We start from the raw sequence: 114,463 nt of genomic DNA, 5'->3' as shown, positions 1-114,463 counted from the left end.
CACCTACTTTCAACCCTCTGAAATGAGAGTCATTTTTATTAATTCTATCTTGCAAACTAACATACAGTATAACGTTGTCCCCCCAATATTGACATAAAATCTATGCCGATGGATTAATGGCATGTTTTATTGTGACAATTTAACCTATATATAATGACAGCATGACCCAATCTCCCTGATAACCATTCAGGAGTGTTCCCAAGAGCCAGCAACATATTTCCATTATCATTATGTCAGTCATATTGGTAAAAAAAAAAACAAAAAAATCTTCTTAAGGGGCAGCTCAATGTACTAAACTAAGCCACCACTTTTGTGCCCATTATAGTGTCTTATCCAGTTGATTTAATGCAAACACACCTCTTTCAAAGTAATTTAGGCTTATTGTGCCTTTTTCACAAAAGTCAGTGCTATTTGCCTGGTGCAATAAATGTTGCACTATTTCCGCCACAAAAAGCAGGCTGTAAACTGAATTTTTTTCAAAAGAGATGTTGGTTTAGGCTACGTTTTTTAGCGATCATAGCAGCAATTCATGAAATGATGGTGAATAGCATTATAAGTCCACTTTAAAGTATTGAATCAGGTACCTGGACTGCAGTGGTGGAGCAATACTAGGCAGTCTCTCAGCATTTTATGCCAGATTGCAGTAGTCTGCTGCATCAATTCCACAAGGAATCAGAACTGGCCTGAAAGGTGGGAAATTGTGCCATATTGGTCCTTGTTTCACTGTTGCCTGATTTGAATAATTCCTTTAGTGAATCGCATGTTAAAACAACGCATACAGTGCAGGAGTACTCTGTCTCAAGCTTTCCTCTTTAATTACCATAGGGGTAAAACAGCAGAACCTAAAACAGGCAGTTTTCGGCAGACAATGTGTTTGATATGTAAAAACATCTGACAATGCGCTTCAGAAGAACTGAGGGCAGTACGTTTTTCCATGCACTAGCATGCTGAAAGAAAGTTCGACCTGTTCATCAAGAGCTGGGGTACTTAATTAACATACAAATTGGCTTACAAAGGTCTGTTCTAAACACTTTCAATAATACTTTTAATAATTTTAATACAAATTAGATGCAAAGATTGGAATTTATTTGTCATTGCATCTATTAACCAAAATGTATCTGCAAACTCTTAGTGACCGGTTGTACACCATAATGGATTACCTTGACATTTGCCTTTTAATGCTGTCGCTTGACTTCACTTGAATCCTTGAGTACAATCTTGTCATTACTACATTGATTTCCACAGACTCACTTTTGAATGAGAACTTCAAAATTAATGTTCATGTTATGATTCTTGACAGTATGATACTGTCTGTGTACAGCTGCACAAAAAGTTACATTAAAGCTGATATTAAGGCTGAGAACTTGCCATCACATATCATGTTTGAGCTGTATGAGATGTTGTTGTGTGTGAATATGTTTGTATTGTGCAGAGTGTGATGTACCCAGTCTTTGAGCAAGAGTTGAGTTGAAAAGAATCAAATAGAAAACTTTAACAGACAGAGGACATTATAACTTCCATGAATGAATAGGCCAAAATCCTATAATAGACTGTACACTGTTAAACATAATTTGTGCTCCTGCAATAAATGATGTAATGAAATTTATGTGCCAGCATGTTTGAAAAAGTTCTATAAGGGGTTTTCCTAAGAGGTATTAGACATTTGTGATTATAATGCAAGTATAATGTAACAAATGCTGCACTTGTGCACCAAATACAACTGCCAATAAATAGAGAACATGCCCATTCCTTTCCAGACTCCTCTTCTTGATCATCTGAAACATAATCTGTTTTGTCTGCCATTACAACGGTGCTTCCCATATTGGTGAATAATAGCATAGAGCACTGTATTTATCTGTGTCTATGTAAAGGTTATTGGAGCAGATATGAAACTAATGACTAATAAGGCACACAGAGAAGTAACAAGGCATCTTTACCTTTCTACATTCAATATACACAGAGTTTTCCTCCAGATATCTTCTGCTCAATTATAATCCTCAAAAGCATTTTACTCTGTGGCTCTTGCTTACATACCGACAACAGCACTCCTTTAATAATTATCCATTTCTCCAGTTTTACCATTATTATCCAAGAACATTTCCTCTGTTTCCTGATACTGTGATGTCGCCAAATGTTGCCGCTGCTGCGTTTTGGCTAATTAGTCCTATTCTTAGAGCCCAGCCATAAGAACTCAATTGGATTAGAGGAAAAGGTTTGACAGGTCAGTGGGCGACCAATCAGTGAGGCCAAAATCCCCACCAGCACTTCACTAATCTGACTCAACAGAAGTGAGATGTGACTCTATAGATTTCACTACTGTACAATATATTCCATTATGCATTCATATGATGCATTCTTAGAATATTAAATTAGCTATATGATTTACAAATGGTCTGTTTCAAATTTATGTAAAACATTTATCGTAAGCCTGGATACCAGTAAGCAAAAAACAAACAAACAAACAAAATTTTTTTGCTTCGCCTGCAAAACCGGTTCTGATTCTGCATTGAATTCTATTTCAGTATTGGCTCAAAACTGATTTACTAGTAGAACTCACCCACAACTTATCCTGAGTCCCTAGAATGCAGCCATAATTAAACCACAACTGCAAGAATCTTCTGATCTGAGCTGAAAAAAAAACAAAACAAAAAAAAAATTCAAAACAAGCGATATTGCCACCCTCATTTGGGACTGTTTGAACACCCAACCTACTTTATTCTTCAATGGAATAGTTCAAATTAATTCAGTAATTGAATAAGATGAGCTTATTGTATATAAAAAAAATAAAAAAATAAAAAAAATACTTTCAAAGCCCGACTGATGCCTTTAGTTTTAAGTATTGTTTACTAAAAAAATATGCATAAAACAGTGTATATAATACATAATATAAAACATTCAATAGCAATGTCTGTTATAAAGTTGTTTTACCCTTAAAGTCAACATGAAATGCCATTCACATCCCATTATACTTTCACACTCTGATGTTTTTCAAAGTGAAATGGGACATTAAACAAGATGGGGATTTTCCTGATTCCTAATCCATCAGGAATTGATTGGATCATGAAAAGTGGGCATTGCATGCCAGAATGGAGTCAGTTGGTTGGAGGGAAGAAGTTGAAAAGTAAGTGGGATACATAACACCAACAAAAAAGAAAGGTCTGCTTTTGCATCCCTTTTGTAGCTTGAAAGCATGAGATGACACTGAGGTAGACAAAACCTACAAGGACACAGAAAAAGCACGTAACAGAGCCACCATTTTTTTTTTCTGAAGAATGAAATTGCCACTTCATCATCCACTGCATACATTACTAAAATGTTCCATAAAATTTCCAAAAACACTTATCAATTACAGTGCTCTTGAGCAAAAGACATCCTCCCATTCCCATTTATCCTGTTGACTTTTTGTTGGATCATTTTTATTGTCTGCTTGATAATTCAAGTGTCCTTCACATTGTTCCGTCAACAGCTGCTAACCCAAACATACACTTTTATAGTTTAATCTAAGACTGATATTAGGAAAAGTATCAGCACATACAAGATTTGACAGATTTGACAGAAAACCAAAAATCATAAATACACCTCTCATATCTTTTCCTTTTGTCCCATTCATTTTTTGTGAACAGTAATTATTAATAGCATTACATTTTCAAATAAATAATCAGATACAGACTTCTAAGAGGCAAAAGTATGCAAGCATGCATAACTGACAATCACTAAAAGTCACTCGCAGCTGTGATCTATAACTGTCTTCAGAACTTGAACCATCATTTTTTTTTTGTTTCTCAATTATATTTTCTTTGTAAAAAAGGTCATATAACAATGCTGAAACACATTTAATACAGTTGTTAAAGGAAAAGTTCACCTCAAAATGAAAATTCATCATTTACTCTTTTACCCTCATGCAATCCCAGATGTATAGGACTCTTTTGCTTTTGCAGAACAAAAATGAAGATATTTAGAAGAATATTTCAGCTCTGTTGGACCATACAATGCAAGTGAATAGAGACCTAACTTTCAAGCTCCAAAAAGCACATAAAGGCAGCATAAATGTATTCCATACAACTCCAGTGGTTAAATCCATATCTTCTGAATTAATTCAATAGGTTTTGAATGAGAACAGACCAAAATATAACTCCTTTTTCACTTTACATCTTGCCATTGCAGTCTCCAGGCACAATTATGATTTCAAGCTTGATCACCAAGGAGACTGCTGATGTCAAGATTTATCATTTGTGTTCTGCAAAAAAAAAAAAAAAAATAAATAAAAATAAATAAAAATAAAAAAGAAGAAGAAGAAGAAGAAGAAGAAGAAGAAGAAAGAAAGTCATATACATTTAGGATGGCATGAGGGTGAGTAAATGATAAGTCTATACATTTTACACTAAACATATTTGACATACAATATTAGACTGCAAGTGGGTTTTTGTGAAACAAATGGGTGTTTGTTATGATTCAACAGCCTACACACATGTAGAACTATACCTACAGATACCATGTTGTGCTAAACATACCTACAGGTATGTTTTGCTACAGCAAAACATGTTTTTACCAATCCATCAAATGACACAAGTCTCGAGCCAAATCATTTCAATTCATTAATTTCATATTCAATTAGGAATTCAAATTCGGACAAACAAAAAATGACTTTTCATTATTTGTTTACAAACCTGATATATATATATATATATATATATATATATATATATATATATATATATATATATATATATATATATATATATATATTACTTGAATTTGGTTTTCGATTTAATGCACAAGTTAAAAACAGGAAATTAGACAAATCGCCACAGGACACTGTGCGTTTTGGTGTTTTGATTTCACTAATATATGGCTTTAATATTTGATTCGCACATATGGGTGGACCTGAAACGGCCCTTTCTTTCCTCTGATTGGTCAACCTGCATCGTCTTCTCAGTGCTGTGAGACAGAATAAAAGTGCTCTGCTGTGTAATTGTTTAGATGAATTTGTCTCAGTTAATATTAAATTCTCTTAAGCGATTTGAATTATGGGGTCACTAGAAATGTCCTCATAAACCACATTTATAGCATAATACCCTTGTAATTACCAGTTTGTAACCTAAAAAAAAAAAGGCCTGGTAAACCACTTAAACCTGCCCCCACACACACGCACGCACACACATTATTAAGATGTTTATTAAGATTAATCACTCCCTCTGTATGCCAGATGTCTTCTCACAATTATCCTTCTTCATGCCACACAACTTGTTTTATTCATGTATAAGTGGTACCATGCAGTGCAGCTGATCAGTTGGGCACTGGTGGTCCACACTGCACGTGAGAATCGGCTGACATTGGATGTTAGAGTGACCAGTTGTCACTCTAAACAGCGGAGTAAAACTGGTTTTAGGTTCGATATTTTTTGGATATTCGGTTTCTCGTAGGCTACCCGCGCTCTCTGCCGGCAGCAAGTTTGCAAAGATTTCGCACACTTGGCTTGATATTATGGTATATAAATATAAATGGTATATAACTATAATATACAGACATGAAACACTGCACTCAGAACTGTCAGTTGGTCTGGCTGCAGAATTATGACTGAAAATGCTCCGATGCGCATTCATTGCTTAGCGTACTTAAGGGACCGTCTAAAAATTCCACTCACTGTTAAACACAGACATGTCCAATCACTCATTCAGCTGACATGCAAGTTAAACATAAAACATTAAAAGTTTCCCAGTGTATAGTAAAAATATCACCTGTAGTAAGTCAGTCTATCTACTGGGAACCTTTGGGATGTGAAAATAACATTTTGGTGAATTTTAGTTAATTCATTTTTTAAATAATCTAATGCTACTCATATTATTGGATGTACTGTAAAAATCTCACCTGTAGTAATTCAGTCTGCGCACTGGGAAGTTACTACAAACTTTGGAATGTGAAAATAGTGTTTTTGTTAATTTTAGAGATTTTTTTATTAAGTGAATATTGTACATTCACATGCACAGCCATCACTCTGTCAATCTACTACAACCTGTGAATTTACATAACAATGTTTTTTTTTTTTTATTTTTTTTATGATAGAACATACAAGTAAATAGTCAAATAAATGACTGCTCTGACGCCAGTGACGTTTTAGTTGTGGGTGGAGTTTTTAAACGGTCCCTTACGCACCATATCCCTTAGGCGACTTGCCAACGAATATCGAACCTAAAGCTAACTTTACCCAGCAGTTAAACGTAAGCCTGTGTCTTTACAATGTAGGCATATGCTTCAATAGTCTTATGAATGTATGGTTATTTTCGTCATCTCATTTAAAACCATGCCTTTTTAAACCGGAGCAAAGGTTTATGTGTAGGGCTGTCTGATAAATCTATTTGATGAGAGAGATAGCTCAGCTGTAATAAACGTGGCGAGTTTTGGGGAATAAATGGTAAAGAATAGAATATTAACTGAGACGAATTCATCTGAACAATTACACAGCAGAGAACTTTTATTCTGTCTCACAGCATTGAGGAAGACGACGGTGCAGGTTGACCAATCAGAAGAAAGTGGCGAATCAAATATTCAAGCCATATATTAGTGAAATCAAATCATCAAAACGTACAGTGTCCCATGGCTATTTTTCCAATTTCCTATTTTTAACTTGTGCATTAAATCGAAATTACGAAAGATAAGTCATTATTTGTTTTTGTTTTTTATTTTGTTTTTGTAAACTAATAATTAAATAAGTCGTTTTTTTTTTTTTTTTTTTTTAAATGAACGAATGATACACGGATTCATTTCGAGCAGATAATTTATATTTTTGTCTCGACTGATATTGCTAATTGTTAAAATAAAATGCAATTGAACATGCTGTACATGTAGCATAAAATAATAAATGTAAAAATCCATTAAAAAATGCAAATAAATAAAAAACACTTTTTGGCTATGTTTAGTATCAAACCAAGTCACCCGGCGTCATCGCAAGAACAGCAGAAACTGCTGACGTCATCGCCACGCAAAGTCAGAGTGACGTATACGCAAGTGTCCACTGCTCAAGGCCTGCCAGTGGACGGAAGCGCAGTGAGCGCAGAGTAGCTAGTGTCTTGAAATAGAAAACAAGAATACAACGTTCTGTTGTGAGAAGGGATCAGTCCTTCGTTAAATCTGCCCTTGACTTGTCTGCGTATCTTTTGAGAGGGTGAGTGAACATTTACAGTTTGGGCGCTGATGTTTTTAAGGTGGGTTGTTGTGGGGGAGGGTAACGCTGATTTGTCGGTGTTATACAGCACAGTAAATAGCGTCGACTAGCTGGTTTAAACTGGTTAAAGTAAAAGTGTCAGAATGTTCTTTCACTTAGTGGCGAAAATTGTTTCGTTTATTAAAGCCTTATGTACATGTGCAGTGCAGCCGATATTCAGACGTTACATTTGGTATTTGTATGTCATGTCACATGAGCTGATACTGTGATGGTAACCTGGTACATTGATGATTAACATGTTCATATACCAGCAGTTAAAGTAATACCATGTCATTACCATGGTGTATGACCAAAAAAGTGGTATTAGCATGGTACCATGTCCACAAAACATGGTACTTCTTTTTGTCACTGGTTATTTTCTATGTGACATAATGTGTCAGGTTGAGATCCTTGTGTATGGCTGACACTGACATTGGTTGTGTCTCAACCTTTATAGTGTTTCACAGTGTGCTGCTTGTAATGCCCATAAAATGTTGTCTAGGTAGGAAGCTCATTGGGTTTAGATAGAGCCATTGTGTCCATGCATAACTCTCATTATGCTCTGATCGTAGCGATTATATTCAGTTTGATTTAATAAACAGGTTTGATCTGTTGTATTTAATGTAGCTACAGTGTAATGGGCTCAGTGGAGGTGTGAGGAATTGGATATGGATGGTGGTGTGAGATGTTGAATTCAGATCATAACATTCAGTGCTTTCAGAGGGGCATGACAGTGGATGGCGTTTGTTCGGGTGCAGTTCAGTCTTCATATTATTTTAGGATGTGATTGACATTTTCCTTTCCATGTTTAATGCAGAGTGTCTTGATTACAATGGATAGATCGCTTAAGTATTGACGCACCATTAAAAGGTTTGCTGAGAAGGCTCATTAATGAATATACAATTTGGTTCAACTCTAGTAACTGTGAACTGAACCTTCTTTAAACTTTGCATACTACTCCTGCTGCATGATGTTTTTGTGTGCAGTTTACACCGATATCTAAATAATGTCATTCAGGTATATGTGATCAAATCACATTTTTATTTTCTGTCATTCAAATAAAATACTTGTGTTTTCTTTTTCTTTCCTGTTCACACTAATAAGGGGCTTTGTCCCTGTGCATCATCTAGTCGACTGAAACTGATGTATAACAACTGGAGGGCTGTAATGTACCGAATGTCATTGTGACTGTAATGATATAATGGTCCTTTGACTCTGTAAAGCTTTTTGTCAAAGACACAGAAACCTTATTTTAGACCTAATGTTAGAGCTCCAGGCCCTTGACATAATAATAATAATAATAAAGAAACATCTCGAACAAAATTCTAATGTAAATGGAGAGAGGAAAGACTGCCTTGATGTAGACATAAAGAGGACAAGTCATCTTTGTGACTCTCACTGCGGCATCCTCAGCGTAATATGCTAAATTTTAGGAATGACTGTCAGCTGCATTGGTTGAAAACAGCCTGGGACATTTTTACAGTACCTACTTGCAGACTTTGCAGTGCCAAATTCAAATTCTGATTCACAAGCTCTCGAAATTGATTCATATGGGTATATTTTAGTTATAATGTCCATTTTGCTTACATATGAAAGTCTATCCCAGCTGATGCTGTTAATTATACAGGGGACCTTCTATCTAGGTACTAGGGTTGCAACGGTATGAGATTTTCATGGTACGATAACCGTCTCAGAAAATATCACGGTTTCACATTATATGGTATTACACAATTATTATTATGTTACAATGACCCTTAAAGTGAAAATAGAAGGTTTTTTTTCTTTTCTTTCTTTTTTTTTTTTTTTTGTTTGGTTGAACAAACGCTTTATAATATTTGAAACTTGAAACTCTTTTTTTTTTTTTTAATGGAAGTATGTGTAAAAAAAGTCTCCCTTTTGAAAATAAATAGAATAAATAAGAAAACTAACAGAATTATAATAATAAACAGAATTATAAACATGATAAAAAAAAATAGCATGTAACTATAATGTTATATAACTAAAGCATGTTAGTTTACATGTTAGCATAGCATGTTAAATTAACTACTAAATGAACAATAACATCAGCTGTGTGAGCTTTTAAAGTAATGTCCTATGATTAACAATTAACCTATACTGTAGGTGCACGACAGCCAGCCAGACTGCTCCTGTCTGTACCTTTAACTCAGTAGTTCTCAACTGGTTTTGCTTCAGGACAGATTTTACATTGGAAATCAAGTGGCGACCTACAATATTAAAAACGTAACCTGTATTTAATGTATTCCTTTTATGTTGCATAGTTTGGTACATGCATCAAGTGACATTATTTTTGTTGCTGACGTCAACAACAAAAGCTACAGGAAGTTTTCTCTCCCCCCTTTTAAAAACTGAAGAGCATATTTACTTATATGAGCCCATTATTATCCCATTTGTTTCCTAATTTCAAACATAATTCAAACAGAACATACATATTACACAGGAGGAAAGGCTCCTCATTACCATGGTTAGGTCAGTGTAGCTAGTCTTAAATAATAATAATAATAATAATAAATTATATTATTTATGAAAAAATAAATACTAGCTGAAACAGATTTTGAAAAATGCCACTGTTGATATAAAATGAGGTCTAATAGATTCTACCTTTAGATCATTTCATATGAAACTATAACATTTTGTCAAAATATAACAGTTGCTTTTACTCATGTAAAATCGTGAAACAATTTTGTAAAGGTGATGATGTGTAATGGGGGGAAAATATTTGCGCATAGCACAGTGTTGCTCTTTTCCTCCTCAGTGCTGTTTGGCATGTCAGGGCTGCCTGCTGTTTGAGAGGTTTGACTTGACTTCCTCCATAACACTTCAAACTAGAAAAGTCTCACTAGCATTGAAATTGGTCACATCAGTTTTGAGGTCTGCGCTCCGCAATATCAAGGGAAGCCCGGTTGTTACGCACACGCGCCAGAGAAAAGTGCAGATCATAAGCGCGAGCTGGTTCTGTTACACGCGTGCGAAAGTGCAGATGAGAAGCCTTTAGCTGATTGCGAGATTATCATTAAATCTGCCTCAGCAGTCCTAAATAGGCTATCACTTGTGCGGCCGCCGAAATATCTTCAGTGGGAGAACTGTGGCATTGTTCTTTCCCTGCTGTCCGCGATCCAGTCCGAATAGACCTGCGACTCACCAGTTGAGAAACACTGCTTTAATTCACACACATTCACTTATGTCAGACCCCCTCGCCTCGCTTCTCTCTGACATTTTCTCCACTGCGTGTGTGTGTGGCGCAAGTTGACGAGTCTGACAGGCAGTCGAGGAGGAAAGGAGATGCGCATGCGCAGGTGAGATTCTCTGTCCGGTTGCATTTTTTTTTCTCAATACCGTAGATAACAAATGTACATGGTATGAAAACCGTCAATTTTCATACTGTGGTATACCGTGAAATCGGTATACAGCTGCAACCCTACTAGGTACATTATGAACATATTAATTTGACTTATTAAATGTTATTAGTTTTTCATAATTGTTTGGTCCCATTTTGGCTTTTTAAAAATGAACAAATCCAGGTATTCAATCAATAAATAAGGTATTATATTTCTTTTTTTGTTTTGTTACATGTTTGTTTAATTGCTTAATTTGAACTACTTACAAGTATTTACATTGATTTGTTGAACACATGCTAAAACCGGTACTGTCTCTTTAACAAAATACGCATTTCTGTAGAAGAGTGCATGTTAACGAGAGAGACTCGAATGGCTTTACATCATCTCTGCTATGCATGATTAGAAATACATGCTTATTTTTTGTTGTTTTTGATCAACAACTGACTGTAGAGAACAGCGGGTATTAAAAGAGACATTATTCAATGACAAATGGGTTGCGTGGATCTCGTATTTGGGGACACATTACACGGAACAACTTTTACTCTCAACATGTAGTAAAAGGATCTCACTGCTGTATACTCCACCACTATACTATACAATTACTGGTGAGTGAAATATGAACATTTACCAGCCAGTTTCCAAATATATATACATTTTAGTTGCATAGCACGAAATTTGGCTGCAAATGCGAGTGATTTCCTCTCATTGTTGTGGAGGGTTGCGCATAATGTAAAAGATCGATCTTTGGATTTAAGAATCAATATCGAGATCATTCAAATGAAGATCGCAGTGCATTGGAAAATCTATGTTTGTACCCAGCCCTAATTTCCACAGAGTTTTAGTATTTGCATGTACGTTTCTGAGGTAAGTTGGAAATGATGGGGCTGAAATTAGTGCTGGGTGACATATCTCCAAACTTCAGCCTTTTGACGATATTCAACATATCTTGATTTACATATTTGTTTTGAAATACGTACACAACCAGAGCCAAGTAGATTCAAAATATTTAAAGCAAGAAGTACAATACAGTAAAAACCTAAAAGAAAACGGGGGTCAGTGTCAGGATCATGTCACTTTGTCAGTCATGTTTTTAGTGGTGACAGGATCCTGACACTCATGTTCTGTGTTTGTGTTTTCATGTTGGAGCGTGGTGTCTGGGTCCTGACTCAGCCTAGTTCGTTTTCTGTTCTGGTTCAGGATCCGGACACTCATGCTCCATGTCTCGACTTTTGTGAGCGCATGGTTCAGGTTCGGTCCTCTTGCCATGCACTCTGTCAGTCTTGTATGTTGTGTGAGTGCACATGGCTGTGTTTGGTCCTTCATCACCATGTGCACTTGTGTCTGTTTTAGTCTGGTATGTTAGCACATGGCTTTGTGTTGTCTGCCATGTGCTTCCCTGACTCCGCCTCCTCGTTACCCTCATCACTCTCCCTCTTTTAGTCCTTGTTATGTTAATTGTCTTCACTTGTTCCTCATGTGCCCTATATATGTCGTGCTCCTTTTCCTCTTGTGTTTGTCGGATAGTTTTTTTCTCATTTTCAGTCGGTGTTTTGTTGTGCTGTCTCCAGTTCGGTTTGTCATTTGTTTTTCAGTTTTAAGTTCTTTGTTGTTTTGTTCTCTTTAGCTCTTTTCTTCCTTGAGTGTTTTGTTTTTCCTGTTTGTATTACTTATTTAATAAATCTTTATTTTTTGCCTCATTCCTGCTTTTGGGTCCTCATTCCTGACGCAATTCGTGACAGTCATGACATGCTTATCTTTTTATTTTATTTTCTTCCCTGTCTTTGGCCCTCTGTATGAAATGCTCTGTTTTCTATGTATGTCACCTTTAAGACACGCCCACTGTTATGACTGACTAACATAATTAAAAAAGCAAACACCCTCCTGCCATTACAAGTGTGGAACTGTACTTTACAAGTTTGAAAGAATGAAAATTTGCAAGCGATTTACGAAATCCCCTAAAATAGATATACAGTATGTCCCAATTAATGTAAAGCCCACAATCAAATTACAACATTTGTTTGACTGAAATAACAATAGAAAACTGAAAAAAATCATCACACCACACTGTTTCTCCCCAGTACTTCTCAGGCATACAAGATTTGGTGATAAGATAACGCTATTTAAACAGCGAGAACACAAGCTGCGAATGTGATGGGTTAATGCATGGGTATCAAGTTTTAGGGCGAGTGTTATAAGAAACGGTAGGTGCCGGGATTCCCCTGTTTGACCTCCAGGCTTCAATACGCATTCAGTGTCAGTGTCAGGAAATAAGCGATGTTTTCACTGGCTGGGGAATCACCCTCGAATGAATCGACTGGTGAGGGGGTCTCGATTAATTTGCCGCTTAAATATGGGAAAATGGGCGTAATAGGACAGATAAGAAAGCAGACAGCCTTATTACCTTAATACTTCACTATTTTCAATCTAATTTAATCTCAAATCAAAATTTCGTAAGGAATTATGCGTTTCTTTAAGTAACCATGTAATAAGCCTGTAATAAGCCTGATCCGCTCCCCTTTGGAGTCATGATGATGGTTTATTTTGCAATTAAAAGTGGCTGACTATACAATTCCTTACATATCAAACAAACACAGGCAGATGAAACATTAGAATTACACTTGTTACTCACCGTTATTACTGTTGTGTCCAGTATTGTTGCCACTGCTACATTTATCAATGCAAGTTTCTTTGCAAAGCCTGAATCCTTGGTTCTGAGAATAATTAATTAAATTCATGAAATTAACTCATTTGAGTTCTAAAACTAAAACAGTATTTTTTTATAGTTGAAAATTTTTGACCGAAAATGATATTTGTTTTTATTTCTGATATTTTCTTTAAATATTTAAAAGAAACTGTTACTTTAAGGGGCCGTTTACACAACAACGTTTTCAACTAAAAACGGAAAACATTTTATGCGTTTTGGCTGTTCATTTACGCGACAACGGCATTTTGGGGCCTGAAGACGCAAACTTTTGAAAACGGGTTTCAAAGTGCACGTTTTTGAAAACGATGCCATTATCGTCTCCGTGTAAACATACAAAAATGCGAATTTGTGAAAATGATGACGTCATGCGCACGCGTATTACATGTTCAGTCTATAGGCGTGAACTTTGAGAACTTCGTCCTTACCTCCAGGGCGAACAGACCAACATGAGATCACCAGTGACATAATAGACAAAACAATAGTTATAACCAGACATACATAAGGGATATAGTACAGTACTTTACATACAACTATACATATTCTTACAAAAAAGAATTATATATATTTTCCTTCTTTTTTATACAAGTTAGCCTATATTATATTAATTATATTTTTCATTAGAAGAGATGCTTTTATAGCCTACTTTTTTTCATTGTTTGTATTCACCATTCTGTGGAAGAATGCTTATGTGCGCAAGCACTAGTGTTTCTTTACAAAGTGACATCGCCAACTACTAGCCTGGCATGCTTAATACAGCGTTTTTAGTCGTTTTCGCGGATCCGTGTGAACGGGGATCGTTTTGACAACGTTATCGTCTGTACGCGAAACTTTTCAGAAATGCAAAGGAAAAACATTTCCATTTTTAGTACATCGTTGTCGTGTAAACGTACCCTAAAATATGGTAACAGAAACACACACATGGAGAAAATGTATTGTTTATGTTGCACATTAAAGTCCACATCCCCAGAAGTGAAGTGATGGCTCTCTTGGTCATTAGCGCATTAACGAAAAGCGTTTCCAGTGCTCAGATAATGTGTGTAATTGTGTGTCATGGCCGTTACTGTCACGCACCAGTATGGCATTAAAGAAGCATAAAAGCACCATTAAAGTAGTCCATATGACTGGTGTATTACGTTCAAAGTCTCTGGAAGCCATAAAATTGTTTTGTGAATCACAAAGGATTCATTTAATAAGTAAATATATTGTCTGCGTGCGCAGTGCGCTTACATCATTGAGTGCTGCTCTGTTTTTGACACACTCATAGCAACAGCACATGATAAATGGCTCGTGAAGCTACTGTTTTTAGCGCAGCTCAAAGTTCTTCCTGAATATCCCGCCAATATCAAAGCCAGAAGGTTTTAAAGTTAAGAAATTACAACTGAAGTGTTATTATGGTATAATATAACTTTATTATTATTATTATAACATTACAATAATATTTAAATTGACTGAGTAATGTGATATTCTATCACAAATAAAATAAATACAAAAGAGTTCACTTAAGAATCCAGTCCACATATAATGTGTGGAAAAACAATGCGCCAATAGAACTGGCTTCATGTTCACTGATGATTTTCACTGGAATTACTGTTAAATTAGCTGCTGCATTATCCAGTATAGTTCATAATAGGCTAAACGTTTTTTTCTTCTCTGCCAAGAAAAATAGATTTTGGTGCATCCCTAATAATAACATGTAGAATTTTTTCAATTATTCTAAACAAAGCCTAATTTAAAATAATCAGTTTTTAGTTTTCAGCCCAATGTGTCCAGAATTTTCAGTTTCGGCCAAGAATTTTCATTTCGATGCATCACTATTTTTTTGACTAAATGAACATATGAAGAATTTTGATTTTCATTTATATCCACCAATTTAATAATATACATGGTAATAAAGAACAAAAATTACCTACATTACTCTTGCGAGTTTTAGAGTATATCTTTAGAGCGCGCACCACCAATGTGTCTCGAGATGCTTTTCACCCGTTTTGTTGTGATGAGCTCACTGCACCGTACGCAACAACAAACCCAGCGTGAGAGAGTCTTCTTTCTTTTTTTAATGGCCGTTCGCAAGCTAAAATAGTGCATTACCGCCATCTACTGTAAGCATTGGATCAGAGACTACCCCTCTTTGAACGCCCCTCCCCCTGGACCTATCAGGGCTCAAGCCTCCGCTGGTGCTGTGTGTTCATCTCCTCCAGCGTTTGCTCCGAGCCCCTCACAGCCCAGAACGCGTGAGAGAGTCGTGACCAAATGACTCTTTCATGAATCACCCGAAAAGAACTGAAGGTGTGAAGTGAACTCAGGAGCTCAGTTTAGCAGTTTGAATCAGAGTCACTTTCTCAGCGAATCATCCATCAGTGTGTACACAACTGGGAGCACAGACATTTCAAAATAGGAGTCCAATGTGTATTTCGGGCTTGTTTATAATCAAAAGTCCCGCACCACTTATATATGTATATAAGATCCAGCTTTTGATACTTAGGACAATTGAGGGACTCACACAACTATTACACAAGGTGTAAACATTCATTGATGCTCAAGAAGGAAACACTTCTATATGAATACTATAATTTATGTAAATATTTGTTTATTTAGATTCTGTAGGGCAGTACTAAATACAAAAATGTTTTATCTCTTTGTATAAATTATGAAAGTGGTGTGAACATTGATGAGACAAAAGGGAAATGCAAACTTACGTATCTTCTCAACTATATGTACTGTTTATTAAACCTCCGATTAATGGGTTATCAGCTTTCTTCCTTTTCTTGTTTCTAAACAATCTAAATTGAGCAATTATATGATTTGGTGACTAAAAACAGCCATTTGGCTCCTTAATGTTTCAGTTAAGGAGCCAATGGCTCCTAAGTCATTTTTTTTGTCTGCCCTGGCTGTTGCGGTGGCAATATTTTACCACCGCGGTGGTTAAGGGCCAATCACTGCAGTTTTTAGCCACACTGAATATACGTCCAGAAAGTGGTGTTAATGTCGTCAATGAAATTACATACAAAAATGTTTGAGGTGTTATTTGTTTCGGTTAACAAAGATGGGATTATGAGGATAAATTAAAAAATTTTAATTCAGGTATTTTTGACGAAAATATGACCAGAAATAAACAATACTGCAAGATGTTACCAATGCACTGACAATGTTTTAGAAGAAGAAAAACCTTGCTGAATAAAATCAGTATCTGTCTGTCTGTCTGTCTGTCTGACTGACAAACACACCATCAACAGCATAAATATAATATTAAAATTTTCATCTGCAAGCGAATGCACAACGGAGCTTGAACAGCTGAACTTGTAGTGTGTGAAGATTGCCCTGTGCATAAGCCCAGGTAAACTGAAGCGTTTTTTTCAATCACCTGTTTTCAAACGTGTATTTTATATACTATATATAGACTATAAAATACTATATAGCCTATTATATGATATATCTTTATCAGCTATATCAACAACATTAATATAATATTATAACTTAAATCTGTGAATAAATGAAGGCAGTGAATGCACAACAGAGCTTGAGTTCTAAATAGAGCGCATAAACGGGTGCGAGCCACTGATATACAGTATATGTACTATGTAGAACTGGATCGCTGACGCAATGGTAAACTGCCAGCAGGAGGTGAAGCCACCAGAATTGCTCTAGCAGCCATTTTGGCGTGCCCAAACTGTCATAGAGCCTCAATGACTGACCCGTTTCACCATCTCTGATCTCCGGATTCGACAGTCACATTTTGCCCTCAAGTTACAATCATGTTTAATGTTTAATTAGCTCATTATGGATAATATTTGTTACGAGGGAGAAGATATACGCAGATCGAGCATTCACCTGCCCTGGTGTGCAGCTCATCAGTACAGCACAACGATAACCAAAGGAAGCAGCAAAACTGTCCACAAGTTTTAAAGGTGCACTCAGTAATTTTTGTATGTTGTATGTCGAAGTGACTTACATTGGCAGTGACACCTAGTGGCCTGGAAGCTGCATCTTTCAAACACAGTAGTTTTCAGTTACCAATGCCATTGTAGAACTTCAATTTAATCCATCAATGAAAATGTCCAATAACAGGGAAGTTACTAAAATCAAGCAAGTAGTATTCAGCTGGCCATGTGATCTTAACATGGCTGACCTCATGAGGGCACCCCCACCCCATGTAGAATAAAAGAGCTTTTATAAGGTTACAGATATGACTGAACTCAGTGGTCATGATTTCATACATACGTTTCAATATTACTATTCATTTCTTTAGATGTAAAACTTTTTAAGTTGTAAAACAGTTGTCATGGCGGAGCAGCAATTTAAGTAGAGTCTTGCCGAACAGGTTAGATTATACAAACATATTTTTCTGTCGTCTTTTCAGCAAATACAAACGCACACTCCTCAACTGTCGACATGTTGACTCCACAACATCCGGTTTCTTGGTGTCTAAAAAAGTCTTTTGTCCACTTGTGGTCCGAGGTTTGTAACTGCTAGAACAACGCAAGAACGCACGTAATATATGTACAATGGGACCATGTATTTGCCATGCATTGGTGAAGCGCTCGAGTCTGCATTTATGTACTTGCGTGAAGTATGTTTGGGCCCTTAAAAACATCTCGGTTACGTACGTAACCTTGGTTCCCTGAGACGAAGGGAACGAGACATTGCGTTTATTAACGCATATGGGGAGTGCCTTCGTCCTCAACCTAGAGGAAGCTCTCTACAATAACGCCAATATTCTAATATTGGCTATGGTGTTTGAGCCCCTCCTGTTTTGGCAAAAACAGGTGCACTAACACCATTTCCTCAGAATTTCTGACAGAAAAAATGAGTGCATCGCTCATGCCTTGAGTCTTGCAGTGCGGCTAGCATTCGCAATGTCTCATTCCCTTTGTCTCAGGGAACCGAGGTTACGTACGTAACCGAGACGTTCCCTTACGACTCGGTACACTTGACATTGCGTTTATTAACGCATATGGGAAACAGAATCCCATCATGCTGCACTACATGACATAACCTCCCAGAAAGAAGCATAACGCTGCAGTCTCATGGGACAGCGACCGACACAAGTATGCTGCAGTGAGTGACCCTCGTGTTGGGCCAGAAGGGGAGCACTCAGAATGAATATATGAACTATAGTCATATAGTATGAATTAACTCCTTCACGAACCCAGTCTGGAAGGGAGATTATTTACAATGTAAGTGCTTGTGACTAATGGTAAATACAACGGCCTGAATGCAGGCGGTTGTGTAAAAAGATGGGGAGCTCATCCATAAAGGGAGGAGCATAAGTATATATATATTTGGCCAATGAATAACAAGCGCTCTAAACAGAGAGGACTTGTGAAGAGAGAGACATTACATCTAGGTTGTAAAACCTTACAAATGTGTTTTGAGAAGACCATCCTGCTGCAAAACATATGTCTTGTAAGGACACACCATTCGTCCATGCCCACGAGGAGGCCATGCCTCTAGTTGAGTGTGCTTTAACACCAATTGGGCAAGTCTTACACTGCAACTCATAAGCCAGGGCAATTGCATCGACAGTCCAGTGAAAAAGTCTTTGCTTGGAGATGGACATTCCTTTCGTGCGTCATCCGTTGCATATAAAGAGCTGATCAGACAGTCTGAACTGGCGTGTATGCTCAACGTATGCGTGTAGCGCCTGCACAGGGCATAACAAATGCAATGATTGTTCCTCATCCGAATTAAATGGAGGAGGGAAGAAGGCCTGAAGGTGAACCACCTGCGCTCTGATGGGCGTTGTGAGGACCTTAGGCACATAGCCTTTTCTGGGTTTGACAGTGGCTTTTGAAAGACCAAGGCCAAACTCCAGACATGAATTGTCGATTGATAGTGCATGCAGGTAACCGACCAGTTTTACTGAGGCCAGAGCCAGCAGTAGTGCGGTCTTAATGGAGAGCATGCACAAATCAACAGTCCAAAGGCTTGAAGGGGGGGCCCTGTGAGAGCTTTTAGGACTAAACTTAAATCCCAAGTCGGAACTGTAGCCGGCCGTGGTGGTTTAATTGTCTTGCTCCTTTAAGGAACTTTATGATTAAATCATGCTTGCCTATAGTGGCGATGGCTTCATGTGCGTGATATGCAGATATAGTTGCCACATACACTTTGAGTGTTTACGGAGTCCTGCGTCTAATCGCTCTTGAAGAAATATGAGAATTTCATGTATGGGGCAGTTTACTGGGTCTTTGCCATGTGAGAGACACCAATTAGTGAACACATTCCCTTTTAGTGCATAGAGGCGTCTCGCGCTCTGGCCTGTAAAATGGTGTTCATGACTCAATGTGTCAGTTCTGGCACATTTAGCGTGCTCTGTTCAAGGGCCACATGCAGGTTCCACAGCTTGGGCTGGGGATGCCAGATTGTGCATTGAACCTGAGAGAGGAGATCCCTCCTCAGCTGTATTTCCCATGGCGAGCTGTACAGCATCTCTATCATTTTCGGAAACCATGACTGGTTGGGCCATTTCGGCGCAACCAATATAATCGTTTCCTTGTCCTCTCTGACTTTGCATGTGACAGAGTGAATCAGGCACACTGGGGCAAACGCATATTTGCATTTTGCCGGCCATTTGTGGGCCATTGCATCTGATCCCAGCGGGGCTTGGGACTTTGAGTACCATATGGGACAGTGGGTATTCCCGACTGAGGCAAATAGATTGATTTCTTGAATTGCTGTGATGGAAGTATCATTCATTATTACGGATTTTACGTACGGATCAGGGGCATGATTAATTGTTAATTTTGTTTACACATTATTCTTCATATAGGGCAGGAGTTTTCAAATTGGGTGAAAGTGAGCCTCCCCTAGAGAACTTGAAGACAGCCATCTACTCACTCACAAATGTCTACTTTTTGTGTCTTTTCAGATTTTTGAAGGTGAATTTCTTCTTGAATGACCAAGAAAAAGTCAGCACCGTTTTCATCATGAACAGGAATAAGCGTGAGAAAGAATATTACAGTATTGATGTAGGAGATTCAACTTTCACTGTTTTGAAGCGGTATCAGAATTTAAGACCAATTGGATCTGGAGCACAAGGCATCGTCTGGTAAATTTGGTTTAAATGTAATCTCTATCAACCTGTAAATTATAAAAGAAACTAAATCTAAGAAACTAGGTAAGTGAAGACTCACACAAGTTGGAAAATGACAAGCTTGTCTTTTGTTTTTTAGCTCAGCATACGACCACGTCCTTGAACGAAATGTTGCAATTAAGAAACTTAGCCGACCCTTTCAGAACCAAACACATGCCAAACGGGCTTACCGAGAACTGGTCCTTATGAAATGTGTTAACCACAAAAATGTAAGTGTTGTTCTATGCATTTCTTTGTCTGTTATTGTGTGTGAATATACAGTATATATCCCTCTTTTTTATTTAGTTTATTTTGCTTTAATATATCTGGAATTGAAAGAGCTTTGACTTTCAGGTCATATTCCTTCATATCATTTTAGATAAATACAAGAGTGCGATACTGCATTATGCATTCTGCTTTAATTTCACAGATAATTGGCTTACTAAACGTGTTCACGCCACAGAAGACACTTGAAGAATTCCAGGATGTGTAAGTTATTTCTGCTGTGATTTCATTGAAACAAAATGGAAGTATTATGTGCTTTGGCTTGTAAAATCTATGATGCATTTTGCATATTGCATAATATAAACTTGGCCTTGAATGAATACAAATGTCATGTGCGGCCTTAAAAGAATAGTTCACCCAAAAATGAAAATTCTCTCATCATTTACTCACCCTCATGCCATCCCAGATGTGTATGACTTTCATGCTTCTGCTGAACACAAATGAAGATCTTTAGAAGAATATCTCAGATCTATAGGTCCATTCAATGCAAGTCTCCTGAATCTCCTGTCTGCAGTTATATAGTGATGGAGTTGATGGATGCTAACCTGTGCCAGGTGATTCAAATGGAGCTGGACCATGAGAGACTCTCCTACCTGCTTTATCAGATGCTTTGTGGCATCAAACACCTACATGCTGCCGGCATCATACACAGGGTATGCGTCTTCAGAAATACGGAAATAGATTTGAAATGCTCTTCAAGGGCAACAACCCAATGATTGGTCACTCACGCACCATACAAACAGCACTTCCCACCTGAGGTGCAAAGTCAAAATGCGATAAACTACACATAACTGAAAATTGGGTCTCTTAGACTATGATCTGTCCTGTGACCTAAAGGTATGGCTTAACTAGTCCCAGATTCAGAGGAATCAGAGTGAGACTATTTTAAAACACATGTTTGGTTGAATAATCACAAACCTTTGTGGCAATTTTCTCAGTTTCATTGCTTGCATAGTTACAGCATTTTGGCTTTGTTAGTCAGTATAGATGGACTAGTAGAACTTCTAATGGAAATCCTTGACTGTCTGTTTTCTCTCTTGAATTAAGTTCCACTCAACCTCTGAGCATGATAGAATGTGACCTTCCTGTTGACCTCTGACCTCCTCTCTTTACAGGATCTGAAGCCCAGTAACATAGTAGTAAAATCTGACTGTACGCTGAAGATTCTTGACTTCGGTCTGGCCCGGACCGCTGCCACCGGCCTTCTCATGACCCCTTACGTAGTGACACGCTACTATCGTGCCCCTGAGGTCATTCTTGGAATGGGTTACCAAGCCAATGGTGAGTACTAACCTGATGCCATGCCACCGTTTGATTACCGCTCTGCAGCATGCCCACGGAAATGGTCCCAAATGACCTGACGAGCACCCCCATACAATTCTGCAGAAAGGATACACGTTGCATTTCATGATAGCTCCAATGTACTTTAGTCACACCAAACGGCTTTGGTGTTTTACCGTTAAAGGGATAGTTCACCCTAAAATTCTGTCATCTTTTACTCACCCTCAAGTTGTTGCAAACCCATATTATTTTCTGCTTCCATAGGACTGCGTAAAAATATACTGTAGATTTTCTGATGCATCCCGATCTTCATTTGAGTGATCTCGATCTCGATATCGATTCTTAAGTCCCAAGATCTATCTTTTTCTCTATGAGTAACCCTCCACTACATTGAGAGGAAATCACTCACACTCACATCACCAAATTCACGCTATGTGACTAAAAAGTTCTGTGATTCGCAACTTGCTGGTAATTGTTGAGATTTCACTCACCAGTGATTGAGTAGTATAGTGGCGAAGAAGTGCAGCACTGAGATGCCCACGATCCATTTTTTATTAAATAATGTCTCTTTTAATATCCTTTCTGTTCTTTACAGTCAGTTATTGATCATTACGAAGTGATTCGAAACCTCTCTCGTTAATATGCGATCATTTACAGATATAAGAGACAGTACCAGTGTTTAGCACATATTTATTAAAATAATGTTGATACTTGTAAATAGAACAAATTATGCATGTTAACAATAAACATGATACATGTTTTCAATATAATGGCATATTTATTGATGGAATACATGGATTTGTTCATTGTTAAAAAGCTCAAATTTGACCAAAATTATACAAAAATAATAAAATATAATTAGTAAAATTAATATTTTCATAATGTACCTAGTTAGAATGTCCCCTGTATAATTATCAGCATTAGCTGGGTGAGAATCTCTTTCGTATGCAAGCAAAATGGACATTATAACTAAAATATACCCATATGAATCGAAAATGGAATCAAGTCAAATCGGGAAATTTGTTCCAATATTCAGCCCCACTCTTCTGTGGAACACAAACAAGATTTAGAAATTAAACATTTTGATGAGTTGTATTTTCTTTTTTTTTTTTTTTTTTTGCATTCACACATTGGGGACTGAGGCTTTCGAGCTTCAAAAGAGAACACAAAATCACAATACAAGCATCATAAATGTTGTCCATTCGACTTGTGCACTTTAGTCTTTTCAAGTCATGCTATTGCTTATATGAAGAGCAGATCAACATTGAAGTCATTACTTACTGGTAATCTAACTCTCTAGATAGCTGTATCTGGATCATTGTGTCAGTGAGTTGAACTCGAGAACCACATCAGTCCGATTTGTGGACAAGTCATTAAGACGATCAAACGATTCATTGAAAAGTCTGACTCAAAATTACAATTTGTTAACAAATCGAACATCATTACTTGTCTCATGAACGCATCAATGAGAGCTTGGATAGATGTCAATATGTTCAGTGAATAACGAGTTAAATTGAGTTCCTCACAAAGTCATAGTGTGGTTTCAGAAGTCTTGAAATATGAAATATTGCACCTAAATGAAATGAAAGTCTTGAAAAAGTCTTGAAAGCCTTAGTCCCCATGCATTCTACATGCATGGAAAAACAACCAGTAAAATTCTTGAAAATGTATCGTTTTGTGTTCCACGGAAGAAATAGAGTCATACAGGTTTGGAACAACATGAGGCTGAGTAAATAATGACAATTTTAAGTTTCAGATGAACTATTCTTTTAAAGTTTCTTGAGGGATTTTTGTTCAGCTTAACTAGTTTTAGTTGCATTGTATCTGCATGCTCAAGCACACTGGATATGTTTGCCTGTAGCGCAGAGCATTTCCCCTCTATAGATACAAACAGCATTAGTCATTCAGTCTAGTTGCGTAAACCACATTGGGGAGGGAAAGTGGTTTACTGCAGTGCGAAAATATTTAAAGCAGAAGTTTCTGATGTTTACTTCTGAACTGTAGCACTGATAAAAATTGGCAATGGGTCAAACTCGGCAAAAACTTCACCAATCACGCTGCCCTGTTTGCTTTGCTGATGTCCTCTCTTCTTCCTCTATGCTACGCTCATTTAGTGGATATTTGGGCTGTTGGCTGCATTATGGCAGAGATGGTGCGGCACAAAATCCTTTTTCCAGGGAGGGACTGTATCCTTGTTCAGCCTCTATATCTTTTGCATTTTGCATTGATTTTGTGAGTAGTTGGATCATGGTGCCACTTGTTTTAGGTGTCAGTGGGTCTCTTTCACTAATAATTGCGTACAAGTGTTCTTATATGCATAAAAATGTTTAGCTGGATTCACAAAAGGTGCATGAGCGCATTAGTTTGTTCTTACCCCTGTTCTCATGTTGATGAATCTGGATTATTTCCGCACAACCTCACCCACACAAGTGCCAATTTATGCTCTCTAAAGATGTTCTCTCAATTGAGAGCATGCACAGCAAGGTCTTCGAGTAAAAACAAGTGTGCCATTCTGAAAATCAGTTGAAACACAAAAACCTTTTATATTGGGGTCTACACATAATTGTGTTTGATATCTCTTCACAGCAGCTGTGCATATGACTGTACAGGCAGAACCTATCCCAGACTGAGCTTTAACACACAATAACTTGAAGGGTCACTTAGTTATAATAATAATATTTCTCAAAAAAAAGAAATTAGGCTTAACGCATTCCAGGGCGAACTGTTGCGCCAAAAATGGCATAAAAGAACCATGAAAACACCTTTAAAGTAGTCCATATGACTTGCTCATTGTATTCAAAGTCTCTTGAAGACATACGATTACTGAGTGTATCTCATAAGGCTGTGTTTAATAAATAGAAATATAGTCTGCATGCGCAGCACGCTTCAGTAAATGAGCAGTGCTCTGATGTGTGACACACACACATAGCATGCACAGGCTGATGTCGCGCTAGTGTTTTCAGCACTCAGGGTGGCTCGCAATAGACCTTGTTCGCAGTAGCACAGTGAATACGGTCTATATGTGAGCGCTCCACACAAACTACATCTCAGATGAGATGCTGGATAGTTCGGTTCACTTATAACATGCACTGAGACTGGAACCAGAGGAGCAATTCACCAGATTTTGAGTGAAAAGCATTAAACTACTGTTAACTAGCCAAAACACAGACACTCTAAGGTCATTGTCTTCTTGGAGTGTCAAAATAAAAGCCCCAGGGTTTTAAAGGGGTCATGTCATGAGGAATCACATTTTCCTTGATATTTTAACATATAAGAGGTAATTCTACTATAAAAACATACTGTAAATTCCAGAACTCAAAACTTAATCTCCAATGCAATAAAAGCATTTATTGAAACCAAGCTGCCAAAATGCCCTGTTCTCTACTTCCGTGACAACTCTACGTCACTTGGGGTACTCATTAATTCAAGACGGCCTCTACAGCAACAACATCAATGCCTATTTTAAAATCATCACACTCATGGCCCCGCCCACTGATGTTCACTCGGCTCGTGAACAGAGACAGAGAGAAGGACAAAAGGCCTACTGTCTGTGGCCTCACTACTCCTGAACTTGAAAGGGGACCCATCTTGACTATTTTTAATTATTTTTGTATACAATCATGTACTACACAGATGTCTTTGACTGTTGTCATCTCTCTGGCACATTTTTAAAAGATGCGGTGTCAAGTTTGAACTCTGAAGAGAAGATGCGTTTCATCAGCTGCTGTGGCTCCTGTTGTTTTGTTGCTTTAACTGCTCAACAAACTGTTCTTTTGCCTATCTGCGCTATATTTAATTGTTGGTGTATGTAAACACACACTAGATGGACGTCTTTGACCATTTTGATTTGTTTCCGGCGATGTGCACCTCAGTGCAGGATGATAAACTGGATGTGTGCGTCTTTTGAAGCAGTCAAAAAACAAGTCTTTGCCAAGGAATTGTCACTGAAGGATATGGGGCAGTTAAAAACACTATTGGACCCGTTAAAAAAACGTAAGTAAACAGTTCCATTCATTAATATTTCAAATGTCATGATTGTTTATGATGCTGACACGTTGTGTACACTGGGCGCATCCGTTGACGTGACACAATGGCTTGAGGCTGTCTACACCGGCGCATCGACACAAACTTTCTGAAACGTTTCATTGTGTTGTTGGCAGTAGTAAAATGGAACGTGACACCTGTTTGTTTACTGTTGGAGTGACGCACCGCAGCGGACGCTTCCATGGTAGACAGCATCATTGACTATAACGTCCGGTGTAGACAGGGTGTGAGTGTTAACAGTTGTGTTTGAGATGAATATTGTAATATATTCTGATGCAGTGTGTTGGATGTGCATTGTGTGTAAACTGTGAAATGTACATTTCTAGTGTTTTGGTGCTTGTTTATTCTCTTCCGATTGAGTTTCAAAAATGGGTGAATTTGAGGGGCTGCATGCTGTTAGCCAATCATAACAGAGGGTGTTTACATTGAAGTTTAAAGGAGGAGCTAAGGCAAAATCTAGCTTTTCAGAAAGATGGTCAGATATGGAGTAGAAAATTATCATATATTACAAAATTATGACTGTTTTGGTGAAATAAAACTTTACTAACATTATCAGTGGACCTCAAGGAGATAATGAAACAAAAACAAAAAGAGCATATCATGACCCCTTTAAAGTTAAGAAATTATGACTGAAATCCGTTACTTCTATTAAAAAAAATATATATAATATTTTCTTGTTATTATTTTTATTATTATTAATAAAACTAATAATAATAATTATTATTATTATTTTATTTTATTTATATTAAATTACAATAATGTGTAAGTTGACTGAATCCATTCAAGTCCAAATACAAGTTTTAAAAATGTGTAAAGAGAACTGGCTTCTTTTCTGCTGAAGACTTTCACTGGAATAACTGTTAATTTTGCTGTTGCATTATCCAGTATACCATTTTAAAAGAAAGTTTTTCTTGGGGGCCTGGGCAGCTCAGTGAATATTGACACTGACTACCACCCCTGGAGTTGTGAGTTTGAATCCAGGGCATGCTGAGTGACTCCAGCCAGGTCTCCTAAGCAACCAAATTGACCCGGTTGCTAGGGAGGGTAGAGTCACATGGGGTAACCTCCTCGTGGTCGCGATTAGTGGTTCTCACTCTCAGTGGGGCGCGTGGTAAGTTGTGCGTTGATCGCAGAGAGTAGCATGAGCCTCCAGTTCTGTGAGTCTCCGCGGTGTCATGCAGAGCGAGCCACGTGATAAGATGCACGGATTGACTATCCGCCATCCGGATTGAGGTGAGTAACCGCGCCACCACGAGGACCTACTAAGTAGTGGGAGTTGGGCATTCCAAACTGGGAGAAAAGGGGATAAAGTTTTTCTTACTAGACTAGACACTTTTTATGTAATTGTTTTCTCTCTCTCTCTCTCTCTCTCTCTCTCTCTATTTTATAATGAAATAATGTGTAGTTAAAGGTTTGTGTTTCGTTCCATATAAACAGTTCCACACAATCAGGTATAGATGTTCTAAACTGATTATGATAAAAACAACACTGGAATTGGATCGGGATCGGTATCAGCTGTTACTGAGGGTTCAGGTATTGGAATCGGATCGAGAGATTTTTTAAAAATTTTTTATCACTGCAGCCCTAGTGCAGACAACAGATAAATAAACAACGTTTTTAGCAGGCACAGTTAATTCTTTGTGGATTTCCCTCATTCAATGTTTCTAAGACCCGAGGAGTCTGTGATTTGTGTGCACATGTTGTTCAAGTTGGTTCTAAATTTTATCCTAGATTTTGAATTAAAAAACTTGATGAATCATGATTTCTGCATGAAAGTGTGGAAATTGAACAGATACAGGTTGTACGCACAAGTGTGTGCGCACACAGTTAGTGAATGAGACCCAGTGTCACACTCTGTTCCTCTAAAAGTTAATTTGTTTTGTACGGGTTATTGAATGCTTTGGTCCAGTAATGCCAGTGACCAGCAGTACTTCCCTGACACACCTGTGACTGCACAATAACATGTTTGCATGTTACTTTTTAGCTGTGTTGCATCCACATTAATGCACCCAGTTGTTTATTTGTCCTATTATATATGTATATATGTGTGTGTGTGTGTGTGTTTTGTTGTCCTTTTTTTTTTTTATAAAATGGCATTAAGCATGCCATTTCATTTGTGGGATTTTTTGGCATTTTAATTTGGTTCTCATTTCATTTTTCAGTTGATGTCTGGTCTATTGGCTGCATCATGGCTGAAATGGTCAGAGGTAGTGTGTTGTTTCCTGGCACAGACCGTATCCTTACCTGGTTGTCTTTACTGTTCCATTGTAAATGTCTCTGTGTGTGACTGATTGTTTGGTTTGTCATTTGTTCCCTTAATCTGTAGTTTATCATTGATGGGAAGATTTTGAAATTGAATGAAAAATTGCTTTTGCAATTCAATCTCTTTTTAGTATTTTAAAGCTGAAATGTGTTATTTTTTTTCTTTGTTAAAATACTTTCTCCTATCCCAGCTTAATATGCAAATGCAACTTAAAGTAAGGCATTTAGGTTCATTTCCCCCTTAAATATAAACAATATGGCTCTGGCGCTATCAAAATATTGCTCTTTTTGTTTGTGTCCCCACCAGCCTGATACGGCAACAATGAGTGCGTGTACATGCACACCAATACAGTGACTACTCCCAAAAATCAGTTTATTTAAAAAATCCAACAAAGCATGAAATCCGCGTTTACATGACATTTGAAATAATCGGGATACAACACGTGCACACATTGGATAATCCGGTTAGAACGGCGGTTAAAGTGTTTACATGGACAGCAAAATCGCTGTAACGGGCAAAAATTTACCCATGTCGATCAGTTTATTCTCATGCCGTTTATGACTGTACACCGATAAAGGAACGGCGTTTAATGCGTTCACGTGACCACACACGTTGTCACCTTCATAAGCATAATCGGTGTAAGAACGTGCATGTAAATGCGCTCATTGACATTGAATTTATAATGCGTCTAGTAATTTATTATATATGAATGATTTCAAATCTGACATCTAAGCCAGTTTAGAGAGGCATGTGAGGCACCAGTCAGTAGTTTTCCTTAGCATGTAATCTGAAGATATTGACCAGTGGAACAAGGTAATCGAGCAGCTGGGCACGCCATCTCAGGAGTTCATGATGAAACTGAACCAGTCTGTGAGGACTTACGTGGAGAACAGGCCCCGCTATGCTGGCTACAGCTTTGAGAAGCTCTTCCCAGATGTGCTGTTCCCTGCAGACTCCGAACACAATAAACTAAAAGGTGAGAGATTTGTCTGTTATCTTTTTCAATATTTAAGCAGTGCTCTGTTGCTCTGCAAATAGTTTTGATGTATACTGCTATTAGAAACTGTATTATAAAATTGATATTTTAGCCATGTTCAAAGTATTGGTGTAATGGTTAAAATTTCTCATGGATTGATTTGTGCCATGATTCAGGTGTCACTGTTCAGTATGTTCAATAAATAATAGGTACTTTATTTCACTATTAGGTGTAAACTGATATGTAAAAGGAATAGTTCACCCAAAAATGATAATTATTCCTCATTTACTCACACTTATACCATCTCAAACTCGTGTGACATTCTTTTGCAGAACACAAACAAAGATTGCAGAATGTTTGCTTCAGTCATCATTCACTTTCATTGCATTTCCATTTGCTTTCCATATAATGAAAGTAAATGGTGATTGAGTCTAACACACTGCTTAAAGGCCTGTTCACTCCAAATCCAAGATGAATTTGCAAGATAAACTGCCGACAAAAGGTCTAATCACACCTAGGCCAAAATGAATGACATGGAAAATAATTTCACCCCTTTACAGTAGGCATTGCTGTTCTACAAACATAATTATTCTGGTTTACTGCACGGACCTTTCAGCATTCAGCTGTCAATTCATGGAGTTAATATAGGTCTATTTAATGCTATTAAAGCATTTTTATATCTGCATCACTGCTTCATTATGTTCTTTCCATGTTTTTGATGCAGATGAGTAAAGAGCGCATCTTTATACTAGTGCACATGTATTTTACTACAAGTATATTCTGAAAGAACTCCTGAACCCAGTGCTTAATGCCTGGATAATATAACACAAGTTACAGTGATTTAAACACACATGGAATAATATACATTAAGTAAAAACAGCTATAATATAAAATATGATGCATAGGACCATTAAAAATAAATAGGAGAAAATATGGTGTGACAGGTTCTTAGCTCTCTTGTAAAGGAGGAAGCGGGAGCCGGATAAACAATCCACGAGTCTTTATTTCTACTTTCTACTACAGTATTTTCATCACTATTTGTATTTCAGCACAACATGTGCACACACACAGCTTGGTGCGTCTCTCTCTCTCTCCTCCGGCGGACTGGACTGCTCTTTTATATCTGTGACGAGGAGGAGGGCGTGGCCGAGCCGCGATGATGCATGGCCGGCGCTGAATCAGCTGATCAGCGGGAGAGCGAGATAAAGGGGAGCTGGAGGCGCCAGTTCGAGAGAGAGAGAGATGCATGTGGCCATGCTGCAAGTGTATGTGTTTGTTTATGTTTATTTTATGTTGGTTGAAGTTTACCATTAAACTCTGATTACTGTTCAGCTGTTTCCCGCCTCCTCCTTGCCCATCCTTTGAACTGTTACAATATCCCTTTCAGCTCTCACAAACAGCTGTTAGTGATAAATTCCCACAGGTGTCAATCCTTACCATACTTCCTCTTGTGGCCTCGCTCTCTACAGACGTCGCTCGGCCACGCCCCATCACCACATACCCCCATCGCCCGACTCAGACAGGTGAGCCATCCGGCTTGTGACTTACTCCCCCCCCCCACCCATTTCTAGAGAGGAAATTCGCCACAGCCATTTGCGCCCCCGGCCTGTGGACCACCTCGAACTTAAAAGGCTGGAGAGCTAGATATACAAACGGGTGATCCGCACGTTGGTATCCTTCATGTGATGGAGACACTGGATTGGGGTGTGGTCCAAACAGAGGGTGAAAGTATGCCCCAACAGATAGTACCGGAGGGTGAGGACCGCCCTCTTCATGGCCAAACACTCCTTTTCTATTGTGCTATACTTAGTCTCCCTCAGTGAGAGTTTGTGACTAATGTACAGCACGGGGTGCTCCTCCCCCTCCACCATCTGGGACAGTACTGCTCCCACCCCCCTGTCCGATGCGTCTGTCTGCAAGATAAAAGTGATAGAGAAGTCAGGAGAATGCAGTAACGGCCTGCCGCAAAGTGCAGATTTCACCTGCGTGAACACCTGCTGACATGGCTTCATCCACTGGACCGGATCTGGTACCACCTTTTTAGTAAGATCAGTCAGTGGGCTGGTGACAGTCAAATAGATAGGTTTGTGCCTCAAGATAATAGCCAGCCAGCCCCAGGAACTGTCTCACCTCTTTTTTGGTCTTAGGTCTCGGGCAGGTTGCAATCGCTGCAGTTTTATCAATTTGGGGCCGCACCTGTCCATGACACAAGTGGAAGCCCAGATACCGTACTTCTACCCATCCATACTGCACACTTCTTAGGGTTTGCCGTGAGTCCCGCCCGTCTCAACGACTTCAGGACAGCCTTCAGATGCTGCAGGTGCCGTTGCCAGTCATAACTGTAAATAATGATATCGTCCAGATAGGCAGCAGTGTGTGGTCTGAGGATTCTGTCCATGAGCTGCTGAAACGTAGCCGGGGCCCTGAACAAACCAAAAGGAAGGGTGATAAATTGGTATAAGAAAAACGGTGTGGAAAATGCTGTTTTTTCTTTTTCATGGGACATGGGAGTTAAGGGGATCTGCCAATATTCCTTTGTCAAATCCAGTGTCGAATAAAAGCGAGCCACGCCTAACTGATCGAGCAGTTCATCAATCAGAGGCATTGGTATGGATCAAATTTAGACACCGCATTGACTTTTCTATAATCCACACAGAACCGGACCGAGCAGTCACTCTTCAGAACTAGCACCACCGGGCTGGCCTAGTCACTGTGGGATTCTTCTATTACCCCCATATTTAGCATGGCCTTTAATTCTTCCTGAACCAATTTTTTGTTTCGGGTAATTGGTAGGGACGACTGCTTACCCCTTGGGTGGTTTTGATATGGTGCTCTATCAATCAATCAATCAATGTTTATTTATATAGCACATTTAAAAACAACCGAGGTTGACCAAAGTGCTGTACAGTGAATAAAAGGAATAAATTAAGACAAAAATAAAAATAAAAACAAAATAAACAAACAATAAATAATCATGAATATAAAAAACTCTATGAGATTCATGCGACCGGGAAGAGGCGATAACACGTCAGAGAATTCTCTTTGCAACCTGGCAACCTCCGTAACTTGTGACAGTCAGAAATGGTCTCCGCATGTCCTACCAGATGACTTGATCGATGGCTTTTAAGTTCACCTCCAGTCCGAACTCCTATACGGGGACCGCCTCTCTCCACGGTTTTAGGAGATTGAGGTGGTAAATCTGACATGGTCTGCCTCTATCGGTTCGTTTAACCTCATCGATTTCCCTGGCTCGCCGTGTGACCTCTTGGCGTCCTTGCCACTTGGCGAGTAATTTAGAGCTCAATGTGGGGAGTAATACAAGGACTTTATCTCCCAATGCCAATTCCCATAGCCAAGTACCCCTATTATACAGCCGGCTTTGACATTCTTGAGCCTGGAGCAAATTATCCTGTGTAAATTACCCTAGTGTGTGGAGTTTTGCTTTCATGTCAAGAAAGTATTGAAATTCGTTTTTGCTGTTTGAAGGTGCCTTCAACCAATTTTCACGTAGGACGTCGAGCATGCCACGCGGTTGACACCCGTACAATAATTTGAATGGAGAGAACCCCGTGGAGGCTTGCGGGACCTACTGTACTGCAAATAATAGGGGCTTGAGCCACTTGTCCCAATTTTGAGCATCTTTGTGCACAAATTTAGGAATCATATTCTCTTGTGTCTGATTTAATCGTTCTACCAAGTATCTGTTTGGGGGTGATAAACACTGGTCTGAATCGATTTAATCCCCAATAATTCGTACAGTTCACATAGTGTACGTGACATAAACGTTGTGCCCTAATCAGTGAGGATTTCTTTCGGAATCCCCTCTCAGGAGATTATTCTGAAGAGTGCCTCCGCAACACTGTGTGCTGAGATTTTGCGCAGAGGTACTGCTTCTGGATATCGCGTTGCGTAGTCCACCAGAACCAACACAAAGAGATGCCCGTGTGCTGTCTGCTCTAACTGCCCGACGAGGTCCATGCCAATTCTTTAGAAGGGGACATCGATCAACGGAAGGGGGCGCAATGGCGCTCTTGGGTTGGCCGGCAGATTCACCAGCAGCGACATTCACTGCATACTGCACACCACCTGTGAACATCCCCGCGAATGCCCAGCCAATAGAAATGCCATCAGAATGTCTGGTGTTTTTCCCTGCCCTAAGTGACCCGCCACCGGATTATAATGACTGGTGTAGTGGTAGTGTAGTGGACTTAAGCACTGAACTGGTAAGTGGAAGGTTGTTGGTTCAATCCCCACAGCCACCACCATTGTGTCCTTGAGCAAGGCACTTAACTCCAGGTTGCTCCAGGGGGATTGTCCCTGTAATCAGGGCACTGTAAGTCGCTTTGTATAAAAGCGTCAGCCAAATGCATAAATGTAAATGTAATGTAAAAATAATGAGCCGTCTGGAATAGCATTTCCCGACGGCTCTTCGGCACTAACAGTTGTACCCTCCTTTGTCTGATCATCCTGCGTCATTCGATTCAACCGATCCTTAATAATTGAAAAATACAGATATGCGAGTGCAACGTCTGGCTGGACTGGCACTGACCATCAATCACTTTCACTTGATCAAAGGTGTGCCTAAGGGTCTCGTCTTGTGTCTACTCCAGAGGGAAATCCCCAGCAGAGGAATCCTCTAAGGGCTGGGGAATCCAGGGACTTCCCCCTCCCTTACGTCCTCCTGATGTGGAGCTGACGTAGACAGCCCTGGCTCCACCTCCCCAGCCAGCAAGTCACACACCACACACTTTGTTGCAGGACCCATCCATACACATATCCCTTAATAAGTTAGCCAATTAGTTCCCAAGATTAGTAGATGGGTGAGGCGGGAATTAACCGCAGCCTCGACACTATGATTTTGTGACTGTCACTACAGGGTAATATTGAATATCCCCATGCACACACCTTACCTTCACCCACCGGCTTGTATCCAAAGCCTCTGATTGAACCAAGCTTTGGTGAATGGAGGTTTGATTACATCCTGAATCCACCATGGCTTGATATGTACACCTCTAAATACTCACAGGTATCCGTTATGCTCCTGCTCGATTGGGGGTGGCCTGGACCAATGTCTCCATCTTTCGGTAGCCTTGTGATGAACTGTTCCAGTACCACCAAATCGAGTACCTCCTCGGCGCCTTCGGCAGGTGTCACGGAGCTGTCGAGTGAATGAGAACAGTGACCGAGTGAAGTGTTGGCGTTGTTGCTCTGGGCTTTGGCTGACCCATTACAGGATGGCTTTCTTCAGATCTTCGTACACCAGGAGGTTGGATGCAGGTAGTTTGTGGGCCGCGAGTTGGGCTTCCCCAGACAACAGCGGCACAAAGTCAGTTTTTACCATAAATTCTCCGCCCTGCCCAGTAGGTGGCGATATACAAAATGTGAATCACCAAAAACAAAAGAAGAAAGTAAAAGTGAAAGTGGAGAGTGATAGTAAAAATGGACTTAAATATTGACCTGTTTCTCACCCACACCTATCATATTGCTACAGAAAATATGGATTTAACCACTGGAGTCTTATGTAATACGTTTACGCTGTATTTTTTTGCATTTTTGAGCTTCAAAATGTTGGCACTTATTCACTTGCATTGTATGGACCTACAGAGCTGAAATATTCTTCAAAAAATCTTTGTGTTCAGCAGAAGAAAAAAAAGTAATACAAATCTCTCAATAATGAGAGAATATTCATTTATGGGTGAACTAATCCATTAATAGTATTTTAATTGTGATCACGGTTTCTTCCTCTCATGGTTTATAAACCATAATCGTCTGCAGTATTAGTGAGCAAGCAAGCAGAAATAATCAGCCAGGTCAAAATGTATGTAAAGCACACAATTAAACTACAACAATTGTTCAACTGAAATAACAGTAGAAAACTGAACAAAATCGTCACACTGTTTCTCCCTAATACTTATCAGGTATACAAGATTTGGTAGTAAAATAACGCTATTTAAACAGCGAAAATAGTACAACACAAGCTGCGAATGTAAAGAGTTAATTAATGTGTATCAAGCTGTATGATTTGAAATGATTCACTGGTTGACCTGGGGAGGGGGTCTCCCTCGATAAATTTGCTGCTTAAATACGGGACATCGTGGCTATAACGAGACAGATGAGAAAGCTGGCAGCCTTACTACCATATAGTGTACTATTGTTTTTTTATTGCGCTCCACGTTCTTCTAACATATTTAAATAATTTAATCTCAGATCAATATTTTTTGAGAAATTATGCATTCCCTTGGTAAGTAAACATTTAATAAGCATTATTCACTGCCCTTTGGAGTCATGACCATGGTTTAATTTGTGATAAAAGCGGCTGACTATACAATTCCTTACATATCAAACAAACACAGGCAGATGAAACATTAGAATTGCACTTGTATTTCTGTTGTGTCCAATATTGTTGCCACTGCTACATTTATCAATGCTAGTTTCTTTGCAAAGCCCGAATCCTTGGTTCTCAGAAGAATTAATTTCATACATGAATCCAAATAATCCAAACATTTAAATCAAATCAAATCACTTTTATTGTCTCACAACCATATACACAAGTGCAATGGTGTGTGAAATTCTTGGGTGCAGTTCCAATCAACATAGCAGTCGTGACAGTGATGAGACATATACCAATTTACAATAACATCAAATTAACACAGCACAATTTAAAGTCTAATATACACATAATTACACACAACAAGTAGTGCAACAATTAGCATTTATTCTCATATCCCACATTTATGCATTCAGGAGCTTCGTTTGAATTTGCCAGTTATTCCTAACATAGGGATCCTTCAGAACGCTATGCAGGGATATAGTGTTTCGACAACCAGGAACACAACAACGTCTTTGGACTCTGTCAACTCACTGGCTGTGATGATTACGTATGTTGTGGAGGCAGGGACTATGCAAATTATATTGCACTGTGATGTCACAATGTAGCCGATTTCAAAACGAGTAGTTTTTTTTTTTTTTCAGGGTGGAAACAATAAATTATATTTTTGGACTGGAGAGGAAGCTTTGAGTTCTTAAACTTACAGTATGTTTTATAGTACAGTGACCTCCTTATATGTCAGAATATCAAGGAAAATTTTATTCCTCATTTCATGACCTCTTTAATGTAATGTTATGTTTTTTTATTATTATTTAACATCTAAGCACTGGCAGCAGTGATTGTCATCCAAATCATGCAGCACTGTAATTTTCTTTAAAAAAAATAGTTCTCAAATGACAGGATAATTGAGATTGATAATAGTGATTAAAATTTTGAGCAAAGTAAGTGTGATTATTATTTTAACCATTATAGTGCAGCCCTAATAAATGTACATATATTATAAGCAGATTTTCAAAAATAGACCGGGTTCAAGAACTTAGTCTATATAGTTTTACATAGTGATATAATTCTTGGGGGTGTGTAAACTCATTAGCATCTGCACATCCACTGCCGGTGTTTGCCAGTTGATTAGCGCTACCAACGCAGCAGCAGTGACTCTGGGTGAAAAATTTACCCTTCGCTGAGCTTCGCCATCCTTAGTTACGGTCGCTCGCTTTGACAAGCTCTGCAAAACTCCCCATTGTAATGAATGGGAGATTGCCGTGAAGGACGCTGTTTTTGGCAAAATATTTAATAAATGGAATGTATAATATTTTAACGTGGGATGGTATGAAGAGTGACATTGTAATGCATATTTATCTGAAGTTTTTTGTAAGATAAATTGTTAAATTACACAGTAATTTAATTAAAACTGGAGACTGTGAATCAAAATCAAGGCAAACGATTATTACAGTCACTTGAAAAGAGAAAAACTTAATTTAATAGCGATTGCACATCTTAAAACATTAGCATAAGTGAACAGAGCTGTTTATAACATCTCATAACACTCATTTTGATGCTGTGAACTGTTTACTATCACTTTTACTATGACTTGAATCAATACATAAATGAATTAACGTGCAGTTATTAGCTTTAGTTTACCTTGGAGCAAATGTAGGTATCGTTGCAGAATTTATATAGTGTGTTTGTTCATTTGGGAATGAGGGCTAACCCAGTTTATTCCATAACATGCTCTTCTCCAGATTATTTTAAGATTATTTAATCAAAATAAAGAAAAACACTGCGTGTATCCTCTCTGGGTAACTTGTGTCACTATTACAAATGACCCCGCAACAACGTGTTTTATATATTTTTGTTGTTATTATTTTGATAAAATACTGCTTAAGTACTCAAACACACATTACTTCCATAGGCTGTCATTGGAAAATAGCAAACGTGTGTCAGAGTAATGGCGGTAGGGCAACAGTTGCTAAGACAGCATTGCTCAGAAGCGCTTTTAAATTTGGGCTTGATGTGAATAGGCCTTTACATTCCCATCCCCCTAAAAAGAAAGTCATTGTTTTTGAACAACATGAGGGTGAGTAAAGCATGACAGGTTTTTTTGTTTTTGGGTGAATGTATTCCTTTAATTTAAACCCTTATTTTTCAACTGCTTTGCAGAAGTTTGGCTTCTAAAGATACACAGTCTTGTTTTTCCTTCATTAAACAGATCAAATTTAAGTCCCCTTAACTAATCCAGGATAAGCATGATTGTCCATGGTTAATTTTCTACTCAATTCACTCTCTGATTTAAATGCAATTACCTTGCAGCAAGCCAGGCGCGAGACTTGTTATCCAAAATGCTGGTAATAGATGCGTCGAAACGAATCTCAGTAGATGAGGCCCTCCAGCACCCCTACATCAATGTGTGGTACGATCCATCAGAAGTGGAAGCGGTAAGTGGTTCTGTTTTAATTATTTCTGCCCCGGCGGCAGGGTGTCGTTGACTTCAAAACCCAGATGGGAGCTCGCTCTGCATGACACTTTGTGAACTCTCTGGAGAGCAGGACTAATGGAGTGCATGACGTCTTGTTTTCTTTCCTTTTGTGACGAATCTGATTGACATTTCAGCCTCCACCGGCGATCATGGATAAACAGCTTGATGAGAGAGAACACACAGTGGAAGAGTGGAAAGGTGCATTTTTATTAAATCATTGACTGTTATTATATGGTTTTGTTGATCATAATATTTAGTCTCTGTCTGGTGGCCGCATTACCACCTCAGGTTGTGCATTATTTTTCATTCATTCTAGGGTCCGTCATCAATGAATCCTTACATATACAGTACTTTGCAAAAGTCTTAGGCACATAAGATTTTTCAAAAAACATTTGTCTTTACATGGTTATTTTTATCTTCTGCATTAGTGTGTTAATAGAAAATATAGGTTTTAGATTCCCAACCATTTCTTTTTCGAATAGAATAGAATAAAAGAACAGGGAGCCCTGCAGCAGATGGCATGGGCCCCCACAGAGCCCACCACTGAACATCAAGTCAGTCTGGGATTACATGAAGAGACAGAAGCAATTGAGACAGCCTGAACACATAGAAGAACTGTGGCGAATTATCCAAGATGCTTGAAACATCCTATCTGCCAAGAACCTTAAAAACTGTGTCCAGGTGTACCTAGGAGAATTGGTGCTGTTTTGATGACAAGGGTGGTCATACAAAGTATTAATTTTGTTTTTTATTATGTTTGCTGCACTTTGTACGACGTTAACTGATCAATCAAAACTATTTATGGCATTACTTTTGAAAAAAATTTTTCACAAGTGCCTAAAACTTTTGCACAGTACTGTGTGTGTGTGTGTGTGTGTGTGTGTGTGTGTATGTTTCTCATGATTTTAAAAATCTTTTGATCTGAAGGCGTATGCTTAAATGTTTGAAATTAGTTTTGTAGACAAAAATATAATTGTGTAACCATATCAATTCATTTCATTATAAAACTAAAATTTAATTAAAAAAAAAAACGTTTTTGAAATTGATGACTTGGACCAAATAATAAAGAAAAGCAGCCAATAAGTGCCCAACAAAATGTCAAGAGTACATGTCTGCAAATTCTAGGCAAAAGGTGACTACTTTGAAGATGCTAAAATATAACACAGTTTTGATTTATTTTGGATTTTGTTTAGACAACACAACATAATTCCCATAGTTCCATTTATGTTATTCCATAGTTTTGATGACTTTACTATTATTCTAAAATGTGAAGAAAAAAAAAAATTATAATAAAGAATGAGTAAGTGTTTTGACTGGTAGTGTGTATATATATATATATACATATATATATCACCAGATGAGGTTTTTTGTTATTATTCACAAGATATGCAGTTGGAGACACAATGTACAGTATGTGCTGATGGGGGCACGTTTCCACATTAAGAAAAACTAAAACTAAGTTTTTGCAAAAAAACGATAGTCCCAAAAAGCAACTATCAGCACAATTAATCTGTAAAAATATCGGTCTACCTCTAATTGAGGTTATGCACAGATATTTTCGAATAACCTCATTTCCCATTTCAGCATTATACAGGTTAAACAGTTTAGAGAAGTGGTTCTCAAACTTTTTACATAGGTTAAAAACAGAAGTGGCTTGTTGGTCGCATTTTTTTTTTAAGAAACATGAACATAATATGAAATACTGTTTCACACAATTTTTAAGTAGAAGCTTGTGGAACAAAAGCCCAAATACACCATGATATGATGCATACTGTAGGAGACTGAGGTAAACATCATGGAGTGCCTGTTGACATGTTGAGCAGCTTAAGGAAAGTCGGACGGCTGTTCCCAGGTCCTAATGCTTTCCCTATACAACCTCTGTCAGTGTGACATACTCAGATGCGACTTATTTTTGGTGAGGTTTTTCTCTCAACAACGCGATTTTTAAATATTTTTTAAACTATTCTACATACCCCCTGCGATTACGCAATGGACCACTTGGGTTCCACGGATCCCCGGTTGAGAAGCACTGGTTTAGATGTACATGATATATCGGTTTTACCAATTAATCGGTGCCAATAGTTGCTCTTTTGAACTATCAGTTATTGGCAAAATCTATGCCGATAGTTGCCGATATCGGGTGATCTAAATGTCATTCTCATACGCAGCGGACCTAAATAAGATGTTCGAAGTTCTTGCTAGCTGAGCACATGGTCTTGTGAGGGTGAACATTTGTGCCTCTATAAGAACAGGCGATCTGTGGACGTGTTTAGTAGTCTGTGCTCAACTATCAGAGTTTCCTGATGTGAACTCTTGGTGCAATCTCATGCTTTTCTGTACCTCTTCCCTGATCAGAGCTCATATACAAGGAAGTGCTGGACTGGGAGGAGCGGACAAAAAACGGGATGATCCGAGGACAGCCAGCCTCACTAGGTTAGTTTTCTCTTTATGTAACCAACAATCCAGTAGGCTTTTCACACTAGGGTTATTAAAATTTTGATTTTTGAAATACGTTCTTTCATTAGTTCACAAGTTTCATTATTTTTCAGGCTTCCTATTAGTTGTAGTTAAAAAAAAAAAAAAAAAAAGTTTCAGAGTTTCTAGTTTCAGCTCTTATATATGACATCCAACCTTTGCAATAGGTGCCATATTTGGTTTGAGAGCTACATTATGATTTTCATGACTTTTGAGAAGTGTTTAGAAACAGACAATCAATCATAAACTAAACATTTCTTGGCTAATTGCATATTAATGCGCTTTGTACAGTCACAGAAACATTTATGTGCTGTATTTAAAAAATAAGATAACTGGAGTCATCAAGAGACAGAATTATGTACAGTGCTGTGAAAAAGTATTTGCTCCCTTCCTGATTTCTTCTGTTTTTGTGTATTTTTCATACTAAATTGTTTTAGATCTTCAAACGAGATAAAACAAAGGCAACCTGAGTAAACACAAAATACAGTTTTCAAATATATATATATTTTTATTGAAGCAAAAAAGTTATCCAAAACCTATTGAAACACTAACTGCCCTGTTTAACTTAATAGTAACTTAATACTGGTTGTGCCACCTTTAGCAGCAACAACTGCAACCAAACACTTCTGATAAATGGAGATCAGTCTTTCACAACGCTGTGGTGGAATTTTGGCCCACTCTTCTTTGTAGAACTGCTTTAGTTCAGCCACATTGCAGGATTTTCAAGCATGAACTGCCCGTTTAAGGTCCTGCCACAGCATCTCAATCGGGTTCAAGTCAGGACTTTGACTAGGCCACTCCAAAACTTTAATTTTGCTTCTTTTAAGCCATTCAGAGGTGGACTTACTCCTATGCTTTGGATCATTGTCTTGCTGCATTATCCAGTTGCGCCTGAGTTTCAACTCACGGACTGATGACAGGACGTTCTCCTTTAGGATTTTCTGGTAGAGAACAGAATTCATGTTTCCCACAATTATTGCAAGTTGCCCAGGCCCTGAAGCAGCAAAACATCCGCACACCACCACACTTCCACCACCATGCTTTACCATAGGTATGATGTTCTTTTTGTGGAATTCTGTGTTTGATTTATGCCAGATGTAACAGGACCCCTGTCTTCCAAACAGTTCCACTTTCGACTCATCAGTCCACAGAACATTCTCCCAAAAGGTTTGAGGATCATCAAGGTGTGTTTTATGCAAAATTCAGACGAGCCTTAATGTTCCTCTTGGTAAGTTCATCTCGCCACTCTTCCATGGTTGGCATTTTTGGCCAGTGTCTTTCTGATAGTGGAGTCATGAACAGTGACATTTATTGATGCGAGAGAGGCCTGCAGTTCCTTGGATGATGTCCTTGGCTTTTTTGTGACTTTCTGGATGAGTCGTCGCTGTGCTCTTGGAGGAATTTTAGAAGGTCGCCACTCCTGGGAAGGTTCACTACTGTGCCAAGTTTTTTCCATTTGGAGATAATGGCTCTCACTGTGGTTCTTTGGAGTCCCAGAGCCTTTGAAATAGCTTTTTAAACCTTCCCAGACTGATGTATTTCAATCACCATAATTTCTGGAATTTCTTTCGACCTTGGCGTAGTGTGCTACTGGGTGAGACCTTTTAGCCAACTTCATGCTGCTGAAAAAGTTATATTTAAGTGTTGATGTGATTGAACAGGGCTGGCAGTAATCAGTTCTGGGTGTGTCTAGTCCAGTTTAACCCCATTATGAATGCAGTTTTATAGATTTGGGGATTTAGTAACTATTTAGCAATAGCAAATACTTTTTCACACAGGCCCAGTTGGTATTCTATAACTTTTTTGCTTTAATAAATAACATTATCAATTAAAAACTGCATTTTCAAAACTTTGTTTTATGTTAGATTTTGTTTGAATTTTTGAAACAATTTAGTATGAGATATACACAAAAACAGAAGAAATCAAGATGGGGCAAATACTTTTCCACAGCACTGTATACAATTATTTCCACAGACGGACAAGCGTTAAAATAGCTCAGGTGCTTGTTTCACACTGTACTTGTCCAATCAATGTTATTAACTTGTGCAAATAAGAACAATACAGTGTGAAATCTTGTAACCTGATAACCCAGGATAAAATACTAACCCCAGATAATATGGAACAAGATGACTCAGGATAACATTAACCAAGGGTAAAAATGGCAATTTCAAGTGTAATAGCCCAAGTATGTCCACCTTCACACTGCTTTCAGTAGAACCTGGCTGATTGAAGTCTGATCTGTTTCTCATAGCACAGGTTCAGCAGTGAGCAATGACTCCCAGGAGCCCTCGACGTCATCCTCCTCCATTAATGACGTCTCGTCCATGTCCACCGACCACACCTTGGCCTCGGATACAGACAGCAGTCAGGAGACCTCCACGGGAGCACTGGGCTGCTGCAGATGACTATCCTCGTTCCTCCAGTCCCTGCTACCACCTGTATTAACTGGCACAGCGTACACGCCAGTTTGGAAACATGTCCTCCTTTCTTTTTTAAACTGATAAGTTCTTTTGAATTGTCAAAAATAAGAGGTAAGAGTTTTTGAGGGCTCCTTAAAAGCTTTTACACCAAACCAGCATTACTCTGATTACTTTAATGTTATTCTTTTTGTACTTTGATTTGACATCAGATTAAAGCTACTACTACGTCATCTTGCCATTTGGATGTGGAATGGTTTGAGTTTATTTGTAAAGATAAATGGTATTTTCGGGATGTTTGATTTTTCAGGTTTGCAGAGAGCCATTTTAATCACTAATTAGTGGAGGTTCATGAAGTGGCACATCCATCTTCTGGCCAAATGTCGGCAATGAGTATTCCCACACTGTTACTACTGTTTTGGAGTCAGTGGTGTCATAAAATGCATCGGATCGCAGTTTGAGCGACACATTGTATTGGTCTAAGAAGCAAAGGTTGTTTAAATATGAAATTTACCTAAAAACATTTAGTTCATTATTTGAAAAACAGTAGTTTATTTGGTTGTCTTAAAATACAATTAAAAAAGTGCTTTTATTGTCATTAAGCTACTCTTTTCTTTTTATTTTATTTCTAATTTTAGTACACAAGATTGTGTAAAAAAAAAAAAAAAAAAAATCCCAGTGTCACAATGTGTAATCCAGTCTGTACATATTTCAACCTAAAACAACGAAAACAGTAACTTAGAGCATTCTATTAAGCTTTCCTTCAGTGTATAGCCCAGTACAGGAATACAAGGCAAAATCTTCTTCTTATAAAGCTCTTGTTTTGAACAGTTCAGTATATGATATGAAACTGAAATTGGGTATTTGGCTTGTAGCAATATGTGAAACACTAGGGCTTATGCTTATGAATTTACAGTACTCATGTTTGATTTACAACCAGGAGACCTGTATCTATGTGATCTCATGTTATGAGAAACAAAAAACAGCTCCCAAAGGTGATCTGATGAATGCGATTTAGGATACAGTGATCATGGTAAATGGATGAAGAAATAGGCTGCAGGTTCCCAATGGATCCCCAAGGAACCACTTCTTTTTAATAGACTGTAGTGGTTTATGAACAGCTGTGTAACGCTCATAAAAAGATGGGCCATCAATTTTCCACTCTAATTTTTGGGAAAATATCACATATTTCAAATGTTATGCATTGTGCAAATGTAATGTTCGGAATGTAATTATATGTTTACAATAATTAATGTAATGTAAACCATCCTCCTTCTACTGTACACTTTATGAAAAGAATACAACAAAATCCTTTTGAACTGAAATTCATGCTAAATTTAGAATTGATATTCATCATTGGCTTAATACCTAGGGATTTTTATTTTGTGTATAAAATGGATTAAGTGCCTGAGTCCAGCATTCATTCCTGAATTCGAAAGATGGAGACATTTTGGAGACAGAGGTTTTTCAAAGTAATACTGTTCATATCATGTGGTGTCTATTTTTCTATTGTATTGGTATGCCGTAGATTGAAAGGGTAAAGCTTATTGAGAAGATGATAGAACTTTATCATGACACATGATAAATTATCTGATAATTTGTAAAGGGAAATTTCTTCAAACGAGGTCTTTCATCAAAGTATTAGAAAACTGGAAATTGGTTATTTTTGGTGTGTTTGAATATGGTTTGCAGCTTTATTTTGTTGACGGAAATATGCAAGATATTGCATCAAATGCTGTAGGTGTCTGGGGACTACTTTTCATGAGGCAATGTAATGGAATGTAAATGTGTATGTGTGGTGATAGCTGGGGATGCAGGAAAAGTAAAGGTTATTGTTTGCATAATAATTGGCCTACATTGGGGTTAGGGGTGGGGTCATTTTAAGAGCTCTTATTTTTCTTTGTTCTCTTTTGGGAAGTTAATGAATTTTAACATGATTTTTCTTTTTCTTTTTTTTTTTCACATTTGCTTTTATCTCATCTCTCAAACATTTTAAAATTTAGATCAAAGTAGGCTTTGATGAACTACCTCCCTCACTTTTTTTTTTTTTTTTTTTTATTATTTTTTTGCAAAGTAGCTGCCCATAAGATGTTAATACAGATTTCATTATTTATTTATTTTGGAAGTGAACTATTGTCAATAGTAGGTAACGTATAGTTTTGTACATTATGTATACTTCAAGAAGTAAAAGAACTGAAATGTAAATTTGATCTTTTCATTTAATTTTCTTTGTATTAATTTTTTACAGTTCATGTGCAATACCCACTGCTGTCATGCTAGTTGTAAATTGATAGATCTAGACATGTTAGTTTGATGCACCCAGAGGTCGAGATGTTTGGTACTTTGGTCTTTTAAATCTGGATTGTATTTTTTATTTTTGGTTGATTATCATAGGCATGATGTTACAAACCTGTCTTACCAAAAATTGAAAATCTATGGCTGACAAATGTGTTAGGAAGGTGTTATGAATGGCCATTGGATTTTTTTTTTTTTTTTTTTTTTTTACTTGGAAAGGCCAATTCAAAAGCATCTGTAAAATATCTTGAATTACCAGCTTGTTCATATTTGTTGCTGGTATGTAATATTTGCTAGCAATGCGAGCCCTACATTTAGTTGTAAATTTCTAGCTCTGTGTGCACCCTGAACAGCATACAGATAATGAGAAGTGCACTACTACAGAGAATGCACTGGGATGTTATGATACCAACATGAACATGACCTGCAAATAAACACTTCAGTTTGAATCAGAACCATTTTCCCAGCTGTCTCATTGCAATTCAATCTATTTTCCCCAAAGGGAGCTGTGTTAGTTATAGATAACAAAACAGTACCATAGAATTATCAAATTCAGCATTACAAAAGGTACAGTCTTTAAAGTTTTCCATTTAATTTAGGTCTTTGTGAATAATTACATAGCACCACAGTGACACTTGATAACATTTCAGCACAACACATAAGACTATTTGTCATGTATGACCACGGTATAATAGTCTAATAATGATGATGATGATGTATCACATCTTCACACATTCTAAACAGACATTAAAGTCTTTTGTAAAAGCAGTTGTTCTAGAAATGAATCTAAAATGCAAATGGATTGATAAGTGAAACTTGAGCAGCTAAAAATTCTTTGCAAGAGGGCACAATGGTGATGTCCAGTTTCTGGGTCTCTTTCTTTTAAGATTGAACCTGAAACCTTTGTATTTGCAGCCCGGAAAGTTAGCCATTAGGCTAATACCCATCATGCTAGTGTATAGTGTCAACTACAAGTATGCAATGTTGATCAGAGAATTAGCTGAGCATACAAAATCTGGAAACATACAAACTCTGGCGGGGGGGGGAAACAAAAAACATCCACAAAGCATTTCTAGATTTCTTTACACTTAAAATAATTAAAATTAGACCAGTCACATTTCTAACTTTTATTTTGTTTTATGAAAGCGGTACTATCACTTTGACAATCTTAAAATACCACCCAAAATGCATGAAAATGTAATCAATGCCAAGATCTAGAGCTATTTTAGTGACATTAGCAACATTACGTTTTCCAAAATGAGATCTCAACAAAGGCACTGTCCCACTGTCCATATAATTTACATGTTTTTCTAAGGCAGTGGTCTGCTTAATGTGCCAAAGCCAACAGAACTGCTCTATTTGTCCTGCAAACTGGCTGTTGTTGTTAAATGGACTTGATCATGCAAAAAGTGCATGATTCTACTTGAACAAATTTCTTTACTGAATTCAGACGTCCCATTAACATGTTCTTTGTCCACTGAAAACTCCAGAAAATGCTTTAAAACAACTGGTGGTCAAGGGTTATAAGAAATGCTACATTGCTGGAAAGGGGGGATGGCTTTGCTTTATGTCCTTGGTAGTTTTTCAAATATTAGTGTGAAAGTGGCCAACATTAAAAGGATAGTTCACTTAAAAAAGAAAATTCTGTCATCATTTACTCAGCCTCATCTTGTTCCAAACCTGTATGACTTTCTTCCATGAAACATAAAATTAGGCAGAATGTTAAGGCCCCCCGCACACTCACGGCCAAGTGCTTTTTCGTCCTTCGCTCAGAGCCAAAAAGTTCAATACAGCTTAGCAACAACATACTGTTTGCAAACATAAAAAAAAATGGCACACCGCTGGGGGTGGCGTTTAGAAGTACATTTAAATATGAGGATGCTGAAGACTACATGTAAAAGAAGCTGTTTTAACCACTTGATGATTTACAGAAATATAAATGCTGTAGTAGATAATGTGTAAATTGTCTTGTTTTACATTCTGAATTCATGGCGCTAATGTGCCATCACAGTATACGTGGCCATAACATGCACTGATTACACTCTGTTATTGTAATTTGTGATGACAAGGATACTGCTGTAAAGATTGGACTATAAAAGAGTGTTAATGGGTAGAATACAGACAAAAGAATGATAATAGGCATATCTTTGGGCAGATGTGTGAACGGCTTTTTAAGTCACAGTGAGCACATATAACATCAAGTTTGGTGGTGAAGGTAGAATATTCAGGCTTTTGAGCATGCTCAGTTTGATCACTGACCCCCCAGGTTAGACCAACTATTTGGTGGGGCTGATACATGATCTTAAATTAAAATGTAGATCTGCTTAAAAATAATATTTTTACACAAGTTTCAAGAATATTGAAAATTATGGTCAGCTATACTTAAAAATGCAAGTTTATTGAACGTAATAATAATTAATATTTTTGAGTTCGCTGCAATTATTGTATTAAGTTCATGGAACTTTCAATCCAACTTGAATTATTAAATTGGTAAAACTAATTTGCCTAAAGTTGAGTAAACTCAAAAATGCTTTGCAGCTGGTTGTCTTACTTTTTTAGGTTTACTCAACTTTTTATTTTTTACAGTGTATTAGAGTACATATGATTAACTCTAACCCTTTAGTAAACTAATTAAACAAAAAAAATCAGATGACACGTTCATGGAAAATGTCTCTACGTGAATGATCGTGGTTTGTGATTCGCCGCAAATGTTTGCCAGAAGTTTGCAGCTCTTCACCGGTAGTGGTGAAGGAGTTTGTGCTAGCAAGCTGTTAAAAACCACTGAAACAAAGTCAAAAACATCTTTGTTTTGGCCAGATTTAGTTCTAAATGACATCACATTCGTTTGTTCTTTGATATCGTATGAAGTGTGCCGGGGCCTTTAGCCTCACTCATCACTGCATCTTTTTTCCCCCATACAATGACAGTGAATACAGACTGTCAGTACCTTACATTCTGTATAACTTATCTTTTGGTGCTCAAGAAGAAAGTTATACTATTTTAGCAACATGAGGGTGAGTAAATTATGACAGAATTTTCATTTTTGGGTGAACTATATTTACAAAATTTTAGGTCCGGATTGCTGGACATCTGCATTAGCACATTTTGTAATAACATCCAAGTGTAGACCTTTTCCATGTAATTTATGAAGACGCCTGAGGGCCACTGAGACATATAGTATAATAAACAGCTTGCATGGCTATGTAACACCATGTCATTATGATTCATTTTGGGTGTGTTTATTTATTTATAGATATATTTTTTTTGGTTAAATGTCACTGGTACGGCTTCCAAGCGCCAGGTCCCCTAGTGTGGAGAAGAAATCTTCCATTTCTTTCTCAAGGAGGCGATTACGATTTTCTGCATCCTCACGAGCCCGTTCAGAGTTCCTAAGTTTGATCTCAAGCATTCGTTTTCTTTTTCTCTCCTGTTCCATCTCTTGCGTGAGTCTCTCCATCTGTGCACGCAGGGCTGCACTTGACTCTTCCAACCTGCAGAGGGGAGTAAAATCGATTTGTAAGTGTACAAAAATCTTGAAAATAAATATTCTTTTCAGAAGAGCTGCACACTTAACATGTTACTTTTACTAGTGCTTAAATATTGCTATTCATTTTTAAACATAAATAATTTAAAGGAGAATTGTGTAACCAAACAAGCACCACCAACCAGAATTACAATCTGCTTTGTTTGAACCGATCCCATAAGTTTGCGGTGGGGCTACCTGTTTGTCTCAACAATGGCAGATGGATGAAATGTTTGAAACTTTGTTAAAATAGTCACTGTTTTTGGGATTCTTTGAGGTGCAAAGAATTACACACTTCACCTTTAAGTTAAGTCATAATAATGGTAAGATTTTAGATAGTAGAAATTTAGAGAAAACTCAAAAGTTTCTAATTTCTTTAAAGAAATAGTTCACCAGAAAATGACAATGCTATCTTTATACATGGAACACAAAAAGTGAATAATAATAATAAAAAAGTCTTCACAGGGTTCATTTACCTTATATTGAAAGTGAATTGTGACTCCAGTTTGTCAAGCTTGAAAAAGGACAAACAACACAATAAACCGATGTAAAAGCAACTGACACATTCACTATATTCCAAGTCTTCTAAAGCCAAACAAAAATTTTGTGTGATGAACAGAATGAAATTTAAGTTGTTATTCACCCTTAAATCAGATCATTACTAAACTATGTAAATCAAATATGGCAACTATGTCAATGACATCAAACCTCACTGGTTCTTGCGACGTGATGTCATGACATTTGGTGATGAGAACCAATGAAGCTTGATGTTACCAATGTAGCTGTCACATTCCAAGTATCAGTTACTTTTACTGTGGTTTTATTGTGTTTTATGTTGTTTTTCGAGCTCGACAGACTGGAGTCATTATTCGCTTTCGTAACATGGAAAATAAACCATGTGAAATCTCTTTAAAAATTCACCTTTTGTATTCCACTGAAGAAAGAAAGTCATACAGCATTGGAGTGACATTAGTCATATGGCAGAATTTTAATTCATGGATGAACTATTCCTTTAATGATTCAAAATGTATTTTTCATTTGAGAAACAGATGCCTTACTTTTTAATTCTAGATTCATAAGCTTGTTTCTGCTTCCTCAGTTCTTCTTTCAGCTCTGCCACTTCACTGGCCAGGGACGAGGGATTTTCATCAATGTCTTCATCCACAACTCTTATGATTGGTGCCATGTTGCCATCGTCACTGAAGAGTGATGCCGCAGAGTTCTCCACAGTGATCCTATTGTCCTCATGTTCATTGGACTTCACTTCCCCCTCAGTCAGTGCTGTTTCCTGAGCATTTACCTCCGGTTGTGACTTGTCCTCTGTCCTGGAGTCTGTCACTAATGGGTCACTTCCTGAGTCTGGGACAGAGATTTCACAAGATGAGGTGGACCATGGTGTGCTGTCTATGCTCAGCACACTCCCCAGACTTGACGAAGACGTGACATTGTCGTAGGTAGACAGTCTCTGGGATGACCCCGAATCCCTCGAGCGTTCTCCTGAGGAGGTGCGTCGGTGTCCCCGCAGTGAGGACAGCCCATTCATAAGCCAATTCCCACTGGAGGCAGTGGACATATCTGCTGTGGAGCCACCGACTTTGGCAGACTGTGGACGAGGAGAGGAGCTTTTGAAAGTGTACTTCCAGCCAGGCAGTGTCTTGCCCTGCTTACTAGGGCTGACAGCTGTCTCTCCCTTTCCCTGAGGCACTGACTTGGATGTAATAGCTGCCTGGGAGGCATCCAAAGATGAGGCACTACTACTAGTAGGGCTGTCATTGGGACAAGCATTCTTCCCTGTGGGTGAGCAGGTATGGAGGTCCTCCTCAGAGATCCAGTCAACCAGGCTGGACTGCTGATGTTGCTGGCCTTGGACCCTTACCTCCATCTCAGTCTGAGATGTTTCTGAGTCTGTTTCAATATACAGGCGATCGTGCTCGCTAATAAGCACTGTCATGAGATGCTGAACGAGGGAAGTCCCTGTAAAATACATACAAATATTCCATCAGGCTCATCCATAAAGTGATATGCCCACAATGTTGCCTTGTTTTAGGGCTGTCAATTTAACATGCTAATTAAGTGTGATAAATTATATGAAAAATGCATTAAAACAATTAATGCAATTAATCAAGCCTCCGACCCATACGTAAATTCCGTAATCACCTCCTGAGACTGCGGCGTGACTGCTGTGTGCATTTTCCATTTCTCTTTTTAATTTGTTACTAGTAGAACCTAATAAACAAGCAAAAAATAAAAAAATTCTAGAGCAAATAGTTTTCATAAAAATTGCTGTCCACATTCAGTATGTGGACAGCAGGATTAAGTTGTAATACCAAACTAAAGTAAGTCAGATTTTTTTCATCAAATAATTTATTATGTGTCCAGGAGTGTTGGTTATTCATGTTTTTGAGACGTTATGGACATTACAGCTGATTTTCTATAAAGCTGAATTTATAATTCTTATTAAAAGTAATGACCAGCATCATCAAATCACTGCCAACCATGTTAAAATAAAATTTTGCATTACACAATTCTGAATCTATGTACTGACTGTCATTGTCCCATGTCTGCCAAACATGTTGAGCGGTCCAAACTTCATCTGCAGCCTGAAACTGAACTTTTTGTCAGATTTTGGGAGTGAAGGCACTTGATCAGTGGCGAATTCTCAGGGCCAGCAAAGCCTTCTCTGCTGGCCTAACATGCCAAATAAATATTTTTTCATCCTTTCATTCTCAATCACCTTTTTGCCTATGTATTTTTAATTGCTTTCCACTCTTAATTAATCTACAAACAAATAGAGAATAACGAAACGTTTATCCAGTCAGAATTTATTACTTGATGCTTACAAGCAAAGTGTGACAACTGTTTCACAAATCACATGCCCGAAGCCGAGCTCGTTAGCAGAAGCAGTGCGTGAGTCTGAGCTCCACCCGTTCAGGCCTTCAGAATTTCCACAGAATCCCCCAACAGTGTAAGTGAATAGGCATCTAAAGTCAGATTGTCAGATTCAAATTACAACTTGTAGGCTCCTGCTGAAATTCTCAACTCTTCGCCGAAATGCAGGTGCATGATGTCACACAAACATGTCGACACTCAGGGAGATATACAAAGTAAGTGATAAACATTCACTTTATAAGTTATATCAATAAATTAGTTCGTTTCCATATTACATGATATTAAAATTTGTTTAACAAACACCTGCAGAAAAGGTGTATAAAACATGGTAAATTACAATCTTTTGATAAACGTACAGCAGTAGCACAAATGCTAGCGTTGCAGCATTGTTTATCAGTTGGGTTGCTAGGAGACATCTCTAATGAGAGTCAAACCCCTGCTAAGCTAACAGGAGCGTTGCAGTTCCGAATATCGGGGAATGGAATGCATTTATGGCCGGAGATATCAAGTAGGAATATCTCACATCCAGCTTGAATGGAACGCAGCATAACCGCGTACCCTGACGAAACTAAATTTATTGCAAGCAACATTTAAATTGCAAATATTATTAGATAGATTTTTCCAGGTATTATTGACCTCCTTGGTAGATTCATATTCAAAAATCATAATTTTTCATATGAATCTACCAAGGAGGTCAATAATACCTGGAAAAATCTAAAAAAAGTCTGTTAAGTGTCGTTTCATGTTCTGGCGTTCGTGCATGGACGTGTTTTTAAAATGTCAATTGGTATTACCAGTTAGCTGCGATGCCCAAAGGCAGTGTACAGTGATAACAAAAAATAATAACCACATTTATACTAAAATGAAGCAAATGGACCCACAAATGTGTTAATATTCAAAATAACTAAAATGTTTTTTCAACTTATGAGGAAACGCGGTCCTAATTTCAACATATGTGGACATCATGTTTATCAGCACGCTGGAGCATGAAAAATTAACGGATTTTTTAAAGCCGCATATCAAACGAAACTAGAGACGCTACTCTTTACAACCAAATAGGTTTCAATCACGAAACATAAAAAGGTTTCTTACCAGAGGCACTTTTGTTGGTGCTGCGCCAGTAGCAGCGCTTCCTGTATATTAATGTCATGCTGTTCTGTCACATGACGCGGTGCACCAGAAGTTTAACCCTTAAATGACAGTGTAGAATCTTGCAAACAGTATTCAGTTGGTTTTACTTCATTTAAATTATGTGTTGCATATAGCGAAGCCAAAATACAACGTCCTCACATGTGGACATGTGGATGTGGGTTCGCACAAGGATAAGGAATGTTCGTACCATCAGATTAATTCAAGCTTGATGTATCATGTTGTAGTTTTTGTGAATCTGTGGCAGTATGGGGCAGTCAGCACGACTCCAGCTGTGCAGGCAACATGCCTTGTCAAACCAACAAGAACAGGCAGCAAGACCTTCAGACGGTACGCTATTGCGCTCAATGACAGCTGGACCAAGCACAACAAAATGCAGGATTCTCTCAACGAGTTTTCCAATGTTTCAAATGACGTTTAACTTGACACAGCGTCTTAAAACGAAGTGTTAATGAGTAGAGATGTTGAAAACTAGTGAGAAGTGGCGCAACCAAAGTGAAACACCAAAAGCATCCATCTGATGCACGAGTACCAACAAATAAAAATAGTTTGGACGGGATAAGGCCAATAATATGGTTATGTTCAATGGAAATAAAAAAAATAAAAATAATTTAAAGCCACTTTTTGTATAGTCTAAATGCTTTAATTGCCTACTGCCACAATATTTTTATGATGAAATGTATTTGAATTATATAATTATAATCTTTATTCTATATTATATTATAGGCTGTTTACGTATAATTGTTCTAATTATAATATACTAAAGTATCTTTATTACTTCAATTAATCATGTAATGAATTTGATTCACAATTTTAATCGAGTGACAGCCCTACTTGTTTTACAAAGCAATGTCTTTGAAATTCAATGACTTAGTGCTTACCTTCCATAATAGCTACTGGGTCCTCCATTTTAGGACGAAGGATATTTGGTCCAAACACGGTGGCCAAGTTCTGCACACCCATTTTGTTTTCATTTGAGTGAGACTGCACCTCATCCAGAAATCTACAAAGATGAAGTTCATTTTGAGCACTGAACCATGAAAACAACTGAAAAAAATGTGTCCAAAATGATTATGTTGGACTTACTTGCATATATATTTCAGAAGGTTGTAATTAGCAGCTGGAAGGGTCTTCACTAGCTTTCCTATTTCTTGAATTCCCTGAGTAAATATATGAAATCATTGAAGCAACCACAGAGTCTCTTGGTTAGAAATAAAGTGAAAATATTGATGGTTTTCCTTTTTCATATTTCAGAATGAGAATGGCCTAAAGTGTCAGCCTTTAGGAACTTGAAGCACCTGACTATGGGTGTGTAATTTAATCTTTAAAACCATGGGAATGAAATTTCCCTCTTTTTGGCTTCAGCTTCACACATCTTCTGCATTAATCTATGTCTTCATGTCAGCTCTAAAATATGTGGGAGGGATACTGGCTAGAAAACCGTATACTTTCTATAACTGTTTTATGAGCATACAAACAAACAACATTTTGACAATATAACTGCTAAAATATTTTGTCCTAATACCATCAAACAACTCAATAAATGAAAAAAATAAACAAAATAATAACACAACAAATTGTATCAGTAACTAGGTAAGTCCATATAAATGCAGAGACACCATGTGGTCAGTCCCACATAGCAGCTGTATTCTTTGGATTCCGTTTCAGGATACCAAATGGTTTTCCAAAACTACAAATATTCAACTCCAAGATCAACTATTCCCTTAAAAATGTCAGCAGAAAGTGCTCCTTTTCTGCGTTTAAAAGTAAAATTAACATTAACAACAAAGATAATAAACATTACCATTTTATAATTTATTTTCCTATAATTTTTCTTCACATTGCCTGATTGTTCAGCTATTTTTAATCAATGACAAACAAACAGTATAGTTCAGCGACAGTCTAGTACTAACCTCTTCCTCATCTCTGGCCAGGAGCTGAGCACAAGTGAGGAAATCCTCATACTTGCAAAAGGGAATGACAGGTTCAGGCAACTCCCTGAGGTACAGCTTCAGCAGGGAAGCCACAGTGTGGACATCAGTGTTACTATAAATGGTTATTATAGTGTTAGTGTGTGAACAGATTTAGAGACAGTTTATTGGTTTCATGCCAGTGCTTATAGTAGTTTGTACCTGTCAAACTGAGGCTTCTCTCCACAGTCAAAGGCCTCTTGAAGGTCCTTTACGAGGTTGGCTTGCCCTGGCATCCGGAACAGGCCTTCTTCATCAAGTCCCTGTTCCCTGATGAAATCCACACACTGTTCAACTAAGAGAGGGGCGAGGCGAGGACCAAACTTCCTTTCGAACTGGACGGTGTCCTCTAAATGTTGCCCAAATATACCTGTAGATATGAAGCAATTCATATGTAATAAGCGCAGATTCTTATAATTTAGCAACATAATCCTGTACCATGGTGTTTGCATGGTATGCAAAAGTATATAAAAGAATACCATGCTACTGCCATGTCACAAAAGAAACATGGCATTTAGTAGAGGTCGACCGATAGTGGGTTTTGCCGATACCGATAACTATGGTGATGGAAAAGGCTGATAACCGATTCATTAGCCAATAGTTATTAAAATCGATTTATAGAATGTTTAAAAATAGATATATTTGTCTTTCCTTACTATGATGGGCACATACACAGGCTACAAGAGTCCAAAATGAATTAAATAAAAGATCCAGTTTATTGTTCAACCAAAATTCCAGTTAAAAAAAAGTAATGCAAACTTGTGACTTTTAACTCTGACTTTTAACTGTAAACAGGCTGAAACATACCGGTGAATCTTAATTTTAAATAACAGAGACTTGTCTCCATTAAAATGCTCTATATTTAAGTATTAATGAAAATTAAGTTTTTATAGCCTATATATTCACCAGTCTTATATGTATATTTAGATTTTTACTGTATGGGCTATGAACATATATGCCCCCAAAAAATAAACATTATATATGTTAATTGCCATATATAATATTTCTGTATGGGAAGGCATATGAAATACCTTTTAACTTACACTGTAAATAAGCATGAAATACTTATTTTTGTAAGTTGATATTAACACTATTTATTAAATCAAGTCAAATCAAAGACTCATCAAGTGTATGCATTGTTTTATAATTATTAATGCATCATGGCCTCAAAAACAATACCTACAAGAATACAGCAACAAGCATATCTCATGTATATTTCAACTGTTCGCCTATTATTTTTTTAGTAATCTTATTTTTGGATTATCCGTCATCTGCTCCTTGGTAAACAACACAGAGTTCGTGATGGCACGAATCTGTATTTTTAAGAGTCCTCACTACAAAGCATGTCACTCACATACCATTTCAGCCAGTGTCGCTGTTTGACAGAGTGACTTTAGAAATACTACTGCTACACACATTGTTTGAGCTCACATTTTGTAATATTTTATTTGTTTATTTATGTACATTCGTTTATTTTGCTCACCCAAATTTTTGAGCGGGCAATGATATAGGCCTATGTCCTCGTCAAGACGTTGTTGTTCAGCCCGTTACTGGTCTTGCATCTTACAAGTGGAGACACATTGCCTCATTAATAGAAAGATGAGAAATGTTTGATAGAACTTGCTTTTAGGCCTATATTTCATTAACTTTCTATTAATAACATGGTCTTTGCAATTTATTGTCTGGATAGTAGGCCATCCCTAACCCATGTCTGCTCAGTGATGATATTTTTGTGTGCTCAGAACATGTTTAGGCTAATATTGGTGACATTACGTTGGAAAAGGCATGGATTATCTCATGGCAGAGAACAGTAAAATAATTATAAGGCTTTTAAGCAATGCTTTGGTATTGGCAATTTAAACTTTACAAGCTTAGTTAGCCTGGCATACTGTGGCTCATTACAGTTTTAATGTGATAACAGTGCTTGATTCCACCTTGATTCCATTTTACCTCCTCCAAACGGAGCCCAGATGACCCGTCTGATGGCCTTCACCCAGTCGTCCATGTCACTTTGGGAGTTGGCCATGAGCAGAAAAGACTCATGACTTATCGCAGCCTTGTCTTTTTCACCAGCTGAGAGAGAAAAGGAAAGAGAGAGAACTGTCAAGTGAAGGTATTTCTTATAAGATTTTTTTACTACATCACATGGAGTGGCAGAACATTGTTTGTTTAGCACAGATTTCTCAATATTCCTCTTAATTTTACTTTGAGTGTTTCGATGTTAATTTATACAGTTAGCTTTCTCAGTGCATCAAGCATAAATAAATGCTAAGAGCAGGGCCGTTATAAGGAATTCTGGGCCCCCTGACTGTATATTGCTCTGGGCCCCTACAAACCCTAATTGATTCTAATTGAGCTAGATTATAGGAAATTATTGACACAGATGGACGATTAGGATCTGCTAGCCTTTCGTTGTTTTCTAAATCAAATTAAGCCCTCCTACCCCCAAGACTGATTTAGAAATATATTGTAGCCTACAGTATATGAACTAAATGGAGTGCACATGGAGAACTGTGTATTTCTGTGAGGGGCATTAATTACCATTAGATGGAGCTGTTGTAAAGACACTTTCACACATGAACAGTTTTATGAATCCCGCATTTTTGTTATCTCTTGTTGGTAAAAGTCATATTTTTAGCATCAAACTGGTTCACACCTTGTGCCCTTCTTTGCCATGAGCACTTGAACACCAAATAATATTTTATAGTAAAGTTGCAAAAGAACCAAACTGATATAGAAACTTCCAAAATAACCATTCACAGCTTTTTCCTTAAGTTTTTATAAGTGCATGGACAATTTGTAAAAGGAATTGAAAAAGAAAATTACAATGGCTTCAGTTCTAAGCTTTACAATGAAAAAAGCTTTTCCAGAATCAAAACCAGAAATATTGAACAGCCAGTATTCCGCTGGCCAGATAAAATGACTGATGGAATAAGTCATGATGAGACAAGTGTTTACAGCAGTCTCGGCTGAACTGACAAAATGAAGTACAGATGCAATTAGGATAAATAAGACAATTAGACACAGCAAGACATCTAAAGCTAACGCTCTCCTGCCAAGACTTCCGAGTGGAAGCCAAGTTTAAAATGTAATGAGCAACCCTCATTTCTCACCATGGTGTGGCATTCAGTTAGCATTAATGTCTCTTTAGGAAGTGTCAGAATGTAGAAAAAAATAAATTGACTTGTGTAACCACTATCTGATGAATTATGAGTTTTGTGGTTATAACAACCAAAGCGTATTTAAGCATGAACTACTGGCTCAATTCAAAAAGTGGCGGCTGCTCCAAACCGCCATTGAAAATATAGGGAGCCCCTTACCTAACCCTTCCGAGTGGATGTGACATCCCCTTTTGGAGTTGGCGCAATCCCCTTTTGGATTAACCCCACTCTCTTTTGGAGATTCTGCCCCCCATTTGGAGGTCTCCTGCCTGCAGCTATACCTACTTGTCAATTGAGCTACAGTGCATCCGGAAAGTATTCACAGCGCTTCACTTTTTCCACATTTTGTTATGTTACAGCCTTATTCCAAAAAGTATTAAATTCATTATTTTCCTCAATTCTACAAACAATACCCCATAATGACAACATGAAAGAAGTTTGAAATCTTTGCAAATTTATTAAAAATAAAAAAATAATAAAAAAAAATCACTTGTACATAAGTATTCACAGCCTTTGCTCAATACTTTGTTGAAGCACCTTTGGCACCAATTACAGCCTCAAGTCTTTTTGAGTATGATGCTACAAGCTTGACACACCTATTTTTGGGCAGTTTCTCCCATTCTTCTTTGCAGGACCTCTCAAGCTCCATCAGGTTGGATGGGGAGCGTCGGTGCACAGCCATTTTCAGGTCTCTCCAGAGATGTTCAATCAGGTTCAAGTCTGGGCTTTGGCTGGGCCACTCAAGGACATTCACAGAGTTGTCACCATGCTTCACTGTAGGGATGGTATTGGCCAGGTGATGAGCGGTGCCTGGTTTCCTCCAGACATGACGCTTGCCATTCAGGCCAAAGAGTTCAATCTTTGTTTTTCATGGTCTGAATGTCCTTCAGGTGCCTTTTGGCAAACTCCAGGCGGGTCGTCATGTGCCTTTTACTGAGGAGTGTCTTCCGTCTGGCCACTCTACCATACAGGCCTGATTGGTGGAGTGCTGCAGAGATGGTTGTTCTGCTGGAAGAAATGCTGGAGCTCTGTCAGAGTGACCATCGGGTTCTTGGTCACCTCCCTGACTAAGGCCCTTCTCCCCCGATCGCTCAGTTTGGCCGGGCGGCCAGCTCTAGGAAGAGTCCTGGTGGTTCCAAACTTCTTCCATTTAAGGATGATGGAGGCCACTGTGCTCATTGGGACCTTCAATGCTGCAGAAATTTTTCTGTACCCTTCCCCAGATCTGTGCCTCGATACAATACTGTCTCGGAGGTCTACAGACAATTCCTTGGACTTCATGGCTTGGTTTGTGCTCTGACATACACTGTTAACTGTGGGAGCTTATATAGACAGGTGTGTGCCTTTCCAAATCATGTCCAATCAACTGAATTTACCACAGGTGGACTCCAATCAAGTTGTAGAAACATCTCAAGGATGATCAGTGGAAACAGGATGCACCTGAGCTCAGTTTTGAGTGTCATGACAAAGGCTGTGAATACTTATGTACATGTGATTTTTTTCGTTTTTTATTTTTAATAAATTTGCAAAGATTTCAAACAAACTTCTTTGTTATTATGGGGTATTGTTTGTAGAATTCTGAGGAAAATAATGAATGTAATCAATTTTGGAATAAGGCTGTAACATAACAAAATGTGGAAAAAGTGAAGCACTGATGCACTGTATAGTGCAAATTTAGATACACAAGCACACACACCCATGGATACACAAATAGTGTGTTGAGTGTTGATTACGCACCATATAATTATGCACAGGACTGGAGAAGATTATCTTCAGTTGACCTTTGGAGACATATCACCAGCAGGAGTAGATTATGCTCCTAAATAACTTCAAATGACAGATGCCACATAGCAGGCGAACACAACATCAAAATGAACAGGCTGATAGGTATGGTCCTAATGAGAACACTACATCTAAATCCTTATGCTTATATGTATGCATTAGAGAGATGCACAATATAAAAGTACTAAACAGCTATCCATCATATTTACAGTATGATACATTGAAGGGATAGTACACTCACAAATAAAAATCCTGTCATCATCCACTCACCCCCGCGTTGTTCCAAACCCGTATGACTACATTCATCTTGCACAAATACACATTATATAACATTTACTCTCCCTGTTGAGTGCCATGCAAAGCATGCTGGGATTTAGAAATCTCCTGCCCAGTTTCATTTAACCAAACTAAAACTATTCATGATGTCTCAACACAAATAGATTAAGTAAAGCTTGAAAAAAAGATGAATGAGAAATGCTCAATAGCCTACATCATTTTTGTTTATTTTTTTAAACTAAGCTTTTTGGAGAAATTTGTTGTTTCACTAACTTTTGCAATCTACAGAGCTGAATGACAAAAATGACAAATAGTGTCTGCATATACGCTCCCATTGCAACATTGGTAGCGTAGATTGGGAGGCTACTGGACATCTTTAAGTTCAGTTGGACAATTTAAGTTCCTGTAAATTTAAAGAGACAAGTTCATTAAATCTGCACTATGGAAGATTTTTGATTACAATTTAACAACATGCTATTATTGATTGAGTGCATGAAAAAAAAAAAAAAAACTGTGTTTAAAACAATGTCCTTACCTTATCCCAATTCACTACGGTAAACCTACAAAAATGATTTGTATTTTGAGCTGTCGGGTCGTATTTGGCGCAAAAATGCAGGCTTATGTCGTTCATCCTTACTTTATGTCCGTAAACACAGAAAAGAAGTACCAGCTGTCACGTATTCCGGCTGGGGAAACTATGTTGTTCAGTTCATTTAGTCACTGTCACACAGTTCAGGACAGCATCTCTGCAGTCCGGATGGATGTTTATCTGTTAAAGGGTTAGGTCACCCAAAAATTAAAATTTTCTCATCATTTACTCTCCCTCAATACACCCTCATTTACTCAACCAGAATATCTAAGCTCTGTAGGTCCATTCAATGCAAGTGAATGGGTGCCAAAATTTTGACACTACAAAAAGCATATAAAGGCACCATAAAATAATCCATACGACTCCAGTGGTTAAATATATATCTTCAAAAGTGATATCATAGGTGTGGGTGAGAAACAGACAAATATTTAAGTCTTTTTTTTTTTTTTTTTTACATAAATTCTTCTCCCTGCCCAGTAGGGGGTGATATGCATGAAGAATGTGAATCACCAAAAACACAAGAAGAAGAATGTGAAAGTGATCTGTTTCTCACCCACACCTATCATACACAGTTGAAGTCAGAAGTTTACATACACCTTAGCCAAATACATTTGAACTCAGTTTTTCACAATTCCTGACATTTACTCATAGAAATCATTCCCTGTCTAAGGTCAGTTAGGATCACTACTTTATTTTAAGAATGTGAAATGTCAGAATAATAGTAGAGAGAATGATTTATTTCAGCTTGTATTTCTTTCATCACATTCCCAGTGGGTCAGAAGTTTACATACACTTTGTTAATATTTGGTAGCATTGCCTTTAAATAGTTTAACTTGGGTCAAATGTTTCGGGTAGCCTTCCACAAGCTTCTCACAATAAGTTGCTGCTGGAATTTTGGCCCATTCCTCCAGACAGAACTGGTGTAACTGAGTCAGGTTTGTAGGCCTCCTTGCTCACACACACTTTTTCAGTTCTGCCCACACATTTGTTTTTATCAGATTGAGGTCAGGGCTTTGTGATGGCCACTCCAGTACCTTGACTTTGTTGTCCTTAAGACATTTTGCCACAACTTTGGAGGTATGCTTGGGGTCATTGTCCATTTGGAAGACCCATTTGCAACCGAGCTTTAAATTCCTGGCTGATGTCTTGAGATGTTGCTTCAATATATCCACATAATTTTCCTTTCTCATGATGCCATCTATTTTGTGAAGTGCACCAGTCTATGCTATACTATGAGCGCTCTGACAGCATGTAGAAAGAAGCCACCTGTCAGACAGTGTGTGGGGGGCGAAATTCTGAACCGTAGGAAGGCAGGAGAAGATTCATTTATATTCATCAGGAGAGCGCTACCTGATTGGTTGGAGAAACTATATCCAAACCCTGACACTACCCCTAAGCCATTCTGTAACTCTTACCAATCAGGTAGAGCTTTTCTCATAAATATGAATGAGTCTTCACCTGCCATCATATGCTTTGGAAATCCACACGTTGGGAAGTGGAAATGAGGAAATAAAAAGTGATCTTTAAGATTCACACTATTTGTGTTGTGTAGTTTCTCTCTCTACTCCCATTCTATTTTGACCTGTTAACGAGATCGACCAGTAGTTGTTTTACGATCGACTGGTCGATCGCGGTCGACGTATAATGAACCCCCTGGTCTAAATCATTTGTTAACACTTTTTAAAACAACAGTTTAAAGGGGATATATTTATAATTTCAGACATAATATTGGAAATAGGCCCTAATAAAAATAATCTTCGGCTATCAGAATAATATTTTCTATATCAGTGCATCCTTAATGCATTATTGAAATTCTGTATGAATCATTCTTAACCAAACAACAGAGCGCTGCTAGTCAGTTATACATTCTTATATTTACACACCAACAGTGTCATATTCCTTTTACAGAAAATCATCTTCAATCATCTTCAGCACTTCAATTTCCATATTTAAGTGCATGAACAGAGGTATTACCTTGCTGTAGTGGTGGTTTGTGCCTCCCTGTCTTACAGCAGCCCTGCCCCATGATGCACTGGAGGGATTGAGCTGGCAGAGTGCTAATGTTGTGCCATGCTCCTTATTCCAACAGGTAGGCCGTGAACCCAAACACAGCACAGGTAGTTCCCACACCACCCACATGTCATAATACTGTAGAGGTGTTTGCTCCAAACCATCACTTCCAGAAACTTGAAAAACAAGTCTTCCCCTTCATTGAAACAAACTCCTTTATATCTCAGAATTTTCACAGAGAAGAGGAAAAACTTTGAATCACGCCACTCTATAAATCCTGGTAAAACAATTGTGTAAAAAGTGCTTTCAACATCTTGAGTTTACCTCAAGCTCCAGCACTTCACTTCTGTTTTTCTCATTCCCTCTGACTTCTCGCGGAAGACTGACACAAGGAGACAGACTGCTCTGTTAGTCCTTTCCAAGCACTTCAGTGCACTTAAACAAACAGAACACCAGATGCATCAGTCTCAGAGGACCTGATACTTGGGGATATCCTCACTACCGAATATCTCACCAAGTTTCTGTATGCTGCTTTGGTGTTGAACTTTATGGAGGCAATATGAATGCAGATCTGGAGGCACTGGGGTCACAGCACTGGGGTTCCAGTCATGCTCCTTTAATTTTAAGTCTGTACTGTGCCTAACAAATGCAGATGTGTGAAAATCTCCCGGAGCAATGCCAGCCAGCCAGCAAGCTTTTTCCCACTGACTTTAAATCTGCACAATTGTGGCTTGTCATTTCTGTGGTCATTTATGTCCCTGTAATAAATGGTGACATTGTTGGATTTTTTTCTTTTCTTTTCTTTTATTAGACATGTCTATTAAGAAGACCCAGAACCTCACTAGAAGATATCTGTTGCTTCACACAAAACCGAAAGCCTTTTTCAAAGCAATGTGTTAAAGATAGTTTGGACTGGAACTCCAACCCATGTTTTTAAATAATTTCTAACCTGGTCTCTTAAAATAACATTACTATACCTTGATATGTGCAAAATAATTGTTATGTGGCTCATTGTCTGTATTGCCACAGTTACCTGGTGAAATGAACACTAGTGGTGCTTTAACAAAAATGACTTTTAATCACTTTCACATAAATCAAGAGAAAAACTGCAGATTATTAGTGTTCCTCACACAATGCTATCTTATTACATGAATACTTTTAGAATAATACATGACTTGGTGATACATTTGAACATTTGCATTATAATAACTACACTTACAAGCTTTTTAGAGCACAATCAAATTGTGTGGTAGCTAAACTAATAGAGCCTTGCACTTGGGATGCAAAGGATTGGGGTCCCAAAGACCCCATGAATTGTCCCGAAAAGCACGTGAGTCAACATGTGAGACGAAAGTGTCATAAATGCACCTCAAAACAACATGGTTACTTAAGCAATTGCTTTTTACATGTTGCATTTATTTTTTATGACACTATCAGTTAGGTTTAGGGTAGGGACGAGTTTTTGTTGATTTAAAACTCGATAGAGCATTAACCTTCAAAACGTCATCTGTTTGAAAAAAACATTTAACTCACTTTTAGCACCACTGATTGGACATTTCACCTCGCAACTGCCGATATACATGTGAGAAACCACACAATGTCATTTAGCAAAAATGTCGCCACAGTCACGTAATTTCCATGAGATCACGTGGATCATTTCAGTCTTTCCTGGAGTCAGTTTTTGTTGAAGCAGTGCTGTTTGTAAATCACGTCTTTCCATTTCTCCATTGTTTGTGGAGAGCCTATTCATTTTCAGAGTCACAGTCATCATGAGGCAAGGCATCTCTTGACAGTTGCACCACTCAGATAGTTTAAAGTTGGGCAGCTTGAGGGAGTTGTAGTGTTGTGTATGGAAAGAGACTTGGCCAGTGAAATTGTTTGACAGAATGGAGCTGATGCATGCCGGTCAGGCAGAGACTGTTGTTAAGGGCTCTTCTCTGGGGAGAAGATGCTGTGTTGGCTGACTTGTCATGAGAAAGTAGTGTCGGGGGCAGGGTAACTGGTGCTAATGTGTCCATGCTGTTTGTAAAAGGGTGTGCATGTCTGTGTATATAGTGCAGAGAGGGCTGTGCATGTGTGTTTGAGAAATGTTTTATTTTATTTGGTGCATCAAAGGCAAGCTTTGAATTTAGTTACCTAAATGTTTATAATGCACATTAGAGGTGAGGGAAAAATCGGTTCACCTGATGCAACATGATTCTTTCTCAAATGATTCTGGATCGAGCCACAAATTTAGTAAACATAATTTTTAAATAATTATTAATAATTCTATTTATTGAAATAGTATACACAGGTTGAAACATTACATATACATTTAAGAGTCATGTAGTGTGCAATACTGCAAAAATAGAACAAAAGACTAATCTGCAGTGGTGTAGCCTACTACGACAAGGTACATTTACACTGTCAAACAAACATATGCGGCAGCCTTCGGATAAGCTTTATTTTACACCTTAAATCAACAACCAACCACGTTCTGCATCATGAACTCTAGATATAAAGAGAATAAATGTATTTACACAGAAATCACAATCAACAGCAAAGTTTAAGGTTGCTCTAATGCAGCACTTAATTTACACTCAACAAAAGTTGCATAGCCACCTCTGATACTAGGTTACTATTAGAGATGCACCAATGTTACGGCAATCATCGGTTTCTGACAATAAAAGCAATTACAGTATCTGCGCTATCTATTGTTTGAAAAAAAAAAAGATGATCAGAACCGATTGTTTCCTGTCAATCAAAAGGGACTGCTGTGTGTGAAAGAAAATGGGCCCTATTTTTAGAGTGCTATGCCTAAGAGCAGCACTATGCGATACGTCACATGTAAAGTCAGTGGGCATAGCCATTAAGTTTTTATATTTTCATGCAAGCATGCACTAAGTTAGGTGCAAGTGGGTTGGTGAAATCACACACTCAAAGTGCTAATGAGCTAGGTCAAGTGCAATTTAATTCTAGGTTTTTCCTCCAGTTATTGCATTGTCTGTGCCCTATTATACAGCATATTCTATATGTAATACATTAGAATGAAGGAAATATGGACCATTTGTGTCTTACGTTTATTTATGCAATAACTATGGCCTTGCTGTGAACTCGCTCCCGTTTTGTCTGTCATCGTTCCAGTGCTGTGGTGTTAAGCGGTAAAATACTAAATATTACTGAGGATGTTTTTGCTTTTATCTGTCTCCGAACCGTTATGAATGTGTTAAAAGTAATCCATACTACTCCAGTGGATTAATTAATGTCTTCTGAAGTGAAGCGCTTGGTGTGTGTGACAAATAGATACATATTTAATTATTTTATTACAATAAATCTTCACTTCCGGCCAGCTGTTGTATGCATGTTCACGAGAGGGTGGAGTTCAAGCTGCCTCTCGTGTGACGTAAGTGTGTTGGCATGTCGATATCATCGGACCTATAGTCGGATCCCTCAGTTGGTCTGAAATTGGAGGGGAAAAATGTTCACTGCACACCCTCAATATTTTTTTAGTGACTCCAAATTGGGTGTTTTGATATCCCAGTGAACAGCGAGCAGCCATAGCTTCAGTCGCTCAGGATCATTGATAGGAAATCTGTGAAAAGTTAGTCTTTCCTCTTGCGATGATGCCCGCGGATGTAATCTAATGTTTTTCAGTAGGTTGAGGCATTCAGGATAAGCTCAAGCAAGCAACATCTTGAAAAAAAAGAAAGAGATATTGTACAAAACCAATTCAGCTTCTGGATAACAACACAGTGCTTCCGCATTTTACGTATTTCACATGTCAGTTCTCACGTGAAATTTCCAACACACTTGTAGGGCTTTACTGGTTGTTTAGATCAGTGTTACTATCAGAAACAATTAATAATTATTTCTGCAGTTATTAATTAATATTTAAATTAATTAATTGGATCTAACTCATTAAAACCTCATATGGGACTCCAGTAAATGTAGTGTGCTATGTTTAGGAGCAAGTTTGGTTATTAGCAATAATTAATAATTATCAAAGATAATTATTAATTATTAAAATCAATAGAACATTGATGAGAATCTATGTTAGTTTTTTTAAATCCTTTAAATCAACAGTTATCAAAGATAATCGTTAATTGTTAACATCGATGAAACATTAATTAAAACTAATACTAGCTTATTGATCATTCAATCATCAAAGATAATTATCAATTATCAAAATCAATAGAATATTAATAAGGATTAACATTGACGGGGCACCACCCTGAAATCAGGGACTAATAACCGAATAGTAAAACAGTTTCAATATTAGATTGTTTTCTTAGGAAAATCGACATCTGAAGAATATCGATTTTCGGGAAAAAAAACAATGAATGAAGGTTTGAATCCGAGCACTGACATCCCGTCAGCATGACACAGGTGTATGCAAAACAAACCAAAACACTTCTCTTTGTAATATAAACAAAGTTTATTTATGCAGTAATATCAATTAATAATTAATACAATGCAGTCAATAAACTTCCGACTTACAACTACAAACTAAACAGTGATATGATTAGATATGGAAATCAAAATAATCCTATAACACATAAGGTGTGTGTGTGTGTGTGACAGTGTGTGTGTGTGCGTGATTAGTAAGAGAGAGAGAGAGAAGTGACAGCCCTAAAGCTGATTTCGCAATAGCGGGAGAGAAAGCAGCTGTGTTCATCACTCAGAGACGCGGTTTTACGAGCAGGGTTCGTAAAAGTCCTGCGTTATTTGACTCTAATGGATGAACTCAGTCTCTGTCTCACCCGCGATGGTGAAATTGCACAATCCAATTTGGTTGGACCACAATACAGCAAAACAAACTTGTGATAATTAATACCCTGAGTATTAAAAATGAGCGGACATGGCGGTCCGTAAACTGTACAAGCAAAAACCTTGAAACACAAGAATAACACGCTATAATATTCTATCTCTGCCCAGACGTAAACCTCTTACTTGTATCACATGAGGACACAGGTAGAATGTGTTTTCCTCCGTCCTTTAACTTTGACCCGGTTCCTTGAGGCTCGGGTGACGACGGGAGGCCGTTTCCTCGCTCTGTCGGCGGGTGGTACGGCTGTTGATTCTCGGCGGGCTGGCGGAGAACTCAGAAATGTCGACTTGATTGAAGATGGAAGAGAAAGCTTTAATCTCTTCACTTCTGTAGGCACACGGATGAAGATGCGAATTGCTCGGCGGTCTCCTTCGGATCCGTTAGAGTGTTTGGTTGAACACAGAGTAATCTCAACTCGTCCAGCGAGATGGAGATTGTATGGCTACAGTTTCAACTCGGACATTACTTCCTTGTGCCAGGAGGTTGCACCGGAGAGCAGCAAAAAAAACCTACGTCTATATTCGGTGAACAAAGTCGCTGGAAGTAACTCACGAAACATTTTAGAGGTATTTCAACTCCTGATGATGTCATGTTTGAGGGACGTTCTGTTGTGTGCCTCATCCAATAGGAGTTGAGAGCTCGATCGTTTAGTGAGCAAAGCTTCATGGATTTGTAGTCTGTTTTGGACTCCCTTTTTTTGATTTTGGTGCGATTTTTATCAGGAAGATTTACGACTTGGTGTGGGGGCTTGAGTTATGTTTTTACGACTGTGTTAGGCCTGCCTTTGTCTTCTATCTGAATACATGAGGCCCAACACACTTATGCCACGTAAGAAGAAGCATGTATTCGCCCAATTAAATCAAGCTAAAATGCACCTTTATACGATGTGAAGATGCTGAGGCAATCTTCATGGAGTGGTGGTAGAGCATCTTGACATCTGATTCTGAGCGGCTGCAGGGAAGTCATGCAGGTGGCTGCTCCCGGGTCCTAATGCCTTGCGCATTCTGACAAAACCCTTGGACCAAAAACCTCTAAAAATAAGCTGTTTAAATCTAATGTGACTTTCGATTGATGTACTGCTACATCGTTTTCTACAGCAAAGAACTTGGGTGTTATATCTGATAGAAAACTGTCCTTTGAAAATCAAATTCCCAATGTTTGTAGAACAGCATTCTTCCACCTCAGAAATATTGCTAAATTACGACACATGCTCTCTGTTTCTGATGCCGAAAAACTAATTCATGCGTTCATGACCTCAAGACTAGATTACTGTAATTCATTATTGGGAGGATGTCCTGCAGGTTCAATAAATAAATAATATAATCCATCACATTCACTATGATCGCAAAATTCCAGCTTGTTTATAATACCTACAATATCAAAATCCACAAAAGGAAGCAGATCCTTTTCCTATTTGGCTCCTAAACTAAGGAATAGCCTTCCTAGCAGTGTACGGGACTCAGACACACTCTCTCAATTTAAAGAGGGATTAAAATATTTAGTTTTTGGGATTTTACTTTTCCTTTAGTGTGTAACATAGCTCTTTGTGTATGTAAAAGGTCTGCAAAGTTACAAAGCACAAAGTCCTGGGGGCCTGGGTAGCTCAGCGAGTAGTGACGCTGACTACCACCCCTAGAGTCGTGAGTTCGAATTCAGGGCATGCTGAGTGACTCCAGCCAGGTCTCCTAAGCAACCAAATTGGCCCGGTTGCTAATGAGGGTAGAGTCACATGAAGTAACCTCCTCGTGATTGCGATTAGGTGTTCTCGTTCTCAGTGTGGTGTGTGGTAAGTTGTGTGTGGATCGCGGAGAGTAGCATGAGTCTCCCATGCTGTGAGTCTCTGCGGTGTCATGCACAGTGAGTCACGTGATAAGATGTGCGGATTGACTGTCTCAGAAGTGGAGGCAACTGAGACTTGTCCTCAACCACCCGGATTGAGGTAAGTAACCGTGCCACCACGAGGACCTACTAAGTAGTGGGAATTGGGCATTCCAAATTGGGGAGAAAAGGGGATAAAAAAAAAAGCACAAAGTCCAAGCAAAAGGGAGTTATTCTCTCCCACAGACAACACTGCTCAACAGAGACTTGTCCTCCGCCACCCGGATTGAGGTGAGTAACCGCGCCACCATGAGGACCTACTAAGTAATGGGAATTGGACATTCTAAATTGGGAGAAAAGGGGATAAAAATAAATAAATTAAAAAAAAACACTGCTCAAGAACTACAAGAATTGGGCTGTTTGTAGTCAAGCCATTTCTTCCGTAAAGTATCTATGTCACTATGTAACACATTTGAATAATGGTGTTAGGTGGCTAAGGGCTACTTTGGCCCGCCCTCAAACAAACGTAGTTATAGCCAAGGCCAGGATGAGTTGGGTTAGTGTTGTCGCCATGTCAAGAAGATGCTGTTTTCTTCACTGCAAAAGCAAAACCTCTTTGTTTGGACTTCCAAAGGCAGACGAATTGAAGTATCAGTGGTTAAAATGCATTTTTACCACTAATCCTCAGCAGTACAACCACAACCAATGCCGGATTTTCAAGATGGTTATTCCTGAAATACAGTGCAGTTCCCACTTTGTTGGGAAAATCTGGCGGTTCAGGATCACAAACTGTAAGTATGCTTGATTGTTTGAGGATTTATCTGCTACAGAGAGTTCTAAAGCAGAGTTTTGTGTTGTAGCTATGGTGTACACCCAGTGCACAGATGTAGGCCTCTGCTAACCTGCTAGCTAATGTTATTGTGTTGAAATAGTTTTGCTAATCAGCTACAGGCCCACTTTTACCTACAACTGTGTAGAATTATGCAGATTGTTTGTCGTTCTTACTATCATGAATAATGATCAAGTGTGGAGATGGATTTATTTATACAAATGGTCATTTTACATCTGCAATCTACTGTAGTGCTCGGCTAACTTGCTATGTAATGTAATTGTTTTGGTAAGGGTTTACTATTCAGCTGTGGGCTGGCTTTTACCTAAAACTGTGTAACAAAATGGTCGATCTCAAGAGTTTTATATAATTATATAATTACAAGCTGTAATGTTACGGCCTCTATTGGTAGTCCACGGCTAACTTGCTCACTAACTCTCTAATACATACGATAATGTCCAACCGGGTGAAGCCTCTGTTCTCCGTTCATAGCTCAGGCGAAAAAAGTTCGGCTGCACCCATTCCAGGAAAAGATGACTAACTTAGATGCACTACGTGTCTTTTACTTGAAGCTTTGTTAGGTTCACAATAATGTACTTGTACAACAGTGTACTTGTAAGAAAGCTACAAAATTAAAACTTACCACTGTGAAACGTCCTGCTCAAGTCATGTTTGCGAAGGTGGTTCGGGTCGATCAGCTTGTTCTTCCAAACTTTCATTATTTCATTCATTATCAGACTCGGCTAGAGCTGGTGCGGCAAAAACCAATGCCACTGCTATCATAGTTACAATAGTGTTTACAGAGCTGCTCACGAAGCCTCGGGAGCTGAAACTCGGTTATGGTAAGGGGCGTTACATTTCCGACACACGCTCTACATGGTTGACCAATCACAACAGACTAGGCCAGCTGACCAATCAGAGCAGACTGGGCTTTTCGGAAAGGGGGGCTTTAAAGAGACAGGAGGTAAATCAGAGCATTTCAGCCGAGTATGTAGAGCGGGGAAAAGAAATGTACGGTATGAGAAAAATAATGTGTTTTTTGAACATTAAAGCATGTAAACCTATTCTAGTAGACCCCCAAAATAAAATTATGAACCTGTAAATTAGCATAATATGGGCTCTTTAAGTCTACACTAAAGACTCATCTCTTCAGGCAGGCATACACCTAATTTATCCATCAACTTATAGTTATGCTACATTAGTTAAATCTGACGGAACCGGAAACACTTCTCATATTCTGTAACTTTGCTTTAAAGTGAATGGCATCTACGCTAATATCATTCTATTTGTTTCCCTGTCTCAACCTCGGGATACATATCCAAGGTTAACAGAGCCTGCCAGATACTGCTCCATTCCTAGCCGATGTCCTGCTCCCACCACTATGTGTCACTGATTGATGACTTCTAACTGCAGCTTATGACAGCCAGACATCACTTCAGTCATGGTGATGGACTTCACAGAGGATAAACTGCTGCCAACTCCAACCGTAAAGCATTGTATACTTCACTGGCCACTGCCTTAGAATGGATTTTACAGGAAATGAACTGCCACAAGCTTCCAGCCAGACTGCAATGCCCCTCACTGACCTCTGCCAACATAATCTTGGTCATAGGATGGACTAAATTAATTGCCAGCCAAAGCCATCATCAGTCAAATAACAAAAGACACTGCAACTGCGTGCACTTCTGCAGTCAATTTGGGATGGACTTCAAAGACCTCCCTAATCTTTTTTTTTTCCCCTTTTCTCCCCAATTTTGAATGCCCAATTCTCAATGCACTCTAGGTCCTCGTGGTGGTGTAGTGACTCGCCTCAAAATCCCATTAATCAATCACGTTCAAGTGCTATATAAACTGTAGCTCGCCTACCTCTCCTACGACGACTTTCGAGCATCTGGCTACACCCGTACAGGAAACCATGTCTGATTTTCTGCAGCGTCATGTCTCCGGCCACAAAGATGAAGTCACCATCTCTGCTTCCTCTTCTTTGCTGATTCCGTTTTCCATCCAAGCATCACCATCTTCATCCTCATCGTCCAAGCCGCACCGGTACGAAAAGGTCGTATAAGGCATCGTTCCCCCTTTCCTCCCAGACCCCGTCCGAGGAGGGCGTATTCTCCTCCACTCGAGAGGCTCCAAGCTCAACCGATTCAGCAATCTAGCCCTACTCCCCAGTTTACAGTCCCTCTAAACTCAACAACTAATTACATCCCTTCCATAGCCAAATTGACGGTAATCGTCTGCGTCATGCTTTAGCAGCCTCAGATATTTTTTCCGCAGATCCACTAAAGCACAAATGTACAACTTGTACATCACCACTAAGCGTGGCAGCTCTGTAATACAACCACCCGACATTACTCCAGAATTTCTTCAAAAACCAGCTTAAACTTCCATTCGCCGCTCAGCTCGGGCCTCCGCAGCCATCAAAACAGTCACTACTTCCTCACAACAAACAACAGCTCATGTCTCAACCTCCGCTCCAATCAGCTGACACTCCATTGCATCGTAACACTCCTCCCCTACAGGTTGCCTTATCCTCTCAGTTTCCACTTTCCTCTACTCACCTCCAAAACCCTCCCTCCTTTTCTCTTGACACTCCTTCCACGGCATTCTATCAAAATATTGCCATCTCCAATCCCCACATACCTCCCCAAACAGCCCTTGCAAGCCCTCTTTCCTATCCCTTCCCTTGGGCTAACCAAACGTTACCTTCCACGACAGCACCTCTTCAATATTTTTCTCATCCAAATTCCTCTCTTTTTCCTTCTCGCTCAGAAGCAGATACAAGCATGAGGCTGACTCCGCCTGATACATCTGCTCCTCCTCTTTTATCATCCAACCCCTTTATTCCAACTGCCTTCCCTCGGATTTTAAGCACTACCGAAATAGAACCACAGTCCAGAGAGTGCTGGGGATCATACAAAGAGATAGGTGAGAGGAGAGAGGCTAAATCTATGTCCGCACCTGCCAGAATTTGTGCGGGGATACTTGGATTAACCTGTTTAAGATCCATTACCGGGGCATGAGGAGGGGCTGGAGGCTACCGCCGGCTTTCGCCCATATCTTTCCTTCCTTTCCTAATCCTCCCTTCCCAGCTCCAATCTGTTCAGCCACGTATACACTCTCTTCAGCATCTGCTTTACCAGCCCCTCCTCATGCCCCGGTAATGGATCTTAAACAGGTTAATCCAAGTATCCCCGCACAAATTCTGGCAGGTGCGGACATACATTAAGCCTCTCTCCTCTCACCTATCTCTTTGTATGATCCCCAGCGCTCTCTGGACTGTGGTTCTATTTCGGTAGTGCTTAAAAATCCGAACACCAATTCTAAGAAAACGCTAACTTTAGCTGAGTTTTGCTTAGCATTTTCTAGATTCACAGAAGTTTTTTGTGCTGTATATCCGACTAGATGCAGAGAACTAAATGACTACATGGCCATCATTGGTGAACTCTCCCTCTCATTCGAGGGAACACTGTTCTATGTCTACCACAAGCTTTTCTCTGCTAAATGCGCAGCCAGAGTGTCCCAGTGGAACCAATGCCCACACTGGGGAGCTCTAGACATAGAACTGCATAAAAAATTGTTCTGAGGATGCAAAAGCTTGTCATGCGTCATCTGCAGGTCATTGGAACATCAGACAAAAAAATTGCCCACTAACCCAAAATTCGCCAAGTCCTAAATCTTCCTCCCCGTTAAGTCTACCGCTTATGTTCCACAGTTCAGAGGCAACAGCGCTTCGAATTTCAAGAAGTGTACCTTCCGTCCCAATGCTGGAAGACAAGTATGTAATGATTTTAACAATTTCGGTTGCTCCAGACAACACCGTCATTATCATATCTGTCATATCTGTAATTTTTGTGGCGGTGCACATGCCCACTCCATTTGCCCTGTTTGGAAATCCTCCAATAAGAACAATAAAATGATCCAAAAATACCTCTCTACTCCCATCAATGTCTCTGCTTTAGCTGATGAACTTGCTAACTGTCCTAACAAAGATTTTAAAAACTCATCTCATACACAGTCTCACACACGGTTTTCATCCTGGTTTGGAAAGTTTTCCTGACACGAATATTACATGCAATAATCTCCTCTCTGCTATTTCAGACCCAGAAGCCGTCGATATGCTTATCGCGAAAGAAATCACTTCAGGTTTCATGATCGGTCCATTTGAAGCACCTCCCTTCAATCGGTTCCAAATCAGCCCCATCAGAGAAGCAAACAGAATGTTTTCTGGGAAAAAATGACCTGTCATCTCCGCACAATAGCTGTCACACTAGCATCAACAGCCTTATTCCTATCAACAAATTTTCTCTGAGCTACCACAACATTGACCATGCAATCAAATTAATAAAGGGGATGATTTATACAAAAATACTTTGTTGAAGCACCTCTGGCACCAATTACAGCCTCAAGTCTTTTTGAGTATGATGCTACAAGCTTGGCACACCTATTTTTGGGCAGTTTCTCCCATTCTTCTTTGCAGGACCTCTCAAGCTCCATCAGGATGGATGGGGAGCGTCGGTGCACAGCCATTTTCAGATCTCTCCAGAGATGTTCAATCGGGTTCAAGTCTGGGCTCTGGCTGGACCACTCAAGGACATTCACAGAGTTGTCCCGGAGCCACTCCTTTGTTATCTTGGCTGTGTGCTTAGGGTCGTTGTCCTGTTGGAAGATGAACCTTCACCCCAGTCTGTGGTCCAGAGCGCTCTGGAGCAGGTTTTCATCAAGGATGTCTCTGTACATTACTGCATTCATCATTCCCTCGATCCTGACTAGTCTCCCAGTTCCTGCCGCTGAAAAACATCCCCACAGCATGATGCTGCCACCACCATGCTTCACTGTAGGGATGGTGATTGGCCAGGTGATGAGCGGTGCCTGATTTCCTCCAGGCATGACGCTTGCCATTCAGGCCAAAGAGTTCAATCTTTGTTTCTCATGGTCTGAGAGTCCTTCAGGTGCCTTTTGGCAAACTCCAGGCAGGCTGTCATGTGCCTTTTACTGAGGAGTGGCTTCCATCTGGCCACTCTACCATACAGGCCTGATTGGTGGAGTGCTGAAGAGATGGTTGTTCTTCTGGAAGGTTCTCCTCTCTCCACAGAGAAATGCTGGAGCTCTGTCAGAGTGACCATCGGGTTCTTGGTCACCTCCCTGACTAAGGCCCTTCTCCCCGATCGCTCAGTTTTGCCGGGCGGCCAGCTCTAGGAAGAGTTCTGGTGGTTCCAAACTTCATCCATTTACAGATGATGGAGGCCACTGTGCTCATTGGGACCTTCAATGCTGCAGAAATTTTTCTGTACCCTTCCCCAGATCTGTGCCACGATACAATAATGTCTCGGAGGTCTACAGACAATTCCTTGGATTTCATGGCTTGGTTTGTGCTCTGACATGCACTGTTAACTGTGAGACCTTATCTAGACAGGTGTGTGCCTTTCCAAATCATGTCCAATCAATTGAATTTACCACAGATGGACTCCAATCAAGTTGTAGAAACATCTCAAGGATGATCAGTGGAAACAGGATGCACCTGAGCTCAGTTTTGAGTGTCATGGCAAAGGCTGTGAATACTTATGTACATGTGATTTTTTCGTTTTTTATTTTTAATAAATTTGCTAAAATTTCAAACAAACTTCTTTCACGTTGTCATTATGGGGTATTGTTTGTAGAATTTTGAGAAAAATAATGAATTTAATCCATTTTGGAATAAGGCTGTAACATAACAAAATGTGGAAAAAGTGAAGCGCTGTGAATACTTTCCGGATGCACTGTATTATTATGCAGTCCGGCTTACGTTTGGCTGCAAAAGCAGTCCAAAAATCTTTGACATGCTTTCCAAAGCTCTCTGCTGGATCTTGTCTAATAATTACGCGATCCCCTCCTTCGTTCATCTACTTGACGATTTCCTCTCCATCTCCCCGTTCGATGCTCTCCCAGCAGCACATCTCGCAACATTACTGAAAGTTTTTTCAGATTTAGGCGTTCCCGTTTCCGATGAAAAAACTCTTGGTCCCGTGACAAAGATCGAATTTCTAGGTGTCGATCTTGATTCCGTCAAATTCCAAGCTTCCCTCCCCAAAGGAAAAATCGACAGAATCATTATGGTGATATCTAATTTGCTAGCATCCTTGCAATCTTCTCTTTGCTCAGCTACCTAAACTTCGCTATGCGCATTATCCCCCAAGGTTGACCTTTTATTTCTCACCTCCTCTCTCTCGTCTCCTCTGTCCCCGCTCTCAGTGATTCAGTTACTTTCAATCCCCGTGCCGAGTAGACCTGCACCTCTGGATCACATTTTCAAACAGTGGAATGGGATTTCTCTTTTCTATAATGATTTCCTATCCCAGTGAGATGCACCTGTTCACCGATGCAGCCCCATCCATCGGGTTCGGCGGATTCTATCTAGGCCGTTGGTTTGCATCAACTTGGCCACCTCAGCTCTCAAATTTACCCCTATCCTCCACCTCTTCCGCTCTTTACGAACTCTACCCGATCGCCGTAGCAGCTCGTATCTATAGGAAAGAATGGTCATCTAAAACCGTCCTTTTCCTCTGCGATAACCCACAAATGTGCAATACATCAATAAAGGGTGATCCAATTCCCCCGTCATCATGCCGCTTTTAAGACATCTGATTTGGGCAGCCGCTTGCAACCAATTTATTGTTAAAGCTGAACAAATTCTAGCAAACATAAATCAATTAGCTGACACTCTCTCCTGTTTCGCCATTCAGAAATTCAGAACATTGGCTCCAGAGGCGGACCGCTTCCCAACACCTGTGCCTCCCTTTTCAGATTTGATCTTCCAATAAATCATCCCCTCAACTTGCATCATATTTCTACCAAATCAATATTTAATGCTGCCTCCCTCAATACTCTTCAGATCTACTGGACTTCCTGGAAAATCTTCAAACAGTTTCACAGTCAACACAACTTTTCCCCGATTTCTCTCTACTCACTATCTCTTCCTTCATTTCATTTCTGTCTCATTTCAAGCATATCGTGCCCAGGACGGTAAAAACGTACCTCTGCGGTATTCATTTTTTCCATAAATTAATTTACGGTCACCCATGCCCAGAAATAATTAATCCTCAAATCTCCCTCCAAATGAAAAAGCATTCAAAAAGCTCAGCCCGCCCACCCAGATGCTAGATAGCCCTTAACACTCGAAATTCTAGGCAAATGCCTGTCCACCCCATGAGCAGGGTACCACTCTCCTAACACAGCCATAACCCTCGATGCTATGTTCATTCTAGCTTTTTTCGGGTTTTTTAGATGCTCCGAACTTACAGTCATGACAAAACTTTATTCCAAAGTTAACCCTACAATCTCTGACCAAAACATTTTGGATAACGATACCATTAGACCAGTCAATACCAGTAAAACAGACCAGTCAAGACACGGTCACTTTGTCTATATTTTCAACTTACCCACACCCATCCAGCCATTTCAATCTCTCTCCTTCTATTATTCATACAGGAGAAACAGAGCCAGTTCCCGCTCGATCCTCTCTTTATCGATGACTATAACCAAGCCGTTACCAGGCACTGGTTCTAAAAACACCTCAAATCCGTTCTCGGCAGGTCAGTCGTCCCTGCTATATGTTTCTCTAGCCACTCATTCCGCATTGGCACGGCTACTACTTCCACTCAAAAAGGGCTTAAAGAACACCAAATTAAGTCTCTCGGCAGGTGGTCCTCACACAGGTGTTTCATTCTTACATTTGTCTCAATCCCCCTGCACATCAAATTTAAGCATTCACTGGTACCCGTGTGCTTAGTCAGCCATGGATGGGACCTTACCACCGACATCATTTTAATCATTGGGCTGGGCTGTCTAATTTATCAGGAGTTTGCCATCCTGACAGAACTGGGCCTTCTCTTAACTACCAAATCTCGGGATTTGGTAGTTAAGCCGTTACGCCATAGGACTAGTTAGTCCACACGTCGGCTCCGGGAGGGGGGGGGGGGTGTACGGCCTGATTGAAATCCCATCTCTTTCTCAGCCCAGTTACAATCATTACAATCACTAAGCCATGTAAGAACTTCCTGCGGGCATGACCAGCCAACCGTATAATATCAGTTGCCTGCGGAAGGATGCCGTATTTCTTGCTATTATAGATCCTCGTCTGGCTATCCCGCATCCATGGTGGCCCAGCTCGTTCTTGGGGGGATTAAATATTCCCAAACTCCTATTTTCGTCTTTCCCCTTGAAGTCCGTTCAAGGCACGTTGTCCTCTAATTATTTTTGGGGGAATCTAAGAGCTCTGTTTTGATTTGAGATTCAACTCCAACACGGACAGCACGGCAAATTCGTTTACCATTTTTCGCTCTAAGATTATATGATCAAGTGAACTCGTGAATTGATGTTCCTAATGCAAGCTCGGGAGGTGCTTGTTCATATAATCCCATATTAATCAATCACGTTCAAATGCTATATAAACTGTAGCTCACCTACCTCTCCAATGACGTCTTTCGAGCATCCCTGCTCCTCCCCATCTCCACCTTTAGCCAGTCCATAGTTCCATGTACACGAGGGGAATCTAAGAGCTCTGTTTTGATTTGAGATTCAACGCAAACACTGACAGCATGCCAAATTCGTTTACCATTTTTTGCTCTAAGATTATATGATATAGTGAACTTGTGAATTAAGATGCTTTGAGAATCGTTTTGGAATTCAATTCCTCCCTGTATCGAAAATGAATGAAATCATGAGGCGCCTCAAGATTCCCACATCTAATACACGTTGTAGTGATTGTGGTAGTTGGAAACACAGTTTAACCAGTAAACAATACAATATTTGTAGCCACACTAAAAAAATATACACAATTCAAAGATTACATGATTCAATTTGATGGACATTTATCATGAAATGTTGCAAGGTGCACAGGATCCTTTTTAAATGTTTTAAAGTTTTTGTTATATTGCTGTCTTTGATTTTAGCAGACCAGTGTTGCTGCTTTTTTTCCCAATGAAAATAAATTGAATATTTCACATTTAATCTGATTAGTAAATGCGAGAGAGAGAGAGAAAGGGGAGAAACATATCACGCATCATCTTAAGGATTTAGCGAAAATTGAATACCTTGTAAACTCTGAGTGGATTTGAGGGCATTTGGAGGTTGACTGGAGTTAGCTGAGCAAGAGGTGTGTAGTTTACACCACACAACTGTAACAAGATAGGCATATTCTGTTTTCTTCTTTGCTATTTTGTTAAAAACCCTCATTCACAATGCCCCCGACTGCATGTCTTCAAGTGCACACTCAGCCAGTGAGCTCTGGTAGGTGTCACGCTGCTGTGTTTTATTTACTTGTCATAAAAAAAACAAACATAGGCATTCAGCAAAAATTAACAAGGACTGGCAAGATTACCCAAAAGACCCCTCTCTAATCAGTAAATGCTGCAAGGGTCATTTGAGTTGCTGACAGGCAAAATCATAATATAGGCAGTGTTAAGAATAGCTGTTCATTTGAAATATCAGTTTCTTGAAGGAATAGTGTAGACAAAAAAATAAATAAATCTGTATTTGATTACTCACCCTCATGTCCTTCCAAACCAATATGAGTTTCTTTCTTCTGTGGAACACTATGAAGATATTTAGCAGAATGTCAAAGCCACTTTGTCCCTGGTCACCTTTTATTTTCATTGTCATTCTTTTACAAGTAAAAGTTAATGCCAACCAGTTACAGGGCAGCTTGGACATCTGGCCAGATGACTCCTTTGGTGTTCCACTCAAGAAAGAAAATCACATGGGTTTGGAATGACATGACAGTGAGCAAATGAATTCATTTTCATTTCTGAATGAACTATCTCTTTGAAGTTATCAAAGCACTCAAACACAGACCATTTGAATGGGTCAGTGATGATTTTAAGACCTACTCACCTGGCACAATCTCAAAAAGGTGTCGACCGGGCTCTTCTGAGTTGGCTGTCAGCTCATTCACTTGGCTGCCCTTCAATGGGATGCAGCCCTGCACAGATAAATAGTCGAAAAAATGCAGAATTGCATCACTTAACATTTGTTAACCTACATATACAATTAAACCTGAATACGGTGTACACTTGAATGTAATTCTGTAATCATCATAAAAATCGCTTAGTCTTGTGGAAATTTATACCCATGAAGCATTTTGGGATTTTAAGCCTATTGTATTATTAAAAGCTTGGCATGTTGGTTTGCCATATTAATTGCAATTTTGATTTGAGTGCCCCCTCCAATAAGTTAAACTACCAATTGAATGAAATGTAGAGATTATTCACCAGGGCAACAAATTGAATGAAGATTTAGGGTCAGGCTATTTAAAAACTCTCCCATGATTTTAGTTAGCCAAATCTATCTGGCAATATTCAAGACATGTTTCACTAATTATAAAACATTGGTTATACATAGAGTACATCCTCGTTGATTTAAGGTACACTCTTGTTTTGACTGGATTTTTTCCTCTTTTGATTCATTATAAAATATTTAAATCTCATATAAAGACGATTTGTGGCTGGATGTTACACCTTATGTTTCAGGATCTCTTTCTGAACAACCATAAAATCCCCAGAATTTTCTACCTTGGCACACTATTCAATTTGGGCCAGTCTCCAATGTTTCCTTTTATCTCAGCATGTGGTTTGCTATGTGATTTACTACACAGCCCTTCCACTTTGAATCTCATTGATTAAAGACAGGAAAAGTGGGTGGGATTGACATTTTCTCACACATCCTGGCCAGCGCAGCATGGGCACAGATTATTGGAGCTTGGATAAGTATTGACAATCCTCTAAGGGATGCTGCAGTCAGACTGACAAGCTTACGAAGGCTGGACGGTATTGATTGCCTAATATGAGACGGTCTTAAACCAGTTAAAAGCAATGTGTAAGCTTGGATTGTGGTGGCAATGCAAGACTATTGGAGTAAAATGGAAGAGCTTGCACTTACTGTCTAATAGCACTTGGTCAAATTATGCTCTACCATACAGTGCTGCATCTTATTTAACAAGTACTTAACATTCAAGAAGCAGAACTAAGTAGCAACCATAGGATAAGCATCTCCATAGTGCAGTGGTGCAAATTTTAAGTATCTGAACCTCTAATGCTTCTTATTTTTTTTATTTTATTTTTTTACTGTTACTGTACAGTATGATGTGTGGAAGTCTTCTTTTGGACTAGTTTTGGAGAGAAATGTATGTACCTGGGGTTTGGTCTCCTCCTCGTCCTTGTAGAAGTAAAGATGGTCAGCCCGTAGCACAAACCAGCGCAGCTGCCAATTCTTCATGATGCTCCTCTGCTTCTTCAGCCAGCCAGCCTTTAGTGCCCCCTCTTGGAGGCCTGGTGAGGTGGAACGACATGAGCCACGGGATGCCTCACCCATCACCATGCTCTTGGACCTGGCTGTAGGTGAGGAGAACAGACATGCATGTAAGTGATCAAAGATATTATGACAATATCAGCCTGCGAAGAAGGATGACAAACCCTTATAGAAGTTTTGAGGTCATTTATATGCTAGAGTACCCCTTTACAAAATTAGCCTTTACAGGCTTTCTCTTCCGGAAAAGCAGACTAAAATATTTAAAGGAATATTCCAGGTTCAACACAAGTTAAACTCAATCGACAGCATTTGTGGCATAATGTTGATTACCACAAAAAATAATTTTTACTCCCTCATTTTCTTTAAAAAAAAAAAAACAAACAAACAAAAAAAAAAGGTTACAGTGAGGCACTTACAATGAAAGTGAATGAGGGCCAATTTTTGAACATTAAAATATTCACTTTTCCAAAAGTTTGGCCACCAGACATAAACAATATGTGTGTAAAGATGATTTTAGTGTAATAAAATTGCTTACTAACATTTTCTGTGTACATTTTTACAACTTCGTTGCCATGACAATGTAATGTCAGCAAATTTTTATCCCTAAAATTACTGTAAAAATGACAATTTAAACAAATTTACAGCTCAAATATACATACAGTACATGGGTTTTAACAGGATAATTAATTTAAGTGCTTTTATAAAAGTATAAGCTTTACAATTCTGTCTTTAAACTCTCCAAAAATTGTCCCCATTCACTTCCATTGTAAGTGCCTCACTGTAACCTTTTTTTTATTTTTTATTTTTTTTTGTGGTAATCAACATTATGCCACAAATACTGCTGATTGAGCTTAACTTGTATTGAACCCAGAATATTCCTTTAACTCTTCCTGCTCTTAGTGGAGTATAAAAAATGTTGTCCAATAAAATGCTCTCTAGAATGAGAATGTCCCTCCCTCTAGCACGACTGACTGGCACTGACTATACTATAGCTTATAACAATAGCAAATCATAATTCATGGCTATGATGTAAACTAGAGCCTATTAGCTGTTTTAAAACAATCCTTCTGAATGTCCCACTCAAACCTTCTGTTTCAATAGGAAATAGATATAAATATTATGGGATAGAAAAAGCTATTTCTATTTCAAAAAAAGAAAAGACAACTCTTCCATTAGTTCTCACTTTTAGCTCAAGGACAAAGTGGTTTGTACTGAAGGGTATTTCGAGCCTTTGATGTCTTTCTTTGCACACACATTTTACCCTGGAGTAAAACACAAAGAATAATCTTGTTTGCTCTGTGCCACGTTTCCTCAGGTAAAATTGTCTGCAATCCTCTTCCTCTGTATCACTTGCTTTTTTTTGTCATGCCAAAAGAGAAGGAGAGTTTTCATAGTAGGATCATCAGAGAGTAATTTAGTCAAAGGTGCACTTGATGTAGAAACATCACAGTTTAGACAAAGGTGCCAAACATGATATGCATGTCTACCTAAGTAGCTATGCTGTAAAGCAAGTGAATATAAAATCTTGATGAAAATATGGAGTTTGTGAGTGAATTTAGCTGTTTTGGTGTACTAGGGGTTAGACAAGCTGTGGTGCTTCCAGGCTCAAGACTAGACTATGGTCAAACCTCAGAATGGATCATTTACTGGATATGAATCAGTCCAGCACAAGCATAAAGTCATCTTATGCCTCTGGGCTCTAGACTCACAAATCGTCATGGTTACTTGTGTAACCTCCATTCCCTGATGGAGGGAACGAGACGTTGTGTCGATATAGTGACACTACGGGTCACTCTTGGGAGCCTGAGACACCTCTGGTCTTTGATGAAAGGTCAATGAAAATTGGCGTGTGGTATTTGCATGCCACGGGTAGTTCAGCGTTGTGGCAGGAGGGACACAATGTCTCGTTCCCTCCATCAGGGAACGGAGGTTACACAAGTAACCATGATGTTCCCTATCTGTCACTCACTCGACGTTGTGTCAATGTAGTGACACTAGGGGTCCCTATATGAAACGCCACAATTGGCTGAACTGTGTTACGTGAACTGGCGGTGTGTGGTGGGCAGACTACTGTGTGCCTCATAGCCAGCACACCAGGTCGACACGTAACCTCCCCCAACCTCCCCCAACATAGTTATGAGTGTCGAACGGCCCTTTTTGGGGACAAGTCGACTACCCAAGAGATAGAGACAGGCTTAACCCAGTCGTGGCCTCTTTTCCCCTTCTCTTTTTTCCATTCCCTAAAAAAGAAGGGTGATTATCTGACTGGGCCGCCAGGTCTAGTCAGGGGGTGTCCCTCCCAAGGAGAAGACACCGCGGAGACCACACCTCACCCAAAGAGAGGGGGGGGATATTTAAGTGGAAGGATATGTCACATGGTCTTTCCAACCATGTGGAGAGTCTTCAAGGTAGATCCTGCCCAATGGGGGAGGAGTTACTACAAACATGGAGACTGGGGCAGATGGGCTCTGCCCAAGGAAGACGCAGTTTGCCAACAGGGAAACGAATTAGCGGAAGATATATATCGCGTGGGGTTAGCCTTACAGGGAACCGCCACATGCAGAGCACCTACCCCAGAACAGGACTCTTAGTTAGCACGTGTACTGGGCCGGCAGTGAATCTCTCCGAAAACTCGACTGCCACAGGGCTTGGAGGAAGTCAACCAGGGAACAAACTTGTGAACACTACTGGGAAATAATGGTGCACGTCTTCAGCAGGTGGAAGGCGCTATGTGCAAGCGATACACCTGGCCAGCTATCCCGGGCTTATCCGCTTGTGTTGCGTGCCACTACCTGGGATGAAACCGGTTCCACCCGGAGGTTGTAGAACCTTGCAAAGGTGTTGGGTGTTGCCCAGCCCGCTGCTCTGCAAATGTCTGTTAGAGAGGCACCTCTGGCCAGGGCCCAGAAAGCCACTACACCCCTGGTAGAATGGGCTCGTAGCCCTACCGGGGGAGGCATGTCCTGGACGAGATATGCCATAGTTATGGCGTCAATGAGCCAGTGGGCGATCCTCTGCTTGGAGACAGCGCTTCCTTTCCGCTGTGCACCAAAGCAGACAAAGAGCTGCTCAGAGATTCTAAAGCTCTGCGTGCGATCCAAATAGATGTGCAAAGTGCGCACCGGACACAGCAACGACAGGGCTGGGTCTGCCTCCTCCTGAGGCAGCGCTTGCAGTTTCACCACCTGGTCCCTAAAAGGGGTGGTGGGAACCTTGGGCACATAGCCCAGTCAGGGTCTCAGGATCACATGAGAGTAACCCGGACCGAACTCCAGGCACATTTCGCTGACAGAGAATGCTTGCAGGTCACCTACCCTCTTGATGGAAGTGAGCGCAGTCAGGAGGGTAGTCTTCAAGGAGAGTGCCTTAAGCTCGGCTGACTGCAAAGGCTCAAATGGGACTCTCTGTAGACCCTGAAGAACTATAGAGAGGTCCCATGAGGGAACGAGGCGCGGTCTGGAGGGATTCAGCCTCCTGGCGCCTCTTAGGAGCCTGATGATCAGGTCGTGCTTCCCTAAGGACTTACCGTCGACTGCGTTGTGGTGTGCTGCTATGGCGGCAATGTACACCTTCAAGGTGGAAGGGGACAGCCTCCCTTCCAACCTCTCCTGCAGGAAGGATCCGACTGTGCATCTCTGGGGGTCTTCGCGTCAGAAAGAACACCACTTAGTGAACAGACACCACTTAAAAGGCATACAGGTGCCTCGTAGAGGGGGCCCTACCCTGAGGGATTGTGTCTACCACCGCAGGTGGACATGGAGATTCCAGAGATTCCAGAGGTCTGGTCGTGGGTGCCAGAGGGTGCCCCATCCCTGAGAAAGAAGGTCCTTCCTCAGGGGAATTCGCCAGGGGGGAGCTGTCGCGAGGAGCGTGAGGTCCGAGAACCATGTCTGGGTGGGCCAGTAGGGTGCTACCAGGCCGACATGCTCCTCATCCTCCCTGACCTTGCACAGGGTCTGTACAAGCAGGCTCACTGGGGGAAACGTATATTTGCGTAGGCCAGGGGGCCAGCTGTGTGCTATGCCGAGGGGAGCCTCGGTGGGGGCATACCAGAGTGGGCAGTGGGAGGATTCTTGGGAGGCGAACAGGTCCACCTGTGCCCATCCGAATTGACTCCAAATCAGCTGGACCACCTGTGGGTGGAGTCTCCACTCTCCCCTGAGGGTAACCTGCCATGACAGCGCATCCGCTGTAGTGTTGAGGTTGCCTGGGATATGTGTGGCTCGCAGCGACTTGAAGTGTTGCTGACTCCAGAGGAGGAAACGGCGGGCGAGTTGTGATATACAACGAGAGTGCAGACCGCCTTGGCGGTTGACATATGCTACCATTGCCGTGTTGTCTGTCCGAACTAACACGTGCTTGCCCTGGATCAACGGCCGGAACCTCCGCAGGGCGAGCAGAATTGCCAACAACTCGAGGCAGTTGATGTGCCAATGCAGTCGCGGACCCGTCCAGAAGCCGGCGGCTGCGTGCCCATTGCAAACAGCGCCCCAGCCCATTTTGGAGGCGTCTGTCGTGACCACGATGTGCCTGGAGACCAGTTCTAGAGGAACACCTGCCCGTAGAAATGAGAGGTCAGTCAAAGGGCTGAAAAGACGGTGGCAGACCGGCGTGATGACCACGCGATGTGTCCCGTGGCACCATGCCCATCTCAGGACTTGAGTCTGGAGCCAGTGCTGAAGCGGCCTCATATGCATCAACCCGAGCGGGGTGGGCACCGCTGAGGATGCCATATGCCCCAGGAGCCTCTGAAAAAGTTTCAGTGGAACCGCTGTTTTCTGTTTGAACGCCTTCAAACAGGACAGCACCGACTGGGTGTGCTCGTTCATAAGGTGTGCCGTCAAGGGGACTGAGTCCAACTCCAAACTGAGAAAAGAGACTCTGAACCGGGAGGAGCTTGCTCTTTTCCCAGTTGACCCGAAGCCCTAGTCGGCTGAGGTGTGAGAGCACCAGGTCCCTGTGTGCACACAACATGTCTCGAGAGTAAGCTAGGATTAGCCAGTCGTCAAGATAGTTGAGAATGCGAATGCCCACCTCCCTTAACAGGGCAAGGGCAGCCTCTGCGACCTTCGTGAAGACGCGAGGAGACAGGGATAGGCCGAAAGGGAGGACTTTGTACTGATACGCCTGACCCTCGAATGCAAACCGCAGGAAGGGTCTGTGTTGAGGAAGGATCGAGACGTGGAAGTACGCATCCTTCAGGTCTACCGCTGTGAACCAATCTTGATACCGGACGCTCGCCAGAATGCATTTTTGCATCAGCATCTTGAACTGGAGTCTGTGTAAGGCCCGGTTCAATACTCGCAGGTCCAAGATTGGCCGCAACCCACCGCCTTTTTTCAGTATGATGAAGTAGGGGCTGTAAAACCCTTTCTTCATCTCGGCTGGAGGGACAGGTTCTATCGCGCCCTTCCGTAGGAGGGTAGCGATCTCCGCATGCAAGGTAGCAGCGTTTTCGCTCTTGACCAAGGTGAAGTGAATACCACTGAACCTGGGCGGGCGCCTGGTGAACTGAATCGCGTAGCCGAGTTGGACGGTCTGGATCAGCTATCGTGACGGATTGGAAAGCATGAGCCACGCATCCAAGTTCCGCGCAAGGGGGACCAAGGGGACAACGTCGTTGGATGTACCGGCAGGAGGGACCTCGCGGCAGGGCAGAGCTCGAGGTGCCACACCACATCGTGGCCATGCTGAGTCTAGGGACATCGAAGCACTTACCTGGCTCCTTGTGACCACCCCCGGAACAGCCTGGGACAGGGGAGAAAGAGGCCTGTCCTCATAACCCGTGGAGTCTGCCACATCGGGGGCGGCTGTGTGCCACAGCTGAGTGCTCAGAGGCGGAAAGGCCACCGCTGGAGCGCCAATCCTGCAAGAAAAAACCCGTGGATGGTAGTCATGGTGTCGACCGTGCACACCGGGTATGTGACCCAGGGAGGAAGCAAGCCGCTCTTTTGCTGAACTGTTGGGTACCGCAGCCACTTGGGCATGAGGCGAAATCAAACAAAAAGGCAACAAATGATTTTCAGCCCGGCCCTCCACCGGGGGATGGAGTGGTCTTTTTACCAGCTCCAAGTGAGTGGGTTCCCTCGTCTCTGGGTCGCCCGTCTCAGGGGCGCTTTGACGACCTCCGTGGGTTCTTAGGCGCCGGCTGTGAGACGGGTGGCGTCTGCTTCCTGCGGTGGGCTCCACGCCGGGGCCGGGCCGAAGGGGCGGGCTGCGGCGGAGCCTGTGCAGTCACCGCAGGGGGACACCCTTGGCGACGAGCAGACAGGGTGTAGGATGTGCCGGATTGCCTCCGTCTGCTGCTTCACCGGTGAGAACTGCTGGGTAAAGTCCTCGACGGTGTCGCTGAATAGGCCAGCCTGGGAAATTGGGGCAGCAAGGAACCGTGTCTTGTCAGCCTCGCCCATCTCGACCAGGTTGAGCCAAAGGTGGCGCTCCTGGACCACTAGTGTGGCCATCTTCCACCCGAGAGACCGCGCCGTGACCTTCGTCGCTCAGAGAGCGAAGTCAGTCGCCGAGCGCAGTTCCTGCATCAAATCTGGGGCAGAACTACCCTCGTGCAGTTCTTTCAATGCCTTGGCTTGGTGGACCTGCAGGAGAGCCATGGCGTGCAGGGCAGAGGCGGCTTGTCCAGCAGCACTGTAGGCTTTAGCCGTCAGGGCCGACGTGAGCCTACAGGGCTTGGACGGGAGCTTAGGGCGTCGACGCCAGGTGGCAGCGCTCTGCGGGCATAGGCGCACTGCGAGCGCCTTATCCACCGGGGGAAATCGCCGTATAGCCCCTGGCCGCCCCGCCATCGAGGGTAGTGAGAGCAGGGGAACTGCGGAATTGAGGCTGGGCAGTATAAGGTGCCTCCCATGATTTTGTCAGCTCCTTGTGCACTTCCGGGAAGAATGGCACTGGAGCAGGGCGTGGCTGCTTTGAGCGGTGCCGCGAGCCCAGGAACCAATCATCAAGCCGCGAGGGTTCAGGGGAGAGCGGAGGGTTCCACTCTAACCCGACACTCGCGGCCGCCCTGGAAAGCACGTCCGTCATTTCGGCATCAGGCTGTGACTGGGCAATCGTCCCCGAAGGGGGAAGCCCAGCTGAGGCTTCTGCGTCCGACTGGACAAGCCCACTCTCTGATGCTGTGCTCGAGAGCTCATCATCTTCGCGGGCTCCGAACAAGAAGCCAGACTCGCCATGAGATGAGCCGGCGAACTCATCCGGACGCCCGATTGGGGCAGACGAGCGTGCTGGGGAATGGGAGGTCCGCGGGGGAATACCCGGCGGAGACGATCCCATTGGGGTCCCCAAATCGCCCCCAGTGCTAGCCACGCTGGCCTCATACCCGTAGGTAGAAGGGAAGCCGCTGGGGTGGCTTGCTTTCGGACCGCAACTTTGCCATGGTCATGTTCTCACAATGAGAACATGAACCATCCACAAACGCTGCCTCCGTGTGGGTCGCGCCCAGACACGAAAAACAGCGATCATGACCATCCGAAGTTGAGAGATAATGACCGCAACCAGGAATAACACACAAACGGAAAGGCATCTTTAAAAAGACGTGTCTTTAAAAAGACGTTCCGTGTGTGCCGCTCTTTTAGAGAAATATATACTCTTTTAGAGGAGAAAAAAGCTCTTTCAGAATATATACTCTCTTGTTTTTCTGCCGAAGTGCCCAGGAGCATTCTCTGTAGTGCACCAGTGCAGAGGAGGGAGAAGCCGCTGAAATGCGCTGTCAGATCCAGCAGAGGTGAATGAACGGTAGGATTCAGCTCAATGAGCATGACCGTTCGGCTCCGAAGAGAAAATCTGAATGAGTGGTTGCATACCAGCCCCTTTTATACCCGTATGTCCGGGGAAGTGGCATGCAAATACCACTCACCAATTTTCATTGGCCTTTTATCAAAGACCAGAGGTATCTCGGGCTCCCAAGAGTGACCCCTAGTGTCACTACATCGACACAACGTCGAGTGAGTGACAGATAGGGAACAATGTGTTTCTTTATTCTTTATATTATTTTTCAGTCCCAATCCACAGGTGATCTGTACAACTGACTGGTTAATATTTAAGTCTCATATTCATGCTTAAAACACATACACACTGCAACTAAATTCGGTTGTCAGTTCACCTTTGACTGCTTAATCCTGTTCTGTACATTATACAGTTTGGTAATTTATGAAAGTGACAATCGCATTCTACAACCAAATGAACTCACGAAAAATGCTCATAAAAGTTTTGCTATGGTCATCACTTTTCAGTCATCACAATTGCGGTAGTAACTATTCACACATGGAATGGAAATATAGTGGATTCACTCCCACATTTAAATGCATTTGATACTCCCGAATCTTGGTAGTGTGTTGTCCCTTAATTCTGCGATCAAATATTTTTTTTATTGCAATGGATTTCTAACCTTAATAGTTGTGTCAGTTTAATGTGCCACATATCATCAATTCAATTCAATATTTTATGCCTATTTATTTATTTGATAAGTGGCCATGAAATAAGCAGGATATGTCAGCTGATCATTATGGCAAAATTAACCCCTTCAGTTTCGAACAAGGCCCCTCATTTTCCCTCTCAGTGTTTATTTTGCATTCTTCTTTACAAATGTGCCTCTTCTAAGGTTTCTTTCTTTTTTTTTTTTAAATGCCTTCTCATGTTTAAAAAAAGGTATTTGCTATGAAATGACACCTTTCTCACCATACTACCCAAATAAAAAAGTCACCCAACATCCATTTGTTGTTTCAACTACAAAGATGCTACAGAGTTTAAGTTTACAGGCTCTTGAGGAGACAGATGTGTGATGGCTGCTCAGTGGCCTTTTCCATAACATCCCCTCTTCATCAGGCTTGATTACATTAAGCATGTCTATGGGTGTGGTATATTCAATAGCCCTGCTCTGCTGGAGGAGAGCAGAGGAAGAGAGTGTCATCTGAGCTTGCTCCGTATGTATATGGTAGACAAGACTTCCATATTTATAATTTTCATTGGTAAAATTAAGTGGGTTTAACTGGTTAATTTTAGCTGCTATTATACCCAATGTTACTATAGTAAACCAACTCTTTGAATTATAATAGAGTGCAACAGTCTGGTTCTGGAAGTAAAAACCCAATTAATTTTTTGAAAAAGGGAATGAATTATTAATGATAACTTGAAAGTTAAGAGCTCTCAGAGCTGGTTGGTTTGGTTCACGTATTTTATGAAATCCCTATGGAAAAAGGAATGGGAAAAATACTTCCGGAACCAAGACAGATGTGAAAACTAGGCATTGTTGTGCTCAAGTGTCCCTCTGAATGTAACAGTTTTTTTTTTTTTTTTGCACCTTTTGTGTCTCCTTGTTTGTAATCAAAATCATATAGTTATGGGTAGGCCCATATGGGATTTGCACCCTCAAAACTCCATTTAAGCTGTAAGAATTTGAACATATTATTTACAAATTCATCACATTTTGCATTTTTATTAAATGTTTTGGATAGTTTTGCTGTATGCATTCAGCTTACAAGTACGGTGTAGTTAGTATTATCAGTTCAAGCGCTGTTCAACACCCATTCTGCAGAATTCCATAGATTTCCCCCTTGAATCAGCGCCGAAAATACAAAACTAGTCTGCATATTCTGTCTAGACCTGGTGATAGAATGCTGAGGGCTTTCTAATCATGTTTTAGTCATTGCCATTTCAGTCCACCACAGGTGAACAATACAGAAATTCGGCTACACGGTTACACGATTCAGTTCATACGCCGGCTCTCAGTTTAAAGTGAATCTTCCCTCCTGAATTCACTAGGTGGGGAAATTAATCATTATTATTAATCACACTTGAGGTGTGTATTAATTAATATTGTGCACAACCGCTTCCCAGTGGCGAGCGGTGCTCAGTCTCATCTAGCGAGCAAGTAACGTGCCCGTTATCCCGCTTCGTGGATGCATGGCAGGTCCGCTTGGCTACATGATTCAGTTCGTACACCGGCCACCTCGCTCTCAGTTTGAAATTAATCTTTCCTCCCAAATTCACTAGGTGGGGAAATTAATCATTACAAATCACACTTGAGGTGTATATTGGATGCTATTGCCACCTTGTGTGGTCTGTGACATCCTAATTATTTCCTTCCTCCTGGACCGGGATGTTACTCAAATTGTTGTTTCTGTGTATTGCGTACAATAAGAACGTTCTCACAAAAGAGCAAAGCACTCATTGCATGAGATGCACACACATTCTGCTACACACTCCAGTATGGAACTCCAAAAGAGTCATATTTCACCAATGGTGTCCTGTCATCCACAGTCCCATTGAAAAATGTGGTGTAATGGTGCAGTGTGCAGAAAATCCGCAATCTCCTCGCAGAAAGCGTGATAGGGATTGTTTAGAACTGCAATGCTACACACTCCAATATGGAATGCCACAAGGGTCATATTTCACCAATGGTGTCCTGTCATCCACAGTCCTATTATAAATGGGGTGTGATGTGTGGTGTGCAGAAAATTCACAATCTCCTCACAGAAAACACGATAGAGATTGTTTAGAACTGTAATACCCTATGGTCTGTCCCTAGCTCCTCGCATGATCACGAAGTGTATCAATGCGGCACTCCCCCCGTTGAAACTGAACGGCGTGCGCATTCTGAATTACCTCGACGATTGGTTATTGCTAGCCTAATCAGAGGTGCTATTGTGTGAGCACAGAGAGCTAGTACTTCAGCAATTGAACAGTCTGGGTCTCAATGTCAACTGGGCGAAGAGCAAACTTTCCCCCAAATCTCATTTTTGGGGGTCCGACTCAACTCGGTGAGCATGCGTGTGCATCTCACGAGCGAGTACGTTCAGACCATTCTTCAGTGTCTGTCTCAGTTAAAACTGGGGAAAACACTTCCAATGTAATATTTTCAAACAATGTTGGGTCTCATGGCGGCAGCTTCCGCCATCGTACAGTTAGGTCTCTTACACATGAGACCTCTCCAGTGCTGGCTCGAGTGTTGTGTGCCATGGCATGCATTGCGCCGGGGGCGCATTCGCATTGCCGTAACTTGCCTCTGTCAGGCTGCTCTAGCACCATGGACTGCTCCAGCCTTTTGCTGTCAGGGTGTTATGCTGGGTTAGGTTTTCAAGTGGAAAGTAGTGACCACGGACACGTGCAACGCTGGCTGGGGTGCGTTGTGCAATGTACGTCTAGCATTCAGCACCCGAACAGGTGCGAAGAAGGCATGGCACATCAACAGCCTGGAACTGATAGCCGTCTTTCTAGCCCTGAAGGCTTTTCATTCTGAGATACAGAATCACCATGTGCTGATTCAGTCGGACAACATGACGGTGGTGTCGTACATAAATCGCCAGGGCGGAATTAATTGCTGTCAATGATGAGCCTGGCGTGGTGCCTCTTCCTGTGGAGCAAGCGCCATCTCCTCTCCCTGCAGGCGACATATGTCCCAGGCCATCTTAATTATGGTGGGGACCTGTTGTCACGCCAAGGAGCGATGCCAAGCAAATGGAGACTTCATCCTCAGACTGTCCTGAGGATTTGGGAAATATTCTGCAAATGGAGATCGATCTATTTGCCTCCGCGGAGAACGGCCACTATCCCCTCTGGTACTCCAAGTCCCAAGCTCCACTAGGAGTGGACACAATGGCCCACAAATGGCCTGTGAAATGCAAATATGCATTTCCCCCGGTTTACCTCCTTCACTCTGTCATATGCAAAGTCAGAGTGGACAAGGAAACGATTCTATTGGTTGCGCCGAAGTGGCCCAATCAGTCCTGGTTTCCAGAAATGATAGAGATTCTGGATGGCACTTCATGGGAAATACCGCTGAGGAGGTATCTCCTCTCTCAAGCGCAGGGCACAATCTGGCATCCTCAGCCCAAGCTATGGAACCTGCATATGTGGCCCCTGAATGAAGTGTGCTAAATGTGCCAGAATTGACTCAGTCGGTTATGAACACCATTTTACAGGTTAGAGCGCCATCTACGAAACCCAGTGAACTGCCCCATACCTGAAATTCGTACATTTCTTCAAGAGCAATTGGACATAGGTCTCACTCCATCAATGCTCAAAATTTATGTAGTGACTATCTCTGCGTATCACAAACCTGAAGCCAGCACCTCTATAGGCAAACATGATTTGATCATCCTTAGGGGAGCGAGGCGGCTAAATCCCCCTCGCCCGGCTACAGTCCCAACTTGGGACCTAACTTTGGTCCTAAAAGTGCTTGCAGGGGCCCCCTTCGAGCCTCTGGATTCTGCTGAATTGCATGTGCTATCCCTTAAGGCTCGGGCCTCAGTAAAACTGGTCGGTGATTTGCAAGCGCTATCAGTCGACAATTCGTGTCTGGAGTTTGGTCCGGGTCTTTCAAAAGCCACCATCAAACCCAGAAAAGGCTATGTGCCTAAGGATTTATCCACGCCTTTCAGAGCTCAGGTGGTTCATCTTCAACCCTTTTTCCCTCTTCCATTTAATTCAGATGAGGAACAGTCCTTGCATTTGTTATGCCCTGTTCGAGTGCTACACACATACGTTGAGCACACCCGCCAGTTCAGATTGTCTAACCAGCTCTTTGTGTGCAATGGAGGATGCACAAAAGGAATATCCGTCTCCAAGCAAAGACATGGATCGCTGATGCGATTGCCCTGGCTTACGAGTCGCAGGGTGCAAACTGCCTTATTGGTGTTAAAGCACACTCAATTAGAGGCATGGCCTCTTCATGGGCATGGACGAACGGTGTGTCCTTACAAGACATACTGCATGTTTTGCAGCAGGTTGGTCTTCTCAAAACACATTTGCAAGGTTTTACAACCTAGATGTAACATCTCTCTCTCCCTTCACAAGTCCTCTCTGTCTAGAGCACTTGCTATTTCATTGGCCAAACATTAACTTGTGCCCCTTTTTAAGTACGGGCTCCCCCATCATTTTACACAACCGCCTGCATTCAGACCATTGTATTTCCCATTAAGTCACAAGCACTTTCATTGTAAATACAACTCCCTTCGTGAAGGAGTTAATTCATACTATATTACTGTTGTTAAGATATCCATTCTAAGTGCTCCCCTCCTGGCTCACCATGAGGGTTATTCACTTGCAGCATACTCACGTCGGTCGCCGTCCCGCAAGACTGTGGCGTAATGTTCTTTCGAGTATTATGCTTCAATATCCCTCTCTGGGAAGGTTATGTTGTTTAGTTTGACGTGATTGGAATCTGTTTCCCTGAGATGAAGGGAACGAGACATTGCGTAAGACCGCACTACAGACTCAAGAGTTTTTTTAGGTGTGAGCGATGCGCTCTTTGTCCCTCAGTCAGAAAATTCTGAGGAATGGTGTTTGCGTGCCCGCTTATATACTGGACAGTTTTGTGCCTAAAAGGATGGGGCTTAAACACCATAGCCAATCTTAGAATTGACATTATTGTAGAAGGGTTTCAACTAGATCGTCAGAAAAGGATTTCCCATTTGCGTCAGCATGCCGCAATGTCTCGTTCCCTTCATCTAAGGGAACTGTGGTTACACAGTAACCGAGACGATTTCTGTGAATGTTTCAACATTGTCAAACCAGATGCAAAACTGGAAACTTTCAGCTGTGATATGATTAACAGAAACACAAATATTTATATTGTCTTTGTGTTTTAAAATGTTCCCCCAAAGCTGTAAATTTGTGAACCTCATGAGAGACAACTTTTTCCTTGTGCTCGTGCTACACTGCAAAAAATTATTTTCAAGACAAGTATTTTTGTCTTGTTTTCCAGTAAAAGTATCTAAAAATTCTTAAAACGTGATTGTGACAAGGAGGAGGGCGTGGCCGGGCCGTGAGGATGCACGCCCGGTGCTGAGTTGCCCAATCAGTGGGTAAGAGATAAAGGAGGAGCCGGGGATGCCAGAAAGAGGAGCATGCAGCAGTCGTGTGTGCGCACATGTTTTGTTCTGCTGAAAAGCACTTTTATGTTGTGTTTTGTTTAATTAAAAGTATTTTTGGTTGATTACCTGATTCCTGCTTCCTCCTCCCTCCTCTCCCAATGAACAAGAGGCTTGTCTGCCACAGTGATTTATTTACTTTTCAAGGAAAATTGCATAAGATATTGTCTTGTTTTAAGGGAAATCTGACAAAATTAAGTGAATTTTAGACTTAAACAAGAAAAAATATCTGCCAATGGGGTAAGAAAAATAAACTTGTTTTTCTTACCCCATTGGCAAACAGTTTTTTCTTGTTTTAAGCATTTATCTTACTAGATTCGGTTAGATTTATCTTAAAACATGACTTAAAATCTTAAGGAAGTTTGCTTGTCAAGTAAATAAATCACGTTTTAAGAATGTTTAGATAATTTTACTGGAAAACAAGACAAAAATACTTGCCTTGAAAATATTTTTTTTGTAGTGCATTTTTTTTTTTTAAGGTTTGAGCAATTATTTAACTCAGAGTTGAAGTCAAATGGAAACAAGTGCAGAGACCCAATTTGCAAATTTCTCCACACGATGATTCATAGCTTCCCACTTTGTCATGGGCGTTTCTAGTATGTGTTTACCAAAACTGCCAGATTTTACACGGAGGGGATCAAGTCTGAGAATAGTTGCCTCTAAAGTTGCAATTCAAATTTGATGGAAAGGATGTTTTCATGTTTTGCATAATGATCAGAAATGCCAATGTCAAGTTACAAGCTTACCTTTTGTGGCATATAAATTTGACACTTTAGATAAACTCTAACTTAGTTGAAAATTCTGATTTTTTTTAAGAAATGCAAGACATGTCAAAGTAGAAAATGCATATTTTAGGTCCAAAGGCAAACAAGTTAGGGATAGTGTACAGTCAGCAGGTCATTATCGCAAAATAAACGCTGTCAGGGTGGTCAGGACCCCGACATGAAGCAAAGGTTGTATTTTGCCATACTGACCGGCTGACTGAATATATTTCCCACTTATTGTTTATCAAATAAATAAATGAAAATATAAAATTGGTTTTATTTGAGAAAAAGACTGCTGAGTGATGCAAGAGACATGAAACTAGCACAGCAATATAGCAAGCTGGTTGCTTTGGACAGTGGTCAACTGTACATTTTAGCGACTGTTGCACAAAAATATCTAACTGCCGAATGCTGCAACTGACCAATCAGAATCAAATATTCCAGACAGCTGTGTAATTAAGTGAAACCTGAATTGTACGATCTGAATAGATACTGCTGGATTTTGTTGATATTCATGCTTCATGCTTTAATATCTCCCAGTAGATGCCTTAATGTTCAGCAGGCTACATAAAGCATGTGGAGGGAGGGGTAGGAAGCTACAACCAGGTTTGAGAGAACAGTTAAGGGATAAATTACTCAGCTCCTTTATACGCATTGAGCTTTGGTTATTAACCCAGCGTCATCCATCAAGTTGATGCATGATGAATGAAGCCTTGTGCTTTACATCTTCCCCTGCCTGTACATTTCACATCTCACCCAAGATCAGCCCATTGTGGGCATGTGTGTATAGCAGCACTCAGCGGGCTGCGGATGATGGTGGAATGTGTACCTTGATGTTCAGCTGTTGTGAGGTGTAACATGCATAGCCGGTTGGTCGTGGTTTGTCGTACAGTCTGCCACAACACAATGAGAGCAAAGCAAGAAGGTTCTATTTAAAACTCACTGTGGGTTTCTTGAGATATAGTGTAACTGAACATTTACTTGTCTCACAGCTTGATTTAAAATCCAAATATTTGAGTATGCAAATAGTAAAATTATCAGTTGCAGAGTTGTTGGCATGACTTTGGATGTATAGTTATACATGATGTATACATTCAACATTTCATTTTTTCTAAAAGGTTCATTATCTTAATGATCTTAATGTCTGGTTTCTTTAACAGAAAATATACTTCTCTGTAACATTGATTTAATCAAAAAGGTTATTTTTTAGAAATAAAAAAAAAAAAAAAAAGATGTTGACTATACATCTTGTTCAGATTTATCTAGATTTAGATCTACATTTATCATCTATATTTTTATGTATATAATATTGATCAACTCAAATCTTTGATAATTGATCATCAAAATGATTGTGTTTTAGAAATCAAAAATCGAAAAACACTTTTCAATCATGTACATCATGTATAGGTATTTAATGTCTATATTTTCACATGTATACAGTAATATTGATCAACTTAGAGGAAGGATCATCAAAATTACTCAGGATTCACAAATTAGAAATTAGAAATTAAAGATTTCGACTAAACAAATGTGTACAGTGCATGTGTATTTATCACCTATATTTCCATATGTATTTATCACCTATATTGTCATATGTATATAATATTGATTAACTTAATGGAATGATCAAAATGATTCTGTTTAAGAAATCCATTTTTTTTTTTTTTTTTTAGAAAATGTTGATTGTGTACATCATATACAGATATTTATCGTCTGTTTTCATATTTACTGTCTGTAAATAATATTGATTAACTAAATTGATCATCAAAATTAGTCTAAATTTTGAAATAAATAAATAAATAAAATCATAAAAGAATGTTGATTGTGTACATTTATGTACAGATATTTACCATCTATGTTCTTATGTACATATATGACTGATCAATTCAGTGTAATGTCCTAATCCCAGGGTTAAAGTATCAGTATGTTAGGAGCAGAGATGATCCAGTGTGATGAATGAACCAGTATGATTATGCGAGCAGCTGCAGCAGAGATGCTGAGAGATGACAGCACGTACAGTATGTGAGGCACACTCTGAGAGGAGCCCGTGACAGATGAAATACAAACGCATTGTACTGTACCTCTCCTGGTCTGTCTGATCTTAGGACTCAGCATGGCTGCCATCGATGGTCTAACCTTCCTCTGCTCGGCATATTCCTCCTCCTCTGCTCTTCTGTCAGTGCATTACCTCTCCTGCTCCTCTCCTCCGTGGCTCCCTCTTCCTCTCCTCCTCGCTCTCTCTGCTCTTCCCCGCTAGTTCGCTGACCTCATGTTGCAGGCACTGGCGGGTTGGGGGCTGGGGGGAGGGTTCCCTCGCACACATTGACGTGTGCACATGCTCGCCGCTTCTTACTCACACACACGCACGCTGGTCCACACCCACCAGGCGTTGCATTATTCATTATCTGCTGCTCTACGTTGACCATTCTGTATGATTACAACAGGCTGCCCAGAAGACCAAAGCCACATATCCGCCTCCTAATTGGACACAGGCTTGTGTACTCGAGCTCGCTCCATCGCTCCATCTCAAGGGATATCTTATCCTCTCTCTCTCTCTCTCTCTCACACACACACACACACACACACACACACACACACACACACACACACACACACCTTCATTTAAAGGGACAGTTCACCCAAAATAAAAATTCTATCATGATTTAATCACCCCCATGTCATTCCAAACTGTATGACTTTCTTTCTTCTATGGAACACAAAAGCAGGCAGAATATTGGCCTCAGTCACCAATCTCTTTCATTGTATGAAAAAAAGATGCAGCAAAAGTGAATGGTGACTGTGGTATACTGCCTAACATCAATTTATTTGTATTTATTTTTTTTTTTTTTTTTGGGATCTACATAAGGAAGTCGTATGGGTTTGTAACAACATGAGGGTGAGTAAATGATGAGTTTTTAATTTTTGGATGAACTCTCCCTTTAATATTCTCTCTTTCCATCTCCTGCCCCTTTCTTCCCCATCTTTTTCTTAAAGACATGCCCTGATTACACCACTCCCAGTATGGTAGATAATGGCTCCAGCTCCACCAATGCAATTGAATAAGCTCAGCCCGGAGTACCACAGCTGGTTCTCTCGCAGAAAGGGTGGGGGCAGGAGGGAGACCTAAATGAGACCAACAAAAACCTCATTCACCACCTCTATCGATGCTGGGATTCCCGAATATACTCCATCCTCTCAAATAAAGCACTTTGTTCTTTCCCAGCACAAGCTTGTCAAATCATACCCTCTAAGGCTCTACAGTATATAGAGATATACATTACAGATTATATGGTATGTTGACTTTGTATATACAGTGCATAAATATTCAGACCCCTTCATTTTTTTTTTCTTCACATTTTGTTATGTTGCAGCTTAATGCTAAAATGGTTTAAATTATAAAAAATTTTTCACATCAATTTACACTCCATACCCCATAATGACAAAGCAAAAAACAGATTTTTAATAACTTTGCAAACTGAAAGATCACATTGGCATAAGTATTCAGACCCTTAACTCAATACTTAGTTGAAGCACCTTTGGTAGCGGTTACAGCCTCATGTCTTTTTGGGTATGATGCGACAAGCTTTGCACACCTGGATTTGGGGATTTTCTGCCATTCTTCTCTGCAGATCCTCTCAAGCTCTGTTAGGTTGGGTGGGAACCATCGGTGGACAGCCATTTTCAGGTCTCTGCAGAGATGTTCGATTGGGTTCAAGTCCGGGCTCTGGCTGAGCCACACAAGGACATTCACAGAGTTGTCCCTAAGCCACTCTTGCATTGTCTTGGCTGTGTGCTTAGGGTCATCGTCCTGTTGGAAGGTGAACCTTCGGCCCAGTCTGAGGTCCTGAGCGCTCTGGACCAGGTTGTCATTAAGGATATCGCTGTATTCTCAACTTTCCTTCAACCCTGACCAGTCCCCCAGACTCTACCACTGAAAAACACCCCACCAGCATGATGCTTCCACCACCATGCTTTACTTTTGGGATGGTATTGTGCAGGTGATGAGCGGTGCCTTGTTTCCTCCAGACATGATGCTTGGAATTAAGGCCAAACAGTTCAATCTTTGTTTCATCAGACCAGAGAATCTTGTTTCTCACAGTCTGGGAGTCCTTTTGGTGCTTTTTTGCAAATTCCAAGCAGGCTTTCATGTGTCTTGCACTGAGGAGAGGCTTTCGTCTGACCACTCTGCCATAAAGCCCAGATCGGTGGAGTGTTGCAGTGATGGTTGTCCTTCTGCAAGTTTCTCCCATCTCCACACATGATCTCTGGAGCTCAACCAGAGTGACCATCGGGTTCTTGGTCACCTCACTTACCAAGGCCCTTCTCCCCCGACTGCTGAGTTTGGCCGGGCGGCCAGCTCTAGGAAGAGTCCTTGTTGTTCCAAACTTCTTCCATTTAAGAATTATGGAGGCCACTGTGTTCTTGGGAACCTTCAATGCAGCTGAAATGTTTTTGTAGCCTTCCCCAGATCTGTGCCTCGACACAATCCTGTCTCTGAGCTCTGCAAGCAGTTCCTTTGACCTCAAGGCTTGGTTTTTGCTCTGATATGCATTTTAAGCTGTGAGTCCTTATATAGACAAATGTGTGCCTTTCCAAATCATGTCCAATCAATGGAATTTGCCACAGGTGGACTCTAATCAAAATGTAGAAACATCTCAAAGATGATCCAGAGAAATGGGATGCACCTGAGCTAAATTTCAAGTGTCATATCAAAGAGTCTGAATACTTATGTCAATGTGATATTTCAGTTTTTTCTTTTTAATAAATTTGCAAAGTTATCAAAAATATGTTTTTTTGCTTTGTAATTATGGGGTATGTAGTGTAGACTGTTGTGGGAAAAAAAAATATGTAAAGATTCTTATCATAAGGCTGCAACATAACAAAATGTGAAAGAATTAAGGGGTCTGACTACTTCATGAATGCACTGTATATATATATATATATATATATATATATATATATATATATATATATATATATATAATGTATATATATATATGTAAAAGTACCAAAAAATTTGTACAAGTACAAATAAACCATTTAGTCTCTCAACTGATCCTAGAAAGGGAAAGAACATAAAGATTCCTCAAAATAGGACTGGGTTTTGATACAGATTTCCCAATTAGATTTGATTCCAATTCATAAATTCTTGATTCCATTCCTATTTCAATTAGATTCTAATTCATATAGGTACATTTAAAGTCCCTTTCAAGGCAAGTCAGTCTACGGTCGGCAGCAACCTTTGGAACGCTCCCGGGAAACTATTTTCTATGGATACAAGCGGCATAAAAGTACAACTTGAATGGGGAAAGACCAAAATCTCCAAAACAGTTGGTCAAGATTCAAAAAACATATTTCAAACCAGCAGTGAAATCTGTCAAAAATGGTTTTATAAATTGTGCTTCTTTAATAATGCAAAAAAATAAAATAAAAAAATAACGTTATTTTCAAGCTGGTTCAGCTAATGCGTATTTTTCATTCTTGAGTTGACTGACAGGCGATGTCTGTATCTAAAAGGTGTTGCCTCTTTTACCTGTAAAGCGGGACCTCCTTTTCTACATCCATTGGCCATTGGGTGTTCTAATTTCTCCCATTCATTTTAATACCAGTGGTCCATCTCTGCTAAACTGTCTCTAATTATATTAGTATATTTCATTTATAATGTCCATTTTGTTTACATATGAAATAATTCTCTCTCAGCTAATGCTGTTAAATATACAAGAGACTTTCTAACTAGGTACATTGTGAAAATATAAATTACAAAATATACAGTATATACATATATTATAATTAGTTTTTCATAATTTTGGTCACATTTTAGTTTATTTTTTTTTTTACAAATCCATAATTTCCATCATTAAATACGACGTCTTGAAATCGCATATACTGTATTATATTGCATATATATTTTGTTACATGTTTTTTTTTATTTGAATGCATAATTTGTCCTATTTACAAGTTTTAACAATGATTTGCAAAACAGGTGTGAAAATGGCACTGTCTCTTTAAGAATAATGGCTGCTCATTTGTATTGTTTACATGCATAATTTGTACTATTTACAAGCATTTACATTTATTTGTAGAACCCATGCTAAAATAGTACTGTCACTTTAAGAATAGCAGCAGTTCAGCAAGCATCTCATAGAAGTGTTTTGGTTGAGCACATATCAACAAGAGTCAAATGATTAGGATTACATTTTTTGTTGTTTTTGATCAACAACTGACTGTAAATAACAAAAAGGATATTAAAAGATAAATGTTTTTAATGACAAATGGGTTGCATGGATTTCATCTTTGGATGCACATTACACAGAGCGTGTCAAACCAAACCTTTACTTTCAAACTGCAATGAAGGATCTCGGTACTGAACTTAATCACTGGTGAAAACTGAAAATTTACCATCCAGTGGTTAATCACAGCACGAAATTTGATTGCATATGCAAATGATCTACTTGCATTTTATTGGGTTGCTGCATAGAGGAAAAATATCAATCTTGGGACTTCAGAATCGATATTGAGATCATTCATTGAAGTGATGCATCGGGAAATCAATATTTTTACCCAGCCCTACTTCAGAAATTTTATTTACTGACATTTTCTAATACGTTCAGGCCATTTTCACGTTTTCCATCAAAATCTTGCTTTAATTTTAAATTTTACTGCTTGTAAATTTACACAACACTGAAAGAAAAAGGAACTTGTGCCTTCTTAAAAAATACTGCCATGTTACTTTTAGGTAAAGAGGACCCCCTTTTTCATTATTTGTCACAAACAAATTGTGAAAACTCACTCATTGCTCCTCACCCCAGCCTTTCAAATGTCTGTATACTTCAGGATTCAAAAACCTATGGGTTATAGGGTTAACATGAGGTCAACAGTTTCAATAAGCTTTAAGCAAAATAATTTTTAAAGAATTAATATGCTTTTGCTAACTTTGATATTGGCCATAACACTGTTTAAAACAGTTTTAGATGGTGTACAGCATGTCACACTGCAGGGCAACTTGCAAAAAGCATTTCATGTCAGCTACCCATAAGTATTTTCACAAAGTGATTTATTATTTCTCATAAACATGCTTTTTGGCACATTAGATGCTTTTAAGTATTTTAGAAATGTACACATCACAATCTACTTAGATGGGATGCTCTTGAATGTCCGGTTATACCCAGACAAGCAATTTTGCTGATGATTTAGCTTTGTCTCTTAAATGCTTTTGGTCTGTTTGGAAAAAGCATTACTAGTGGTCAGTATGTTTATTCTCCCAGGGACATAGTTTTTTCGAATCTGATAATCAGAGTTCTACTGCTGGATTCTTTGATGTTGAGAATGTGTTCTCAAAGTGGGCAATTTCTGTTATATGTCATGTCTTTCAAATAATGGCCTTTGCTTTACAGAGTCTGTTCTGCTCATGCTTACAATACAATCCTTGAAACAACACTGAAAAGCATCTTGGTTACTGTCGTAACCTCCGTTCCCTGATGGAGGGAACGAGACGTTGTGTCAATGTAGTGACACTAGGGGTCACTCTTGGGTGCCCCAAACACCTCTGATCTTTGAGAAAAGGCAGATGGGAATTGGCAAGTGGAATTTGCATTCCACTCCCCTGGACATATGGGTATAAAAGGAGCTGGCTTGCAACCACTCATTCAGGTTTTGCGCTGAGGAGCCGAGACAGAGTCCCGGCCATTTCAGCGGGTAGTTCAGTGTTGTGGCAAGAGGGACACAATGTCTCGTTCCCTCCATCAGGGGACGGAGGGTAGGACAGTAACCAAGATGTTCCCTATCTGTCACTCACTTGATGTTGTGTCGATGTAGTGATACTAGGGGTCCCTATATGAAACGCCACAACTAGCTGAACTGTGTTACATGGATTGGCTGTGCAGGTGCGGGCAAGCCACTGCGTGCCTCGTAGCAAGTGCACCCGGCACTCACATAACCTCCCCCAACACTCCACGAGCGTCGTACAGTCCCCCGCACCTCGGGGACAAGCCGACTGCCCATAATGGGGACAGGCTGCACCAGCCATGGCTCTTCTCTTCTTTTTTCTCCCCAAAAAGTGGAAATCATTCAGCTGGGGCCATAAGTGTCCGCATCGGGGTGACCTTTCCCAATGGGTAAGACACAGCGGACACCACATCCTGCCTGAAGGGGAGGTAACTGTTTGGAAATATGTCACATGGACTTACCGACCGGCAGTATCGCATGTGGAGGAAGTCCCCATGGTAGGTCCTACCCGGAGGGGACGGAGCTCTACAAACACGGCGACCGGTGGCAGAGGGAACTCTGCCCAAGGAAGACGTGGGTTTACCAACGGGGAAACTGTACCGTGGAAGATACATCACATGTGGTTACTCACAGGCAACCACCGCATGTGGAGCACCTACACCAGTACAGGGCCAACTAGCACATGTACTGGGCCGGCATCGAATTTCTCCACCAAATTCGCTTTCCATAGGGATAAGGAGGAAGGACATCCAGGGTCCACAGTCTCGTGAACTCGGCTGGGGGGAAAAAAGCACACGTCTTCCCCTCCAAAGGTGCTGTAAGCAAGCGGTACACCCGGGATGAAACCGGCTCAACCCGGAGATTGTAGAATCTCACAAAGGTATTGGGTGTTGCCCAGCCCACTGCTCTACAGATGTCTGTTAAAGAGGCACCATTGGTCAGGGCCCAGGAGACTGCCACACTCCTGGTGGAGTGTGCTCGAAGCCCCAAGGGGGGCGGCATGTCCTGGGCCTGGTATGCCAAAGCGATGGCGTCAATGACCCAGTGGGTGATCCTCTGTTTGGAGTCAGCCCTCCTTTTCTGCTGTCCTCCGAAGCAGACAAAGACCTGCTCAGAGAGTCTAAAGCTCTGCGTGCGATCCAAGTAGATGCGCAAAGCACGCACCAGACACAGCAACAACAAGGCTGGGTCTGCCTCCTCCTGGGGCAGTGCTTGCAGGTTCACCGCCTGATCCCTAAATGGGGTCATGGGAACCTTGGGCACATAGCCCGGTCGGGGTCTCAGGATCACATGAGAGTACGCCGGACTGAACTCCAGGCAGGTGTCGCTGACAGAGAATACCTGCAGGTCCCCAATCCTCTTGATGGACGTGAGCGCAGTCAGGAGGGCAGTCTTCAATGAGAGCACCTTTAGCTGAACTAAGTCTAGGGGCTCAAACGGGGCTCTCCACAGGCCCCGCAGGACCACGGAGAGATTCCTCAAGGGAATGAGGCGTGGCCTGGGAGGATATAGCCTCCTTGTGCCTCTAAGGAACCTGATGATCAGGTCGTGCTTCCCGAGGGACTTACCGTCTACTGCGTTGTGGTGCACCGCTATAGCTGCCACATACACCTTCAAGGTGGAAGGGGACAGCCACCCCTCCAGCCTCTCCTGCAGGAAGGAAAGCACCAACCCGACTGTGCATATCTGGGGGACTTCATGTCAGGAAGAACACCTCTTAGCGAACAAACGCCACTTCAAGGCATACAGGCACCTCGTAGAGGGAGCCTTGACCTGAGTGATTGTGTCTACCACCACAGGTGGTAGGCAACTTAGGTCTTCTGCGTCCCATCCAAGGGCCAGACATGGAGATTCCAGAGGTCTGGTCACGAGTGCCAGATGGTGCCCTGTCCCTGAGAGAGGAGGTCCTCCCTCAAGGGAACTCGCCAGGGAGGGGCTGTTCCAAGGAGTGTGAGCTCCGAGAACCAAGTCTGGGTGGGCCAGTAGGGAGCCACCAGGACGACCAGCTCCTCGTCCACCCTGACCTTGCACAAGGTCTGTGCAAGCAGGCTCACTGGGGGAAACGCATACTTGCGCAGCCCCTGGGGCCAGCTGTGTGCCAGCACATCTGTGCTGAAGGGAGCCTTGGTCAGGGCGTACCAGAGCGGGCAGTGGGAAGATTCCCGGGAAGTGAACAGGTCTACCTGCGCTTGGCCGAATTGACTCCAAATCAGCTGCACCACCTGGGGGTGGAGTTTCCACTCTCCCCTGAGCATGACCTGCCATGACAGTGCATCCGCTGAACCGTTGAGGTCGCCCGGGATGTGAGTGGCTCACAACGACTTGAGTCGCTGCTGACTCCAGAGGAGGAGACGGCGGGTGAGTTGCGACATGCGACGCGAGCGTAAGCCACCATGGCAGTTTATATATGCTACCGTCGCCGTGTTGTCCATCCTCCGCAGGATGAGCAATACCACCAGCAACTTGAGGCAGTTGATATGCCAATGCAGTCGCGGCCCTGTCCAGGAGCCCGCGGCTGCGTGCCCATTGCACACGGCACCCCAGCCTCGCTTGGAGGCGTCTGTCGTTACAACGACGTACCTGAACACTTGCACTAAGGGGACCCCTGCCCACAGAAATGCAAGGTCCACCCAAGGGCTGAACAAGTGGCAGAAGATCGGCGTGATGGCCACGCAATGTGTGCCGTGGTGCTATGCCCATCTCGGGACTTGAGTCTGAAGCCAGTGCTGGAGCGGTCTCATATGCATCATCCCGAGTGGCATGACCACCGCCGATGATGCCATATGCCTCGGGAGCCTCTGAAATTGTTTCAGCGGGACCGCTGTTCTCTGCCTGAATGACTTCAGGCAGTTCAGCACTGACTGTGTGCGCTCGCTCGTGAGGCGCGCTAACATAGAGACCGAGTCTAACTCCATCCCGAGAAAAGGTATGCTCTGAACCGGGGAGAGCTTGTTCTTTTCCTAGTTGACCCGAAGCCCCAACCGGCTGAGGTGCCCAAGCACCAGGTCTCTGTGCCCACACAACAAGTCTCGAGAGTGAGCTAGAATCAGCCAGTCGTCAAAATAATTGAGGATGCGAATGCCCAATTCCCTTAACGGGGCAAGGGCTGCCTCTGTGACTTTTGTGAAGATGCGAGGCGACAGGGACAGACCGAAGGGGAGGACCTTGTACTGGTATGCCCGGTCCTTGAAGGTGAACCACAGTCTGTGCAAGGCCCAGTTCAGTACTTGCAGGTCCAAGATTGAAGTAGATGAAGTAGGGGCTGTAGAACCCTTTCATCATCTCGGCTGGAGGGACAGGCTCTATAGCGTTCTTCTGCAGAAGGGTTGAGATCTCCGCACGCAGGGCAGCGGCATTCTTGCCCTTCACCGAGGTGAAGTAGACACCGCTGAACCCGGGAAGGCGCCTGGCGAACTGAATCGCATAGCCGAGTTGGATGGTCCTGGCCAGCCATCGCAATGAGTTGGAGAGCGCTAGCCACGCCTCTAAGCTCCGGGCGAGTGGCACCAAGGGGACAATCATATCTGACGTACCTGCGGGTGGGGCCTGCCATGAATGTGCGGTGTCCGGCAATCGTAACAACAACAGCCATAAACACCGGGTGTGTGAAACCCCAGGGAATGAGGAAACCGCTATTTCTTTGAAAATGTGTGGCGAAATCAAAATCAAAGAAACAAAGGATTCTTCTCCTGGTCCTCCACTGGGGGATGGAGTAGTATGTTCATCACCTCCAAACTTGTAGTGGGTTATCATATCCCTGGGTCACCCATCTCAGGGGCACTCTGAAGCCTTTCTAGGGTTCTTGGTGGCAGACTGTGAGACGGGGGGCGTCAGCTTCCTGCGGGGGGCTCTACACCGGGGCCAAGCCGCCGGCCCGGGCTGCAGCAGAGCCGGTGTCATCGCCGCAGGGGGACACCCCTGGCGATGAGCAGATGGGGTGCGGGACCTTGATACGTGCCAGGGCAGGATGTGTTGGATGGCCTCCGTCTGCTTCTTGACTGCCGAGAACTGCTGGGCAAAGTCCTTGATGGTGTCGCCAAATAGGCCAACCTGGGAGATGGGGCTTCAAGGAAATGCACCTTGTTGGCCTCCCTCATCTCAACCAGGTTAAGCCACAGGTGGCACTCCTGGACCACCAAGGTGGACATCGCCTCCCCGAGAGTCCGCGCCATGACCTTCGTTGCCCGAAGGGCGAGGTCAGTCGCCGAGCGCAGCTCCTGCATCAATCCCGGGTCAGGAATACCCTCGTGCAATACTCTCAATGCCTTGGCCTGGTGCACTTGCAGGAGAGCTATGGCGTGCAGGGTGGAGGCGGCCTGCCCAGCGGCACTGTAAGCCTTGGTCGCCAGGGACGACGTGAGCTTACAGGCCCTGGACGGGAGTCTCAGACGATTCCACCAGGTGGCGGCGTTTTGTGGGCACAGGTGCGTCAGCCTTGTCCACCTGGGGAATCGCCGTGTACCCCCTGGCCATCCCACCATCGAGGGTAGTGAGAGCGGAGGAGTTCAGAGATCGGGTCCGGGCAGTAAAAGGTGCCTGCCATGATTTCGTGAGGTCCTCGTGCACCTCCGGGAAGAATAGGAATGGGGTGGGGCGCGGCCATGAGCGACGCACTGAGCCCAGGAAACAATCATCAAGCCACGAGGGTTCAGGGCAGGGTGGAGGGTTCCACTCGACGCTTACAGCCTCCCGGGCGAGCATGGCTGCCAGCTCCGTGTTGGCTTCAGACTGAGCGACCGCCCCTGAAGGTGGGAGCCCAATTGAGTCCTCCGCGTCCGACTGGATCAGCACGCTCTCCGATGCTGCGATTGAGAGCTCATCCTGATCCAGAGCCCCGAATAAGACATTAAACTCGCCGTGGGGCAAGTCTCCTGTCTCATCCCAGAACTCGACCGGGGCAAATGAGCATACTGGGGAATGGGAGGTCCGTGGGGGATTGCCCGGCAGAACCACTCCCATTAGGGTCCCCAAATCGCCCCCAGTGCTAACCGACGCAGCCTCATACCCATAGGTAGAAGGAATGGGGCGGGGAGCAGCTGGAGTGGCTTTCCCTCTGAAGAAGGAAAGCCACGACCACAACATTGCCATGATCATGTTCTCACAGTGAGAACATGATCCATCCATGACGCTGTCTCAGCATGGGCGTGGCCCATGCAGGTGAGACAGTGATCATGGCCGTCAGAGGCGGAGAGGTAGCGACCGCAACCAGGAACTAAAACAGACAGAAAGGCACCTTTAAAAAGACGCTCTCCATCAGTGCCACTCTTTTAGAGAAAATGTACTCTTTTTTTTGTTGCAAGAATATATACTCTTTTAGGCTGTCGAAGCACCCAGGGGCGTTCTCTGCACTCAATCTGTGCACGAGGGGGAGAAACCACTGTAATGCACCGTAAATCCAAAAGCATGCAGAGGTGAATGGACCGGCAGTGGAATTCAGCTCTCTGTGAATCAACCGCTCGGCTCCAAAGAAAAAGTCTGAATGAGTGGTTGCGAGCCAGCTACTTTTATACCTGTATGTCCAGGAGAGTGGCATGCAAATTCCACTTGCCAATTCCCATTGGCCTTTTCTCAATGATCAGAGGTGTTTGGGGCTCCCGAGAGCGACCCCTAGTGTCACTCCATCGACACAACGTCGAGTGAGTGACAGATAGGGAATTTGATGTATGTCCTTGGATGTAGTTCTCAGATGGCAGTTTTCACTCAGATTCACTGGAATTTTATCATTGGAAATGACAGATGTCACTCATATTTAAAAAAAAAAAGTATGTTTTTAAATGTTACATAATGAAAAAGCATCATTCTGTTTATGACAAGTGTTCAATAAAGATTACATTGTTGAGATGAATTCTGAAATCACTGAAATGCAGTGTCACATGACTTATTGATTTTGCAAAGAATTAATTATTCAGAGGTACACGTCCAGAGATGGCACAGCAATGGAGCATCAGCAGATGTTTCGATTTTCAAAATGATAACAGTGATAATGCAGTAGTCCTTTTGGTAAAACCACAAAAGTCAAAGACCATTTCCAGGGAAAGCTGCTATCCTTCCATATCAATTTCAGCTTTCTCTTTGATCCAGTATTGCCCAATAGCAGTGTTGAGTTTTGTTTACTTTGACTTATCGTGGGAGTAATTGGATTACAGACCTCTATTCTTATTCAAAATGAGCAATTTCAAGATGCATATTTTAGAGGAACAGTGCTCCAAACCTAATGCACTCCTGTTATTTTTGCAGCAGCATGATTTGGTTTGCCAGTTCAGTTTACATTTTCTGATTACAATGTGAGGTATCTCAAACTAAATGAAAACAAATGATCTCTCACTCATTACTCAAATCTCTGATTTATTTAGCAGTAAATGATGCTGTAATTTATATATCATATACAGTATATACACTACCAGTCAAAAGTTTTGAAACACTTGACTGAAATCTTTCTCATGATCTTAAAAATCTTTTGACCTGAAGGTGTATGCTTAAATGTTTGAAATTAGTTTTGTAGACAAAAATATAATTGTGCCAACATATTAATTTATTTCATTATAAAACTAAAATGTAATAATAATAATAATAATAATAATAATAATAATAATAATAATAATAATAAAAAAAACGATTTTGAAATTGATGACTTGGACCAAATAATAAAGAAAAGCAGCCAATAAGTGCCCAACATAGATGGGAACTCCTTCAATACTGTTTAAAAAGCATCCCAGGGTGATACCTCAAGAAGTTGGTTGAGAAAATGTCGAGTACATGTCTGCAAATTCTAGGCAAAGGGTGACTGCTTTGAAGATGCTAAAATATAACACAGTTTTGATTTATTTTGGATTTTGTTTAGTCACAACATAATTCCCATAGTTCCATTTATGTTATTCCATAGTTTTGATGACTTTACTATTATTTTAAAATGTAAAAAAAAAAAAAACAAAAAAAAAAAAAAAAAATTATAATAAAGAATGAGTGTTTCAAAACTTTTGACCGGTAGTGTATGTTCAGTGAATAATTTCATCTTTTCTAGAGTATTGTCACTGGACTGAGTGCAGATCTGCAAAACAGTGCAAATGTGGGGGATCAATAGAATTGAGCTAGGCATTAATTAGGAAACTATTCCTCAAGAGAAACGAAAAATAAATAAATAAAGAAATAATTGCATTTACCAGCACCTGTTCCTCATTAGAACAGATAATGCTGAAAGTAATCTATTTGTCGACAGACAAGTATTTGGAAGGTATTGCTTACAAGTTATTATTTTTCATTATGCCCGGATCTCTGCTCCATTTACAAATATTAATCTTATATTAGAAAGGTGTGCATCTGAAAGGTCATCACCATAAACATTATTCAATTTCCAAAGTATTTAATTATCTTTTGCTGTTTTCTAAATATTTTTTTTTAAAACTATATTGTCCAATAATTTGCATTGTATTTACAGTATATTAATTCTTTTAGCAGGTGATTTACATGAGGACATGCACAAGCAATTTACCATCACAGAGCCATGAACACGCTCTAGCAGCACACAATATCAAATTTCAGAATATGTCAGAATAGCAGAAAATGTATAAGAAAAATATAAATATGATGGTAATACAAAGTACTTTTATCAACATTTTATAACAAGTTACAATATACATTTTAAATTGGCCTGCAAATATATATATTACTGTAATTGTCTACTGTATTGAGCCCCAGATGTGTTTCTAATTGCATTTGATCTGTATAGGGCAGCGTTTGACAGGCTAAGGCTTTTTAGGCCTTTTCTACTCCCTAGTGGTACAAACATACCTTAGACTACTACACAGATACACTATATGATCAAAAGTATGTGGCCCTCTAAACAATACAACCATATTGCTTGTAGAACTTTTAATTTCAAAACCATATTCATTAATGGGGAGATGTTACTCCTTATGCTGCTTTAACAGCTACCACTCTTCTGGGAAGACTTTCCACTAGATGTTGGATTTGCTCCATTTGTGCAGGCCAGTCAGGTTTCTATATGGGCCGTTTCTTTTCGACCTGTGCACTGGCCATTGGGGCATTGTCATGCGGAAACAGAAAGGGTATGCCCAACTCTAAAAAAAAAAAAAAGAAAAAAAAAGAAAAAGGTTTACATAAAAAGATTGCATGGCTCTATGTTTGATTTTATGCACCTACTGTACTAATGACTGTAGCCAAACCTGTTAATTAGAAAGAGGTGTCCACATGCTGTTTTCTTTTCTTTTTTTTTTTTTACCTTGTAGTGTATTAGATTAAACTTCTATGAAGGTATCCATCAATACTTTCACTACTTCTAAAAGAAACACCATTAAAGGACATTTTTTTTCTGAAGATTCGGCCTCAGATGTTCAATTGCAACATAACAGGGCAGTAGAAACTTTGCAGAAGGGACACAAAGCATTGCAATTGTGTTTTATGAATGCCCATGACATTTACGATATTGCTACCTAAGACCCAGACACAGCAACTTGTCAGTGTTTGCAGACTGTTTTTGGCTGGCGTTTTGTCAACTGATATCCAATTACCTTACAGACATGCTATCATCTTAATTGTCTATGAGTCTCCATCCATAGAGCATTCCTCATTTCTCATCAGCAGCCATATCACCCTGTTGCTCAAGACTGGTTGCCCACTAAAGCTAAGCATGGTTGAGCCTGGCCAGTACCTAGATGAGAGTCATCTTGGGGAAATCTAAGGTTGCTGCTAAAAGAGATATTATGGAGGGCAGCAGGGGGTGCACAACCTGTGGTCTGTGTGGGTCCTAATTTCCCAGTATAGTGACAGGGACATTAAAATGACTATGAAGCAAAATAATATTAAATTGTTAACACCATCCATAACAGATGTGTTTTCAGTCTGAATTTAAATGTGGCTACTGTTGGGGCACATCTAACTTCTTCTGGAAGCTGGTTCCAGCTGTGGGTGGCATAATAGCCACTGTGTCTAACTGACTTGATCCTAATGATCTGAGAGGTCTGTTAGGTTTATATTCAACAAGCAAATTTGAAATGTATTTAGGTCTTAGGCTATTGAGCGATTTATAAACGAGTAATAGTACTTTAAAATCAACTCTAAATGTAACTGGAAGCCAGTGTAAAGTCCTGAGGACTGGAGTAATATGCTCAAATTTTTTGGTTTGGGTGAGAATCCTGGCAGCGGCATTCTGAATGAGCTGCAGGTGTCTAATGGTCTTTTTGGGAAGGCCGGTTAGGAGTCCATTGCAGTAGTCCACCCTACTGGTGATGAATGCATGAACAAGTTTCTCTCAGATTTGAAATTGGTCTGTAGTTGTTCAATACTGAGTTATCTAGATTGTTCTTTTTAAGAAGAGGCTTGACAACTTCAGTTTTCAGGGACTTCGGAAATGTGCCTGAAATGAGTGATGCATTTACTATTTCTAACAGATCTTTTTTCCAGATAGTTAAACACATTTAAAAATTTTTTTTGGGGGAGTGTGAAGACAACAGGTTGAAGTTTTAAGATGCTGTACTATTTCTTCCAGGGTTTTGCCATCAATTTCCTCAAAATCAGACATATTTCTGAAGTTTTTGTGGTAGGTGCTGCCTAACCTCAGTGCAACATGAGGACAAGCTGATCGCCATTCTAATGTCATTTATCTTCTTCAAGAAAAAAGATGCAAACTCGTTGCATTTTCTGTCAAGACAGCATTTCACAGGCAACCTGTGTTGGGGGTTTGTTAGTCTCTCTACAGTAGCAAAAATTGTGCGGGTGTTGTTTATATTGCTGTTAATAATGTTTGAGTTCTGCCTAGCTGTGCCTAATTCCAACTTGAAAGCATGAAGGCTGTCTTTCTAGATATTATAATGGACTTCAAGTTGTGTTTTCCGCCACATTCGTTCTGCTTTCCTGCATTTTCTTTTCATATTTTTCACTTCTGTTGTGTTCCTCCAAGGTGCTTTACACCTGCCAGTGATCGTCCGGACCTTTACAGGAGCAATGCCATCAATGGCATTTTTAACTTTTGAGTTAAAGTTATCGAGGAGAATATAAACAGTCTGCGGATATACTTGGTTTCAAAGATATAACCTTGATAAATTGCACACTAGTGTTCTCATTTATGTACCTCTTTTTGACAGAGACAGATCTAACTTCAGTGGCAGGAGAAATCAATATTTCAAAGAAAATACAGAAATGGTCAGATAGCACAATGTCCTTAATAATAGTGGATAAAATGTTCAGACCCTTACTAATGAGCAGATCAAGAGTGTGTCTGCGATTGTGTGTGGGTCCATCTACATGTTGAGTCAGATCAAAAGTGTTTAAAATTGTTTTGAGTTCTTTGGCAGTGTTGTGTTCAGTTTTATCTATATGAATATTGAAATCCCCAGCAATAACAAAACAGTCAAATTCAGAGGAAGCTGTTGATAACAGTTCTGTAAAATCATCAACAAAGCCAGGAGAATATTTTGGAGGCCTATAAATAATTATAAATAGAATGCGTGGAGCACCACACATCAAGTCTAATTTCAAATAAAATTAAATCAAATCCATTTATCGTCACTCAACCATATACACAAGTGCCAACAGTGGGTGAAAGTCATTATTCATTTAGAAACATAAAGTCCAGGTTGTTTGTGGTGATGAGGTCATTGACTAGAAATGACTTGTTCTTTAGTGACCGGATGTTTAAAAGTGCTAACTTGACAGTATCTGTTTTGGCCCCACAGTAATGCTGGATTGACGTCTAATATGCAACAGATTAGATTGGTTTGCCATAGGTATTTAGAAAGCTTTAGTCTTCCTATCACTTAACAGAACAGATATTGAAAAAGCTACTGGCACAGCGGGTTCCCGCTTTTTCTGTAAACATT

The 114,463-nt window shown here is 40.5% G+C and overlaps 2 protein-coding genes across 6 annotated transcripts; one reads left to right on the top strand and one right to left on the bottom strand.

Moving 5' to 3' along the window:
- The first annotated feature begins 7,006 nt into the window (after window positions 1-7,006).
- On the top strand, window positions 7,007-45,625 carry LOC127426968 (mitogen-activated protein kinase 8-like). 5 transcript variants are annotated; one of them, XM_051674200.1, is made up of 12 exons: window positions 7,007-7,162; window positions 20,127-20,306; window positions 20,431-20,560; window positions 20,761-20,819; window positions 21,130-21,268; window positions 21,731-21,896; window positions 28,103-28,174; window positions 28,997-29,179; window positions 37,818-37,942; window positions 38,118-38,181; window positions 40,339-40,416; window positions 42,715-45,625. In XM_051674200.1, the coding sequence occupies exons 2-12, from the start codon at window positions 20,185-20,187 to the stop codon at window positions 42,861-42,863; spliced, it is 1,287 nt and encodes a 428-aa protein (XP_051530160.1). In that variant the 5' UTR covers window positions 7,007-7,162; window positions 20,127-20,184; the 3' UTR covers window positions 42,864-45,625. The 5 variants fall into 5 exon arrangements, 4 of the variants coding, with proteins under 4 accessions (XP_051530160.1, XP_051530161.1, XP_051530162.1 ...); XM_051674201.1 differs by lacking the exon at window positions 28,103-28,174 and adding an exon at window positions 24,011-24,082; XM_051674202.1 differs by having other exon boundaries at window positions 42,710-42,858.
- An 11-nt stretch (window positions 45,626-45,636) lies between these two features.
- On the bottom strand, window positions 45,637-98,127 carry si:dkey-191m6.4 (rho GTPase-activating protein 22). Its single transcript, XM_051674199.1, has 10 exons — window positions 97,985-98,127; window positions 81,140-81,339; window positions 79,844-79,931; window positions 56,652-56,774; window positions 54,864-55,071; window positions 54,645-54,777; window positions 53,818-53,891; window positions 53,613-53,734; window positions 49,752-50,667; window positions 45,637-48,661 (listed from the first exon to the last, which is right to left on the bottom strand). Exons 1-10 carry the CDS (start codon window positions 98,025-98,027, stop codon window positions 48,439-48,441), a joined length of 2,130 nt encoding a protein of 709 aa, XP_051530159.1. The 5' UTR covers window positions 98,028-98,127; the 3' UTR covers window positions 45,637-48,438.
- Window positions 98,128-114,463: the final 16,336 nt, after the last annotated feature.

Source organism: Myxocyprinus asiaticus, chromosome 36, assembly GCF_019703515.2.
Source record: "Myxocyprinus asiaticus isolate MX2 ecotype Aquarium Trade chromosome 36, UBuf_Myxa_2, whole genome shotgun sequence".
Classification (NCBI taxonomy): domain Eukaryota; kingdom Metazoa; phylum Chordata; class Actinopteri; order Cypriniformes; family Catostomidae; genus Myxocyprinus; species Myxocyprinus asiaticus.
The sequence above is the reverse complement of the archived record's forward strand: the minus strand, read 5'-3'. Positions and strand labels throughout refer to the sequence as shown.

Coding starts and splice junctions, on each gene's coding strand:
- si:dkey-191m6.4 (XM_051674199.1), bottom strand. CDS start 98,027: ATGGCAGCCATGCTGAGTCCTAAGATCAGACAGACCAGGAGAG. Junction 81,340..97,984: donor GATCAGACAGACCAGGAGAG/GTACAGTACAAT, acceptor CCTCACCTACAG/CCAGGTCCAAGAGCATGGTG. Junction 53,892..54,644: donor TGGCCAGAGATGAGGAAGAG/GTTAGTACTAGA, acceptor ATATTTACTCAG/GGAATTCAAGAAATAGGAAA.
- LOC127426968 (XM_051674200.1), top strand. CDS start 20,185: ATGAACAGGAATAAGCGTGAGAAAGAATATTACAGTATTGATGTAGGA. Junction 20,820..21,129: donor CTTGAAGAATTCCAGGATGT/GTAAGTTATTTC, acceptor TCCTGTCTGCAG/TTATATAGTGATGGAGTTGA. Junction 38,182..40,338: donor CACAGTGGAAGAGTGGAAAG/GTGCATTTTTAT, acceptor TTCCCTGATCAG/AGCTCATATACAAGGAAGTG.